Genomic DNA, 144,179 nt, shown 5'->3' with positions numbered 1-144,179 from the left:
GACATTCCTTTTAGGCAAGTTTTCTTATTTATTTTCTGAAGGGATACATTACACAGCACACCCTGGGTCCTCTGGTTAGAAGTCCCAATTAAAGAATAAAATGCCAAAATGATGAGTAAAATATAAACCACTAAAGTCCTCTTGTGCATGTTAGTGAAGGACCAAAGGGGAATATCTGCTTGATAGATACAAATGGACAGGTTGCTCGCACCTCAGACAGACAAGGCACAACTTTACTCACACTGCATCACACAAAATGAGTTAGTCCACAGAAAAATGCTTCAGGTAACTGAAGTATAGACTATCATGATAAAAAGTAAAATAAGCCTTTATTTTAGTCATTCTGATTTAAAAATCTTAAAAAAACAGATGATCTCACATTCTCAATTTTATAAAGAGAGGGTATTGACTAAAATTGAAACTTTTCTTGCCATCTTAGATTATTATTGTTATTACTGTGTCCAACATAGATATAGTCACTCAGCATTGTGTCAGATTTAGTTTATCTATCTTCTTTGCTATTGAAGTATGAATTATTCTTTCTCATACATATATTCTCTTTCTTTAGCAGGAGTCCTCCTACCTTTTTAAAAAATGACTAGGACTAGATTTTTAAATAAAATAATAAAAGAAATTATTGAGTCAAAAAATAAGGACATGATGCTTTAAGTTCTCGGTTGTGCTCTACAGTTCTAAATAGATTCTCTGGAGAGACTTCTCTAACAAACGTGAAGTAAACGAATACTAATAGATTCATCTGTCTTTAACAATCAAAACCTGAACAGAATTTATGAAATAATGGTGTTCAAGATAATGGATATTAGGTGATGAAAGTGAATGCTCTCTTGGACACAAGAAAAAAAAAGAGATCGATCTTATAATTATCCCAGCTTAGTGCTTGGAGAGCTTATAAACCAAGACCACAGGAAAGGGATACCAGCTGAATCCCAGTGCACTCACTGTAGAGAAAGCAGAACTGAGGGACTAGGAGAAAACAAAGTGGCTAGAATTCACATGGTGGAGTACTGGACAGGAAAACACTATATAAACAGAGAGCTCCAGTTATCTTCTGAAGACTGTCTTTGGATATTCAGCAGAGTATTATCAACAAATACATATTTTAAAACTACCTGAGATTGAAGAGAGAGTCACAAAAAGAATTGGAAGAAATACTGCCTGAGCTCACATGGAGCTGGGAATAGTGCCTATTCCCACCAGCCAGAATGGAAACGCATAATTTATAGGGCATTGAGTAGTAGGGTATCCAGAAACATTGTGCTTCACAATTGGAATGATTAAACCATACTAATCTTTTTGGTCTCACCTAACAAATCTTAAAAGCAAGACCTGAAAGAATCAAATTATTACCAGTTACTTAACCAAGTTCCAGAACAAAGCTCAGCAATATTTATAGAAATACAAAAATAAAGAAGGCCATGACTCAAAGAATGTGGTAGACTCTAGATACTGGAAACAGTCCTCAATTTATAGACAGCAGGAAAATGGGGACCTTGGTCTACACCACAAGTAATTGAATTATGCCAACAATATGAATGACCAGGAAATGGATTCTCTCCTAGAGAGGGATGCTACCTGCCAACTCTGAATTAGTCAATGGATCTATACTGAATTACCGACCTATAAAACTGTGAGACAATAAAATTATGCTCTCTTAATCATTAAGTTGGTGGTAATTTGTTACACCAGCAATAAAAAAGTAAAATAATAACCACATTTCTCAGAGATAAACAGAAAATCTTTACAGACCCAGGAAAAAAAGATATACCACTGGAGAATAAAAATATAAGAACATTAACCAACTTCTTCTTGAAAGCAGTAAGAATCAGAAGACAGTAGAACATCTTCAAAGTGCTAAAGGAAAAACAAACAAAACTGTTAATCTAGATCTCTATATCCACTGCAATTACTTTCAAAACAAAAATGAAATAGAGCATTTTCAAGGCATGAAAAAGCAGAAAGAATTCAAATTTAAAGACTTGCACCACAATAAATACTGAAGAATGTTCTTAGGCAGAAGGAAAATGATGTCAGGTCAAAAATATGGATTTACACAAGGAATGAAGAGGGCTAGAAAGTGTAACTACATGTGTAAATATGTGAGAAATGTTTATTGCTATTATTTAAATCTGTTTAATGGATAACTATTTAAACAATAATAATAATTGTATATTAGGGACTTATAATGTAAAATTATGACAAAAAATTGCTCAAAGGCGAAAAGGGAAGAAATGAAGGTATATTATTGTCAATTTCTTTAAGTGTATTTAAATTGGTATAATTTCATTGGAATTAGTATAGATAAAATGTAGATGAATATAGGCTATGATAATTTAAGATGTATACTAAAAACCCTAAAACAACCACTAAAAACACAAGAGTTAACAAATAATAGTAATTTGGATAATTAAAAGGATAAAATGGAATCATAAAAAATTAATGCAAATGAAGGCAGAAAATATGAACAACATAAAAATGAAAAAATGGGATCAAGAGAAAACTAATGACAAGATGATAGACTTAAGCCTATGATCAAACCCCAAACAATAGTCAGAGAGTTTAATAACCCTCCAATGAGAGTTACTCCTTAAGATAGCTGTAAAAATAAGTGGATAATATATGCAAAAGGAAAGTATACAACAAAAGTGAATTTCTTCTCCTCCATTTAAATTCAATAATTTCATTACTTTTTTTTAGCTTTCAGGTGTCATGACATGCTAGATGCTCTGTTAAAGTATCAATGTTGTTTCATTTACAACTTACGTATCTTTACGGTATAATTCATTCAAATACATTCTCAGCAAGTTTTTGTGAGACATTTTAGAGATATGGTAAACGTAAGAGACATAGTTCCTAACTACTTCATACTTTGGTCTTGTGGGGGAAACAGACATTCACAAATTAATTTAAAAAGTATGTGATATGTAAAGCAATTATTGTCCTAGAAAGTTCTCTCATTAGCATTCATGTCAGCATACAGAGTTGGCCAGATAGATTTTAGGTCTTGGTCTAGGTGTTTCTGAAAGCCCATAAACTTATTTTTTTTAAGTTTCCATAAATAAGAGACTTAGGGAAAGGTGAAAATGGAAATGAGATGCTTCTCATTTGCATCAAAAATATATGCACAAAAAAAGTTTGTACCTGAACTAGCAGTTCTAAGTGCAGAAAGGCATAGATTGCCTTCTTTCGCTACGACTGTTATCTTCATAAGAAACAAATATCCCTGGTTCTTTGAAGTAAAGGACAGAGTGAATTGGACCCATGGCTGCTTTGCAGAATGGTCTAAGCTGTGTACTGCATAATGCTAGGGAAGCCATTCGTGACAAGCTTCTACATGCATGACATATATGAACAGATATAGAGGCTGTTATTAGACTTCTATATAAACAAATTCTATAAACTTCTGAAACAACATAAGCGTCTCTCAGGTTTCACACACCCCACTGATAGACTAAGATCCACTGATCCACTGATACAGGGCTCGTCAAAGAGATAAAAGCTTTCCTATACAGTTAGAAGAGAGGTTTCTTCCCTCTTAGCTTCCAACAATGTAGACTAGTGAATTTTGTCAAACAGTTAAAGACATTAAGTTTAAACTGACAAATTCATCAGGTAACTAGAGAGCTGGAATTGACAAACCTCTCAGAGGACGAGTGCTATTTGTGTTACCATCCTAAATAAACACCTGAAAAGCAGTTAAGTGTGTGTATGCAGATTGATATAATGGGTATAAACCTTCCCAGGGATTTCATTTTATCACCATTACTCTCGCATGCTCTTTCTTGGGCTTGGCATTCTGCTTTTATCTTCACGCCTTGACCTGAACTGAGAAAATGAACACTACTCAGTAAGTTTGAGCGAGCTCTATTACCGCAGGTACGGTTACAATAAAAACCATAATATTTAAATTTGCATCAGACAAGAATTGTTCTGACATATGATGTGTGCTAAATAGGTACCTGTATAAGTCTTCAATGGGTAATAATTTTGGAGGAACCTAAAAAAAATCCATTTAATATCAAATAATGCACCATGATTACTAACCTGGTGTGAATAAAAGCAGAGCAGGGTTTCTTTCCACAGGTCTAGCTGACCTAATGCTTTTAATAGATAATAATTATTCTAATCAATGACAATCTTTGCACTTTATATAGTACAATTCAATGGTGCTAAAAGATGTCTTCCCGGGGAAAATTATTAAGGTTATCAGGTAATAACGCTGGAAAGATACAGTAGCTGACAGAAGTTCTAACATCCACAGTATTGGCAGCAATGCTTTTTACCCCTAACAACCTCTGACTCATAGATCCTATTCAAATTCTGAGCAAAAGAACCAGGAAATTTTGTTTTATTCCTATATCTTTACTTAATGTACCTCTATTCATTTCCTTACTCATTTCACAAATATTAACTGAGGATCATCTATATGCCTGGCACTGTGCTGGGTAAAAGAGATAAAATGATGAGCAAAACCAGACCTAGAATCTGAAAACTAAGATTAAACTTCTTTACCTTAAAATGTCCTATCTGTAAAATAAAATGGGTGAGCAGTTAGTAATGATTTCAGTTTTTTGACAGGTCAAAACACTATGTGTCTGTGCCTGGGGAGAACAGAAGTGAGAAGAGAAAGAAATGTACAACTATGAAGTACTTAATAGAGAAAGGTAACCCAAGATCTGTCTCCTAGTGGTATCTTTAGGGGGTGGGATAAAGAAATGACCCTTTTTTCTTATTTTACTCAGTCTAATACTAAAATATAAATAAAGTCCTTTTTTAACGAAATCAGTATTTTGTCATGGAACCTAACATCCAGATGTGCATTTCACTATGCTAACTCACTGTATTTCTTATCGGTAGCAAAATTTCACCTAATTTTATAGCTCTGTAATACAAATTAGCTTAGTTGTAGTTGACTGTTATAATCATAAGTTTTAAGCATGATTGAAGAAATATATATAGACATACAGAAGGGAAGTAAATACTGATAATACTCATCAAATACAATACTCCTAAAAGAGCATGTTTACCACTATGGTCTTAGAGTGACCTTCTATTCTTAATGGTTCCTTCAGGTTTAAGATGTGTAGAAAGCTACATAAACGTCTTTGTGGTTATGCACATGAATAGGGGAAAGGGCTAAGAAGTACTTCTTTCCTACTCCTCCAGAGGAAATAACACTTGGAAATATTATGGATGAATGTTGCTAAAAATAAGAAGAGCTGAGCAGACAAAGGCTAGGAATTCCTTAGTATCCATCTGCCTTGAACCAGCCAGCCTCCCTGGCTTACTCTTCGGGATTTGGCCACTATTAACTTTTAGTGCCACAGTCAGGCCACTGGTGTATTCCATTCTCAAGGCCCAGGCCCAATTTCTAAAATTCACTGAGGAGTGCTGCGATAGGTAAGAACCCAGGCCAACATTTATGGACCATGATGCTCTTGGAGAAACAATCACAGGAATAAGCAAATAATTTTTAATTGTTTATATATGGGACTAAAAATATTTTCCATAATGATGACCCTTGTCTGGTTTCTCTTTGGGATTCTGTTACTCTTGGAACTTTACATAGGTTACAGAATCATAAACTTAGAATTCTAGAAAATATATAAGTGAGTCAGTGACAATCTTCTTGAGTCCATGTTTCCGAGCCTCTCTTGAGGGTCCCGCAACATGCCAAAAAGACAAGTTTTTGTGTAAATACAAAGGCTGACATGGACTAGGTAGGCAAAAAGAATCCTTTTGTATTGGATATGTTCTACACAGAGGTCAGGCATGATTTTGGGGAAGAACACAATCCCCAGATAGCCTGACTTTTCTTCTGTGGCTACTTCTTTTAGGGATATAAAGGGAAAATTTTCTATAAAGATACGGTTTATGGACGCTAACCTAGCTTAACTCTCATCACAATACTGTCCTCTGGCTTTTCTCTGGAAGTTGTGCAATATGAGCACCTGCTTCTTACCAGACAGACTTTAGGCTGAGTGATGGTGACAGAGAGATGAACAGCATACTTTAAAAAATGTCTCTACTGCCAAGGAATTTAGAGTTAGTGTGGCAGCATCACAATTCTTCTGGCTTAACCGATTAGAAAATGGTATACATGAAGAGAAATAGAAAAGATTTATGCTCATCACCCTTCTATTTGTGCTTCTGAACTCTACCCTAATAGATAACTATCATGGCCCCTGATATGGGGAACAAGTAGACTACAGTTATCTTTATTAGAATTTGTTCACACCAGTGAATTATGATCATGAAATAAAACCTTTCAATAAAAATGCCCAGTTGAATAAAAACATAGCCCCTTTGATTGCTGGGTCCCATCATGTTGCATAATTGTACTGAAAGAATTGCTGAGTAGCTTGGAATACATGTTCTCTGCCACAGTGAAGTGTAGCTTTGATGATATGGAATGATGTTTGGACCATGGTCTATAATGTGTAAATACCACCTAAATTTACCTAAGACCCTTCATATGATTGACATCATCAGTTTAATGAAACTTGACCTACCAGAGCAACTGTCTTTATGTACTAGAGAGAACTTGTTTAACCCTCTGGTAGTTCCAGTGGGTTTTGCATTAATTAATCAACACCCATACAATTACATATTCTATAATTGATTCTGACAAAATATACACACAGGCACAGGCAGAATATTGTCTTTAGAATTTCAAAAATCATTAGATACATCTTCAAAAATAAGACTTCTTGCAGTCAAATCACCTGTTTCCTTGAAAGTAAAGATGATGTCATATTAACCAACCCAGACTCCTCAAAAAATTATACTAATGAAAATCAAAATAATTAAAATTTAAGCTATAATATGAAAATCTCCTAGAGATGAAACTTGATCAAATAATTTCACATGCTTCTGAATATATGTAAATCAAAGACTATGTCTATAGTCCTGCATGCATAATAAATAAATACATGTAATGACTACCAGGCCAGAGAGAAGTGTATATTACCTTGATTTATTCATTTATTTTTTTTAGCCCTGAGGAGCATGTAGTTTGGTGGTGGAAAGTGAGACTTCAGCTATATACCTGGCAGGTTCGAGCAGAGTGCCAATTAAATGACAGTATTTTGAAAAATCAAAGTGAGATCCTACTCAAAGTGGACCCACTGATTGTCCCATAAAGAAAAGCAGGCTACAGTAGTAAAGAGTTGGAATGAAAGACAAAGGAAGAATTCTAGTAGAAATTATGCCATTAATGAACTGTATAAATTTAAGTAAGTCACTTTAGGGGTGCCTGGCTGGCTCAGTCAGTTGAGCATCAGACTCTTGACTTTGGCTCAGGTCAAGATCTTAGGGTCCTGAGATCAAGCTCCACATTGGGCTCCACACTCAGTGTGGAGTCTACTTGAGATTCTCTCTCCCTCTCCTTCTGCCCCTCCTGCTCATGTTCTCTCTTTCAAATAAATAAATAAAAATCTTTAAGTAAGTCACTTTTTTACTCTGTTCCCTGTTCTTACATATGTCAATTTAAAGGACTGGATTAGATGTTTTCTATGGTATGCCAAAAATTGTACCATTTTATCATTCTGTGAATAATATCAAATTCATAAAATAAGAATTCTTCAATCACCACAGTTATTAATCATCATGCTAAGGATTTTATTATCTTGAATGATAGCATAAGAAATGGAAATGAAAAATATGCAACTCAAACAGGAAAAAATAAAAATATGTACTGTCAGACATTATGTTTACTTGAATAGAGAATCAAGAAAAAAGATACATAAAATCTACATATGATAGGTCTGCAAACTAAATAAGCAAATAAGAGTTTTCCATATATTACAAATAACAAACATAAAATATAATAAAAAGAATAAATCTTTTCCATAACAGAATATATAAAATTAAAGAATAAATTTAATAAGATCTATGCAAAACTATATGAAAAATTTATAAACCATTCCAGAAGTATATAAAAAAGACCAAAACACATATGAAGTTATGTATTATTTCTGAGTGGGAAAATCTAAGATCTCAAAGGTATTAATTCTCAGAATAATCTGTGAACTTAATATAACCTAAGGTAAATCTAATAAAAATCCAAGAACATTTGGAAGAGAATAGTAAGGTGAGATATGCCAAGCTAGTTACCAAAATACACTCTAGCACTACAATAACTAAACTGTAGGCTACTAGCTCAGGATAGAAAGTTCAAAGAAACAGAATAGAGTTCAAAAATAAGCCTTCAGCTAATAACCAGAATCCGGAAAAAAATTCGTTCCAACAATTTTTGCCAGTTTCTCTATTACTTTTATGGAAGCTACAATTTTCAGAATGTGTTACTCCACTATTTACACAGACAAAACTCCTTCAATACAATTTAAAACCAGTCTTATAAATAGAGACGTTATCTAAGGAAATCAATAGAGTAGTGATTTAAACATTTTAAATGTCTTTTGGGGTTTATTTTTGTGTATGATGTGAGAAAGTGGTCCAGTTTTATGTAGCTTTTGCATATAGCTGTCCAGTTTTCCCAACGCCATTTATTGAAGAGACTAAATTTTCCCCGTTGTATATTTTTGCCTCCTTTATCATAGATCAATAGACCATATAAGCGTGGGTTTATTTCTGTGCTTTCTATTTTTTTCCATTGATCTATGTGTCAGATTTTTGTGCCAGTATCATATTGTTTTGGTTACTGCAGCTTTGTAGTATACCTTGAAATCTGGAATTGTGATGCCTCCAGCTGTGTTTTTCTTTCTCAAGGTTGCTTTTGGCTATTCAGGGTTTTTTGTGGTTCCATAGAAATTTTAGGATTGTTTGTTCTAGTTTTGTGAGAAATGCTATCGATATTTTGATAGGGATTACATTGAAGCTATAGATTGTTTTGGGTAGTATGGACATTTTAAAAATATTAATTCTTCCAATCTATGAGCATGGAATATCTTTCCATTTCTTTGTGTCATCTTCAATTTCTTTTATCAATGTTTATAGTTTTTAAAGTACAAGTCTTTCACCTCTTTGGTTAAGTTTATTCTGAGGTAGTTTTTTTTTTCTTTCTGGTGCAATTATAATTGGAATTGTAATAATTTCTCTTTCTACTACTTCATTATTACTATATAGAAACACTACCAATTTCCAGATTAAAGACCTACATGTAAGACATGAAACCATGAAAATCCCAGAAGAGAACACAGGCAGTGATTACTCTGACATTGGCAACAGCAACATTTTTCTAAATATGTCTCCTTAGGTGAAGGAAACCAAAGCAAATATAAACTATTGAGATTACATCAAAATAAAAAAGGAACAGTGAAGAAAACTGTCAACAAAAAGAAGAAGGCAACCTACTGAATATGAGAAGATCTTTGCAAATGATAAACCTGATAAGGGGCTAATATCCAAAATACATAAAGAAATTATATAACTCAACACCAAAAAAACCAGACAATCCTATTAAAAAATGGGCAGAGGACCTCAACATTTTTTTTTCCCCAAAGAAGACATAGAGATGGCCAAAAGACATATAAAAAGAAGCTCAATATTGCTAATCATCAAGGAGATGCACATCAAAACCATAAGAAATGTCACCTTACACCTGTCAGAATGGCTAAACTAAAAAAAAAAAAAAAAAAAAAAAAAAAAAAAAAAAGTGATGGCAATGATGTGGAGGAAAAGGAATCCTGTGCACTGTTGGTAGGAATGTAAAATACTATAGCCACTGTGGAAAACAACACGGAATCTCCTCAAAAAATTGAAAATAGAAATATCATATGATCTATAATTCTACTACTGGGTATTTACCCAAAGAAAATGAAAACACTAATTCAAAAACACTAATTGAAAACACTAATTCAATATATATATACACCCTTAAGTTTATTACAGCATTATTTATAAGAACCAAGAAATGCAGCAACCTAAGTGTCCATCAATAGATGAATGGATAAGGAAGATGATGCACACACACACACACACATACACACACACACACAGAAAATTAGGCAGCCATAAAAAAGGATGAGATTCTGCCAATTGGGATAACATGGATGGCCCTGAAGGGTATTATGCTAAGTGAAATAAATCATGCTGAGAAAGACAAATACCATATGATTCACATTATATGTGGAATCTAAATCCAAAACAAATAAATGATCATACAAACAAAAAGCAGAATCAGACCTGTAAATACAGAGAACTAATGGTTGCCAGGCAGGAGGAGGTTGGGGGATGGGCAAAATGAGTAAAGAGGAGTGGGAGATATAGGTTTCCAGTTATTGAATGATAAGTCACAGGTATAAAAGGCACAGCACAGGCAATAAAGTCAATAATTTTGTAATACCGTTGTATGGTGACAGACGGTAGCTACACCTGTAGAAAACATAGCATAATGTATAGAGAAGTTGGATCACTATATTGCACACCTGAAATTAATTTAACAGTGTGTCAACTATACTCAAATTAAAAAATTTAAAAAAATAAACATTCTAAATACCATATAAACTCTAAAATGTATTCACACATTTAGTTAAAACTTTGGTATCTTTTTGCCTAAATATTTTCTGTATTTCTTGCAGTTTCCTGTATTTCAACTTCCCTTGCTCAGTGTCCTTATAAAATATTCACAAAAATATTTATTCTATCTTCCTTAACTTGCTACTTTCATGGCTTAATGCAGGATATGAAACTCACTGGAAAATGTACATGTACTATGAAATGTAAGGTGATATTATTAATAGACATCAAAGTCTTTTCTGTGGGACCTGAGTATTAAATATCAAATAGCACTTTTCTGAAGAGGAGGACTATGATGTCCAAATGTTAGGCGAAAATAGTCTTCAATTCAGCTGTATTTTGACGGTAGCAATTCAGAATATGAGATGCCTTGGACATGTGTCATGAAATGAATGTCTATGGAAGCCCGTCTTAGCATCTCAGGAGAGAAATGAAAACTAGAAAGAGGAAAAAGAATTTATAATATACCCTCAAATCATTATAATCACTCAAATATTAATTATTTAATACCATAAAAAGAATTATGTGAAAGATTTCAACATCTTTCAAAATCTGATATCTGTTTCAGGATTGAGAGAGAGACAGAGACAGAGGGAAGAAAGAGAGAAAGGAAAACAAACTTTTGGAAAACACTTAATTATAATTTAGGGGATCAAATATTGCAATTATGATGTCATGACCTAGGTAGTAATTTTTATTTTGCAAAATTTCGACATTACTTTTTAAAAAATCCACTAGAACTTCTTACAACTTTTTTATGTCATGAAATAATCTAAGAATTTGTGAAATAGCAATCCTAAAATTAAAGTCACCAAGGATATGATAAAATTGATGATAATAGCACTAAAGACAACATTAGAAGCTACTGAATAATTTTTGAAGTTTGTAATCACCCATTCATATAATATGCCCATATGCAATGCCATGAAGGCTAACAGTATACTTGTAAAAATAAAGGTAAACCAAATACAGCTAATCTATTGATTTTTGCTATGTTAATAATCAGTAGAAATTGCTAAATATGAGAGTAATAGTGATTAACAATCTGGAAAGGAATTGACCATATACACATGACCATAACATTTATTTTCATTTTAATAAGAAAAAATTTTGATTTAAATTTTCTTCCTAATTAAGACAAATTACATCTACCATTTTCCTTGATAGGCCTTATAATTATCTAGCAATATTATATGCCACACCAAAATCAGTGTAAAGTTTCTCATAGGCAGTGGCATAGTAGAGGTGACAGAACAGTCTCAAAATTCAATAACAACTTGAGACCCTAGAAAAATTAGAGAAGTTTATTTTGTAGAGCACTCAAATACACAGAATACTAAAATTTTATCTCAATATTTAAAAGAGGAAGTGAAAAGTAGGGCAGGTAACCTAAGATAGAAGTCCAAAGATCTGGGTTCTAGCCCTAATCTTTAAAAATGATTGTGTGATTTGGGGGAAGTCACTTAATATCTCTGTAAAATTGGGCTGAACAACCTATTACAATGGTCAAAAATAAGACAAAATAGTAGAAATATAATAGTTGTAGAGTTTTTGAAATTTCACTCACCATTGCCTTCTTTTCCAGGTCTAAGGTCTATGACATAAAGCTTTAAGCCAGGTGACTATAATTAACTAAGGCATTTAATGCAAAACATTCATAGAAGTTGGGAAGGGAAAAAAGAAATACTTTCTTTTAGAATGCATCTTCTTGCACGGCAGTGGAACTTTCCCCAAATCTTACCAAACATATCTTCCCTTTTGACTAAGTAATACATTCTTTCTATAGAACCACAATCAGAATTTGAAAAGACTGCTGAATAGACAAGCTTCATGAACTGATTTGACTGAAACTTATGGTTCAACTGTTTATTAGAAGGTGAATTTCTTTCAGTTGCATGGATGTCAATTTTAAATAATAATATACCTATGTTAAGAGACTCAATTAGTTTCACAGGACCGCACAATGGAAAGAATCCTTTGGTCTAACCTGTAGGAAGATCTAAGGGCTTCTCTTTCTCTTTCCCCGCAGGGGCTAACCCCCCTATAACTTATATTCCCAGGGGACAGCTTACTGTACCCACCTCTTCCCAATTTCAGTCTGTAGTATCACATTATATCTCTAAACCAGCCATAGTGGTAGTAAATACATTATGGAAATCTATAATTAGGACTTTTTCCTGGAAAGAGAAAGGGATTCTGTTGGGGGGATGCCCAGTTGTTACAAACTTACCAGCCTACCATTAGCCAAATCATGTAAACTCTGGTTACAAGGAAAAGTGACCCAATGTTAAACATGTTGATGAACAAAGACACAGTTTTTTCTGCCTTTGAAACTAAAACCTCTACCCAACACCCTCTCTGTAAAGTGACTCTTTAACTGCAAAGCTCTCAAAAGGAAGCATTCCTTGCTTTCCCTCTGAAATGAAAAGACAGGAGACCCAGTAGACTGAATTCTGAGAAAGAGACAGAGTAAACTCTGGAGTCCATTAAATGTACTTGCCCTTGATGAATCCTATCAGTGAAAGGCACTAGGTCTGGCAGTTTCCTCCTCTCCCTCTCCTCCTCCCCTGGGATGAACACAGGCTAACAGTAATTTTCTTGCCTCTTTGGGTTTGTCCTAAGGATTTTAAATAGCAGCTCAATTGTCACCATATGGATTTGGGGTAAGGTGAGAATAGAAGAAACAGCAATTAATTGACTTTAATTAATTATTAATTGGTTATTAACTTAGTAACTTAATAATTAAGTTATTTGACTTTTGAAGGACTTTCCAACTTGCTTTAGGGCTTATCATTGCAGCAACTACGATTCTAATACTTTTTTTTTTTAAGATTTTATTTATTTATTTGACAGAGAGAGACACAGCGAGAGAGGGAACACAAGCAGGGGGAGTGGGAGAGGGAGAAGCAGGCTTCCCGCTGAGCAGGGAGTCCGATGCGGGGCTCGATCCCAGGACTCCGGGATCATGACCTGAGCCGAAGGCAGACGCTTAACGACTGAGCCACCCAGGCGCCCCGATTCTAATACTTTTTTATGAGTATAGTATTATAGTACTAAATTTGCTAAAACAACCCCTACCCTCCAAATACATGAATGAGAATATTTTTTAAAAGTACAGGGCTGATTGTACATCTGAAACTAATATAAGACTGTATGTTAACTGGAACTAAACTAACCACTTAATAAAAATAATAAAGTACATACCACCGATTAAAAAAAAAAAAGTACAGGGCTGAAGGAACGTCTTCTATCAATGATGCTGATATGTGAAGGAAGGATTCAAAATAATAATACAACCAGATTATACTTTTTTTTTTTTGATTTTCAAATTTTCATCTTTCCCACAAACTGACTCCGGATAACAATATTAAAATTAAATTAATCCAGAAAGTTATAGTTCTGGTTAAAATAGCATAAAATACATTTTTACAAACTGCTTTCTCTCAGTTATATTCTTGTATTGAGTGGACAAATGAAAAGTATAGTCATTGCATGTATCCTTAAGAAAGGTGGACAAAATGAGAGACCTTACATTGTTTTCATTGAAAACAACCTATATCCAGTTTTCTGATACTTATATTGAGGGACTTAAGAAGGATGTGAAATGGAATTGGGTAAGAAATAGCAACCGAAGAGAATGCCAGAGGAGGAAGGAATGAGTCAATTAATCTCATCCATTAATAATCTGACACTGACCATTATTTGTTGATTCAAAAGGAAAGATATGTTAAAAAGTTGTCAGGTAAGATCTTACCATAGTGAGCAAAAGAAATGCATCAAACAGCTGCATCCTGGTAAACATTACTGTTGAAAGTGTCATTATATTGAGTGTCTGATACAGAATTCAAATTTGATGAATTTTGAATAAAGTGATCCATTTTTTATTCTCTAATGTCAGAGAAGTAATTTATTAAATTCTTTAAAGTCATCTGATTATAAATGTAATTCTAAAAGGGATGTAAGTCAAAAAATAAAAATAGAAAGGATGTATGTCACAGATCTCTTTGCTTATAGCAACTCTTAGATTCTCCTTTGGAATCTTGGTGATTGCTTCTTGCAAGATTTATTATACTTATATTTAATGGGCATTAGAGGTCTAAGTTCTAAAAGTGTTTGGGACTTTTAGGAAAAGTGACTGAAGAGAAAGATTGTGTATGCAGCTAATACTCAAGGGGGCTGAACAAGAGATTCGGTGCACCCTGAAAGGTAGAACAGCTAGTTTGGAGAATTCTGCTGCAAGTGTAGCAAGATGCTATGGAGTTAGAGTTCAGGTGACTTTGAGAAAACAATTTCATTATGAAATCCAGAGGCACTAACAGAGGAACAGGGGATAGGCAGAAAATGCTGTGCTTTCTTAGATAATAGATGAATCCAGCAAAACAGTTACAGTCCTGGAGGGAAAGTGTAATTGTAACCTGACTGAAAAGGACACGTGAAAGGAACTTGGGTTTATAGGAGGGGCTGGACAAATGGCCAAGGAAGTACCTAATGGAAACTGTATAATGCTTTAGCTAGGGTCTCGGGGATCTGAGAAACTTTACATCCTCCTATTTCACTTCTCATTACTAAGTTTGTAACGCAAGATTCTGTTGCACCTTAGTAGTTTATTTACTGTGGAGACTGTGTGTGAAGGGCAGCAGCAAACACCATGGGGTAGAGGGCTAATGAAGAGACAGAAATCTCAGAAAGTTACGAACTTGGGGGTGGAAGCAGATTTACCTTGAGACTACTGAGGCTTCAGCTTTAGAGCCCTCACTTCCACCAGCCCCTATGCGTGGGCTGCCTCTGAGTAACCATAGGCATCATGGAGATGTAATTAAGATAAATTTAATTTGTGTTTAGTGAAATGTCTATTTCTGTGCTTTGCAGTCATTTCCATCTATAGTTAAGCTATTGCTCATTCCAGTGTCAAAATAGCTTCCAGAATATTCCTACCACCATTGTGCCTATTCCTTCATATCCCGAAATGTAGGTTTAGGGTCCAACATAAAATTCATAACCCTTACTACAAGTAATAATTGAATACTAATTGACGAATGAGCATCATCATTACAAAGAGTATTTAATCTTAGTCATTGCCCAAGACATCTTGAAATACCTTTAATCTTGGAGTTCATGTATGAAAGAGACTTGATAATATTGTCCAAATTTTAAAATAATTTTCCAGGGACACCTGGGTGGCTCAGATGGTTAAGCACCTGCCTTTGGCTCAGGCCATGATCCCGGGGTCCTGGGACTAAGCCCCACATCGGGCTTCTGACTCAGTGGGGAGCCTTCTTCTACCTCTCCCTCTGCTTCTCCCCCTGCTCATGTGCGTGCTCTCTCTCTCTCTCTCTGTATCTCTGTGTCTCAAATGAATAAATAAAATCTTTAAAAAAATAATTTTCCAAATTAAAAAAATATATCTAAGTAGTGAAGCTATAATGTTGACCAGCTCTCCTAAAGGTAAGACTAAATTATCTTTCTCTTGTCTCTAAGGAAAAAAAAAAATATTAGAAATTGTTGGCAAATAAAGAAATAATCAAAAAGTGTGCAACCCAAAAGTAAAGGAAAATATTGTATTATAAAACTTGGACAATTAATTAATAAAAATGTATTTGCTTCCCCCCTGCATTTTGTGCTGTTTTGGGTGGTAGAATATATGGAGGTACAATCCCCAGATCCCTCTTTCAGAAGAGAAGCCTTCATATTTCCCACTGCTGGCGGTAGTGGTTGCTGTTTGTTCACAGATTCAGCATCTCCTAGGAATTGCTCTGCATGAAGGCAGCTGCCCTGCCCAAGATTACGCCCCCTTCAAGGGCCACCCAACGTCTCAAACCAGTAGGGTACAGAGACCTGTCTCCTTTACCCCTTGCCAACATGGGGACAATGCTAAAGGACCATTCTACTTCAAGAGCTTCTGGTGGCCTCTGATGCAGCTGAACCACAGCTCAGACTCTCTGTCTTCCTCTCATCACCCTCCCTCTCTCAGGAGTTGTTCCTTAGTACAAGTCTGAAAAATTTCTTACACAATCCATTTCAAGGTAGTATTTAAGAAAATGTGTATTTTTTTTTTGTTTTAGTTTGTAATTTAAAAAATTTTGTTTCTCATTCTAAGTAGATATTAAATGTTTTATCTAATTTTGTATCCATAATTTTGTATTCTTGTACTTAAAAGAACTCTCAAAAAAGCTTGAATCTGGTCCTTCTCTCTCTGCAGGAGAAACTTCCAGCCAGTTGGTCCCTCTACCTGGTGGCAGGAGAAACTATTCTAATAACAGCAGAGACTGATCAGGGCCCTCTCTGCATGAGAGAAGTCTGTGGCCATTATGAGTTTCACCACCAACTCCCGTGGTGGTCTTTCTTCTGAATGCATTGCCGCTGGATCTTTTTCATATTACTTGGTTTCACACTCCATAAATTTAACATTGTTCAAAAACAACATTTTCTAATTTCCATAGTCAAATATATCCAATCATCCCCCAAATATCTTTATAGCTTTTTTTGACCTTCCACTCAGGTAAACAAGTTTGTGCATTTTTCCTGATTGTCAGGTCTCCTTATTTTCCTTTAATCTGCAAGAATCCTTTCACTTTTATTTTCTTTCAGGACATTGATATTTTTGAAAAGTTTAAGCCACTTGCACTGTAGGATATCCTACATTTTAGAATTGTCTGATTGTTTAGAACAACTGTATTGTAAGATATTTAACAATCCGTATTTGTCTGATTATTTTCTCATGTTTAAATTGAATTATTCTCTTGGTAAGAATATTACATAGATGATGCTAGGAATTTTTCCATTGCATCACATCTCTGTAAATACAAAGTCAGTGTGCTGATTTATCTTATTATTTGTGAGACAATGTGAAATTGGATCACTATTATTTACCTGAATGTTATCTGAGTTTCCCCCTTTGTAATTGATAAATGATCTGTACGGTGATACCTTAAACCATGTGAATATCCTTGCACTGATTTTAGTGCTCAAAAGTCCTCAGCAAATGCTTAACTGCTCATTTAAAAAGCTAGACAGGAAAGAAGTGTAAGAAATCCAAATTACAAAGTGGGACCATATGTGATGCCCTGTAATTAAATGGACAGCGCTCAGGTGGCTCCTGTCTTGGCAGCACCGGGATTTACTGACTGAGCAAGCTGGCTCCTGGGCCAGGATCTGCGACAGCTGATGAGCCGCACCATGTGACCCATCGAACACTGGCCATTATGTCCAATGTTTTAACCCAAATGGTCATTAGTTCCAGGTCTGTGCTTTGCTCTTGGGCTGAATCTGCTCCTTTCCACGTAATTGTGTACATCCACGTTTCCCAGGAAATACTTCTGCACTTACTGAATTCCTGGGGACAGTGTCACAGCATGTTTCCAAAGTGCACCAGCTGCCCAGGGGCTCTCATGACAGCTGGGGTCACATTTGCCAGAATGATGCATCACATCCTACTTGCCTGGCTTGAGAATCCCCTTAGTGAAGAACAGATTGATTGACTGAATGATTGATTTATTTATATTAATTAGAAGAAGTTTGACCTTTTCAACCTGGAGTCCCAGGGGACTTTTCTTACCACTCTCTCTGCCAGGTGCAGGAGCTATCTTAGATGTCACTGCTTCACCCTGGGGGGACTCGAGTTTGTGCTGAGAACCTATGATTCTCACTGTCCTTTCATTCTGCAGCATATACTGCTGCTGCTAGCACTGTTTTCAGTCCTTGGTGTGTAACAGTTCTGAAATTATAATAAATATATGTGTCTACATTGTCCAAAGGTCGATTCTTATCTCTGCTTCATCAGTGGTTTAGGATCCAAAAGATCAGTATGCCGGACTAATTACTTCTGTATTTAAAGCCAGGAGCTCGTTTCCTACTGCTCTGTGTCATGTTGTGGCAGCAAAACATTACAGATATTCAGGATTTCTTTTTCTTTTTTTTTTTTTTTTAATTCATTTGAGACACAGAGTTAGAGAGAGAGCATGAGCAGGGGGAGAGGCAGAGGCAGAGGGAGAAGCAGGCTCCCTGCTGAGCCAGGAGCCTGATGTGGGGCTTAATCCCAGGACCCTGGAATCATGATCTGAGCCGAAGGCAGACGCTTAACCATCTGAGCCACCCAGGCACCCCTAGATATTCAGGATTTCACTCTTGACATAAAACATACAACCACTAGTTGATCTGATTTGCTGATCAAGTTATACTCTAGAGCCACACATTTAACATGAGAAACTAGGGCTTTTTCTTCTTCAAAAATTTTAGGGGTTCCATTGATGGCAATTTGAGAACACCTTTGCTATCAATGCAGGGGATTAGTGTACCACAAAATACTTCCTTTCACCTTGCAGCGCTACTAACACCTTGCATAGGAACGATGAAGAAGAGTCCAATGTTACTTATTCAACAAATGAAAATGTACTCCATAATTTTTTTGTGGTAGATGTAGCAAAATCTCTTTTTTTCTGACTACTCCTTCCTTATCCCTTAATCTCCATATCTTGATTTATTCATATCTTTCAGAAAAAGGCAGACAACAGTCAATATATTTAGAACACCTTCCAGGATTTCTAAAAGTGAAGTGATAAACATATTCCCACTCACATCCTCTGACTCACTTTCATTCACATGAGCAGTTGTGTTTCCCAGTAAGGCCACATAACAGATACTAAACTCTAAAGACAAGCTGAACAGTCAGACCAAATTGGCCACCCAGCCTGAAGGCACACAGTGAGGGACAATGGCACAATCAATCTACATTGTCCTTTTGTCATAACACAATAGTGAAGTTGAAAAGTGACCACACAATGGCTCAACGCTGCATGTAAGGGGCGTCTGGGTGGCTCAGTCCTCAAGCGTCTGCCTTCGGCTCAGGTCATGATCCCAGGGTCCTGGGATCGAGCCCCACATCAGTCTCCCTGCTCAGTGAGGAGCCTGCTTCTCCCTGTCCCACTCCCCCTGCTTGTGTTCCTGGTCTTGCTTTCTCTCTCTGTCAAATAAATAAATAAAATCTTAAAAAAAAAAAAAAAAAAAAAACGTTGCATGTAAAGGACCAATTTGCTGTCTTTCTTAGATATTCTTTCCTGGGTTATGAAGAAATAAGATAAACCTAAAATTTCTCATGAGGAATCAAGGGAAAACCACAATCAATTGTACCAGTTTGCTGTTCTTTTTGGGCTTAATACCCTAGAGGAGTTTTAAAAATATATGAATGTCTTCTTTTTTATCTATGTATATTATCCTTAAATATTATATTAGGATTCTCTAGAGAAACAGAACCAACAGGATCTACATACACACATACATACAATACACATATATAATATGCATAATATATTCTAAAATATGGAACACATTAGAATATATAGAAAGAGATTTAGTATAAGGAATTGACTCACATGATTAGGACTGTCAAGTCTCCACATCTGCAGGATGAGTCAAGTAAGCTGGAGACTCAGGAGAGCCAGAGATAGAGGTCCAGTCTTGAGTACAAAGGCCCAGGAAACAGGAGAGTCCATGGTGGAATTCCAGACTGAAGAGCAGTCTCAAGACCTTGAAAGAGGCATCGTTTCAGTTTGAGTTTGAAGGCAGGAAAAAAAAATTGATGTCCCACTTTGAAGGCAGTCAGGCAGGAATTCTCTCTTAGTTGGGAAGGGGTCACCTTTTTATTCTATTCAAATAATAAATTGGGTGTGGCCCACCCACATCATAGGGAGGGCAAACTGCTTTACTCAATCAATTTAAATGTTAACCTCACCCAACAACACCAGCATAATGTCTGTCCAAATATCTGTGGCCCAGTCACAGTGACATGTAAAACCATTAGGATATTTATTTTCTAAATGTTTATACTCTCCTTATTTTCACCTAGCACACTACATTTCACTCCCATCACTGAATTTAATATGAGAGGTGACTTGACTTTGGGTGGTGGCCACTCAATCCAACCATCTCATGTAAAAACAGTACTGATAACAGAAGCTCTGATTCCCACATTTATGTCAGACTCATCTTATTTACTTTTCCACACAGGATTCTGTTTTTTAGAGATATGGAAAATCATTTTTCAGAGTTATTTAACCGATACCTTTTAATCATACTTTCATATTCCCAAGCAAGGATCTGTCATAATTTCAATGCTGGACACCGTGAGGCGATATTTTTCATTTCTGAGAAAGGCTTTAGAAATAGCAGATCCCTTCGTTTATGTTATAGACAAGAGTCTGAAGTGTGAAGAAGCGAAATGCCTTGTTCATGGGCAAGGCAGCAGGAGAACAGGGGTCAGAATCGGCTCTGGATTCTCAGGCCTGTTGCACCTTTCCGTCTGTTAGACTTTCTCCTATGCTGTAGCAGTAGGTAAGGACCTATCAGACAGAAACGCAACACAATTCCACACTCCTCACAGTAAGCCCAAACCACCTTTCCTGCCGTATTTAATGCTTACCATTATTGTCATCTAAATCACTAAGAGAAAATATCAATAAATTCAGCCAAACTTCCAATAAACAGTTGCTGAGTAAATATGACCGCAAATATAACAGTGACCAGTGCAAATAGAACTCTTCATTTCACTGTGGATAGCAAATAGGAGCTCCTACTAAGGAATATTTCAAAATTATATTGCTATTATCTCCAGGACAGAAATGCAAAATAACCCATAAAAGGGATATATTATAACCCCAAATAATAACAATGCCTGCTTGAGCAGTATCTTCTTCCCTGCAGGCACAGTTACAAAGGAGCTAGTCCTAATGGAGAAGAAAATAAAATAATAATAAAAAATTCAAACTTCAGGGTGTTGTCAGAGGTCCACTCCACTTCACAGTAAATTTGTTTTAATCTTAATAGACGAAGAAAAAGAAAACAGAGAATACAATGAGGAAAAATATTTTAAACTTCAGGATCTAGTTCACCCTATTTTTCCTAAACCTGTTTATTTGAAAAAAGCAACAGTTGTGAAGATGAAGGATCTAAGTTAGCAGCAAAGCTGCCAGAAGGATGTCCCCTCACTTGAAATTTCCTTGCTTTCCTCTAAGGACCCAAAGTGCACTCAATATAAGTGGCAGCTTCTCACTCATCATAGCTGAGGACTCACTTTTTCCTGCCTGGTAAATGCTGGCGTGCAGGGTGAAAGCTCAAGTGTCAGAGGAGGGAAGGGGCTGATGCTCCAAGTGTGGGGACAGGGGCCTACAGGGTCTGTCTGGGTCAGGAGCTGACCTCGCTAGAGGAGCAGCATCAAGTGGTCAAGGGCATTTCCAGACCAAGAAAGAGGAGGGGGATCAAGGTGAAACATTTAAAGCATTTTCTTAGATTGTTTGCATACAGTTCATTCTGTAAGAACTTCAGGTTTTGATACAAAGAAACAAGTGATGAGAGCATTATGATCATGAGACTGGAAAACTACTTTTCTTTATTTTAACTCCCTATGGGTTTTTTTTTTAAAACAAGTCCTGTAAAAAAAAAAAAATACTGAGGGCAATGGTACCGACTCTGATGTTTTAAGGATGACTTTATTCTAGCTCACTATTTTGTTGTTGTTGAGAAGTAAGCCTCAGTTTAATTCCATTTTAGAGTGGTTTGGAATTGACCCAAGAGTTTTATTCCTCATTTAGTGGTCTTGAGGAGAGATAGAAGAAAGGGATTCATTTAAAATAGGACCCAAGGGACTACTCCAAATCCTAAGAGGTTGGATCTTGACCTCTCTGAGCCTACAGAGTTAAAAATAGCATACCACACATTATTCTAAGTCTGTAGAGCTATTTGAACTACTCCACACCTCAGTATACTGGGTTCTCAAATCTCTATGGGTTAAAGGAACCAAATATTTCAGGGTAAAAGTCACCAAGATGTAAATAAAACCATTTAATTTGGTATTATCTATATTTCATTAAGTTTGAGGGTTTAAAATATAAAAATGGCTCTGACTTTTAAGCAGTCAGGCAGTAAAACAAAGGGACATTGATGGACCTGGAGAGAGGATGCAAAAAGTTGAATTGGGACGAATGAGAGGATATATAATGATTCCTTCTTTAAAAATACATTCATAAATATTGTTTCTAAAACAAAAGAAGATTCTAAAGGCAAGGAAGTATGCCTACACTGGAAACTTAAGATCATGTACTGTTAGTTCAATAGTACATGTGGAAATAATTACCTGTATTCAGAATATTTATATACAGGCTGAGCATCCAGTCAAATCAAATAAAAAGAAACTAGACATATCAAAAGATGACCTTTAAAACTTACTGAGTTTGTCTCTAACAAATTAAAGGAGACTCATCTGCCCGGGGCATTTAAGGCTGTTGCATAAATTTGCACAGGTCTTCCCATATACCTACCTTAGGCTCCAATTAAATACATCTACTACTATTGTTTCTCACATTAATGTTATGATATCAAGTTTTGCTTGTGCTTTTCCTTCCAATTTAAGTACTTTCAGGATCCTATTCATCTTTCAAGCTCCATTTCAAAATATCACTTCTACCTCAGAGATACTCTTACTTTTATTCCTTTAATTCCAAAGCCAAAATGTATATTCTCTCCCCTTCCATTCTAGTGGGACTTCCATTCCATTAAGATAAAGACAGGGGTGGCAGAGTAGGGGTACCTGGGTGGCTTAGTCAGTTAAGTGTCCGATTCTTGGATTTGGATCAGGTCATGATTTTGGGGTGGTGAGGTTGAGCCCCAAGTTAGGCTTTGCGCTCAGCAGGGAGTCTGCTTAAGATTCTCTCTCACCCTCTCTCTCTGCCCCTCCCACCGCTCACTCTCTAAAATAAATAAATAAAATTAAAAAAAAAAAGACGGGTGGCAGGGCAGATGGGGAAGTTTCCTAGGACAAGATATGAAGTTAAGGTAATTTTTCTGAAAGATTTATTAACATTCAAGTCTTCAGGTGTTTTTTCTTTTTTTCTCAAGTCACTTAAGCATTCAACAATTTGCTGACTGTTGTGAGCCAACCCAGTGTTAGAAGTACCTGAAAATGTAAAGATAGACTAAGGCATAGCACCTACTCTCAAAAATTTCACATCTAATGGGCAGGAGGGATTTGAACATTGCCAGACAAGAAAAACATAGAAAAGGGCCAAAGAGAAGCAGGGCAGTAGCACATCACGTGAAATTTTCATAAGTATCCACATGTCTAATTTATTCTAGATTCAGACTATTGAGATAAGTGAGAGTTATTTTGTCATATCATCCATCACTGAAGATACACACTCTAGACAGAAATAAAAAACAAACATAACAAACAGAAAACATAAAAATCTTATTTGTTGCCCTGAGCATGTTTGAATTTGGTCCTTAGCTTCATTTGTTTTAGATTTTCACATTTCATGGTTCACTTAGCTCCTATGAGTCAGATGAAACATTTTTAAAACCTATTCTTATCTACCTATTTGCATATACGTTTATTTTATAAGCTTGGAATTTTTGCATTAACTTTCTGACCACAATGTTGAAGTCCCATGACAGAGTATGAACATTTTTAACAATTTTATCTCTACTGTAACCTCTAAAAATATTTTTTATGCATAGCCTCTAAAATGTTCAAGTGTATAAGAAAGTAGGCAGATGTATACTTAGGAAATACTTTAATAGAGGCTCAAAAATTATTTAGAAAGCTAGATGTAAGACAATTTTTGGTACTTTTCTAAAAACAAAGGATAAAATGTATAATCATTATGGGCCTACAGAAGGCTCAACATTGGGGAATTGGAATAATGGCTTCATTTTCTGAATAAAGAATGACTAACTGTGAACTTGAATCAATTAACCTCCCTGTGCCATCTACTACGACTCATCTGTAATATTTAGCTGAATATTTCTTCTTACCTTCGATTTCTTCCTCTCCTATATGTAGACAATAAAGAAATATCCAGAGCATTTCCAATATTGGAGTGATTTGATTGTACATGATTTAGTTGGAGGTTGGAGCTACTTCCTACATCCACCAGTGTGACTGGCAACAACAAAAAGGAAAGATGTAAGAGTAATTAAATTACAATTTTCTCTCCTGCCAAGAATCAACAATTTTTTTTTTCTAAATCTCACAGTTATGCTCTAATGGGGTTTGCCATATGGTCTTGGTCAAAAGAAGACTTTTCAAGATGACATTCTGCTATTTCTAGTCTTCTTTCCGTCTGTGTCTTACACAGTGTGCTCACCGTACACGTCAAAACAAGATTTGCTTTGTTCTGACAGCACTGAAGTTCAATCCTCACACTAAAAATCAAGTTCTTCTTTCTGTTTCCCATCTAGTGTAACTGGTCATGGAAAATTATAGAAAATTCAGATGTGCACTGGGAGCTTGGTTTACATATGTAGCTAAAAAGATTTTGCTCTGCTCTTGCACAGATAGTCTAATTTCACTGTGTCAACAGGAGCAATCGGATGATTTGAGGTTCATAAACAGCCAGAAAATGTTCTAGGAAATATTTAAGGAACAGATAGAAAAATAAATAAATACAGAAATTACAAAGAAATATCATTAATTCATGCCACCTAGGAGGTTATCTAAAGTTGTTACGAAGAGATAAAATATATACTGTTTTAAAGTAAATACAAATTTGCTCATACAGAGCATGTGCTATAATTCAAACCAAGCTAATAAAATACCATAGGAATCTTTAAGCCATGTACTTTAATAAATGTGTATGATAGGAAAGATTATAGAATGGCCTTTGATAAATTAGCTACTACTATTTCATGTAATTAGATGTTTGTACAAAATTTCTAATAGTTCCTTTATAATGTCCTTTAAGAATTCATTCTCTAGTCTTATTCATTAACTTTTGCTGCCTACCAAAATGAGGTTAACAACCCAGATAAACTTCAGGCCAGTCCATTGAAAATTCCATTAATGATGTCCCAAGCAAGATGGTTTCACTACACTGTTGCAAAATAATAATAATACTTCTGTAAATATCCTTTCTTGTGACTTCAAAGATTTTTACAAATGTTACCTAGGATTCTGTAATGTGAAAAAAAAAACATTTAAAAAGCAAACATTATTGGACATGAAAGGAAAGGTGAATAAAATCTCAAGAAAGATTATGAGTGTGATCACACTTTTAGAAACTTGACAATCCGTTTTATAAATTCATGAGCTAATATCCTTCTGCTTCAATTTTTATCTCTAAAATGTCTCTGACAGTCAGCACAGTCTCCAATAAACAAACAAACAAATAAAAAAGGCGCTCGTGCTCATCATCAGCCTGGTGAAACAGAAGGAAGCCTGGCTGTCACCCTGAGCTACACCCAGCTGCTTCTCTGTGTGCTAACTAAGGAGCAAGGCTCGTCCATTCAAGAGTACAGCACTACAGAAAAGATTTTGATGGGGAGTAGAAAAAATGTCACGGAAGCTGAGACACTATTGAGAAACTATTCAATGTAGTGCTGGTGGCCCTTTTTTGTTTTTTGGGGTCTCCTTTAGACCTGCTGCCTGCATACCCAATCCAGGACTGCCCTCACCTGGGTCTGTTTTATGTAGCTTTGACAGATACTGAACAAGCTGGTTTTACCATAACAGATACAAGCTATAAAAATACAGATGCAGACTCTTAAATTTTTATCCTTTTATTTCTGCTCCATAATCTCACTACTTCTGCCTTCAGACTCTTTGTGTGGAGGCTATTATCACCTCTTCCAGCGTCCTTCACTGCCTCTAGTTTAGACAGAAGAAAATATTTCTCTTCCTTTTACACTTTCCCTGAACTTCATGCCCTCACTAAAAGCTATACAATACCTCAGTTACAACTCTTTTTACATTTTATTATGAATATTATAGTATAAGTCTCTTCCAGTCTCTAAACTTTGTGAGAAAAAGTATTATACTTGCTTCATCATTTTTAAACCCAGGGCAAAAGCTGAGTAAGTGTTCATGAAAACTTGTTTGAAGTAGACAGAATGGAACATTATCCATTAATGTCTATTTCTTTATGGTTTTACCAAAACGAAATTAGGATGTTGTGATACTGACAGCATTTCAAAATTATACTTATTCTTCCTGGAATGGAAGGGTAATTATTATTTGATTCTGAGATCAGGACCAAAAATTTCAGTGACAAATCTGGGACTTAGGTTGCCATCATTAAGTTGAACACTGTCCATCCACGTTTAGAATTTTATGAGAAATGACTATTCAGTCAAGGTTTTTATTGTAACAGTGGAAACAAGATGAACTCTAGCAATAAAATATTTCATTACAGGGCGCCTGGGTGGCTCAGTTGGTTAAGCGACTGCCTTCGGCTCAGTTCATGATCCTGGAGTCCCGGGATCGAGTCCCGCATCGGGCTCCCTGCTCGGCAGGGAGTCTGCTTCTCCCTCTGACCCTCCTCCCTCTCATGCTCTCTGTCTCTCATTCTCTCTGTCTCAAATAAATAAATAAAATCTTAAAAAAAAAATATTTCATTACAAGGTTATTTACTGGAAGGAATTTGAGGAGCTTTGGGGGATACAGAGGAATATTGGCAAACTCACAGAGACTCAGGCAGAAACTGATAGAGAACAAATAGGTTTTGCCCAGATGCTGCCATCAGCACTGGACAACTGTGGCCACACCCGTGTGCTCTCTTCTCTCCCACAGCCTCTGCAAAGTCATCAGAAACTTGCTTGTTCCTTTGAATCATTCCCCCAAAATTCAAGGTTCAAAAGTAACTGTCTAATGTGCTAGACCTGGGTACCATGACAATTTTCCTGCCAGGTAGTTGAGAGAGAAAATAGGTGTCTCCTTTAACTTAAAGGAGACCAAAGTGAGAAAGGAGTTAGGATATTGCATTAGCCACACTTCTCCAGAGAAACAGAGCTAATAGGATGCATTTATATGAAGATATCTATTATGAGGGATCAGCTTAGGTGATTATGGAGGCTGAGAAGTCCCACAATCTGCCTTCTGCAAGCTGGAAACACAGGAAAGAGTAGAATAATCCCAAGCTAAGTCTGAACTCTTGAGAACCAGGGGAGCTGATGGTGTAAATCCCAGTTCAAAGGCAGGAGAAGTCTGTTGTCCCAGCTCAAGCAGGCTGGCAGGAAGCAAAAGGACTGAATTCCTCCTTTTTCCATCTTTTTGTTCTATTCAGGCCCTCAACAGATTGGATGATACCATCTATATGGGGGAGGACAGCCTAGTTTACTGAGTCCACTGATTCTAATGCTAACTTCATTTGGAAACACCCTCAGAGAAACACCTAGAAATTATGTTTAATTTGGGCAACACTTAGCCTAGTCAAGGTGACACATAAAAAATTATCACAAATGTGAAACCATGAAAATGCCAGAATTTTAATGTAATGAGACTCACTGAGGTGAGTCAGATTAAGATCTGAATTCTGTTACCAAAATATTTCTCTACTCTTGGGACTTTATTATCTTAGGCTTTTCACATCCAAATTATAAAATGCATAAAGTAGAAACAGGAATGTGGATAATTGATGGGTTTAGTTCCAGAGCTTTTGTTTGTTTGTTTTTTCTTTCACTACCTCTCCACATAAAGTAGAAGATATCTTTTCATATTTAGGAGTCTCACTTAGATTTTTTTTTTTTATCATAGGGTTTGCCCAAACTTTTTGAAACCTACATCTCTACAGGCAGTTTCCAACCCACATAATACACTAATCAAAAAGAAAATGAGAATAAGTTACAAGGCTAATTCACAAAAACCTGCTTATAGAAAATAACACTGTTTTAAGATTAGGGATTAAGCTATGTAACAACAGACATTTTAATGGTATTTCAAGGATATTTGTTAGGAAAAGCTTGTTTAACTAGAGAAAGTTGAGGACGTATCAATAACTTTTGTAGGCTAGAGAAAGGATTTTCCACGTTCAGCAAAAAGAAGCCAAATACCAGGAGAAAGTATCAGTTGGTAAAAGACCAAGATGTACACATGTGTGAGATTATTTGAAATGTAATTCACTCAACCCAAGAAATAAAATGTCGTAAGGGAAAGTGGAGGAAGATGTGACACATCAGTATATAGTAAGCAGGAAAAGCTGCTACTTTAGTTACTAAGAGTCACAACAGACCCTGCTATATAAGCAAGGGTGAAAAATAAGTCCTTCATATGCAAGTACAGGATGATCATAATGTGGAAGGCTCTTCCCAGCTAGAGTTTTCGATCCCGTTATTTGTGTGGTGTCATAATTGTAATGATATTGGCATTGTTTTCTGAACACAATTATTGCTCATTAAGAGTTTCTTGGGATGCCTGGGTGTCTCAGTCAGTTAAGTGTCTGCCTTTGGCTCAGGTCATGATCCCAGGACTCTGGGATCGAGCCCCAAGTCAGGCTCTTTGCTCAGCGGGGAGCCTGCTTCTCCCTCTGCCTGATGCTCCCCTTACTTGTGCTCTCTTTCTCTGACAAATAAAATTTAAAAAAAAAATCTTAAAAAAAAAGAGTTTCTTGAGGGGCATTGGCTGGCTCAGTCAGTGGAACATGCAACTATTGATCTTGGGGTCCTAATGAGTTTGAGCCCCACATTGGAGGTAGAAATTACATTAAAAATTTTCTTAAAAAGTAAAGTAGGTGAGAAAAGTATTAGCTGACCAACCCATTAAGACCTTCATATCCTGACATACTCCAAAAATGTTACCCAGTGCCCTCACAGAACAAATTAAAACAAGCTGCCTATATGGTTTTGTTTCTGTCACTTCATATATGGCAAATAAAGCATACTTCATTCCGAATGTTAGCATTCTGGAAAAAAAGAATTGTGTAAAATAAACACCTAAAGTTTTATATTTATATATTTTTTTCCATCTAAACTCAAATCTAAGATTCTCTTGATTCTGATTCATGTCAGGAGAAGATTTTGCCTTAACTTGAAAAGTCCAGATAATTTTTTTTTTTAATATCGTCATAAAGATTAGCACTGTTAGCCTTCAAAGCAACTTGATGAATACTTTAAAAATGCACTCCTCTTGGGAAAGCTCAGCTCATACACAGCACAGATGCTAGATTTCAGCCCTTTCTCACTCTCTTCAAATGGGTAGCTCTACACAGTGCACAACCTGCACTACTGTATTTGACTGCCATCTAAAACTCGATAGAATATTCCCAGGGAAATACTATTTCCCCAACTCAATCATATTAATCCTAATTATTTTGAAATATCTGTTAGTCACCACACATCATTCATAGGATAACAGCACGGTAATGCATATTAAAAAGCTCAACACTCTTCACATCTTGTTTTTATAAAGAAATAATAAAAATAACTCCCTTTTTAAAGCACTTTCTTTGTATGATGTATTCCAGTAGGCACTATACATACATATCATTTATTTCTAAAAAAAATCCTCTGAGGATGGTATGCTTTCCTAGCTTAATAAAACAAACTATATATTCTTTTCTTCAAGATCATAATTCTTCTTCACAAAGATATTTAGAGGTATTCAGAGATCTCTAAGGATCCACATAATTATGACCTATATTTTCATTCAATTTCTTTTTTTTTTTTAAAGATTTTATTTATTTATTTGAGAGAGAGAGAATGAGAGACAGAGAGCATGAGAAGGAGGAAGGTCAGAGGGAGAAGCAGACTCCCTGCTGAGCAGGGAGCCCGATGCGGGACTCGATCCCGGGACTCCAGGATCATGACCTGAGCCGAAGGCAGTCGCTTAACCAACTGAGCCACCCAGGCGCCCTATTTTCAGTCAATTTCTAATCTGATTTTTGAGGCATGAATATATACTGCCATTTCATTCTATTCCTGCATATCTGTTTATTTGTGTCAGGGAAACTGTCCCAGATTGTGAATGTCTAAAGCAGAAGAACCAGACATCATATAAGCATAATATAATATGTATTTAATTTTGTTTTTATCACTCTGGGCATCTGACTTTCTTGCATATGCAACCCTTCCATTATACAGACATCGTCCATTACCTAAATCAAACTAAGTGTTTAGCAAACTGTTTTATTATTTGTTGGTTATCGACATATATTAATTCCACAGATTTAGGCAAAACATTATTTCCTTTTGGATTACCTTTTAATCTGTACAGCTTCAAAGCAAGTCTCCAAGTATCTCTTAGCTTCTGCCTAGTTTCCTCCTCTTTGTTCTCCTATTGTTTTCTATCCTTCTGTCTTCCTCATTTTTATCCTATAACCCATGCCCTGACGCTATCCTTGGGATGATGTGGGAAGTGGAAACCATGAAGACACTCTTGAAGCTACCTCTCAAAATATTTTTTGCTAATGTGAACAGATTTTAATATGATTATTCTAAACAACAACAACAAAACAGGTTTTTCAACCAGCAGTGAGAAGAAAAAGAAATGCAGTGGGCAAGGGGGACAGAAAACTTTGTCCTACTTATCAAATAAAATGAAAGAAGTGAAATTAAGCCTGCACAGACTAGTCAATTTTTATAAATAAAATTTCTCCATTATCACCAATAGCATTACAAGTTCTGTGATCTTGAAGAAATTCTTTAACTTGAGAAGTAGGACTGTGATCAGAGAAGTTTCCTGTCAGACTTCAAATAACACTCTTTCACTGCTCATGCATGCAGCCTGGGAAGCCACAAAAATCAGGTCTGCCTATTTCACAGAAGAAAAAACAATTGCACTATTAACATCAATGCTGAGCTGTGAACTTCTGAAAAGCAAGTTAGATTTTTTTCCACCTATGCAGTGTCAAAATGCTGCCAGAAACATCCTGATCTCAGGATTTTTATTGCTGTTGATGATGTATGAAGTGCAAAGAACACAGCTTGATTTTCTAATAAGTGGTTAAGCTTGCACTACTGACTACATTATTAAAAAAAAAAGAACTTGGTAACTGAGTGAGTATGATAGTAAAGTCACTGATGGGGAAGAAAACTGGAACACTGAGATGTGTCAGCTTTATAGAGTCACATTTTGGAAATATTGTACTTTAAATCAAAGAAAGCAGGTTATATATGAATGTTTTTAGGAAGTTACTATTCTAGCACTTTTGAATAAAATGTAGTATTTAAAAAAATGCTTCCAATGGAAAATATATGATTGCTTTAAAGAAGAAACAAGTTATCAAGAAGTATAAATCTCCAGTCAATTTTCTTACTGTAAAACACAATTAGGCTTCAGTAATCATAATGCTTTAGTGATAAGCAGCAATATGTCACATATGAATGGGAAATACAGAAATGAGAAAATCTATGCTTGTCTTAAAAATAAGTTGCTACTTAGACTAATTCACACATACTTAAATTTACATACAATGAAATTATATAACAAGCAGAGTTTGGGGGCGCCTGGTTAAGTGCTTGCCTTCAGCTCAGGTCATGATCCCAGGATCCTGGGATCAAGCCCCACGTTGGGCTCCCTGCTCAGCGGGGAGCCTGCTTCTCCCTCTCCCTCTGCCTGCCGCTCCCCCTGCTTGTGCTCTCTCTCTCTCTTTTTCAAATAAATAATCTTTAAAAACAAACAAACAAAAACAAAACAACAACAACAAAAAACAGCCCCAGTGCATACATGCCAAGTTAGTGGCAGGGCAAAGGAGCCATGGTGGAGCCAACTAATGACTATGAGTGGTTTTGTTTGGAAATAGTATAGCTCACTTCCACTTACATTTCATTAGACAAAGCATATCACATGGCCATGCCTGATGTCTATGGGATAAGCTCGGTGAGGAGGGGTTTGGTAGAGGAAAGCTGGAATATTTAGTCAATAATGCGTATTACCCCAACACATTCAAATCCAAGTCCTCAAACAGTACTGGCTTTCCCTACTAATCTATTATTCACTTCAGAACTCTTTCCTTACCTCTACACTCTTCCCACTTGGGTCAACTCAAGGTTGACATATCTAATGGACACTTTTCTGTCCTTATATTTTGATTTATTGGCAGCATTCAAGTTTCCCAGTCTCTCCTAACTCCTCTCTTTTTCATTTTAACATTCAGACTCTAAATTCTACTTCTATTATTTCTAATTCTCTTACTTTACTTTTTTTCCAGTCTCCTTCACTAGCTCCTTCTCTTCCATCTGTCCTCTGAATGTTAGAATAACTCAGGATTCAGTCCTAGGGTCTCTTTTTGGTTGTTTTTATTATTTTCTAATCTCTCCCTAGATGTTCTCCTCATGGATTTGGATTCCAACTCTGGTAACTCTCAAATATCTTCGAACTTGACCTCTTCCCTGAGCCCTATCCACTTGCATATCTCACAGGGATCTGAAACACAGTATCTGTAAATGCAAATTCATGATCTCTCTCCATCCAAAATGTGCTTCTGTATATCTAAGTTTGATAGCATTTGGATTCCTTCAGGTTCTAGCCAGTGATCAGGGCTTTATTCTTTAAACTTCCTTTCCCTCACCTTTTATACTAATCTATCATAAAATATTATTTATTTTTAGAACTTTATTGAGGTAAAAGTGATATATCTTAAAGTATTGCCCATATAACTCAATCTTTCTAGAATTCTCTTTAATCCACCTTCTTATGCCTAATATCTATATCCATTCAGTTTTAGAGTAATAGGAACTTCCTTGGAAAGCCCTCTCTAACATACTGGTCAAAATTTACATTTAAAATATGATTTATATTTTCCTGCATTATCTCCCAAAATACCCTGATTTTTTTTTTTTTTTTTTTATAATTTATAGAGACTACCTCTGGCCCACAGCTGCACACCCACTTTTGGGATAAAAAAATCTATGGAGTCAGTGTGTCCTCACTCCTGTGTCTCTTCTGGACCACATTCTGTATACGTGAGTCCAGATATTCCCTGCCTCAACAGCCCTGAGCCTACTTATGGGACCTTTAGTAGGACTGGTGAGTGATGTTGGAGGTAGGAGGTGGGAAAATAATGGTGGGAGTCCAGGACGTTCCATCTGTGCTCTTGCCCTTGGCCTTGGAAACATGAAGGGAAGGTCTGCCCACTGGGTTCCTTTTTAAATCAGAAACTTAATGACTGCGGTCCGCTATTTCTGTTGTGTCTCTCAGAGAAGAGAAAAAGAAATCACCTAAGGATGAGTACAGATTCAGCCCTTTTGCTTTCCAGAGTCTGCAGTCATCTCTCTACATTCAATAATCATAAAACAACACAAATATTAGCAAGTGTGGCCACACTTCAAATTTTATTTACTTGTTTAGTTCTACTTTCCCCTTAGGAAAAATTTTTATTTTAGTTTTTTAGGAAAATTTTTTATATAGATATGTCTTTATGGAAGCAAGGCCTTGTAATTTCTCTTTACATCTACTAACATACTTCCTGGGAAGCCCTGTAGTATCTAGCACTTTAAATTTTTTCCTTCTGATCTCATAGGAGGTGTACTCTCAATTTTTCACTTTTAGAAATGTTGGGCTATATATTTAATTGTTCTAGTTGTAAGACCACATATACCTTATACTGAAAATATGAGATTGTCCAATGTATAACAAACCTTTTTGAATCTACATAGAGAGATCTAATTGTTGGGTACTGATAGGGACAGTTTGAGTATATCCTCCATGCTATGGCTTGTGTTAATTTGATTATTTAGAACCATTTTGTTTTTTTTCCCATGCTATATCTAACATAGAAAGAAAAGTAAAACCAGAGATTCAACATAAACATTATCTGATTCTAGTACCTTCCCAGTATCTTGGATCTTATAGCCCTCCTTCAAAGCCTATTAGTTTTTTATAATAAAAAGTGTCCAATGAAATGATATATTTAATCTAAATTTTCAAAACTTTATTAATATAGAAATGAACACAAATTTCATGAAATTGAAAACACCATTCTCTTAATTCTAATCTCTACCTGTGATTATATTCCATTTTATGCTTACGTATTTTGTTTCCTTTAGAATAAATTAAAAATGTCAAAATTTTTTCTAGCCTTATTTTTAAGTATCCATGTTAGAGTACTAATAAGTCACATTTTTCCAACCCATTAAGCTATTACTTTATTTTTTCTAAGTCTAACTTCCTCTGTAAAATTTATTATAGTTTTTTTGTTTATTTTTTGTTTGTTTTGTAGTTGTTTTTTTTTTTTTTTAAAGATTTTATTTATTTGACAGAGAGAGATACAGCAAGAGAGGGAACACAAGCAGCAGGAGTGGGAGAGGGAGAAGCAGGCTTCCCGTGGAGCAGGGAGCCCGATGCAGGGCTTGATCCCAGGACCCTGTGACCATGACCTGAGCCAAAGGCAGACACTTAACAACTGAGCCACCCAGGCGCCCCGAGTAGTTTTTTTTTTTTTTTTTATAGGCTCCTGGAATCAAATGCTATTTTTGAATTATGCTCCTTCTTTCTCCTGTAGTTTATTAAAAAAAAAAAAAAAGGCTACAAATTTGTTCTGAGTACAGCTTTGGCCAGAGTCCATAATTTTTGAAATTTAAAATTAATTAATTTTCAAAGAACCTGTAATTTCTTTTTTTTTTTTTAAAGATTTTATTTATTTATTTGAGAGAGAGAGAATGAGAGAAAGCACATAAGAGGGCGGAGGGTCAGAGGGAGAAGCAGACTCCCCGCTAAGCAGGGAGCCCGATGCGGGACTTGATCCCGGGACTCCAGGATCATGACCTGAGCTGAAGGCAGTCGCTTAACCAACTGAGCCACCCAGGCGCCCAGAACCTGTAATTTCAATTGTCATTTCCTCTTTAACTCAAGAGATTCTCATAGTTTTTAAAATTTTAGATTGTTAGATTATTTCTGGCTAATTTTTATTTATAGTTTTATGGTATTTTGGTCATGAAATATAGCAGATATGATGTTTTCCTACTCTAATTTATTGAGGTTTCCTTTTTGGCATGATATATAACTGATTTATATAAATGTTCCCTGGGCACTAAAGTTGGTATTTTATACACATTAGTTAGAATGATGCTTACTTGTCAGATATAGATTACATTCATCAGTTATCTATTTGATAATTATAATAGATTATTTATTATGCCATTCAATATGTTGGAAATGTAACATAGTGGAACACTAAAGATGATTCAGGCACTGCTTGCACACTTCCCCTATACTTGAAAAAGTCACACTTTAGGGAAGCAAGTGATAAGAAATAATACAAATAACCTAAATGGAGTAACTTTTGATAGGTGATCTAGAAGCACATAATAAAAACATATAACTCAAGGCTGGGGGTCACTGTCTTCATATCTGGAATAAGTGATATGAGAATTAAGTTAGGTAGGCAAAGGTAGGGAAAATATTCCTGGAGTAGAATATAACTTATGTGAAGCACAGCATATGGTAGTTTGAGTGACTTAAGAAAATAAAAAGGATAGGAAGTCGGGGTAGGAGTATGTGGTAAAAAAAATAATAATCCAGAGAAATAAATTTACATTAAGTTTACTAAGTACTCATTAGTGAGTTTAAAGTAGGTTGATGAGATGATCAAATTTTATAGGAAAAAAAACTAGGTTGCAAGTCAGAAGGCTAGAAAAACACCTTTTTTTTTTTCCAACTTTTTATTTAAATTCTGGTTAGTTAACATACAGTGCATATCAGTTTCAGGAGAATTCAGTGGTTCATCATTTACATACAACACCCAGTGCTCTTCATAAGGAGTGCCCTCCTAAATACCCATCACCCATCTGATCCTCCCACCCACTTCCCTCTATCAACCCTCAGTTTGTTCTGTATCCTTAAAAGTCTCTTATGGGTTTTTTTCCCGCTCTCTTTTTTTTCCCCCTTCCTCCCATATGTTCATCTCCTTTGTTTCTTAAATTCCACATGTTACAGGAATCATATGGTATTTGTCTTTCTCTGACTTATTTCTTAGCACAAGACACTAGCTCCATCCACGTCACTGCAAATAGCAAGATCTCATTCTTTTTGATGGCTGAGTAATATCCCTTTGTATATTTATAACACAACTACTGTATCCATTCATCAGCCAATGGACATTTGGGCTCTTTCAATAATTTGGCTATTGTTGATAATGCTGCTATAAACATCAGGATGCATGTGTTCCTTCAAATCTGTATTTTTGTATCCTTTGGGTAAATAGTACTGCAATTACTGGATCATAGGGTAGTTCGATTTTTAACTTTTTGAGGAACCTCTATACTATTCTCCAGAATGGCTACACCACTTTGTATTCCCACTAATAGTGCAAGAGGTTTCCCCTTTCTCCACATCCTTGCCAACACCTGTTGTTTCTTGTCTTGTTAATGTTAGCCATTCTGAAAGGTGAGGGGGTATCTCATCATGGTTTTGAGTTGCATTTCCCTGATGATGAGTGATGTTGAGCATCTTTTCATGTGTCTGTTGGCCATCTGGATGTTTTCTTTGGAGAAATGACCATTCCTGTCTACTGCCCAATTCTTAACTGGATTATTCATTTTTGGGGTGTTGAGTTTGATAAGTTCTTCACAGATTTTGTATACTAACCCTTTATCAGATATGTCATTTGCAAATATCTTCTCCCATTCTGTAGGCTGCCTCTAATTTTGTTGTTTCCTTTGCTACCCAGAAGCTTTTATTATCTTAATGAGATCCCAAGAGTTCATTTTTGCTTTTCCCTTGCTTCAGGAGATGTGTCTAGTAAGCAGTTTGCTACTGCTCATGTCAAAGAGGTTGCTGCCTGTGTTCTCCTCTAGGATTTTGATGGTTCCCTGTTTCACATTTAGGTCTTTCATCCATTTTGAATTTATTTTTGTGTATGGTGTAAGTGGCCCAGTTTCATTCTTCTGCATGTGGCTGTCCAATTTTCCCAATACCATTTGTTGAAGACGCTGTCTTTTTTCCATTGAATATTCTTGCTTTTTTTTTTCAGATTTTATTTATTTGTCAGAGAGAGAGAGCACAAGCATGGGGAAGTGGCAGGCAGAGGGAGAAGTAGGCTCCCCACTGAGCAAGGAGCCTGATGTGGGACTCAACCCCAGGACCCTGGGATCATGACCTAAATTGAAGGCAGGTGCTTAACTGATGGAGCCATGCAGGTATCCCTATTCTTTCCTGCTTTGTAAAGATTAGTTGACCCTATAGGTGTGGGTTCATTTCTAGGTTTTCTATTCTGTTCCAATGATCTATGTGTCCATTTTTGTGCCAGTACCATACTGTCTTGATGACTACCACTTTGTAATATAGTTTGAAATCCAGAATTGTGATGCCTCCAGCTTTGCTTTTCTTTCTCAGGGTTGCTTTGGCTATTCGCAGTCTTTTGTGGTTCCATACAAATTTTAGGATAGTTTGTTCTAGCTCTGTGAAAAATGCTGATGGCATTTTGATAGGGTTTGCATTAAATGTGTAGATTGCTTTGGGGAGTATAAACATTTTAACAATGTTTGTTCTTCCAATCCATGATCATGGAATGTTTTTCCATTTCATTTCATCTTCTTCAATTTCTTTCATAAGTGTTCCATTGTTCCCAGAGTAAAGAAACACCATTAGGTTAGTACAGCAACAAGAAAGAGATAAAGGGAAAATGAACGCAGTTACTGGAAGTGAGAGTAAAACTAAAAGGATATATTTGATAGATATTTAGGAAGGATAATTAATAGTAATTGGTGAGCAATTAGAAGTTTTTACTGGGGCACCTGGGTGGCTCAGTTGGTTAAGCGACTGCTTTCGGCTCAGGTCATGATCCCGGAGTCCTAGGATTGAGTCCAGCATCGGGCTTCCTGCTCAGCAGGGAGTCTGCTTCTCCCTCTGACCCTCCCCCCTCTCATGCTCTCTCTATCTCATTCTCTCTCTCAAATAAATACATAAAATCTTAAAAAAAAAAAAGAAGAAGTTTTTACTTAATTTCCCTTTAAAGATACTATTTATTGATAACATACATTTTCTGTTCTGTGAATTATCTTTTTGCTTAACTCATTTTCCTCATTTGTTTATTTTTATGTTTTCAATTTGTATGGGCATTTTGAATACTAAGGAAAGTAATCTTTATAATGTCAGATGTATTGCAATATTTTTCCCCATCTAAAAGTTGTCTTTTGATATTATCTCTGGGAGTTCTCCCTCTAAATGCTTTAAAGTTCTTTTGTTCATTCATTATTTCATTCATTCAGAAATTGCTCACTCAGGAAAGGGAAGGAAAAGAATAGTCTCAAGAGCACATGTTGAAAGAAGGTAAAGGTAAGTAAAGAGGTAGTTAAGTATAAAAGTATATATAATCTCATTTCATCCTACAACAACCTAGTGGTGTAGACAAAAGCTTTTCAATTTTGCAGGTTACTAAATGGAGGCACAGAGTTTAAGTAATGTCACTGGGATTTAAAACAATATCTGAGTGGCTTAAGTAGCTCTTTCATTAACCATGCTGCCAAATGTGGTGAGATTGCAGCAAATCTGTTCAATGTTATCCTTTGAGCCTTTTATCCCACATAATCCAATTTCGCTGACCTATCATGTTGTATGAATAGTGAGAGAATTAACTCTAAAAAAGACATATTATGAAGTAAGAGACCTTAAATTTTAGATAAATTGCAGATACCCACATACACATACACTTTACGAATTTTGTCTTAACACAGATATTAGGTGACTACAAACCCGCACAATGTTAAATAAGCAAACATAAGGTATCTATGAATTGCTGAACACCAATGATTAGATTAAATTTATGTAAGAGATATTATAAAAAGTATTGATTTTAAGTATTTTGTCAACATAATTTAGAACATTCTAATATATTTAGCAAAAATTTTGTCACAAAACAAACAGTCCTAAGGGGAGAAGTTTTGTATTATGTATCTATTCAGAAATATGCAGTGATAAATGTGCTTATTAATATGGTGAAGAAATTACAGTGGGATCTACTTTTATTCTTAGATAATAATGAATAGAAACATGTGAATATACTAGTTAATACTCTAACAGGGATCCTGTCTCACATCCAGACTATATCTGAGTATCATAGGGAAGTTGATGAGGATACTATAATTCTACTTATAGGAAGGCCTGGGACCCACTCATCTTGATTTTGTTTTTTTCTCCCACAATTTCCCTGTGAGATTAAGCTTAAGTATTCTCACTTTGAAATGAACCTTAGCAACTGCTTTTCCTCCTGTGAATCACTTTCTCAATCCCTACCAGTAGTTTCTGAACTTACCAAATAAACTATTATACTCAAACCCTTGCATTAGAATGAGCTTCTGGGGAAACCCTAAGATAGCTGGTATCAGAAACTGTCCTAAACATCAGAACTTCAGAATAGAATTATAAAACTGGAAAATACACTAATCAGATTGGCAAAAAAAACCCGCCACAGCTGTTTGTAAACTGGGTGATGATACCATCGGCACACAGTAGTATCATTATTACTGTGGTGAAGTGGATATGATATAGTTAAAAAGGGAAGCACTGATTCATGCAATCTCTCTACTATTTGGGATAAATGGTGGTAATTTAAAAGGCTACAGACTTAAATGAGTACTGAAAGAATAAAGGGGCAGGCTCAACCCAGTCAAGAGTCAACTTAGGCCATGATTTGAAAGCCAGAATGTTTATAAAGAAAATATTATAATCTGCACCAAGGGGGTAGACTGGGCAGAAAATCAAGCCTAAGACCAATTGTTTCAGGAAAAGAATTACAAAGAAGTCTTAATTCACAGCCTTAACAAGTCTCCTAGGCTAAAATCCAGGTCCTAATATGGAATTACTGAGATACGGAGACTTGGGAAGAAAGTATCTGGAAGTATATTCTAACCTTGAACCTTCTGTTACATTAAATCATCTGAGCACGCAAATGTGGCTCATACCCTAACTAGAGGATAGTCGCCTCCTTCTGCCTAGATATCATGCAGGATAGAACTCTGCAACATCATGACAAGTGCATGTGATGATGTTTTCAAGACTTCTCCAAAGCAAACTAAGTTAATTTACATAAGAGTACCCAAGTACTAGTATAATGAGGCAAGAGGAACAGCAAGAGTTTTTGAAGGTAGTTGGATTCAGAATTTGAGCTGAAACGAATACTAGTGTCCAAACCAGCATCAGAGATCTCCTATTAGCTTGGCAGCATACGGAGGCTATATGGTAAGTAGAATCATGACCCAAGTTCAACTCATATTATATTCAATGTCTATGAATCTACCCTGGGATCATTTTCCCAGACTCTGAAAGCATAACTGAAGTGTATATGTTTAGCAGCTGGCTGAATCCTTATGTTATTCCTTGGCTTTTGGGTAAGGGATGTAATTGTAAGAAAAGCCAAGAGGAACACCATGAAATTGTCCTCTCCTCTACCAAGATGAAAAACCAGAAGCAACTCTGCATCCCAAGTAGAATGGCAGAGATTAGTGCCAAGATTATATTGGTGGTTCCCATCATATCCCTTTTTCATTCATCAATCTGGTCTCTAAAAAAAATCGGATGAATTTGGAAGATCATGATGGACTACCATAAACTTAACCAGGTGACAGCCCAATTGCAGCTACTGGGAGAAATGTAGTATCTTTACTTGAACAGATCAACACAACCTCTAGTACTTAGTATGCAGCTAGTAATTTGCCAAATGCTTTATTTTGGCAAGTCCCTCTTACAAGGAGGGACACTCAGAAATTTAATTCACTTAGAACATACAATAGTATACATTCCTCGTCTTGCCCTGAAGTTCTACTAACTCTCCTGCTAATATAACACAGTCCAAAAGGAATTCAATTATCTGGATATTCCACAGAACATAACTGTAGCTCTGTAGTAATTACCTCATGTTAATCAGAAATGAGTAGCACAAAATAGTAAGTATTTTTTTTTTTTTTTTTTTTAAAGATTTTATTTATTTATTTGACAGAGAGAGAGAGAGTGAAAGCAGGAACACAAGCAGGGGGAGTGGGAGAGGGAGAAGCAGGCTTCCCGCCGAGCAGGGAGCCCGATGTGGGACTCGATCCCAGGACCCCGGGATCATGACCTGAGCCGAAGGCAGCCGCTTAACGACTGAGCCACCCAGGCGCCCCAATAGTAAGTATTCTTGATGCCTTGGAAAGATACATGCCAGAATGTGAGAAATAAAACCTAAAAATTCAAGAAGTTGCCATTGGTGTCGAGTTTAGTTATTCAATGGCCTGGTAATGCCAGTACATCCCCCCCCTAAAGCATAAAGCAAGTCATTGTACCATGTGCATCCTGTCACTAAGGAAGAATTACAATGCTTCATTGGTCACTCAGGGTTTTGGAGGCAGTGGACACCAGACTTGCCCATGTTGACTCAGCCCAGGTTTTCCAAGTAGCCCATTTTGACTTTAAGCTGGAAGATCCCATTAAATCTCTAAGCATATATAGGAAAGAAGATTAATTCAGAGAGCATTTCAAATTCCCAAATGTAAAGATTCTAAGTATTGATCACACTATTGGCTTCTTGATAAACCAAAACAGGGTCATTGTTATACATAAAAATTTCACTAGAACCATAAAGAGTAAAAAGTCTAGAAGGTAATATTAGAAATCATGATAGGAAGTCATCCACAGATGAATAAAAATAATTATAAAACATGAGTGGGAAAAAAAAAAAAAAACATGAGTGGGGGGTCAGTTCAGGTCCAAAACATCAACATATATTGAACCTAAAAAGGATGGTTACATTATCCCCTTAATCAGCAGTGTCACACAAGGAGAGAAAACAAATAATCAAGATTACCCAAGCTAGGTATAGATCTTGACAAAATGAGACTGGGGCGAAACACTAATGTGGGAAGTAGGAATAGTGGAACTGGAATTATTTGAGTGAAACTTAACTATATACCAAGTTAGTAACACAACCACAGGGGGTAAAAAAAAAAAACACGTGTAGCTTTGAGCACAACTCAGACTGTATATCATTAGTGAAGTATCTTTAAGAATAAAAAGAATTGCAAAGAAATCTTTAACTTCTCTCAGTAGCTTTATTGTTAGTAAAAACAACGGTTAGTAAAAAAAAAATGTATATTGGTATTGTAATTTTGTAACAATTGTATTCAAATTGCAGGCTAAATCAAATAGGTGTGTTAGTGATATCAGTGACTGAGATTTTTCATCAAATAGAAGAGACAAAACTATAAAATTGAAGAAGTTAAGAAATATTATGCCATGTTAAATTTAAGTTAGACATGTCAATATGAACATATGGTTTTTAAGTCACTAAACGGTCAAGAAATTCCAGTAGCACTAAGTAGCCCTAAAACCCAGAAACCCAGATCTTGGTTTCCATATACCTACTTAAATAAACCAGGTCTCTTGGACACATTCCAGGGTTAGAACAAAGAAAACACAACATGAGCCTGGGACTTCTGTTGTAGAAGAAAACAAAGAAGCCTAAAGGGAAAAATTGTCTAAAGAACATAAAAGTCCAATTGAAAGGGCCCCCCTCACTGGCCAATTAAAGCATCACAAGTGACTATACTTGGAGGTGAAACACTGAATAAATAAGAATCTATGAATCCATCATGACACTAACAAAAGAGAAAAGATAACAAAAACATACACTTACATAACAGAATGTATCAGAAAATAGTGACATTACTATATAAATGTTGAATACTTATGAAATCACTGTACTATTTTCAGAATTGATAAACTACATATGTAAATTAGTTTTCTGATAAATATGAGGGGTTTTACTTACTTGTCATAATTTTTACTTTGCCAAAAATGAAAGGTTGGAAACTTTGCTACCTAAATTATACAATGTACAACATGTACTTTTGGAGAAATTCAAAGTTATGTATGTATTTCCTATGGTATAAATACTGGCTCATAAAAACCCATTACTATAAAGGAAGATGAAATAAGTGTATAGGACTTGGTGAAATAATTCCATTTTCAATAGAAATCATAAACTCCTTAATAAAATTTTATCTTAATAATGTCACTTTCATAATAGTTATAGTCACTTTAAGAAATTAATGTAAAAAAAAAAAAGAAAACCAGTATCTGTATCATCAAAGAGAAATTATTTTTTAAAAGTGCATGTGTCATACATCTGTTCAAAGGAAATTCCAGAAGGAAACTCTAAAGAATTCTTCATTCTTGCTGAATTTGTTTATTTCTAATAAACAATACAACCAGAGATCCTTAAATTCATGGGCAAGTTAAAAAGCTCTTTTATTCTGAGATGAAGAGATCATAAATCCATGGCATTGACATGAAAGAGAGCACAGTGTTCACAGTTTATTTAGCTGTGAAAGTCAAGATGGTGGTCTGTAAATAACTTATGTAACTGGGCGGTCACTTAGGAAGCTGCAAATATGTCATTTACAATGTTTGTTAAGAAACTGCAAAAAAAAAAAAAAGAAGAAACTGCAGTTTCTCTGTGAGAATGTTCTGCTTTCCTATGAGAACTGTCTTTAAAAAAAAAATAATTTAGTGCTTCCTAATTGTGATAACTTGATAAAATTCCTGTTTCTATGAGTTCTTATAAAAATAAAATACACATACTTATATCTGTAATTTAATTAAATCCCATTATTCAAAAGTTATTCCTATTCCTTTCCCATGTATTTAGAGAGATTGATTAAGAGAAACAGAAGAGATGACAGAAAGAGATTCCTTATTATAGTTATATGTCAAAGGAAAGAAACTCTAGGTGATTCTGAATGTATGTGGCAAACGGGGTCAGGGGATAGGGATAATTCAAAGAACTTCTCTTAGGAATTTAGACATGATGGTGCATGTAAAAACATTTCACTTCTAAAGGCATGTGGAAATACCTCATGAGTAGAAAAATAATCCAAACCGATCCATCTATGACATGTTTCAGAATGCAAAAATGCCCATGTTTTGGGGGACAGAGAATTCCTCCACAATCTCTCTGGAACTATTTTTCCTCTGATGTAGATGGTATGCAAGTTTTTGCCCAATATTTAAAAATGCCTGGAACAAATTGGTACAAGTAGATGTGGCTAGAAAGGATAAGAGATACAGAAATAATTCACAAAAATGTACTTATAAAAATATAAAACTGTTTTCTTTCAGAAAATTGAGAATTTTTAAGCAACATACTAAATATTTAAATCTCCTCGAGGATCTAAATTAATTTGCTTAGTGAGTGGAGCATCCTTCAGGATCTAAGCAAATTTTCAGTTCAGTGTTTTTCATTCTTGGGAAATTCATTTATATCATGGTCATTTATTGATCTTGTTCTGTGTGCCAGACACCAAGCTAGGAATTGAAGACAGAGTCATGAACAAGGCAAAAACTTACCTACATGCAGTGTACATATCTGTGTGGTGGTGAGAGAGGAGACATACAATTCATGTAAGTAAATACATAAGCTAATTTTAGACTGGGATTAAGCAAATGAAATAAGACATGGTAATAAGGAGTAACTAGCTGAATGATGGGTAAAATGCACATGGGAGACCTCTGTGGGAAAGTGACATTTATTTGTTTTTTTAAAGATTTTATTTATTTATTTGACAGAGAGACATAGCAGGAGTAGGAACACAAGCAGGGGGAGTGGGAGAGGGAGAAGCAGGCCCCCCGCCGGGCAGGGAGCCCAATGTGGGGCTCGATCCCAGGACCCTGGAATCATGACCTGAGCCGAAGGCAGACGCTTAACGACTGAGTCACCCAGGCCCCCCGGAAAGTGGCATTTAAATTGAACCTAAATCATAGCTGGACCTGAGTAGGTATGTGGAAAATCAGTGAGTGAGGAGTTCCTTAAAGTGACTAAGGAACTTGCCTAAGGTCAGTCACCCTGTCAGAGTGAAGCCTAAACTCAAACTCAGACATTCTTACTAGACTACTCTTCTCAGCACAAAATGTTTCTGTCCATCTAACTGCATCCTATCTAAAAGTTTGAGATTCCTTTTCCTCCCTCTGTTCCCTAGACCTCTCAGTGTGGGAGTCCTCCAAGACTTGATCTTTGAAACTTCTCACTTCTCCACCTAAGCTACATCTTTGCCTTTTGCAATCATATTTCATCTTTTGCTTTAAACACCACCTATATAAGCCGAGGACTCTTAAATGTATCTCTGTATTCTGGACCTCTTTTTGATCTTCAGACATATTTCTGATTACCTTCTCAATAACAGTGGTATCTAAAAGACCTATCAAACTTAACACACCCTGAAACGAAGTACTGGTAGCCCTCCTTCAAACCAATTCTATCTCAGTTAAATGCAATTCTATCCATTTGCTAAAGCAAAATGATTTGGAGTTATTGATTCCTCACTTTCTTTGAAAAAACTGTCTCCAATTCATGAGCAAATCCTGTTAGCTATACTTTTAAAAAGTGCCCAGAACTTCATAATCAGGTAACTTCTTAAAATATACTTCCTCGTGGGCGCCTGGGTGGCTCAGTCGGTTAAGCCACTGCCTTCGGCTCAGGTCATGATCCTGGAGTCCTGGGATCGGGTCCGCATCGGGCTCCCTGCTGAGCAGGGAGTCTGCTTCTCCCTCTGACCCTCCTCCCTCTCATGCTCTCTGTCTCTCATTCTCTCTCTCGCAAATAAATAAAATCTAAAAAAAAAAATATACTTCCTCGTTTTAGCTGTGTATATTCTGCTGCTTAATATGCTGATGATTTTCTAATTCTAATATTTTTTTTTTCATTTTTAGCAGTTCCACTTTTCTTTCAAATTTGCCTCTACATTTATACTAATCATTTATTTCTTGCTCAACTTTGTGATTATCTTGCTATTTAGTGCATGGCTTCCTAAATCCTCTAAATTACTTTTTGTTCAGCCTGTAGTAAATATGATACTTTCTGACTATTACATAGGTTGCCTTGACAACTCCTATATTTTATTATCTTTACTGTGAGCTCATTGCTTTACTTTAATCTAGGGGAGTCCTGTGGGCCTAAACTGGGAAAGCTTTCCTCAAGAGATCTGCTTCTGCTTCTTTGGGTGGCTGGGAGGCACCACCCACGTGGGTGGCACCGAACCACTTTTAGGTGAGTGGTTTCACCAAGAAGTCCCAGCCTCAGTTCCTTCACCTTGATTCTGGCTCAAAGCACCGTATCTGGACAGCTTTTATGCTACACATATACACCGTGGCTCTACTCACTGCCTGCATCTCTAGCACCAGTTCATGTCTTATTTGCTCATTTGTTTGGGAGGGTTAGCCCTCGAGGCCACTATTACCTCATGTGAGACAGTAATGCCTGCATGTGTCACAGCTACGATATAGTTACTTGCAAGTTAGAGGGTCTTTCACATCATACCACTCTACTATAACACTGGTCAAAGATAGAAAAAAAATGGTTTATTTACCTTTGATTTTGTTTTTAGCAATGGATATAGAAAACCTGATACGATTATTTTGTTTTTTTCCTCCTGTAATCCTCAGGTTTTACTTTGTATTTTTCTAGGCTGTGCTTTAGATATATACAGACTTACGATTGATATTATTTTCCTTTTAACATCAAGTAAAGCCCTTTACTTATATTTTGCCTTAAATTCTCTTTTTCATATGCTTTTCTTTTGCTAGTCTTTATCTAGTGAATCCTTTTCCACCCTTTTTTTTTTTTTTTTAAAATTTTTTTTTTTTTTATTATTCATGAGAGACAGAGCGAGAGAGAAAGGCAGAGGGAGAAGCAGGCTCCCAAGGAGCAGGGAGCCCGATGCGGGACTCGATCCCAGGACCCTGAGATCATGACCTGAGCCGAAGGCAGACGCTTAACCATCTGAGCCACCCAGGCGCCCACTTTTCCACCCTTTTAATATTATTTTATGACAAGTGTGCAGCTTTTAATGAGAAGTAGCTATATAATTCTCACCTTTGTGTTTCTTAGAAACAGTAAGTTTATTCCATTTATCTTTAGTGTGGATGTTAATACTAATGTGCATTTGGTTTAACTTTTGCAATCTGGTATATATGCCATGTTGCCTTTGCTTTCTTTTCCTTTTACGTTTTCTTTTTAAATGAGTAAGTTCCTCCTTTCCCCCCATTACTCATTATTAAGTTATACATTCTATTTCTAACCTCAGTGATTAGTCTTAAACACTGAACAAACTTATTAACCTTACAGGTTTTCCACAAAGTTCAAAACCAGCATATAAATATATTTCATCTCCTCTCATACTCGTATTTATCCATCTTCTCCTTCTAAACTTACACTTGTTTGTGTTTAACAACTCGGTTTACAAATTTTTTCACCATCCCTTCTTTCTTTCCACTCCTTTCTTCTAGACTCATTTTCTTATTGAAGTGTATCTTTTAATATTTCTTTCCTAGAGTTCCCACAGCTATCAAACTCTTAGTCATGTTTTGCTTAAACACATATTTATGTTATTTTCACTTTTGGGTAAAAGATTAGCTGGATAGAGGCTTCGAGGTTTATAACAATTTCTCCTTAGTAGTTTTAAAATATATTTCTATTGTCTCCTGACATTTTTTATTAAGGATGATGTCTGCTATAATTCAGTATTCTTTTTTCATTAGTAATCATTCTTTTCTCTTTGGAAGTTCTGAATTTTTTCAACCTGTCCTTGATATTTAGTAACTTTATTAGACTGTATGAAGTGTGTATTTGTTTTATCCCACTTGCTTTATTATTTGTTGAGTACTCTTAGCTTTCTTAGAGTCTCAAAAATTTTAGCCATTAAAACTCTGAATTGTATCTCTCTCCAATTAGCTCTCTGTGCTGCCCCTAGAAATTCAATTACACACTTGTTGAATTTTCTTCTCTTACGGTTCTAAAATTCTGAGTGATTTTCTCACTTTTATATTTCTAATTATATGTATGTGCCCAGTTTACTATAGAGCTTTTCTATTAAAATATAGAGTATCAACTATTAACTTTTAATTCCAATATTTTAATTGGTTAATTTTTATATTAGTCTGTTATTGATTAAGAACTGCATGCGTTTGTTCCACTCTTCATCTGACTATTCTGAGACACCTAGATGTCTGTGAGCAGGTTCTGAGTAAAAGCAGCATGTACCGCTTCCACAAGTGCATAGTAAACCTCCCATCCATTTTTTCTCATGCTCTGTCCACTTCCTTGTTGCCTTCAAGATGGTGAGAGGAGCAATTCTAAAGCCAAGTACTCAAGATGGAACAACCACGTACAAGTCCAGGTCACTGAACAACTGCATCTGTCAAAGCCAGTGCCAAATTAAAATTCCCCACTCTGTACTGTTACGTGAGAAACTTCTAAACCTTTAAGTCAGGAAATCTTAGCTTGAAAACTCATCTTGCAGTGGAATATTTCTCTTTTCCACCAGGCCACCCCAATCTGTGCAGTATTTTCTGAGGTTGTGTCAGTCTGTCTGTCCTACAAGTGGGCAAAACTTTACCAACTACATTCATGTAGCTAGCCTGGCTTTAGGACTCAGGCAAGAGCTATGCTGTCTCTTTTCATATGCAGGGGTTGAAATTCTATTCTCAACTCCTGCTTCTGAACTCAGCATCTCTTGGGCCATAGGGCTTCATTTCCTATTGTTAACTTCAAAATATTTCTTGTTTGTGTCTTTTTTTTTTAGCACTGTGATACTCTTTTATCATCTCATAAACTATTTCCATATATTTGTAGAAGTGAGAACAATTATCCTTGTATACTTAATCTAGTATCATGACTTCTATAATTTATTCTGAACAGTGAGATCTATGCAGAGATATATATATACAAAGATATTTTCGCATTAATAAAAATAAAAAAATGAAATAAATGATTGACAAACGGGTCTGATTGTACACTATTTCACAGAATAGAGTATGTGCAGTCAGTAAAAATAATTACGTTGAAGACTACTGACAAAGCTGAACATATATTAATTTCCCAAATTAAAAAGTAGTATTTATATAACAGTTAATATATGTATGATAAAGCATTTACATGTTTGAGTGTGTGTGTGCATATATAACATGTTACAGCGATAGGATATTGGTTTATTTTAAATTTGTGGGCTCTGAATGTGCATTTTCTAAAATTTTTATGAGGAACATTTCCTTATTTCAGAAGACAGAATTAAAAATGTTCAATTTCTAAAGATAATACTAGACTTCCACAGTGAAAACAGTTGGTATTGGTAATATACTAAAAACAAATAATTTAATAAAAAGATATTATTTAGCTTGTGATCTGTTCATTCTATCATTTCTCCCCAAAATAATGCTTTTTACAACACTCTGGGACTCAAATTTGGGATCTTGAGCCTGTTGCTTCATCTGACATATGTTTGGTAAACAGATGGATCTTCCATTATGCCCCACGGGTCATAAAACTTGGGCTCTTACAAGCAAAGCAGTAAATTATTTAGTAACTTCCTCATGGTTTCCTTAATGACCTGATAGATCAGCACATCAATGAAATGTGTAAAGTATACTAAGTTGATGGTGGTATGAAAAATTCATTGAATACAAAGGAAAGAAACAAATTGATCAAAATATCAGTGGAGAGAAAATGTGCCAATATACAAAACCTTAAGGGAAATAATGAGGTAAATGAGAACAATGAAGAGAAGTATTAAGAAACAATGAGTTTGGAAGCTTTGGAAGATGTTTTTTTGACTCCGTATGTTTAGGGAAAAAATACAGAAATTTCTGTTGTGAATTATGTCTTAAAAACATGTATTCGAAACAAAATCTAGAGGGCTTGTGCAACTAAAAAATTTACTGAACTTGATTGCTTTTAAAGCACTAGATACAATCTAAGTTCTTTGAGGGTTGGGCAAATAACTATCATTTTTACTTTCTAATGCATCAGCCTAGTACTCCCCAAGTAGTAAGTGATCATTAAATCACTACTGAATTGAACAGAATTGACTGAAGTTTCCAAAAGTAGAAAGTGGTAAATACAATTATATAAATCTGGAAAATGACAAGGTCAAATTCAGAAAACCTATCCTTCTCGTGATATAAATATTTTGTTCTCTAGTTCATATTTTTGTATGAAAACTACCTTTTAAAAATTCTTCAGCTTTAGAAGCCTTATCCTTATTTTAATTTTTCCTGTGCCACACACTTATTACTCTTTCCTTTTTAAGTCTAAGAACAGTGGGAGTAGAAATGGATTTTTTTTCAAGGTGAAACATTTTAAAAACCCAAACTTCATAAATAATTAACGCATCTTGGCCTACAATTTAACTGATGCACACAAAAGCTGGCCTACCCAACGAGGCTGACTTTTCCCTAAGCTTTGAAGGCAATAATAGCTCTAAGCTTTTTAGAGGAAGAGAAAAAAAAAAAAGGAAAAGCATGCCTCCAAGTAGGAGGCAGCTATGTTTATGAACCCTGATGCCTGGCCAACAGATATTTTTGCATAAAACAAGGCTTGCTAACCATGGAAACATAAACCTAAATCATGTCAGTCAGCCAACTTTGACTGTGAGACACAATCTGTAATGTAGAGTCTGACTCTAACAGCAACCTTGGTAGGTTTTCATGGCTTCAGCTAACATACATAGGTATTCACTCTTCAAGGGAGCATGCTAAAGACCAAAAGCATGCTGCTAGGGTACAGACAAAAGAGATAAATGAATAGAAAATAAAATCTAGATCTTCACTAAGGAACCCAACTTATTAAAGGTCCCTTCCTGATATCTGGGCAATCAAATATCATCCTTAACTATTTTTAATTCTCTTTAATTAACCAAAAATTTTGGATAATGGTATTCATTTTTTAAAGTCAAGGTACTGGTGCCGAACTACAGAATAGGTCCATTAAGGCCAAGGTGATTTCTTCATATACCATATTTTTCATGTCTGCAAAAGATAAACATTTTGCAAACATCCTGTATATTACATACTTCATATCCTTTTATTTTCAGTATTCTTCCATGAAATATGTATTTATTCCCCACCTATTATTAACTGAGATACCTCTGAAATCTTAACAAACTACATGTTAGTAGTGATACCAACTCTTTAATAGTTGAAACTTGTCTTTAAGCCCAATTTTTGTAACCTATGGAAAAAAATAAGTCTTGGCCCAATGACTCATTTTTTGAACCCGCATCCTATTATAATAAGATAAATGTTAAATGATTAACCAGAATCAATGCCAGAAAGTCTATCATCCTCATAATCATAATTTCAAATATTTTACAATCCCAGACTATTTTCCATGTGGAAAGCTTACTTGTAATAATATTCTCATCATTTCTGCAATTCTCTGATTTCTTCAAAATCGCCAACACACTGATCTCTTCACTTTCTCACAATCCATCAAGACTCATGTTTTCACATTTCTGCAAATCCTCCCAATTGCCTTGTCTTCCATTCTTTCTTTTGCAATCACTTGGCAAAACCTAAACCTAGATCTACCCAGCTATCACATAAATAGCTCAATACCTACACAATAGTTACTCCCCATTCCCTTTCAAACATTTTCCTAGCTCTATTCTTATTATCTTATCAAAATCAAATGTAAAATCCCTCATTTTTTCAATTACTGATTTTTCAGTCTTATTAGTATCTGCATCCAACTTCTCCTTCCCTTTTGTTACATTTGAAGAAAACTTTGTGCTTCTAGTCTCCAGCATCCTTGCTCTCTAAAGAACTTCGATTCTTTAAGTCCTGTTTCTTCACTCATGTTCTCTATAAGAAAAAATTAAACTGTTTTCTGTGCTCCAACTTGATCTCAAATTCAGTCTTAAATTTACTTTTTCTGAGTTAAATTTCTACCATTTAATTAATAAGGCCATCAAGAAATTCATGTTTCTCAGCTCATATATACTTTTATTTCGTGTTATTAAAACTTCCAGAAGTATATGATAGAGCTGACCACTCCATCTTTCCCAAAACATTTTCCATTTCCCTCTCTCAGTCATGGTGTTAGTACAGATGACTTTTCTCCTATTTCTGTGGTAGTTCTTTTTTTTTTTAAATTCTTTTGCATATCAGTCTCCACTAAACCTTTAAGAGTTGAAGTTTCTCAGAGCTCAGGGTGGGGCCCTCTACTCTTCTAACTCTACTCTTCTAAATCCACATGTTCTCCCTATGTGACCAGGGAACCCTGTCCATTCCCATGACTTTTTTTCAAAATCAAATATTACTCACAAAGACACATATGCTTAACTATTTTTAATTCTCTTTAATTAACCAAAAATTTTGGATAATGGTATTCATTTTTTAAAGTCAAGGTATTGGTGCCGAACTACAGAATAGGTCCATTAAGTCCAAGGTGATTTTCCATAACCTATATAATGATTGAAGAACAAACATAAATAAGAATTCTTTACAAACTCTGTACACTGAGGTTTCTCAGACAGTGATCTTATGACTTCTCCTCCCTAAATCTATACACTTTACACAGGTGATTTCATTTCTACCCCTTGATAAATATTGTCTTACATTGACAATGCACAATATTTTTATCTCGATCCAAGAGCCACAGATTTATTTTTTTTAAAGATTTTATTTTTAAGTAGTCTCTACACCCAACGTGGGCCTTGAACTCACAACCTGGAGATCAAGAGTTGCATGCTTTACTGACTAAGCTAGCCAGGCGCCCCAAGAGCCACAGATTTAGATACCAGTGCAACTGTCTACTTGATACCCTTTCTTGCCCATCTCACTGAAATCTTAAAATGAAAATCTTGATTTATTGCTCATCCACAGAAAGTACTTACCTCAAACATAATCTTTTGTTAACCTGCCCCACCTCAGTTAGAATACTGCAACTGACCATATTACTGAAGAAAATGGGAAGTCATTTTGACTTCCCCCTTTTTTAATCTCCCTCACCCAAACCATCAATAGCTCCAACTGGTTTGTTGTGTGGCTAAACTGTATTACATATCACCTACTTAGAACCATTTCATCTCTTACCACCTTAGTCCTACACACCACCTATTTCAAGAGCCTCTTAACTAGCTTCTCTAATTTTCTCTGAACTCACTCCAGTGTAGTCTCTGTGTAACAGCCAAAGGGATCTTTTTAAACACAAATTAGATTAAATCACTTCCTATTTTAATCCTTTCCATAGCTTCCCATTTGCATTTCAGTTATAATAAAACTCAAACTTCTTGCCAGGCCTTTGTAACTGCATCATCTGGCCCATGTTGGCTTTCTAACTTTGTGCTAGTCTCCCCCACTAGCTCACTAAACCCTGGGCATCCTGGTGTTCTCTCAGTTTCTCGAATGGTTCAAGTAAGTTTCCATTTAGAGAACTCAGAGATTATAATTCCCTGGAGTGCTTTCCCGCTGGTTTTTCACACATATGTCTCCTTTCATTCAAGGTCTCAGTTTAAATGTACCCTCTTTGGGAAGCATTTCTTGAACTCTATGTTAAGTGGCTTATCCTGCCCCTACCAATAGTTTTCTAACATAGCAACTCCATATTTCCTTCAGAGTACTTATCAAAATCTGTAATTATTTTACCTATGCTTGTGTACTGGTTTATTTTTTATTTTTTTTAAAGATTTTATTTATTTATTTGACAGAGAGATAGACAGAAGAGCACAAGCAGAGGCAGTGGCAGAGGGAGAGGGAGAAGCAGGCTCTGCACTGAGCAGGGAGCCCGATGCGGGACTTGATCCCGGGACTCCAGGATCATGACCTGAGCCGAAGGCAGACGCTTAACCATCTGAGCCACCCAGGCGCCCTGTGTACTGGTTTATTGTCTCCCTTATTGCAATATAAACTATGCAGTGGAGATCTTGTCAGGCTTTTCACCTTTAGGCAGAGTGACTAGCAGATAGTATGTGCTTAAAATATTTTCTGGAATTAGTGACTAAATATTAAGACTCAATAACATCATCTATAATTCAAAGAGAAATGTGAAGTATGACAAACTAAAAAGTTTACAGAAGGGCTTTGTAACTCTTCCTGAAAAATCCTGAGATACTTTCGAAGTCTTAAATTTTCATGCAAACTTTTCAGTATTTTTTTTTAAGATTTTATTTATTTATTTGAGAGAGAGAGAATGAGAGAGAAAGAGCACGAGAGGGAAGAGGGCAGAGGGAGAAGCAGACCCCTTGCTGAGCAGGGAGCCCGATGCGGGACTCGATCCCGGGACTCCAGGATCATGACCTGAGCCGAAGGCAGTCGCTCAACCAACTGAGCCACCCAGGCGCCCGCAAACTTTTCAGTATTTTAATACTCAGAATTATTTATGTTTATTAAGGCTATGCCTCATTCTAAAAATAGACTTCAAAACCTTAAAGTACCTTTTGAAACTACATATAGTAAAAATTCCAAATTGAGAAAAAAAACTAAGGTAGGAGATTGCTTCAAAGTGGGACTAATATGTAATAGCAATCACTACTACTTAGTGAGAAATGATTTCATGTAGACACTATGCTAACATATCCTAGATAGTCGTCACACTGAGTTTACATTGCCTGTTTCTCAGAATAGGCATACTGAGGTTTATAAAAATTAAGTAACGCCTATGACCACAGCTAGTGGAGTGTGGGTGCTACTTAAGTCTGAGTGCTGAAACTATTACGTTGCATGTGTCACTATGATACATTGCTCTCAACAGGGAAGAAAAATACAGATTCTACTACGTATCTGGTTATTCAATACCCATTCTTATATAGTTTTTAGCTTGCCTTTCTGTATAACAGATTATAAAGCTAATAAGGGCAATCCATAGACTGCTTTACAATATCAAACAGAAGTGTCGCAATAAATGGGAACCCACTCGGTCAGCCTTTGCGCAGGGGGATCTGATCTCATGGCATGTAAAATCACAGAGGTATTTTTCTGGGGCAGCTATCACAGTTTGATATCTAGTTCCTAATGTCTTAAGTTGAACAGTTTTTCTCTGGTCCTTCTGGGGATTTTATGAACTACTACTAATTATTTAAAATGCGTTGTGCTTGCACAGAAGTACTGAGATTGGTTCAGTAACTGTTACTAGAAATAAGTTGCTGTAAGTAACAGGAATTAAAATGTGAAGCTGACTTCATGATGGAGACGAAAATTCAGGTCTTAGATACTTGACACTAGAAAATTGGTCATGCTTTACGCACAATGGGAAATATTTGGTTAAATAGTCATCTGAACTTTGAAAGCAAACTATACTGAGTCTGTGCTGTTGGGAAGAGTGGCACTGATCAGAATGTTGGCTAGAATGGGCTCTACTACCACCTTTAGGAAAATTCTACAAGAGCTAGATGAACCCAGGTGAGAAGTAGATACATGTAACTTAGAAGCACAGATAGAAGGAAATGCCACTTTGTAAGAGAAGGACTCTCTCCTTACAGTTGGACATCTGCACTGTCAGAGAATCCTATAATTTGAAGCCTCAGAAGGCTAAAAAATAAAAACATGTTTCACATCCTAAATTGAAGCCATTGTAAGAGTAGCGAAGCAGCAAACTTAGTAAGAGATAAAACTGGTTAGACAGCCAGCGAAATGCAGCCAGTATGAAGGCAAAAATGAAATAAAGGGTTTAGCTTTGCCCAAAAGATACATGATTTTAAATTACACCAAGGCCACAACCATTAAGTTAAAGCAGGGAGGGTGGGCAGAATGTAATGGCCAGTCAATAAAGACAACATCCAAGGTTAAAAACCTTGACTAGATAATATCTTTAGCTATAGTTGTACCTACAGGATGGTGATTAGACTGCGTAACATACTAGTGTGACAGAACTGTATGGTGCCCAAACATCCAGTCTGGACTGTAAACTCTTGCAACTTCACTGCTCCACTCAAAAGGTAGGAAATTATTCGAGGATCCCCCAACACACAATCACATGCAATTACTTTTTAAAATATACAAGAGCCTCAAGTATCAGATCTGTAGCATCTCAGAGGGCAGAGCCAGAGACCACAAAAAATGGAATGAGAGAGTAAAAGACTGACTGACCCAGAGCTTACTCTACCACTAATTCAGGAAGACTTTTAGGATTTTAAAATGGGATTTTAAGATGGCTATGAATGTTACTTCTCTGCATTTTTTAAATCCTCTATTCCCAAATAGGAATTTTAATAACAGAAAAGAAAAAGCCCACATTTCCTAGTTTCTTTACTATTCCTTTACCAAACTATGAAATAATTCTGGCCAATGAGAGAACTATGCTAAGGATTTCTGGAAAATTTTACTGTCCTGATGTGGGAGATAATCTCCAAAAATGACCACCACAAATCCCTTCTGCATGCTTCTTCACAGATCAAGAGGCAGAAGTTTAGTTCCCTTTCCATCAGTCTGAGATGGCCTTAGTGACTGATTTAACTGACAGGATATAGAAGTGATATTCAGGACTTGTGAAACTAGGTCATAGGAAAACTTTTAGTGGCACAAAGTTTAGTGATAGCATGCTATAGTTATGTAGAAAATAGAAACTTGTCCTAATGAATAGATACATCAGGCTAAGAAAATTTCCAGGCAGAATACTGAATGTGCCAATTGGTTTCTGTTAGATGCAGAGGATAAGATCTAGATAAAGAAAGAATGAGCTAAAAAAAGGCAATATTCAATGTTTTATAGAAGAATTTAGAGGACAAACAAAAGAGTTAGGACTTGATTCGGCTCAAAAATAGAAGTGTTTATCATCTCCAATCTTTGCAGCCTGCAAAAAGTTTCTCAAAATAAGAAATGGCATCAGGACAAAACTCAAACTCAGAATATGCTGGTAACACATAACCGGAGGGTAAAGTTCACTTCAATGGTGCATTTGGAGCACCCTTTCCTGACACCTCGGAAGCATTTATGGCAGGTCTTCAACCAGACAAAAAAAGGGTTCTATGCAATGAATCATGGAACACTACATCAAAAACTAATGATGTACTGTATGGTGACTAACGTAACATTAAAAAAAAAAAAAGGGTTCTATGAATATCATTGAGTGTCTTTCACACATTCTTTTTTTTTTTTTTTAAAGATTTTATTTATTTATTTATTTGAGAGAGAGAGAGAGAGAAACAGCATGAGAGGGGATAGGGTCAGAGGGAGAAGCAGGCTCTCCGCTGAGCCGGGAGCCCGATGTGGGACTCGATCCCAGGACCCCGGGATCATGACCTGAGCCGAAGGCAGTCACTTAACCAACTGAGCCACCCAGGCGCCCTCTTTCACACATTCTTAACTAGAAAATAGGGCTCCTAAGAATCTTAAAGATATGATCCCACACCACCAAGACTCAGTCCACAGTAGAGAGGAGGCTTTGCGGCAAAAAAAAAAATTGGAATTTTTCTTTTCTAGTGGACTGAACCCCAATAAAACTGGATTAAATGTGATAGAGGTAGTTCAAAACAAAAAAGAGCCCTTGAGGGGTGGGGCGGGGGGGCTCCAACCTTCTAAAGGCAGGAAGCAGGCTGAGAAAGCTACTCAGTAGCAAACATAGGCCAATTCTAAAGGAAAAGAGGGGAAGTCTCAGAATGCAGCACTAGAAACCTAGATACCTGACCAACTGGGAAGAGCCTCACTCTCAGGGAGGACTTGGCCCCACATAAGGAAGTGGTGTCGTGTGCTCAGGCAGATTTCAGACTTCCTGTGGGTGAGCAACTGTTATGTGTCTCCTGTCAGATCCCATTTCTTTTTAAAACTGGGAAATTGGGGCGCCTGGGTGGCTCAGTTGGTTAAGCGACTGCCTTCAGCTCAGGTCATAATCCTGGAGTCCCGGGATCGAGTCCCGCATCGGGCTCCCTGCTCAGCGGGGAGCCTGCTTCTCCCTCTGACCCTCCCCCCTCTCATGTGCTCTCTCATTCTCTCTCTCTCAAATAAATAAATAAAATCTTTAAAAAAAAAAAACAAAAAACTGGGAAATTGTTTTTGCAAATTTCATACATGTGTATCACCACTATAATACTGTGTTGAACAGGTAACTTACTGAGCTTACTGGGAAGATAACTTGTCTCTTTAGTTTAAAATGTTTCATTAGAGAGAAATCATGCTTGAGAAACTGCATCTGAGAAAGTGGGACCCTCATATCCCCTTGAACCTGATTTAAATGATGAATCCTGGACTTTAAACCAATGTCATAATGCCATAATTTGGGGGATATTAGTCTACTTTGCATGTGGAAGGGACATGAATATTGGTAGCCAGAGAGCAGATTGTGATAGATACTCTGCAAAATTGTCCACCACTGATTCCTTGTCTCCATGCCTATGCTGCTTCTCACATGACAAGGTAGGCTCGAATTTCCTTTCCTTGTTCTGAGTACACCTTATTTTCTTGACTAACAGAATGTGAGACTAGAAGCAATATTCTCAAACATCAGAGACCAGGTCATAAAAAGCCTTGCTGTCTTCATTTTTAATACTTACTCTTGAGACACTATCTCAGAACGCAGCTGCCACGCTATGAGAAGCCAAAGCCATGTGTAAGCATTTCAGCTGAGCTCCCAGATAACAGCCACCATCAGCTCAGCCATAGGAATGTGTCACCTTGGATAGTGAGCCCAGTTAAGCCTAACATGCCTCCAGCCCCAGCCATAATTCGGCTGCAAACACGAGAGATCCCAAGTAAGAACAGCCAGTTGAGCCTAGTCATTACACAGAACCATCTATGATGATACTAAATTATTTTAAGCTACAAAGTTTTGAGAAGGTTTGATATGAAATAATAGATGGCAAAAATCACCTGTTATCAGGACCAACAATTTTTCTTCTGGTTCTTTCTTCCTTCCTTTTTCAATCAAAGGCATGATTCCTACAGCTGTAATAATCATCTTGAGACCATGAAGGAAATACCAAGACATTTTTAGAGACCTTGACCCTGAATTCCTTGGGCTATAAAAGAAGCACTAGCAACCACAAACTTCCTGACTTCAAGAAAATAGAAAAAAAGAATCTCCTATTTGGGTTTTTGGTCACATGTAGCCATGTAAATAAACTGATACTTCAGGAGTGAGGTGAATACACAAAACGATTCCATAAAGGTGTGTATTTTGCTAAACAGAGCTGTTGGTTCAGCTTCAAGTTTTATGGGCAAAGAAAAAGAGTCAGTAATACAATTACAAAATTGCCAGAGTACGTAAAGTAAACATCAAACTAGCTGTTCAGTGGGAACCCAAACATTTCTGACACTGAATTGAAGGAAATATTTCTCATATCCTCTCATATCCAAAAAAAAAAGAAAAAAAAAAGATATGATGTGATGTCGTATACAACTTACTCATTGTTAACAAGTTAAATATAACCTTATCCTTCACAGCTAAATATTTTATAACATTGCTCTTCAGCAAAGGCATAATGCCAGGTAGTCCAAAGCAATTCTACAAAATGAAAAACAATGAAGTCCAGTTTTACAGCTCTTGCAAGCCTGAATTAATCCAAGAATAAAATTCAAATGTAGATGAATTGGTGGCCAGTGATTTCTACCACCAATCTTCATAAAAACTTCTTGTTAGTAAGCTTTTGATCAATCAATCTGATAAAATCCAGCACTGCAACACTCCAGGCTCAAATGCTGATATGGAGATAGAGTTAACATTCTCTTATGGAAACTGAAGAGCCTAATCAGAATATGTGCCTGGGTGGAAGGCACATCATCTGCACACATCAGTGTGCAGACTAGTTGAGATGGTAGCCAGTAACAGAGTTAGGATTTTCTCACAGAACATTTCTGTTTATTTTACAACAAAAACGGCAAACTGAGATGTTAATAACCTAGCTCATATAGTATATGCCTCATAATTTTTTTATGTCCCGTAATTTTAACTTGGAAAAAATTAAATTGTGTACCGCCAAATGCTCTCTTTGATTGCACATATATGTGAACATGGCATTGATTTGAATATGGGAGGTGAGAGAGATGCTAAGGAAGAGTCTGTGACTTCTGGCTTGCATACTTGAATGACTGTTGATGTCCTTTACTGAGAACAGGAATACAGAATAAGGCCTATTTTGTGTGAGGATGATGATGAATTTGAGGGTTCTATGGGCCATCCACATAGTGGGGGGAAGTATATATTGTTTACATATATGGGACTTAAATGTCAGAGTAATTTAAGAAAATACACACCTGTGAGTAACCTGTTGGCCAAAATGGCCTTAACATTCCATTCCCCTTAGCTTGACTAAAATGTCAGACCCCTTCCTAACTCATGATTCCTTACCTACCTTTTTTTTTTTTGAGTATTTATTTTAGAAAACATAATTATAAATTTTCTGCCCCTTTGAGATGTAAATCTTAAAAACAAAACAAAACAAAACAACAACAAAACTCCTCACAGCTTTACAACCCAGAAAGTCTTTCTTAGGGACCTGGGAGCCATCTGTTGGAGGCATAAGTAAACATCAAAGGAGACAGTACCCCTATCTCCCAGTTTTTGTGGGAGAGTAGGAGCCTAACTTTGGTGTGGCCAAGATGCAAAACTATCTCTCCTCATAAAGATAGGAGAAGTTTATTTTCCCTTTGGATAAAACTAGCAAACGTATATGGCCTATATCTTCCCCAACATCCTCCAGTACTTTAGGGCTGAAGAGTCCTTCTGATCTTTGTTTCAGTGGTATTTAGATTTTTTTCTGGCCTCTATTTTGTCCACTATTGTAAGATCTTTGAATAAAGTCTTCCTTGACTGGTGCAATTTCTGATTTGACACTGGCTGTGTAATAACTGAAGTATGAGTAGTTATGCCTAAGGACAGATCAAAGTGTAAAGAGGAGAGGATCTGTGAGAAACCTAAAAGTAAAGAGAGCTACAATCAAAAGGAGAAAGAGAGGAGGAAAAGCAAACAAATGGACAAATAAATAAAGGGGATATCAGATAAGTGAAGAAGTGATTTCTTTTATAAATTTTTTATAGAATATTTTGGGAAAGACTGCCTTAGATACCATTAAGACTTACCCTTCAGTTAATATAAATCAGTAGGTGGTTGCACACAAACAGGATTATTTTACTTTCCTGTGAAATTAATTTAACTGAAATATATTGGAGTGTGATGCCCATAGTCTATATTAAAAGACATTATTTAAAAAGATGTGCATGATATATTTTGTGAGTTTATTGTAAAGATGTGGAGGAAAGAGTTCATTACTGTATCCCAGAGGACCTTCATTAAATGACTACTTGAGAACCCAGGAAAAATTTCCCTCTAGTCCCTGTATTAGCAATAACTGGATAGCTTTGCTGCTCTCTTCAGTGACATTTATGGCACGCTTATAGCAAGTACAGGGAATTTCACAGTATAGATAAGAGAAAATAAAATCACATTATGACCTTATTTTCCTACCCGTTCTTTCTTTCCCTGTGCCTCAATTTCCTCACCTCCGCAAACTGATTTTATCTTTTTTGTTGTATGTACATTTGTAAATAACCTTATCCTTTCTTTGGAAACAAAGTGAGATTTACATTAATAAAAACAAGTATCTCCAACTCATATTCAATAGGCCATTCTGCTACTTTCTAGCTGTTGGATTTGAAACAAATTCTCCAATCTTTCTGAGCCTTGTATCCTTATCAGCAAAGTGAGGATAATAATCTCTCAAAGAATTAGTGTGAGGACTGAATGAATAAACAAATCTAAAGCATTTAGCACACAAGTGTTCAGTTAGTCTGAACTATTCGTTATATGTGGAGAATAGGAAACTGGGAAAAAAAAAAAATACTGAAGATACCAAGGGGAAAATGATGGAGCCATAATTCAGTACAGGTCTGTTAGACTCTGAAGCTCTGCTCTCAATCATAATGTGGTTAATCTTTAGATTGGAAAAGGATCTTAATCTGAGTTTACAAAAGAATTGCTCATGTAGCTTTCTAACTGTACAGATGCTTAATTAAGCCATCCCCTATGCCGATATAACAAGAATTTTTTGAGTGTGGAACCAGCACATGTGTTCTTAAGCACCCCCCATCCCCTTGGCCACCCCGCCCAGGCTAGAAACCATCACACTTCCTGCAGAAAAGAAATCTTGTTCTTCAACACTTCAATGAAGAGTCCCAGTACAGTTTAGGCTTTCAGATCCCCAGATATAATTGTTTTTTAAACCATGTACATCATAAAGAAGTTAAAAGTAAATAAAACTGTGAGCAGATATCCAGAATAGGTGCTTTTGCTGGGAATAACGTTGAGTACCTTGATAGGCAACTAATTCAGGAGGAATAAGCAATGGATCCCTATGGATGCAAGAAATAAGCTTGATTATGGGCACCTGGGTGGCTCAGATGGTTAAGCATCTGCCTTCGGCTCAGGTCATGATCCCAGGGTCCTGGGATCGAGTCCCGCATCGGGCTCTCTGTTCCTTGGGAGTCTGCTTCTCCCTCTGCCTCTCTCTCTCTCTGTGTCTCTCATGAATAAATAAATAAAATCTTTAAAAAAAAAAAAAAGAGAGAGAGAAAGAAGCTTGATTAATCTACCCCTATCTGTCAAAGTCTATTTTACCACAGAAAGTTGGGGGGAACCCCAAAACTATGGGATATTGTTAAGTAAAATTAATTTATCCATATCTTGGACACAGAATACTGAAATCTATTAAAAGGGTAAGCCAACGAATTGGGATGATTACTTTTGGAGCCTAGCTTGCCATATTTCAAGAAAGAAATAATCATCAGCAGAAATGATAGAGAATTTATCTCTTCTGAAAGACTGTACCTATTGATTTTACCTAAGATCTTAGGATTTGTTAAATCCATAGCTTTAGGTATGGTGTATTGCAAATCTGACAAACAGCACTAATCAAAGGTCACATATCTGTTGCTTGGAAACAAGTTATTGTGCAGGCTTCCTGGATCTCCCTGACCACACTGGTACTAGTCTACGTAAAATTTAGCTGATTTACCCACGAGAAACTACTAGCCCATGAAAAGCTTCCTGAGTAAAATAAAAATTTTAGAAAAGGAGATAAGACCCTGAACAGATGAAGAGTAGCAACAGATTCAGTGGGAAAAATACATAATATAAGGGGAGAAGAGCTAAAGTCTGAAGTTTACTACCCTTCCTGTTTTGGAGATAAAGGACAAACAAACAAACAAACAAACAAACAAACAAACACAGCCCAAGCTGCACTCGATGTCAAGAACTTTCTTCAGGCAAGGGGATGAGCAGAGTCAAAGGATGAAATGAACTCCTGATCCTTCCTAGGTAATAACAATAGGTGGGGACCCGGTTTGCTCCAAAAAGGACCATGGCAGATAAATAAAAATAACTATCAGAGATGTTTGGCCTACTTTGCTTCAAATGCCTATTTGACCAAAGCAATCTGAGTAAGTTTGCCTTATTAGCCTAGATGATACAGTATGGGCACTAAAGGAACCTGTATAATAAGAATAAAGACTGAACATAATAAAAATAAATAATTTTTTTAAATGGAAAAAAAGGAATAAAGAGAAATCCAAATAAAAACACACAAATTTAGAGTCATATGTAAAAAACAAAAACAAAAACAAATAGAGCCAGACACCTGCCTATACATCCTATACTGTGGCTCTATGAGAGAATCTTTTAATGGAACACATAGCATTCAGGAGTTCTCAAACAGCTAGTCATGAAAGTTTTTTGTTTTTTGTTTTTTTTTAAGATTTTATTTATTTATTTGACAGAGAGAGCGACAGAGGGAACACAAGCAGGGGGAGTGGGAGAGGGAGAAGCAGGCTTCCCACGGAGCAGGGTGCCCGATGCAGGGCTTGATCCCAGGACTCTGGGATCATGACCTGAGCTGAAGGCAGACGCTTAATGATTGAGCCAGCCAGGTGCCCCAGTCATGAAAGTTTTGAGGAGGATTCTCCCCCGCCCGGCAACCCCTAATTTCTTCCCTTCTATCTTTACTTCTTGCTTTGTAACGTGTTATTGCCATGGGTAGGTAAAAAACACTGGAGTCTGTGGATTTAAAATGCTCAATTTCTGATACAGGGACTGATAGTGTAAAATGAGAGAAGATATAAAACATCTATCTTACTAAATCAAGCATAGCATCTACAATAAGAATATTTCTTGTTTGATTCTTACAAGTCACTGAAAGTCATCTTTGACTTTGGCTGACTTTGGGCAGCCAAAGGAGTATTCAGGGAAGTATTCTAAATGTTTATGGAATAGATTATTTTGCTATATTCATCCCTCCAATCCTTTTTTTTTTAATATAAGTTCTTTTTACATCCCAAAATGAGAAAAACAAACCATCTTTCCTTTATTGTTTCACTTAGAGAGATAAATTATATAAAACTATACTACATAAGTATCTCCCCAGGGAGGGAAATCTGAATGGGAAGAAATCAAGAGAGGGAGACAAACCATGAGAGACCCTGGACTCCAGGAAACAAACTGAGGGTTACAGAAGGGAGGGGGGTGGGAGGGATGGGGTAACCGGGCGATGGGTATTAAGGAGGGCACCTGTTGTGATGAGCATTGGGTGTTATACACAACTAATGAATCGTTGAACACTACATCAAAAACTAATGATGTACTATATGCTGGCTAACTGAACATAATAAAAAAAAAACTATACCACATAAGTAAAAATGAATAAAATTAAACTAAAGTAGCAAAAAAAGAAAAAAAAATAAAAGGATAGGTGATACAAGGTAATAGATTATACCTTCAGTGAGGCAACTAAAGCCAGTAAACACCTAGATGCTGACTGGGTGCAGTTTGAGTACCAAGCCCAAGGGCTCGTTTTCACTGTACTGTAGTGGTTATCTACCTACTAATTACAAGAAATTAGGCAGAAAGAAGCTACTTAATCTTCTAGCCCCATGCAGTGGTTGGTCAGGTCAAGTGTACAAGATCTATAAATTATTCTAAACCTATCCTTTCTCTAATATACTCTAATCCTAAACTATGAACACAATTATATTACTCTCTATTGATCTCTAATCCCTAGTTTAGGCTCTTAACAACAAAATAGCCACAAAGAAGTACAAAATGGGAAAGGAGAATAGTAACAGGTTTTCACAACATCTATGATCCCCAGCTATTTTATAATGTACATACAGCTTTGTAGATGAAAATTCTAACCATTTTATCAGCATGCTTGTTACATACTTAATGAAGCTAAAATCTGGCAAACTATGTGGCATTTTAATCAGAGTGTGGGTTATTATGATGATTTTTAACAGTAGATCTGCAGTTCAGGAATGACTATATGAATGTAATGAAATAAGAGCATTTTCAACAAACGTGCCAGAATTTCCATATTCAGTTGAAAGATATTCTCTTTAAAGTAGTCAGTCACCTAGAGAAATTGTGTATTTCTAATAAAGCTGCTGCCGCTACTTAGAACATTTCAGTAACATCTTTAAGCCTAGAGATCATTTATTAAAATTATCATTACTTTATCTTAAACAGAATTCTTATTCTAGGGTAGATTTGATTCTTACCTCCATTAAGTTTTGATGCAAAAGTCAGTTTATAAATAACAGTGGTCAGTAAATTAATTACCACTATTTCTAAGATACTATTGTATATGATTTTCAAATATCACAAAATGGTAGGTATGGAGCTAAACTTAAATCCAAAAATGTGTTGTTTTAGTAACATTTCAAAATGAGGAAACTTCATACAAGAAACCTGGAGTCTTGGGTTCTCTTGGGATATAAAACTATGACTTAGTAGCACTAGGCAAGTGTTTCCTCATAGTAACTCTTATGGAAGCCAAACAGAGGCTGATCCCTTTAGAAGAGGAAATGTATTTTCACTTTAAGTCCCTGCTTACACAACATATAAAAATACAGTGACATCAGGGGGACTTGACTCACTGTGTTGAAGCCAGTTAGCATACTTGGTAAAACTAAGTTGGCATTTTGGGTGGTCAAATACTTCAACTTACCTCATTGTTAGAAGATTACCTATCCTTGCCTTGTTGAACTCTGGAGTAGCCTTAGGGTTTGTTTGGACCAATAAAATGTAGATGGAAATGAAATATATCACTTTAGGGCAGAAGCTTATGAACTAGCATGCAGTTCACACAGCTGGACATTTAGCTACGAGCAATATTCCAAGCAGAGGTTTCTCCATTAGCCTTGACCCTGAAGAAAAGACAACGAAGAGCAAAATCACAGTCCATAACAAATGGGCAGCATGAGTGAAAAATAAATCTTTGTGATTTGGGGACCATCTGTTACTACTATATGACTTAGTCTATCCTGACAGACACCACATATTTACATTACCTCCTTGGCCTCTATAAGCAACTAAATTTGAGACCCATGCTTTTCCTGTAAGTTGCCCTCTAATTTTAGAATGTGAAAAATTGAAGCTCAACAGGGTTAAATAATTTGTTCAGAGCTATTAAGTCAATCTCTGTATCCAGGTCTGTCTGACTCCAAAGTCTACACACTTACTTTAATTCCTTACTCTCCTGCACCTTAATATATGATTGGAAGGTTATGCCATTACTTCTATCTTTCACAATACTGTAAATAAATAAAATGGCTTTGAAATTCACCATTTCCTAAAATATCTAGTCAAAGTAGGTATCTTAACAAGTTGCTAAATACAATAACCTTATTTTGAGAAATTTTTCTAGAAACCATATAAAATACTTTTGTTAATATAAATTCTATACTCTTTGGATTTATTTTGTAAACATATTCTGCCTGTACCACTTTAAAAGTCATTTTTAAATCATATTTATTTTTTTTGCATACAACTCATTTATTAATATCTAAAAAAACCAAATGCAAAGTAATAAACTTGGCTTCTTTTTCCCACAAAAATGGGGAATACATGTCTGTAAAGAAATCTTAAATTATTTTTACACACCAGTTTGTTGCTGGGATTATAGTTTCAGCAAAAAACAATTAATGGGGAAAAAGAAAAACAACTAATGGGCAACCCCTCCAAAAAAAAAAAAAAAAGAACGCAAAGCAAAACAACAGTAACTGATTAATATATAAAATTGTTTACAATACGGTAAGCAAGAAACAGTAACTGATCAGAGAACACCCTGCTCTAAAGTAATTAATTTTCACACAGATTTCTATTATAGTGCAGTTCACTCCCAACAACTCTGAGCCCATTAAGAGCACTTCTATACATACAAAGACATAACAAAATGATACAGTATTTACTGCAACAACAAATTAAAGTTTGTCATAATATATGTAACTTAAATACCCCCCGCCCCCAGTGATAAAGTGGCTTCTTATTCCTTAAACATAGAAATTCTGCTCTTCACTGTAGAAAGATGAAGTCCTCTCATCAAAGGCACATTCTTATCTGAAAAAAAAAAAAAAAAAAAAAAAAAAAAACACAAATAAATAAAACAAAACTTGCAATACTCATACTGGAACAAATTTAAACATTTAAAAATATTCCCAAAGGTTTGGAGTGGCAGGAAGGTAATGAAAGTATTTGAGGGAATTATAATGAATGGCACTGATAAAACACATGATTATTCTGCCTATATTAATTACATCAGATTCTATCTTTCAAAATATGATTCTAACATTTTCAAAGAGATTTGTGTGGGTAATTAAAAATTATTTCAGTCATACTAAAGTGATACCCTCATATAATATTAATTGACTTAAGTAAACAATATAGTTATTTGTTTCTATAGTTTCTGTAAATACAATTCTTAACTGATCCTATTTCTAAACCCTCAGAAATGAGGATTTAATGGAAGCTGTGGGCCTGGAAGTATACTCTGAAACAAACAAACAAACAAAATGTGTTTGTTTTTTTAATTTATTTATTTGAGAGAGAGAGCAAGCACATGTGCACCTGCACACACACCAGTGGGAGGGGCAGAGGGAGAGGAAGAAAGAATCCCAAGCAAACTCTGAACTGAGAGCAGGGGCTCCATCTCACAACCAGGAGATCACGACTTCAGCCGAAACCAAGAGTCTGACGCTTAACTCACTAAGCCACCCTGGTGCCCCCCCCACAAAAATATTTTTAATATTTATAATACAGTTTCAAAATGTATCCATAAAGAGGTTTTCCATAGGTTTGCCTATTTTCTTACTTTACTTACTAGTTTATGGTAATATGACGTTATATTTTTATCACATACATCTTTATTGACCTTAATTCTAATTATACATCAGGCTGTACTGTTAATCTAAACCATAGCTTCCAAGAAACTTCTGCTAGTAAGAACCATTACAACAAAAAGTAGAGTAAAAGAACAGCCAAAGTTGTGCAGATCTTACTAACTAAATAAATCTTTCTTTATAATCACCATTAACATTTAGAACTTCATTGGAGATATGAATAATACTCTCTTCTAATTTACTGTTTTATCTGAATCTTTAGTAAACAGTCTAAAGCTAATGAAAGTCTAATATATTTTAATTTGAGGATAAATTTAAGTTTTTTAACAAAAATATTGGAAGGTTATTAAAAAACAATGTAACCTAGTCCTCATTTTTACACAACTCTTGTCCTTTGCATGACTGAAACTCTTGATCGTTTCGATAATGAATTTGTGGAGTATGAAAAAAATTAGATTAATAAAACTTGCAGTTCCATTTAGCAGAGTAAGAACATAAAATGATAGGTACCTAATTCCCAACTGTAGCCTTAAATAGACCTTTGAACTCAGACCACTTTTGAGAACCTAGGCAACATTTTAACAATGTTTATAAGATGTTTTGGAATCAAGAAGTACCTAGTACATGAAGAATCTCTTAATGTACAGTTTCAGGAATGCATTTTAAGATTCATAATCAACCCCAAAACAGGTGAACATGTATACCTGTCTATTATTTTTCATATACCAAACATTTTATTGAACCTCTTTTTATTTTCCAGACTGTACAACCTGCTTTCCTACTTAGAATATTGCATTCCTTGAGTTGGGATTTCCTCAGAATGCCATCCCAGATATTTCATCCTGCCTAACACTTATAATGTGCTATGCAGTATCACCATTCCCTAATTTCTTTGGCATGACTAAAGTACAGATCACCAACACTGAAGATGTTCTTTCTCTACATGCCCCATACGAAACAATTTTAACCTATCAAGAATCAAACCCATCATCTTCTAGCCTTAAACCTGGTCTTCCTCTGAACCCTCTTAACTCAAACAATGGTAATGCAACCTATCTAGTCACCATTCCACTGGGGGAGGGGTGGGTACCGAGGTCCTCTCTGCATTTTATTGAGTACTACTGTCTTGTCAGAGTTTTTCATTTTCTTCCCCTCCTAAACTAGCTTTTCCTTCTGCTTTGATGCCTCTCAAGTGAACAACTGAAACAGCTTCAAAATATTAGACCTTAATTTCTTCCCAACTCTAATTTTTTCATAGGGTCACCAGGTTCCTTTTACTAGAACATATATCTCATGGAATCACTCCACTCCAAAGCAGTTGATGATTTACGACCATTTTCACAAATGGTAAAATTCATATCCTTAATATATGTATTTTTAACATGGCCTTCTAGATCTGGCCCCAAATCTGACTGGTTTTCCATGACCCTAGGACATAGCCTGTGTTCTAAAGAGGCTCACAACATACCACATGCACACACTCTCATACGGGGCATCTCTTGATGCACGCTTTCACTTCAAATACAACTTTCCTTTATCATAAAGCTCTTATTTGAATGACTTACTAGTTTTAAAAGTAACTACAACTCAAATATCACCTCTTCAGTGAACTCTCCTATTTTCTACCCCAAACTCAGTTTCTCAGAGTTCTCACAGCAATTTGAAAAATGTGGAGCCTTAGCATAGCATGAGGAAAATAACCAAGGGTTACCAGTACCAGGAGAGGCAAAATTGTATAAGGCAGACTGGAGACTCAAAGAAGCTGGGATACAGAGCCAGGGGTACATAGCATAATCCATGTGGACTTGTTAACAAGAGCCTCTTTTGGCAGGACCAGAGGCTCAAGCCCCAAAACCAATCAACAGAGTAAGGCTACCTTCTTGTATGGACAGACTATATTTCATAGTTTCTAAAACACACTTTTCATATATTAACATCTCTGACCTTGAGATGCATCTTCCAATTGATGGCAGGCATCTTAGAATTGCCATCAGACAGGTGGTAGTTACTACATAGTAACCACTGCCTATATGTGCACAAAGTTGATCAAGCTCTTGGTACTGTTATCACTTCAACAGAATTATATGCGTTGTTGGTATTACAAGGAATGAGTTTAATGTTTGGAATGCCTTTAAAAAGATAATATCATGAATCATCACTGAAGCAAAAGTTACTGTATATGTACAAAGAAAAGAAAGTAGTAGGCTATAGTTTATTATCGGTGAAGCAAATGTTTATTACTGGAACAATGGTGTGAATTCCATATTTTTCCAAGAAACAACCATGTCTTTAAAAATGAGAAGAGGTCCCAATGTCCCAGGTAGACAAAACTCTGCTAATTTCTGTTCTGAGAAACTATTACAAACCAAGAAATGCATGTGAAGGCAGAAGCAACTGCCAAGTTCTTTAGAAGCAATGAAGAATGTAAAGGTATTGAGAAGCTGATATGCACAGTTTCTGTATTACATGAAAATATCATATTATTTCATAATAAAATTGACTATTTTTTCTTTCTTAGTGTAACAGCTTAAAATTAATAATGTCTTAGATTAAATGGTACAAATCGCCACAGAACTTATATCACCTTAGAGTGAAGGGAGTAGGGGAAAGGTGTATTATGTTTAAATTTTGAATTGACAATTTTTAAGCTGGAAATATCTACTGAAATTAAGAAGTTCAAGTTTTTCACCAATTAGAATTTAAGATCTAAAAAACTCTAAGAACATCACATCCTTGCTCAACCACATTCTATGGTAGTGACATGCAGAACAAGTACAGACAAATCTATTTCAAATATAGTCTCGGGGCACCTGGGTGGCTCAGTTGCTAAGCGTTTGCCTTCGGCTCATGTCATGATCCCAGTGTCCTGGGATCGAGCCCCACATCGGGCTCCCTGCTCCGCGGGAAGCCTGCTTCTCCCTCTCCCACTCCCCCTGCTTGTGTTCCCTCCCTCACTGTGTCTCTCTCTGTCAAATAAATAAATAAAATCTTAAAAAAAAAAAAAAGTACAAATATAGTCTCATGTAAAGACAGGCATAGGTAACCACAATACTTAATGTCTTGATTTATTTAAAATAGGGTATGCAACATATTGGGCTGTGTGTGCTACTAAGTTTAACACTTAAGTACATTTTTTTTTTTTAAATGACATTCATTCAATCACCAAACATATACTGAGCTATGATTTGCCAGGAAAACTGCTTGATACTGGGGAAGATGGTGATGACAAAAAAGAAAAACGAAGAAAAACAATAAACATAATTCCCTGCTCTTATTATAGAGCCACAAATACAGCATGGAAATCACTTAGAGGACAAAAAACCTTGGCCTAGAAAGGAAGTCTGAATTCTAGTACCATCCTGATCAATTATTTACTGGATAAGTCCTTCTTCGTAAGAATGGGATAAAACAGTTTCTAAGAGATTAAGCATGTCTTTTTACGGAAGTCTTCAGGAATGAAAACAGAAACCATTAGAGCCCAAGCTGAAAAAGCATTAAGAGACGCAGTCCAGTCACACTATTTGTCAGGTGACTTGGTAAGGAAGAAGAGCCAAGATTCGGGAGACTGAAGTAAGGAGATTCAGTTATCAATGCCAGAATTCTGCTCAAGAAGCACTTGAGTCTACATAATCATATTCTGCTGCTCCTTATTTTACAATACTTCTCAGTCATGACGATTTAGTCGCTGAAGTCTAAAGATTAGATCAGATGTCAAATGTTCTATTGTTCCACCATTTACAGAACTCCCACTGTACAAAAAATAAATAAATAAAAGCTAATCTGTTTACAATGTTAAATTCCTATTCTCACTGCTCTGTAAAACTGCTACTCATGAACAATAATTCCTTAGAACTCACACCTTTATTCACTGACCTCCAAACCCAAATATTCCTCTCTTACCAGCTGCCAAATTTAACCTTCAGAAAACATTCTGAATAGTCAGGGTGACATATTATAAGCTGTCTATTCAACACTTATTACCTACTTTTTGTTTGCTAATAAAAATCTTTTTGTTTGGTTTTGTTTCTGCTAGCGAGGCGGGTAAAGACTGTTGGGAAGAAGAGGATAGTTCTGAGAAATTTTGATTTCCTGATAGAGACTGATGTGAGGTGGTTCTTGCCTCCCAGACTCTTGTTGCCTGAAACATAGATGCAATGGCTGAAATTACAGCAGCCATATAAGCAAGATAAGACAAGCATGAGGAAAGGTTGGAGAAAACTGCATAAATGTAGACCCTATGATCAAACAGCCATTGAATCAATACCAGGAGCCAACTACTACAGACTTCTTATGACATGAGAAAAACTCCTGAATTCAGAAAAAGACTTTTGTAATTCTATATTCTTTATTAAAATAGACAAAAGTAAAAACGTAGTAAAAAAATAGTCAATCTTAGAGAAGCAGAGAGTAGATTAGTGGTTGCTGAGGCTTGAGAGGAGAGTGAAATGGGGAGTTGCTATTCAATGGGCATAAAGTTTGAGTTATGCAAGATGAGTAAGTTCTAGAGATTTGTCCGACAGCATTGCACTATGGTTAATAATATTGTATTGTGCATCTAAAAATTTAAGAAGATAGATCTGATGTTAAGTATTCTTAATACAATAAAAAAAAAATCACCATGCTTTTCTGTGAGGTAAATTGAATGTGAAGTTTTTAATAAATTTTATGGAAACTTCAGTTTGAGTACTTTTCAAACCTCAAGAAAGTTCTGCCTCTTCATATTATACGATACACTGATTAAAAGAAAATACACTATTTTAAAGGATAACTTAAAAGCTCACTCAGAAGATCTTTATCAAAACAGCTACAAATCACATCAGGTTCGGAAACAAAACAAAACTGTACTAGTGGACTCAAGAGTATTGTTACTCTTTATTCATTTAAATAAATTTGCAAATATTAGATTCCTGGAGTTATGGCTCTTTATTTTTTTCTCTCCCAAGTTCTTTTAAAGATACAGTATCTAAGGATTTTAAAGAATGGATACAGTACCTGTGGATTTTAAAGAATACTATATGAGAACACTAGGAAAGTTTGATGACATAATTGTGTTTATAACTTTTCTGTCCATAAAGTTGAGATGTTTGTCCCTGTATTGTCTTTAACCCTATTCACACATATCAACCTCATGGGTAGTTATGCTTTGCCTCCCATATCCATCTATCTCACCTTAGAGAAACTACAATCCAAACATTCACAGAATATAAATCCTGAACAAAAGCAGTAAACATTTCATTAAATGGATCAACTGCTATATAAACAGAAATTTGTGATTTAACTGTTTTATAAGTTTTCATTTAATAGAATTAATTTAAACCAGATCAGTCAAACACTTTTGCTCCAGGTCTTTTCTGTCCAATATAACAGCCACTAGCCACATCTGGAAATTTATAGTAAAATTCAATAAAATTAAAACTTCAGTTCCTCAGTCACACTAGTCACATTTCAAACGCCCAAGAACCACATATGGCTAGTAGCTATCAAATTAGACAGGACAAGTCTAGATCGTGCAGTGAGATGAGAAAATAGCATTAGCAAATAAAATTTGAGGTTACACAACATTTGTTAAAATAATACACAAATGATTCATGTTCTTAACTAATAAGCACATTGTGATGTCTAATTATTAATGGAGCAAGGCAAATTTTCTTCTAAGGCTCGATGTCCACAGAAAAGTAAAACATACCAAAAAAAGAACAACATGAGGGTTCTTTTTTTTTTTTTTAAAGATTTTATTTATTTATTTGACAGAGACAGAGATAGCGAGAGCAGGAACACAAGCAGTGGGAGTGGGAGAGGGAGAAGCAGGCTTCCCCCCGAGGAGGGAGCCCGATGTGGGACTCGATCCCAGGACCCTGGGATCATGACCTGAGCCGAAGGCAGACGCTTAACGACTGAGCCACCCAGGCGCCCAGGGTTCTTTTTTATTACCTTTTATTACTTATTACTTCTATCATTCCAGTAATGACAAATACAGGATAATATACTTTAAGCACAAAAAGTACAGATGATTCTACTAGTAACACACCACTAGACATCCTAAAATACCAATTTTTATCTAACATAAACATGAGTAATTGACACATTCCTACATTCTATTTACTTTGAATAACCTTAGTATTTATTCTGATATGTTAAGTTTCACATTGAAAGTGTTTTAGAAATTAGAACTATTTTTAAATTGGAAACTGTTTGAATAAGATCTTTTTAATGAGTGTTTCTGGTTAAATATTTATATCAAATCTGCTTTCTAATTCTGACATGCTGATGTTAATAACCAGAAAATATTTTGTGGTCAAGTAACATTGAGCACAAATGTAATGAAGACATACAATATTAAATTTAATGAAGCAGAACAAAAGTAGCTAAAAAGCAAGTTTAGGGTTTTAAAAATTACATTCTTGACAAAAATTACTACAATAGCCTTGAAGTGATGCTGTAAGTGTCAGCTTTTAGAAGCTGCTACCAAGACTGTTAAAATGTCTTATAGTGTACATCATCATAAAATACTAATAATTTTACGGTTCAGTAGAAATCAAACAGAATAGCAAAACAGTATTGTTCCCATTTGTGGTTTTGTGTCATAAAGCACTGTTTTAAACTGTTTTAGGGACTGGCTATGAGTATTTGTTTCCAATATTTTTCTTTGAGAAAATTAAGGTAATTTTTAGTCAGTATATGCTATCTAATTCCTCATCAGTTTTTCTATCCAAGAGGGCTGAAACACCCAACAAAACAGTTAAAGAGTTGACGTTTGTCTTTTAGTTTTATAAAATCTTTGTGCAAAATGTTTCAGTAACCAAACATAAGAAATTACCCCTAAAATACAAAATTAGGATGTCAATAGCAAATTTAAGAGAAATTTTATTAACCAAGTTGCTCAAGTTATTTTTTTTTCCACATCCGTACATTTTCCCAGTTTGATTGCACTAATCTCAGTGCTTAAAGTACTAGATATCGTGGTAATGGTGGTTAACTTCTCAGTATTTATTCAAACACAAATGATAATTCTGAGCTAATCATGGTACTTCCATGATTTTTCCCCAGGGTTTAATTTAGAAATGGCCATATGACCAATGATACGGCAAGCAAAAACAAACAAACAAAAAAACCCAGCTCTGTTTAAAGTTTCTGGGGAAATTCTTCTCATTCCTAAGGAAGGTACACAAGAGAGCGAGTCCCTATCTTCTACTGAACGTTACCATTCTAGGTATGATTATAGGAACTGCTGGCACCATCCTATTATCAGCCTAAAAATGAAGCCAACACATGGTGTGCAGAACCAAGGGGATCACAAAGAAAAGGAGACAGAGCTTTGACGTACTGTTTGGAGTCGGCCCTATCTGTGACATACTATTATATGAAATAATAAATTTCCTTGAAATTTAGATTAAACCATATATTGGCAGTTTCATATGGTTCCATCTAATACAAAGAAACAGTGAAAATAATTACCCCAAATCCTAACTACCAACAACAATCATTAAAATTCTGATGTATTAAAAACCACAGTAAAAACATTCTTCTCAGAAAGAGCTGACTACAAAAGGATGGTTTTATGCTGTGATAAAATTATAAGCAAGGAAATTCATTTGCCTCTCTGGAAATAACTTGCTTCCTGTTATTCTGTGGATAGAATCTGGAAAATAAAGAGGAACTAATTTTAGAAAGCACTTAAACAATGAAGGCAGCATCAGTAAGAGCTAATCCCACAAGAATTACCAGCAATTATACTATAAACTAATATGATTCTGCATTGCAGTTGGCAAGGTAGGTATATCATAATATTTACATTCCTCATTTTTAGGGTCCTCATTTGCAAAATAAAGAGTAATAGCAGGAGCTGATATAGAAGACAGAATGAAGAGAATTTACAATTATTCTCTTTATAAAGGTATAAATCAAATATATATTTTAAAAAAATGGAATTAAATTACAGCAGGAAGAGAAGCCCAAATTACTTCAACTCTCTGAGCCTCAGATTTCTTATCTTTAAAATAAGACCAAAAGGAACTACTTTACATGACTGTCTTGATGATTCCATAATATATGTAAGGAGCCTAGCACAGCGTCTGTATATTCTGCACTCAAGTAGATACTTACTAACAAGTGTCTATTATAATTGCTCCAGTGTAGTTCTGTTACCCCACTATGTCCAGGCTCTCCCCTGGGCTCAGTGATAAGACCCCTGATCTTATCCCTCTAAAGACGTCTACCAATATCATCATCCATTCCCTTGTTTTTTTTCTACCATTTATATGGTAGGACTGCTGGGAAATCTGAGGTGGAAGTCCTCTTTCAGGGCCTAAAAATACCTTATAATACACTCTCCATATAAAAGTATTGATTTTCCCCCTTTACTAATGGGAGAAACAAATGGCATTAACCCTGATAATGTTACATAAAACAGTCACAATAAGATCTATATGTATCTTTCCCACAGGATAAATTTGAAATGTTGACTAAATTGATGGCATAATGCATGTTTAATCTCTAATACTAACATTTGAAGATCAGAGAGAGTCTTGCCCAATGAATCAGCTTCAAATGAAGTAGCAGAGTTCAGACTGTATATCTTATCACAGACAATAATCTCTAAGCTACAGATGGTAAAAGAAATATAAACACACCTCTATGAAACTGTTGTCAGTTGCAGAAAATGACTGTTTTCTACAATGAGACTGTCACAGAAAAGAAATGTATATACCTTCCCCTAAGTAAGAGTCAGAAAAAAGGGTCTGCAAATGCAGACTATGAAAAAAATCAAAGCAGAGGTCTAGAATCAGTGGAGGTGTTATTTAAATGATGTTTAATACTGGGTGAAGAAGAATAAAAAGGAGAACACAGAAAATCTGTTTGCTTCTCAGTGTACTGAAATATCCATATTATTGTTCATTTTAAAAGAGACAAAAGTAGGTCTGCCCTAGAGAAGAACATTACCCCTGATTTTGGCAAGGTCAAAAACCAGTAAAGGGGAATCTCAACTCTTGCCAAAATATCTTTGTTTTGTATTTCTGGCCTGTGTATATATACTAGATTGTTAACTGAAATGGGGATGGGCATTTTGCCCAATTTTGTTCACCACCATATCCCCATAGCTTAGTAGAGTATTTGGGGACAAATGACAGGCAGTTTATCACTGTTTTTAATGAAAAAAATGAATCCATGCAATTTGCTATGTCCACTTGGATATCTCATAGTCACCTCTCAATTTCATGGTTGAAACTGATTTCACACCTTTTGACCTATAATCCCAGTTCTAGAAATTTACCCTGAAAATGCACCTGCAACAATACAAAAATACATATGCACAAGGTTATTCATTGAAATATAGTTTGAAAACTACCTACATGTCAAAGCGTAGGCAATGGACTGAATAAACGAAGGTACCTACACACCATGGGATACTATGCAGCTGTTAAAAATGAAAAATATCGGGCGCCTGGGTGGCTCAGTTGGTTAAGCGACTGCCTTCGGCTCAGGTCATGATCCTGGAGTCCCGGGATCGAGTCCCGCGTCGGGCTCCCTGCTCGGCAGGGAGTCTGCTTCTCCCTCTCCCACTCCCCCCTTTTGTGCTCTTTCTCTCTCTCACTCTCTCTCTCAAATAAATAAATAAAATCTTTAAAAAAAAAAAAATGAAAAATATCCCTGAACTTATATAGCATGACTTACAGGAGATATTACAAAGTGCAACAAAAAAATATAAAAGAACATATATTGTAGCTACCTCTTGTGTAAGAAAGAAAAGTGTTAAGAAATACATATTTCTGCCAACTTTTATCCAAAGAACCACAGGGAAGATAAACCAGATAAATAATGAAAGTGATTACCTACAAAGGGTGAGGTGGTGAGAATGGAGAGGAAAGAATACAAGAGGGAATGATACTTCTTTGAGTGTATGTGTGTGTATAATATTAAAAAAAAATGTGTATACTTTTTAATTTTGGAAGCATGTTAGTATTTTTCATATGAAAAATGATAATGACAATGGGAAGGGGAGGAAAAAATCTAAAACAGAAAGCAAGTTCAAATGACTTCAATTACATTTCAATTATGATAAACACACTGAAGAGGGAGGAGGAATCAAGGCCAAATCACTTACATATCTAATAATATAATCTCAGTCTTGGGCAAGATGGTGTTGTGAAGAGAAAACTAACAAATCCTAAACCTTCTTAGAAGGCTTGTTTATTTTAGTGCCATAGGCAAAGCGATTCTGAAACTGTATTAGTTTTATTACAGAATTGGGTAAATAAGTAAATGCTGATGTTGGGATCCAGAAGATTGTTGGAAGTCATTCTCATGACAGAACAAAGAGAATGCAACTATGGAAAAGGAAGAAGGCAAGAAAGAACACAGTGGCAATAGACCAGCAAGGTAGAATGGGAGGTATGAAGAAATACTATGTAAAGTATGCATACATATGTGAATATGCATGTACGTGGGCATGCGTGTGTGTGTGCACGTACACATACATTTCATAGACCTGTCTGCTGAAGGGGCCAAGAAGTAAGGACACACCTTAGTAATAAAGAGCTCACTTAGTGCCCACTCAAAGAAACCAAGGCTCTTTGGAGAAATGGCTAATTCCATCACTAGGGCAGGGTAGGTAAAAATGAGCCTGGAACATCTTGCTAGGCCAGAATGTGAGGAATTGCTTTAAAAAAAAAAAAAAAAAAATGGAAGCAAGTAACAAGGGCACAGAAGCCTGCTTGAAGAGGCTCTCTCTGGCAAGGACAGCAATGAAAAAGGAGAAAAATCATGACTCCATACTGTCAATAGTTAGATAAATGAATACAGAAGGAATGAGGGGGAGCTCTTGCTTATACTACAATATCAATGCTGATTGGTAAATATGAAGGAAATGTTGAAGCTGGAAGATCATTATTTTGAAACTATCACAGTGAAGATTAGATCAGGCAAGAATCAAGACTAATGACTGCTAAACTTAGGGGAAAATTTTGATAAAAGCAGAATATTTTCATGATTTTAAAATGCCTTATTAGTTGCAATGGGGAAAAAAATAGTAACATACTAAAGAAACTGGGCAAAACTTTAAGCAGGTGCATCAAAATTACTACTGCTAAGAAAGAAGGGCACTGAGTGTCTCCAGATAGGATACCCTGAGAAAGACATATCATGATTTGTACAGTATTTCAGGGAAGAATGCATAACCTGAATCTAATTATAAGGAAACATGAGAACATTAGGTAAATATAAAATGAGGAATATGCATTCTTCTGTATCTATATTATAAGATAGGAAAAAAGCACACAAGAGAACAAATGAAGTAAAATGTCAGTAAATCTAGATTTAAGAATAAAAGGATATTCTCTGTACTATTTTTATTCTTATAACTTTTCTGAAGCTCTGAAATTATTCCCAAACAAAAGGCAAATTTCTTCTAAAGTAATTGAGAAAAAAAAAAATCAACATAGGAGGATATAGAAGGACAAGTGAAAATGAAAATTAACTGTCAACCTCCCAATCTCACCTTTCACAACTAGAAGTTAAGCTTCACAAAGCCAGGATGTTTTTCTTTTTCATTTCTGTTTTGTGGCTGTAGTGTATCCCAAGTGGCCAGATCAATGCCAGACATTCAACAGTTGCTATATAAATAGCTGCTCCATCATTCATTTCTTGGATGAGTGAATGAATGAATGAATGAATAGGTAAGCACTGTTTATTTGCTGTTCTTACTTTAACTAAACATGTCTATATTAAAGTTCTAAGTCTTTTTTTTTTTTTAAGTATATGGGGTCATACTACTAAAAATCTGAAGATGATGCCATTATCATTGATATTATTGATAATTATCATTACCCCGAAACATGCTTCTCCACTATTATAACCATTTCTCCCTCCTTTACCCTCCAAACAAAATTCCTAAATTTTGTTCATAATACCGTTCAAAGTCTCTTTAACAACTTACTCCTTTCTATTTCTCTTGCTATCACTCTGGTGTTGGCCACCCCATGTACTTGTACCATCTAACTGGTCTTCCTGGTTGCCTTACTCCTTATCTTGCTTTTCTCCAATCTAAGTAATTTTCAAAACACAACTTTGATTATGTTTCCTCATCTTAAAATTTTCCAAGTGGCTTTTCATAATCTGTTGAGTGACTTCTCACTGACTGCCATGGATCATGATCTGCCTTTTGATTCTTTGTCCTGCCTTACCCATCACTCTTATTTTTGCATTCAAAGCTCAAAAATTATTATTCCCTCATTCATTTATTCTCACAGATATTAATATAGCATCTATTTAACTTCTTTTAGTTCCTTGAATACTCTACCCTCTCTTTTGCTTCTGGTACTTTGTGCCTGCTGTTCTCTCTCCAACCCCCACCCCTATATCCACTTTTAATTTTGCTAATTTCTACTCATTTTTTCAGGTCTCAATTAACATAGCATGTCCAAGAGGTGTTTCTGGACCATTAGTTTTTGGTTATTTGTTCTATGTCCCCACTACAAGTTCTCATATCACCCTATGCTTATTCTGTTTATTAAGTCACTCTGATTAATGTCTAGCTCCCTAATACAACACATAATTCATGAAAAGTGGGGCATAAGAGAGGGATAAGTATTGGAGAAAGGTCTGTGATGAGGCAGGCTGCAAAATAAAAGATAACTACAGGTAATTTTATCTCATGGAAATCATTCCCTTCTTTATGTGCCTCCTACATTCCCTGGTCTGTCCCTCTCATCCTTCATCTCTTCTAGGCCAACTTTCCCACTAATACAAGAAGTATTATTCCACAACACAAATCTGATTATCTCATTAGATACACTCCACACAAACAACACCAATGGTTCTCCAATAACAGCAGGGTAATACCAAACTCTTTAGCAGATTGTAAAACTCTATGTATTTCCCTCAAAAACAAACCAACCAACCAACCAACAAAAAACCTTGCAGATCCCTGTGTTCTGCCAGAGCTGATCCTCCCAACCTTGCATGTATAAAAAGCCAAGATTTCTGTACTCCTGGTATTTGTTGTAACTGATTGTGGACTCTAGTTTTCCTTTAGCCAAATAGTCTCCCCTCTATTTCAACATGTCTTTCCCTACTAAGTGGAATCTTTATTACCTCCTTTCCTTATCCCATTTGCTTTGAAACTAAGTCTATAACCATGTAATTTTGCTTATACAAATCTCTTAGGAAGGGTCTTAACACTCAGCAGGAACAGATCTGAGAATAGATATCATAGCTATACTAGCAGACCATCAGTCCCACAATTTTGAGTGAAAGCATGATTTACAAATAGAGGAGCTCAAACTAAAATCAAAATATCTTCAGAATGCAAAAAGAAAATCAATTTTACTAATATTTCTCTCTCTCACACACACATAAAAACTTACTACGTATTACTTGTCAGTATGTAGCAGTTAAAAGGACAAAGCTCTGCAAGGATCTATAATACAGATCTCTTTTTGGAATGGTATTCTATTATTTATACCTATTTTAGCAAAGCAATATGCATGTGAGCTATTGGTTGGGTAGCACAAAGAACTTCATTAAATAGAACTGAATAAAATCTGTTACGACAAAAACTGCTAAATGAAATACTGTATTTTTTCTACTTTATTTACTTATCAAGGACTTGCCTCCCTAATTCATGGAATGAAACTGCCCAACACTTAACTTACCTTCGAGGATGATTGGCATCAAACAAAGTGTTATCATCATCCTCATCATCTTGTTCTAAAGGTGTCAACTCCATGTTTTCTATGTTAGTGTCCAAAACGCCATATCTCCTAGTCTTTCGGTTTCTTCTTCTCATCCTATTAAATAGAACGTATTAATAAATAAAAATTATTTGAATATGGCATAGATGATCCTTATTTTATATTTACTTAAACTAAAAATAAATTATCCCTCTGTTGCTGACATCAGAGGCACTCAATATCAGAATGACTACATTTCAGAAATGTAAACGATTTACTATGTAGGATTATTTATGAAACAAAATCTATCCTACTTGTTGTGTACCATTTCTTCCATTTGACCTACTCCCTTCTCTATCAGCTTATGGTATGGACAAATAAATCTTTAAGGAACCATACGTTCACTGAAGCCTTCTATTCCAGCCTTTTCCCTACCTTACCCATGCCTTCTTACCAATGTGCAGGATTAGGTACTTTCTGTCCCACTAAGAAACTATTATGTTTATACATGTTCAAATTCTGCATTAAGTAGCTCACAAACTTGGCTACATGTCAGAATCACCCTCGGTATATTAGTCCTTATCTCCACATAATTAAATCAGAGTTTCCAAGGAGAAGGAACTAAGCAGAATCACAATCATCTAGGAATTTATTAGAAATGCAAATCCTCATGCCCACTCAGACCTAGTAAATGACAAACGCTGAACTTGGGGCCCAGAAACCCGTGTTTTAACAAACACTTCTTGTCAGTATGATGCATTGCTGAAGTTTCAGAACCACTGCTCTAGAGAAATGAAAATACTTTAGGGTGCTAAACATTAATCATTATTTGAATACATAACAAAGTCTCTCTGACTTAGAATCATACTCTATGCTTTTCTCTCAAATAACTTTTTTCTTCAAATTATTTACCTCAATTTGCATTTATATTTCCTTATGTATATGGTTATTTGAGTGTTTATTTGCCTCTCTCCCCCTAAGTTCCATGAGGGCAACTATGCATGTCTTGTTCACCACTGTATTACTACTTCGTAGCAGTGTCTGATTAAGATGCTCTTTAAATATTTATTCAGGCTCTGAGTGAAATCATATTCTAGCTCAGTGCTCCAAATCTGACCCTACAATTAATGCCTAAGTTACCTCCAATGAAATAACCTCAAATCCACATACAAGAAAATGTATTTTACACAAATGGCTATGGGAGATTAAGAACAAAATAGAAGATATTTCAGTAAGTAACAACATAAAAGTTTACTTAAATGTTTCTGTGTCACTTTATTCGATGTAACAAGTGTGATAATAAATACCACGACTACAGGGCCAACTGTAAAGAGCTAAAGTTTCTACATATGTGACTGTGGGGATCCCCCTGGGAGATAAACTGTCCTACACATATATACATATAATACACAGATACATATAAACACATGCTCAAGAGATATTTGAGTTTTAGTAAGCATCAGGCATTGTGCTAGCTTCTGAGTGTAAAGTACCTGGTCTCAGTGGTGAAAATTTAGAAAATTATACTAAGCATAGATAAAAAACAAGTAAGCTTCCACTAGTCACTGCCTATAGATCTATCTATATACCTACCCAAAGGCGCTGAACAGGAAACAAGAGGTTAAAGTATAGTATTTAAAACTACAAATGTAACCAATGTAAGAGTTAATACTAATGTTAAGACTTAAAAAAAAATGGCACTAAGAAGTATAAGCTAGTCTTTATATAGTGAGAACTTAAATGTTTAGGTTGTTACATTAACAAGTACATATATGTGTGCATGTTTGTGCACATTCACACATACTCACACCCTATGCAGATCAGAAATCTAAACTTTTTCTGCAAAGGATCAAATAGTAAATATTGCAGACTCTAAAGATCACATATGGTCTCTTGACACATATTCACCTTAATTTTTTGTTTTTAGTTTGATTTTTTACAACCCTTCAAAAATGTAAAAAAAAAAAAAAACAAAAAAAAAAAAAAAACTTGGTTCATAGGTCTTAAAAAAATAGGTCAGTGAACCAGATCTGGCTGATGGGCCATAGTGTACCAACCTGTGATTTAGACTTCTGAAAGTAATTCACAGAAAAACTAAGAACATAAAAATACTGACCCTGGAAGTAGGAATAAAAAAGTCCAGGGGGATTATAGTTCACCATTAGTCCTTTTGAACCACATAGCTGAATAACATCTTCAAGCATTCCTTTGGTTTAAAAAAGTGAATACACAAGAGTGAGTGAAGCCACTTGGCAGTCTAAGTTAAGGATATTCAGAGTTAGAATTTCTCCTCTTCCCTTTTGCCAGGCTTTCACTCAAGGTTTTACACCATATATGGCTTTCCAAACATTCTCGCATTTTCAGTGAACAAAGAAGAAATTAATGTCATGTGAATCATTTTTGGAAAAAACAAGATCCTTCCGGGTCATATACTATATATCAAGTAGTCAATATGCCAATAACCTAGTCATTGCCAGTCACAAGATACCCTGGCAAGTCTTAAAAAAGAGAAGCATACAAACATAGACCTTAAGGACTTTTGCAATTTTATCTCAGCTGACATTCTTCTCAACTCCCAAGGTCTTCATCCTCTCTTGAATGAATTCCCAAACTTTCAGTGAGTGGCTAATCTGGCTAGCAAAGCTATTTTCTCTATCTTTGTATAGTGTAAGTGTTTGCATCAGTGTGAGCACTTTGTTATTTATTCTAGCTTGTACTCTCCTTTAATCATTTATATAAATGCTATCTTCCAAACGTGAATCCAAGCTCTTTAAAAACAAGAACCTACTTCGTATATATAGAAGGTACATTGTTGGGCACCAAATAAGTGGGGGAATGCAGTTCAATTTAAATGAAGTTAGCATTTTAGTAAATGTTACTAATTCATAACTGTGTGTTGTTAAATAGAATTTAAAGTTGAAATGCAATTTCTAAAAAAAAAAAGTATTCTCTAAGTCCAAAGATCTAGGCACTGATGGTTACATGATCGTGACAGCAACATGGGTATAAAAACATCAAATATATCCATATGCAGTGATTTTTCTCAGGAAAGGTCAAAAACATCAGTGAATCTTCAAAATTACTGAGCTGATTCAATGAACCATCTACATAAAGTAATAAATATTAAACATAAAATACAATATGCGGGCGCCTGGGTGGCTCAGTTGGTTAAGCGACTGCCTTCGGCTCAGGTCATGATCCTGGAGTCCCGGGATCGAGTCCCGCATCGGGCTCCCTGCTCAGCAGGGAGCCTGCTTCTCCCTCTGACCCTCCCCCCTCTCATGTGCTCTCTGTCTCTCTCATTCTCTGTCTCAAATAAATAAATAAAATCTTTAAAAAAAATAAATAAATAAAATAAAATACAATATGCATAATAAAAGTCTACTGAAATTTTAAGTAAAAAGGCTACTTTTATTTTTTAATATGCAATGTGCCTTATTTTTTAATAAGCAAAAGTGTAAGGGGGCTTTAAAACTCACACAATTTTAACAGTTGTAGTTCTTTTCTCACAAATGAATGTTTTAATTAAGTTCATGACACACAATCTTGTCTATGTGTGGTGACAATTACACATATAATTATAGATATGACACTTTTCTATTAGGCATAGTAAATGCATATTGCAGTACGAAAACAAATTTTGTTGCTTCTTAACAAAAAAATAGCGACTTTATAAATGTGTAGAGGAAAATATGGAAGATTAAAAGGACAAAAGAAAATAGGTATATGATTGATGATATTGAATGATATTGACTCATCACATGGCATGCACAGGTAAATGATCTTGATCAGATCCATTCTAGATAATCAAGTTATCATTCAAATAGCTGTCTAGGGGCGCCTGGGTGGCTCAGTCATTAAGCGTCTGCCTTCGGCTCAGGTCATGATCCCAGGGTCCTGGGATTGAGCTCCGCATTGGGCTCCCTGCTCTGCGGGAAGCCTGCTTCTTCCTCTACCAGTCCCCTTGCTTGTGTTTCCTCTCTGGCTATGTCTCTCTCTGTCAAATAAATAAATAAAATCTTAAAAAAAAAATTCAAATAGCTGTCTAATATAGTTGCAGATTCCTCAATGTTCCATTATACTCAGGTTGGTAAGAATTATTTCTGTTTAAATAGCATGTAAAAGCTACAGTTCAAAAATAAAACTGACTGCTAAAGTAAGCTTGATAAAATTTTATGTAAAAATGTATGAGGCCACATAAAATAAACACAACAGAATAAGACTCCATTTTGGGGCACCTGAGTGGCTCTGTCGTTAGGCGTCTGCCTTCGGCTCGGGTCGTGATCCCAGGGTCATGGGATCGAGTCCCGCATGGGGCTCCCTGTTCCGCGGGAAGCCTGCTTCTCCCTCTCCCACTCCCCCTGCTTGTGTTCCCTCTCTCGCCGTGTCTCTCTCTGTCAAATAAATAAATCTTAAAAAAAAAAAAAAAAGAATAAAACTCCATTTCATTCTACTACTCTATGAAAGAGAAAACCGATCAATGTAACTTGCTGTACCCATCTGGTTTTACTCTTTGTGTTTTCTTTTAAATGAAAGCCTGTAGGGTATTATTAGGTATGGAAAGATGTAAGTAATATTCCTTAATTTCCTTAATTCCTGAATTTCTTCTATAGCACATTCAAAACTAAACTGAGGGATATATTATTTACTGGGTATTTTATATACATACACTCTCCTATCTGAAGACATAATGATAAAGCAGAGTAATTCTTAATAACAAAATGTACAACTATTGATAAAACATTTTTTAGTCTTGGCTATTTTTGGCAAAAAAGTAAAATAGTGACCAAGAATGACTTTGAAACTAATTACTTTACCATTACAACATAATACAAATAAAAATTAGTGAGCCACAATTTTAGTTGTCTGTGATTTATCAAGAAATCCAACTCAATGAATACATATATATAAAAATACTTTTATCTGACATCTCTCTCATCTTCATCCCCCATTGCCAAAACCCAATCCATCAGTTGTCATTTCAAGTTCTTCAAGAAGCAGACACTGGTAGAGATAAGATTATGTCATGGGTTGAACTATGTCTCCCCCAAATTCATATGTTGAAATCCTAACTCCTAGCTCCATTTGAAAGAGTCTTAACACAGTCAATCAAGTTAATATGAAGTCATCAGAATGGGTTCTAATCCAGTATGATGTCGGAAAAAAAAAAAAAGAAAAAGAAAATAAAATTTTCAGACAGACACACATATAGAAAGAATACCAAGTGGAGAAGAAGATCACCATCTTCAAGCTAAGGAGAGAAATCTGGAACAGAACTTTCCGTGTAGTAGTCTGCTCGGGCTGCCATAACAAAATGTCATAAAATTGATTGCTTAAACAACAGAAATTTATTTGTCACTATTTTGGAAGCTATAAAGTCCAAGATCAAAGTACCAGGTTTCATTCTGAGGCTTCTCTTGGCTTGTAGGCAGCTGCCATTTCACTGTGTGCTCATATGACCTCTTCTTTGTGTGTGCAGGGAGAGAGTTCTGGTATCTCTTCCTTTTCTTATAAGAGGAATCAGCACTATTGGATGAAGGCACTGCCCTTATGACCTCATTTGACTTTTACCATTTCTTACAAGTCCTATCTTCAAATACATTCACATATGAAGGGGGGGGGGACATAAACATTCAATCCAGAACATTCCCTCATAGCCTTCAGAAGGAACCAAGTCTGCTAGTATCTTGATTTCAGTTGTCTAGCCTCTAAAACTGTGAAGTGAAAAATTTTTGTTGTTTAAGTCACCCAGGTTGTAGTACTTTGTTACGGCAGGAAACCCTGGCAAACTAATAGATCATAGGGGATTTATTAGGGGGAAGGTCTCCAAAGGACTGAGGGAGGGAAAGGAGAAGAGGAGATCCTACAAAGGTTAATGCAGGCTTAAGACCTGTGAAAGAGAGTGGAAAGAAAGGATGGTTGGGTAAGAAGAGCAGTAGACTACAAGGCAGTCCTAAGAAAGTTTTGACCAGGCCAATGGGATGTCTTCACGCAAAGAAAGGTTGCTCATTAGAGGAGAGGGTCCTCTGTTAATCAGGATGGCCAGGTTTGGCCACACTCAGTCACTGGCTGGGAAAGGCTTAAGAATTATGGCCCTGGCATGGATGCAATGATGGATCCAAATCTGTGACAGCTGGAGGCTGTCAACTATGTTTCCTACAGCAGGGTCTCTTAAAGGGAAGTCTAATCAATGTACCTCCATGGTCATCACAATCACAAAGTCCTATGGATTTTACTTCCTGAGAATCACTGAAATTCATTTAAAGTGTTCACCGCTGCTATCATCAATCGCCTTGACTACTGATACAGCTTAATACCCGTGTTCCTCTATCTGCTCTGGTCACCCACTAACCTCCCCACCATCCTCTAAAATCTCCAGTGGTTTCCTATTGCTCATCAGTAACAATTGTATACTATGGCTTATAAAATTCAACATAGGATGGCATACTTACCTTGTTAGCCTCACCTTGCTGTTTACTCTACATTCTGCTTTACCTTCTGCACTCCAGCCACAAAACCTTCTAAACTCATATTCCCTTAGAATGGCCATGTGTTCTCTGTCACTGGCCTCATACTTTCCCCCCACACACCACACTATTGCTGTGTTAATGCCTATTCTTCTTTCAGCTCCAGTTTCCTTAGAGAAGCTTTCCCTATTCTACCACGCTAGGTTACAAATAAACACCTAGTATTGGCTTCCATAGCACCCCTGTACATCTCCTTTAAAGTACTTATTAATGATATACTTGTATACTTCTTGTGTAAACTGTCTTCCCTACTAGACTTAGTTTCATGGGAGCAGGTGTTTTTGCTCACCACTATACCCCCAGTACACAGGGAATGGCATAAAGCAGATGCCTACTATCTGTAAATGAACTAACTAAAATATATGGATTGACAATATATATTGCATTTTCTATGTATAACAAAACCTACAATTTTTATGTTAATCATCACTCCTGGGATAAGAGAAGCCTGAAAAGAACATCATCTCCAAAAATATACCACAGCAAAACCTACAGGAGCTAGCCAATCTTTACTTTTTTAAATTTTTAAAAATTTAAATTCAATTAGCCAACACATAGTACATCACTAGTCTCAGATGCAGTGTTCAACAATTCATCACAATTTTTAAATCATAATACGGATAACATCCTTCTGGCTCAGGACAGAAAAAAAAAAAAGGACTAGAATAATTAAACATATTAAACATGCACTCACTCGAGGACTTCTTAGATACTCATTTAGTATGTTTTAGGTCAAGCCCAGGTGATTCTCATACACTACCCAAATCCCCAAATTAGAACCACCAATACTCAGCTTGCATCCTGTACTGAGCAGTTTCATTTTTATCTTTTGGGTATACAATTATCACGTTTTAACATGTAGTTATACTTCATTTACACTCTAAATAATTGAAGTTTATCCATTCAAAAGCCAAAGTGACTTTATTTATTTATTTATTTATTTATTGGTCTTCTTTTAAATTCTCAGCATTCGTGGAACTATATCCAATGCTAAAGATATCCCTGTCTTACTATACAGAACAAATGAGTTAATTCTACTCTTTTTGATGTCTCAAGATTATTATGGTTATTCCACTTTGATGTAAAACAGTGCAGGAGCTGTTGACCCCATGTTGAAGTTCTCTGACTACTGTGCTTTTTTAAAATTCCTTTGGCTTGTTTTCATAATTATTCTTGGGTCTTCTCTATTGGCCTATCAGCTACCAAGCTCTGTCATTATATGACATTGACCAAGTGCAGCACTAAACAGAAGACTCCCACAACAAGGTACCCTGCCACTGTTCATCTCCAGTAAAATGTTCACTGCTAACACTCAAAAGTTAAAAAAAAAAAAAATCAAATGCATGTTCATCTATGTTTAGGATACTGCAATGTTGTTTACTCTGATAGATCCTTTTTTCTCATCCAGTTCCCTACAATTCAGTACATACCATCAGTTCCTGTGATAGTTATGTACCAAATTGTACTTGTCTCCTATTTGATGGTATACTGGTAGACAGCCATAGGTGAAGTAATTCCTAAATAAGTATTATATAGCTTAGCTAGGAAGTGTCCTGTAGGAAAGTGCAAAGCACACAGCTCCCTTGTTCACCTCTCACCTTGGTCTTTTCATGGATTTCCTAGTGTTCTTTTTCAGGCACTAAAGCTTGGGATATGAGGCTTGATAATTCTTCCGACCTACACTTCTAAAAATTCAGCATGGAATTATATCCCAACAAACTTTTTTAATTTATTTATTTATTTTATTTTTTAGATTTTATTTATTTATTAGAGAGAGAGAGGGAGAGAGCACAAGCAGGGGGAGAGGTAAGCAGAGGGAGAGGGAAGAGCAGGCTCCCAGCTGAGCAGGGAACCCAATGTGGAGCTCGATCCCAGGACGTTGGGATCATGACCTGACCCGAAGTCAGAAGCTTAACCGACTGAGCTACCCAGAGGAGCCCCTCCCAACCAACTTTAAAGTCCTATTTAAAAATCAGCATTTCCAAAGTTCATTCTACCTCACCTCTTACTCTATGATCAACCATCTCCCTCCCCAGCAGATTTCTCTTACAATCTCCCCAGCTCCTACCCTATCTCTAAACTTGTCAGACCTACCCTCTCACCAATAACAGCTATTTTCAGAAGTCAAATGCTATATACACAGAGTATGGTGTGAAGAGGTGTCAAAAAAATACAGTAAAAACTCCAAAATATATTACAAATGCAACTCTAGACATACAAAATTACTAATAATGTTAATAGTTACCTAGTGTGCACATATGTCAGGCACTGAGCCAAGCAGCTTACAAGCATTACCTGATATAATCCTCACAACAATCCTGTAAGTACCTTCATTTTATATATAGAAAGACAGGGCTTAGAAAAAATTAAACTTAAGATAGTACATGGTAGAGCTAGGATTCAACACAGGCACTAGACTCCTAAGTCTGGGATCTTAAACATTAAGCAAGACTGTCTTCCTAATGAATCAAAGTAATTTTAACTGAGGTCACAAAATCAGCTACCAAAACAGTCTTCTGATCCCCAATACAATGATCTTACATTACACCAAAATGAATATATTATTTTAGTGAACTGCATTTTCTGGTTCATCCTTTCATAATAAAAAGTAATAACCTGGTAGCTACTTGCATTAACAAGTACATTTATGTTCTGGTTAAGCCATCTCTTAGTTTTGATCACAGCAGAATTTGCTTTTTGTTTATCCAAAAGGAAATCTTATTCTGCTTTAACAGTATCATGATTTTGTTTAGAGAGCAATTGGGGACAGCCCTAAGAGATACATAATGATCATAATAATTGGTGTAAACCAATCATGAAAATATAATTTTCCTTTTGCCAGTCATTGTCTAGGGCTGAGCAGATAAAGCAGTTCAGACAAATAAGAGAATGGGATGACTCTAGCAGTGTGGTTTCTGGGAAAGAGTTTTCTCGCTGATTAAAAAAAAAAAAAAAAAAACATAGGAAGAGAAGGCCTCTTTTCAGGCCCCCTCTCTTTCCTTTTTGAGACACTACTGTGTGGGAACAGAACTGTTAAAGCTGAGGTAGCCATCTTATGGAGGGACAAGGATGGAAAAAAAAACAGAATTCTTGATAATCTTACAAAATCACTGAATCAACTCTGAGTCTGCCCATATTCATAAGTAAATAACAACAACAAAATATGCCCTTACGTTAAAGTCACTTTTAATAGGATATTGTATTACATATAGGTAAAAACTTCTTAACTGATCAGGGCACTTAGCATCTTAGCTTCTCTGAGTTAGGTTGCCAATCTTCCATCACTCAAATGTGTATTTGCTTCTAACTTTCTTCTTTTTAAGAATTTTTTAGGCAGGTTCTATTAACAATCCCTCCATCCTGAACAATCACCTTTTTTTTTTTCTTTGCAGTTTTCAATAAAAAATACAGTGCCACAAAAAAGTCAACTAAAACTTTTCAGTTTCAATGAACACTTGTTTTTTTTCAGTAACCCAGTAGTCTCATCTCCATCTAGATCATAACCTTTTCATTTTTTTCTCTCCTCAGATATTCAGCTGTCCAAATTCATGAACACAACTGTTTTTAAACTGGACTCCTCGGAGTCCTAGGTTTTTCAGTGGAAGTGTAGCTGGTTTCTACCATTAAAAAAGATGGGACTCTAACATTAAAATAATGCACAAGGCCTGCTATCACGGGACCTGTCAGGCGGCCCTACCCTCTCTAAGAAAAATTACTTTGCCTACAAGCTCTTTTGAGTGGGTAGCAGCAGTTAATGGTGTATTCTACTGTGCAAAATCCCCTACTCTCAACCACAACTAATATGACCCTCTGATGGGCACTTTTTCTAAGGGTTGTCAATCTCTAGACTGGATTGTGACTGATGATGTGGCCTAGTCGATAAAGATAACCCAATCAGAATATCTACCATAGGAAATCAATGTAGAAGAAAACACATGCACATAGGTGCAAACAAGAACATGAGACAATTTGAAGCTGTGATGGAGATTAATAAACTCATGGAGAGACTGCAAGGCATACATAGTAAGGGGAATAATGGGTCACAGTAGCCCTAAATTACTAAATTACTTAATTTTTATTAAGTAAAAACTAGAAGCCAGAAGCTTTTAAGTAGAAAAAGATAGACACAGTGAATGAGTAAGCCAGTCAAAAGCAAGATGAAAAAAGAGAAGGCAATTAAAGTTAAATTTTGTTAATTTTATATAGCTGCATTACTTTTTCAAGAGTTAGGATAGTTTCCCAATGGGTATCAATGTACATTCATTATAATGTGTACAATTTGTAAGAAATAGTACAGACTAAAGTAACTGCAAAAGCATTATTTAATTGCTTATTATTTTCAGTATCATTAAGAATTTGGTTTCTTATTCTGTAAAATGCAAATTCATCCAAATGAAAAAGTGAAAATATGATCAATTAATCACTTTAAGAACTCACTGAACAATATAGAAGGAATGCCAAATTTGAATCAAATTCAAACTGGATTCTTCAGCAGTTTGGACACTTTCCAGCTATACGGCTTTGATGTGCTGTATCACTTCATAAGGCAGACATTACTAGTGCTCACCTAATCTGGAACATACACATACTCTCTCTCTCTTACTTCCCAGCTCTTCATACAATTAGGCTCCTTTCTAGGCTGAAGCAGTCAAAAGCCCCTGTACATTCTTCAGTCTCTCTTACCAAGCTCTGACAACTGTAGATGGCTTAGGCTGAAATGGCAAAATCCTAAAATCAAAGTCAGCCAAACTGCTGAGTTGCCACACCGGGGGCAACCATCCTGGAGGACAACCCACGCCTGCAGCTGAATTTTCATAAAGAAGAAATAAACTTTTACTGCATTAAGCCTCTGAGACTGAGATTGTTTATTACCTCAGCATAACCTATATTGCCCTGATTAAAATATTCAGAACCTCATATCCATTCCAGTAACTATAAAATCATCTAGCTCAGAGGTGAGAATAAGGTAACATAATGTTTTTAAAAAAAACTTTATAAAAGTTCTGTATAAATCTATATAAATTGAAGGTGTGTGTCTAATATGCCTAATGAAAAGAAAAAGTGTATAAATGATAACATAAAGTTATAAATATTCAAAATGTAGTATGTTGCTAACATGAATTGACATTTACACACTTGGGTTATAAAAGAAAGTTAAAACTAAAACTATCACATTAACTGGAGGAACAGAAGCCTATGTGGATAGTACACATGTACACATCTGTCTGTAAATTAACTAGTACAGAAAGTTTATTTTTTATCTTTTCAATCTTTTGTCACATTACTGAGAAAATCAGTGAATAAATAAAATTACAATATAAACTGGAGACAAGCCACAGATTTTACTATTTTTACTTTAGAAAAATGTAACACAGTTTGGCTACACAGAAGGAATAACATTATGTGCCAACCAAAATTGCCTAAGAAGACTGTATCTTCACGTTATTCTGACAATTGCCAAGTCTCTGCCTATTTCTTATTATAGGGAAAAAAATAGTATTAAAGAAAATAACAGTAAAGATCTCTGAAAAATAACTAGGGAAAATCTAAATGATTTCTTAAGAAAATAACTTTAAGATTCCAAATTTATGATTGAAGTATTTTTCATGCTGTTTTATATCATACTGAGCAATGCAACTTATTAATATGTACCTTCCAACCCAATTTTAACTTTTTATTTTATTTCTCATATTTGAGAAAAGACAGAGCAAAATTTGAAAAATATAGATTTCAGAGTTTCTTTACCAAAAATAAAATTAAAGGCAAATGTTGTAACATAAAAGGTATATACCAACATGGGCAATGGCGATCATGACAAAACAACTCAAACTTTCAAGAGTAGGAGACGCAGAGGTCACTTTCAAGGTATTCAGCTGTTTAACAACTGCAAGACATAAGAATCAACTAATCAGGATAGACACTGGCTCTAACAAATGGCCCAAGTATACTGGTGAAGTGTATTGGTATATACCATCTGAATATTAGTACTGAAGTTTCATAATTCACATTTGTTGATTATTTTATTGTCAGGAAAACTCTGTAATAACTAACCAGATGCATCTCAATCCAGTTTCTCCTATTTGTCCCAAATCCAATCTTTTTAGTTACCAGCAAATGCATCTCCCAGTGACACTTTTTACAATTCATCCTGATGACTGCAGTTATCCTAGATAACTGTAATGCATATTATCTTGGGTAAAAATATGCAAATAATTTATGTATTTTAAACAGTCCCAGCTGACTTTTCTGCACAGCCACAGATCATGAGTCCACAGCTCTTCAAATATAGAAAGTATGTGAAGTTAAAATGAGCGGATTATTACAGAGTTGATGTTAATACCCGTTGCACATCTACCTCACATTTCTAATCTTCATTTCCATGCTTTGCTTTAGTTTTTCCACACATTCTTCCTATTTCCTTCTGCTATTTATTTAGGAAAATTTGAATATCTATTTTAGAAAAAAGTCTAAGGAATAAATAGTGTACAGAGGGCAGACAAGTGAACCAACTATTACCACAGAGGATTTTTGATACAGCTGATGTTTTATTTTCATCTTCAAAGACAACTAGGAGTTTGGTAAAAGCATGCAAGCCCTCTGCTTGAAAAACGCACTGCCATAAAAATATGGCACACTTGAGACTGGAACAAAATAAACATGGAAAATGAAAAAAAAGTTAGATCGAGGAGGACCTTAAATGTTAAAGCTAAAGAATATGAACCTTAGCCCATCAAATGCCAAAGAATAACACTGCCCAATAGAACTTCTGCAATGATGGAAATATTCTATACTGTGCAGTCCAATATGGCAGCCAGCCAGTAGACTCATGTGATTACCAAGCTCTTAAAATGTGCTAGTGTACCTAACAAGCTGAATTTAATTTTAATTTACTGGAGTTTTTAAAAAGTCACATGTAGCTAGTTGGCTACCATATTGTACAGCCATAAACCACATGTGTAAGCATAGAGAATGATCAGATTTACATTTCAGAAGGAAGACTAGCTGTTTAGTCAGGAAGGTAAGTTGAAAGAGAGAAACACTTAGAAGTGAAGAAACAACTTAGAATGCTAACACAGTAGCCAAATGATGTGAGCCTAAAGGAACGTTATATCAGTGGAGCCAGCCAAGTGGTAATGTAGTCAAGAGCTATTTAGAAAATGAAACTGTATGAGTGGATGCAGAGGGTAAACAAAAGGGAGACTTGGGGTGGCTCAGGTTTCCAGTTCAAGACACTGTGTATATGGTGATACCATTTACCTTTACAGAAGAGTGCAGGGAAAGTTTGGGGACAAAAATGATGGTTTCAAGTTTGAATTTTATGAGTTTGAATCATATACCCAGTAAAAGTTGGCTGGCCATACATGATGAAAACTCAAAAGGCAATCAATAGTTTAGAGGTGGTAATTAAAGAAGTGAATTTTGGATGAATCACTCAGAACACATGGGCAGTCAAACTGCAGAGTTAAGGAAAGGACCCAGAGAATACCCAAATATAGAAGAGGTGAAAGTCATTCTCCTCCACAAACATTTAATAAATGTTTTGTCTTCTAAAAGCGGGGCAGGGGTTTTAGGAACCAAAGATGAATAAGATGCAGACTCTTTTCTCCAGTAAGTCAGAGGTATAAAAGAACTCTAATAGTAGGAAGAAGAGTCCATGGAGAAAGAAGTTCATGGATAACATGGAGAATAAATACTGAAAGTTAAGAAAATCAGAAGCTGAAGGAAGAGACAAAATATTGATTGATATAGGAAAGATAAGAAAGTGTCCATGAAACTGATGTGATAAGGTTATTAATTATCTCCTGCAAGGGCACTTTTAGAATGGTAGAAGTAGAGGGGAGCCTGGGTGGCTCAGTCAGTTAAGCATCTACCTTCGGCTCAGGTCATGATCCCGGGGTCCTGGGATTAAGCCCAGCATTGTTTCTCTTTCTCCCTCTGCCCATACCCCCACCACTCATGCTCTCTCTCTCTCTCTCTCTCTCACTCTCTTTCTCTCTCAAATAAAAATAAATAAATAAATAAAAAATTTTAAAAAAATACTTAGAATGGTAGAGGTAGAAACCAGACTGCAACAACCCAGAGGAGCAAATGAAAGGTGTGGAAATAAGAGCATTTCAGTGGAGAATACCTCTTCCCTCTCACCCATGCTATTCCCACTACATGGGCTTTATTTAGATTCTTTCTTTCCATGTCTTCTCAAGGACCTTCCTTACCTTTCATTTCAATATTTCTTTTTCTATTGGCTACTATTAATACCTGAATATACTTCAATATTATATTCTTAAATGAACATCACCCACCCCCATTCAATATTTCTCCCTGACGGCATAGCCAAAATTGTTAAGAGTGACCAAAACATATCCAAAGAGAAAAGGCTGACTGAAAATTAGATTCAGCTACAGGGAAAGTTCTTAGAGATCATTCATGTTGATTAGGAATAAAGATTCCAGCCTTCTATACAAATTAAAGTTTTTGCTGTATTAACTGACTGTCCAAATAGTCTTGTCTGAGGGAACGAGACTCCCAAGCAGCCTACCTCAACTAGCTTAATCTCTTGCCACCATATTCCTCAAAGTTCAATTTCTTATCACAAAAAGCAGTGATACTCTTCCACTAAATGTTAAGCTCCTTGAGGAAAAATAAGACATCTTATTTATCCTTTAAGTTCCCATACCCAGACTCTTAAGTCACTCAAACTTATCCAATACCCAGAACAATTTATTAAGAGACATAATAGTCACTCAAACTTATGAAATGGTTTGACTGAATTTAACCAACTGAGCCACCCAGGCGCCCCCCCCCCCCTTTTTTTTTAAGGATTTTATTTATTTATTTGAGATAGAGAATGAGAGCACAAGGGGGGAAGCGGGAGAGGGAGAAGCAGACTCCCCGCTGAGCAGGGGTTTGACTGAATTTAAAGGTAGCCAACACAATAACTTCTCCAACCACTTCTTTGCATAGTCCACATTTGGCACCATTTTACAAACATTCCCCAACCACTGTGCCATAAACGCAAATGATTTACTGATGTGACAAAACAAAAATCCCCTCTGCCTTTGGGTTGCTAACAGGGCCCAAGGTGGACAGAGATCAGGGTAAAAAGTCTCAAGCATTCACTCCACATGGATATCAATTTCTAAGTGTGGCATGACATGAAAAAGGTTAGGAAGGGTTACCCTGGGCCCAATAATCCCAACAAATTAACCATTTATCTCCCGAAACTCCACACCTGATGAACACTGCTTAAGTAGAGAAAATCCTATTATCACATGTAGAAAAACAGAGTGGAGAGATAGCTTTTAAAAACACTCCCTGAAGCCAAGATTATTACAGAAGAGACAAGACCAGTGGAAGAGATCAGAAAATAGTAATGAAAGTAGAAAAATAATAGTCATTATCACCACTAAAATTCATTGAGTAGTTACTATGTGCCAGGAACTGTGTTAAGTACTTTGTATAGATTCTTGAAACAATCCTTTCTGGTAAATCCTATCATTTTCTCTATTTTACAAAACCTGGGCTGAATCTTAGATCTGCCATTTAACTCACCCAAGGATATACAGCAAGTATACTCTCATGTAAAGCTACGATTAGAACTCAGGGAATCTGACTTCTCATCAGGCTACACTGAAATGGGATCAGGACAGCATAATGAAACAGAGGTCAAGGAAGCAAAAATAACTCAAGAATTAAGTGATAAGTAACAAATGCAGCCAAACTGTTCAGAATAATGACTCCTCTGGTGGAACAAAGAACACTTGATAGTTTGAGGGTGATTAGTGACTACGGACAGATGGTCAAATTGCAGTACGCTTTTTTAGCCAGTCATAGGAACTTGTACTTTAAACTGCTGGATTAAAAAAATATCTAGCAAGATGGGTATGAATAATTTATATTCCTCCTTGAAACCCAGAGCAAAGATGGATCAGGGAGGTAAACATCTCTTGTTTTTGGTAACTGTATTCTTTTCCTGTTTGCACTCATATTCCTTTATTGGTAGTATCTCTATCCCAATTAACACAGTCTGGTGAGGTAATAATTAAGATTGCAACCATCTCTGCCAAGAAGTAGGCCAAATTTATTTCTCCTTCCATGGAATTCAATTCCTGAACTGAGGGGCAAAGAGACTGAAAACCACTGCATATCTATATAGCTGAAATAAACTTCTGTTTTGGTTTCTTACCTCCTAAACTGCTTTAGTTCCTACCTATTACGAAAACCTAATTCTTCAGTTACTCTTTGACTTTTTGAGATTAAAAAAATACCCTTTAGTTTAAGTTAGCAGGACTGTTTTCAAGTATTTAACCGAAATAGCAAGTGATACAAGCAGTAACCTAATCCTTTAATATTAGAAGGGAGCAGGAAAGGAAAAGTATACATGAGATGGACAGGGATGTTATTTCTTTTTGAAAAACCTAATAACTATTTTCCCTACCTAAACATTTATTTTCCCTGTATGGTAAACCTACTTCATTTACCAGATATCTGGGTACAAACACTGCACTTAGTCCTGGGTATAAAATAAGTAAATAGCCTCTGTTCTCATAGAGTTTCTATGAGTCTCCCAGCAACTTTGTTTCACAATGATCCTTCACAATGTATCAATGATGTACCACTGATACATAATCACCTTGACATTTTGGCATTTGACCACAAAGCCAAATTAGAATTTATAATATTTTAAGAGTATGACTAAACGTTTGGGGAAGGTAAGTTTCATTTGTGCAAAGAATATCAATTCTTTAAGAACATATACTTGTTAAATATATTTCTGAGCTCTGAGTCTCTATATAAAACATTCAATATATCCTACCTAGCTGAACAAATGGCAAACCAGGACAATTTATACTTGATGAGAAAAATCCACTTTCCAATGATGTATCAACACACAGACTCTAAGTTCCAAGAAGGCAGGGACTTTTCTCATCTTGAGCACTGCTGATTCTCACCACAGGGCCTACCACTAGCAAATTGTAATTGCTCAAGCATATTTACTGAATAAATGTCAGTGAGTAAATACATAAATGTTACATAGTCAAAGTATTCCCTATTTTTGCCTTAAGTGAGTGATTTTCTATTGATGTCTTATGATTTTATAAGTAGTGCTGAAACCATATGTCCTCTGGGAGTATAAAAAAATAAATTCTGTAACTGAGATTCTTGTTAAGTAACCAGATGGGAAAGATATCATTACCAACCCCACATTCATAATTCAATAATGAATTGGTCCAGGAGGAACTGAGGTAGAAATATGTATGATCCAAAAAAAAAGAAGAACTATGTATGATCAGATTAATAGAAGTTGCTGTAAAATATCACTACTCCCTGACTGTGTCGAGGAAATAAAAAAAAACCTTTGGAGGAGGAAAGGGAAGTAGGGGGTTGAGGTAGAATGCTAAATTATTTCAGGTTGGCACAGATACACTATCAATAAATGTTAAGGTTAACTCACTTTTTAAAAATAAAATTTGAGATTTTTAATATTCACAAAAACCATTATGTTTTAAACAGAAAGGTACTGTACATATAATATTCACCTGATTTTTGTCCTAAAATAAGCTAGTCATCCTTATATGCAGTATCACTTTAAATTCGTGACTTTAATAACATGAAGCAGTATGGTAACTAGGCATGTTGAAAAAGTTCAGACAGGGCTGGGTTTCAATGCAGTTCTGCATGGCCTATTTATGTGCCCTTGGACAAATTATTTAACCTCAATTTCTTTACCTGTACAAGAATAGTGTCATTTATTTTCAAGGTTTTTGGAAGGTATTAAAATGGAAAATGCCCATGAAGTATGTGGCATTGCATCTGGTACATAAATAACTAACAAATGTTAAATATCTGATGATAAGTAAAATTTCAAAAATAATGTTTCAGTTACAAAGTAAGGTTCTTTTAAAGAAAACCAATTTAGTGTCTTAACTTATAGGTATAGGAACCATTAAATTAATATTGTGTATTTGCTAGAAACTAAGTTTTAATAGGACCTGGCTTTTATTATTTTTCCAGAGCATCCTGTACATTCTTTATTATCTATATGATTGTTTGATTAGTGTTTCTCTGCTCCTCTAGTTTGTAAGTGCCATGGAGGCAGAAACATCTATTTTGCTCACATTAGATCCCCAGTACCCAGTTCTGAGCAACTAAATAAATACTGACTGCCTGAATGAAGGCTATTATACTAAATTTCATGCTCATCTCCACTACACAAAATAGCTTTCTTTCCCCATTTTACATCAGGAGATATTAAACTAGAAAGGTTAAGTGACTTGCTAAAGATCAGAGAGGAAAAGTGTCAGGACTGGAATCTAAGCCTTGGTCTCCTAATACACCATATTGAATACAAAATGAAAAAGCATCAGTGCCATGGCATGAAAAAAGAAATAATTCCTTGTTTTAAAGGCAAGGGCTATTCTTCACAAAGTTATACCAAAATTGCTTGCTAAAAAAATAATGACCCTGCAATTTTTTTTCTTGCTTTATTCATTTTATTGTGAGAAGAATGCCCCACAGAGAGAAAGGAAATCTAAGTATTATTAATTGAGATCCTCATTCCTCCTTGTTCTATCAATAAGAAGCAATTACCATTAAATTCCCAAATCTTTACCACCTACTTATAACAATATATATATAAAAAAAGAATGCTCATTTATTAGACAACTACTTATTCAGTGCCTATCATATGTTGTACATAATGTTCAGCACTTAGGATATAGTACAGAATAAGACAGACAAGGAGCCTCTTCTCATAGAGACTATATATATTTTAATCTTAGGAAGCCTACTCTTTTCCTTGTATATATTTTTCAATTTCTATGGAGACAATCTAAGTGTTTTTTGGAATATTTTCAGCCTCAAAGTGAATTATTATTATTTCCAGTCACATATTCATTATAACTAAATTAGATTAAAACAAAACAACTTAAAAGTTTCATGGAGTTCAAGTATTTTACAAATAAAATATTCTCAGTGTTACCACCTAAGAGTTAAGGAAATCATTTTTGCCCATTCTTTCCCCCCCGGCACAAATAAACTATAATGTTGGTGTGCTGTTACACGTACTTTCAAAGTGGGGAGCCAAAATGGGCATTCACCAAAATAAATAGTTTTTATCCCATAATCTTTAAGCAGATATATGAGTTCTGAACACTGCCCAAACACTGTTAGCATCAATCAAGCCTGGGGCATCAGGTAGCCAACTAAATTTAGAACTTGAACTGAATGTTCATATATCAGATGATGGTTAAAAAATGAATAAATGAATACATTAGATGCTGGTTAACTGATTAGGTGCAGTTTTTCTTAGCAATAGTTCAGAATTTGGCTAACATAAAATATGTTAGTGAACCATCCAATGGAATCATACTGAAGACTGTACCCTTCCAAGATTTACAGAACTGAAGATAGAAAATCAATGGCAATAAACATTTATATATAAGATTATAAATTACGTAGAAGAAAAATGAAAAGATAAGGATCATCCCAAAAAAGTTATCATCAGACCCATAATTTACAAGCATAAGAAACATAATACTCAGGGTACTGTGGATCTTTATAGGAACTATACAGATAGTATTAAATAACAGTGAGAAAAATAATTTCTGCTTCAATTTTCTTCTAATCTTTATATCAAGAAGAAAGTCTCATATGGTGGCTATATCTTTAACACCTCATGAACATGTTCTCACTTCTCCTTTAACAGAATGTAGATCTGGATTTGCAGGCTTTGTGAACCAATAGTATCTAGATCAGATAATGCTGTTTACACTAGTGGTTCTCAAATGTTTTGGTCTTGGGATTCCTTTACATTCTTAAAAATTATTCAGTACTCCAAAGAACTTATGTTTTCTGTGGATTATACATATCAATATTTAATATATGAAACCTAAGACACATTATAATATTTATCATTTAAAATAATAAGTCCATTACATGTTAACATAACTTTTTTTATGAAAAACTATACTGTATGGCGACTAACATAACATAATAAAATAAAATTTAAAAAAAGAAAAATACATTTGTCAAAAAGAAAACAAAAAAAAGTGAAAAATGGCACTGATACTTTTTCAAATCCCTTTAATGCCTAGCTTAAACAAATAGAACTAGATAGAAAAAGGAAAACAGCCAGGTGTTCATATTTTCTCCTGCATTCAATCATTTGCAATATATATAAAGATAATCCAGGTTCCCATACATATGAACCTGGAAGAGGGAGGAGCATTTTAATAGTCTTCTCAAATACTAGTGTAAATTTTTTTTTAATACTACACCAAAACTCCACAAGAGGTAAAAACTACTTAGACAGTGCTCCCTCAGCTCTTTTCGTGGCTGAATCCTTCAAATAGTGACGTCTTGGCTCTATATGTCAGCTCTTCAGAAAGATAGTCACCATCTAACCCACTTAATAATCTTATTATAGATTTTCAACCTTATAATCTTATTATAGATTTCTTCCAAGTCAATCTTATTACATGGAATATTTAAATATCATAACTGATGCCATAAAACGATTTCACTTCAGTAATAAAAAAAATGTATCAAATGAAGGTGACAGATAACAATAATAAATGTCATTAATTTGATTATATAATTCCTTTTCTACTTTATATGGCATTAAGTAGAATAATAAGTGATTGATTAATCATCTACTTGGATTCATAACCTGGTACTTAAACAACATAATGACCTGGTCTACTTAATCCAAAGGTTGAGCATATGTCAGACCTAGACCTCTTGTTAAGGGGGAAAAAGAGGGAAAAATATTCAAACAAACAGTGGAATTTATAATCATAGATATTAGACCCCATGGGACACAAGATAAATCACTTTATTCCTCTGAGTCATTTTCCTCACAGTTAAGGTGAAAGGTGTCATTTAAGTCACCATATATGTTCCAAATTTGAAATTTAAAGAATTCCATAATCTAGCATTCTATAGTAAGAATAGGCTCAAATGACTTATTTGGTAAATTTAAACTTTTGAATGACATAGAACTATTATTTATAGATGAATTCATTTTAGAAAGGCTTTTTTGGTAAGTGAAATATCAAATTTACCCATTTACGAATTCAAAATTTTGTAAATTTGAAGTCAGATATGTTTAGTTTCATTAGGTATTAAATATTTGCTCCAATATTAAAATTGAATATACTTGACATTTTTTCTTTTGCTGCATAGGTTTTCCATTTTATCATGCAATTGTTAACATTTTGCATTGAAATACTTTGTGCCATGCAAAATGAGTGCTAAATCTTTCCGATTAATGGGGTACATGGCATAGATTGAACCATACAAAACTGTTACTTTTCCAGGTCAAAAACAGTGGAATGTGGGAAACTTCATATATTATAATCTAATTATTTATGTGGCAGATTAAAGACCAATATGAGAAACTGCTCATAAGGAATAACTTTTCTTCTAAATTGCATAAATTTAAAAAAAATTTTAGTTTTATAAATTTTAAATTTTATAAAATATCCATAAGGTCTTTCTGCACTACTATTAATCCAAATAATACTAATTTCCTAATAAGTGAGAGTATTTTACAAAGAACTCTAGGTCTCACAGATGCTACTAATAGGAATCCTGTCCTTAGGAGGCTTGCATTCTGATAGGCAAAATGACAAAGTACACAACACTATATAGAGTAGAAAGAGAGAAGTATTAGAAGATAGTGTGGTCAATACAAGATAGCTTTGTCTTCAAGGAAAGTGTGCCCTTTGCGCAAGGTAAAGAGATTTGGAGGTGAGGTATTAATTTATAATTTATAAATGAAAGAGAGTAACTACTTGGTGGTTTAACTTCTTCCAATGGTACCACAGGCTTTTAAAGACAAACATCACAATCGCACTCAGGTAGGCATCTCTGATAATGGGGACAAGCAGGTGCAATGCCAGGTCACAGAAATCTGCCTTGCTAGATCACCAGGCAGCCCATCCCAGGCCTGCAGGGGAAGCTCATGGAGGCTTCGCCTCACCTGACTGTCCTGACGACGAAGTACACCAGCACCGCGCCGCTCACCACCATCAACACGGTCAGAGCCCGCTGGGTCATAGGCTTGTCGCCGGGGTTGGGGCTCACAGCAAGGCTCCCACCCACTGAGTCTTCTTCCCCCGCCTTCCCTCCGGAGTCTTCCGCTGAAAGCCCCGCCCGGGGGCTACTGCCATTGCCGCCCTCAGCGCCCCGCGGCCCTGCGGCTTCTGCCGGAGCGCCGCCCAAGAACTGGGCGACAGTGGGGCCGGGAGGCAGGGGCGGCCGGGTCCGCGGCCCGCGGTCCGGAGGCCCAGGGTCCGGTGCGGCCTCGGCCGCCTGCAGCAGCAAAGTCAAAGGCCCTCCCAAACCTGGCAGCAATAGCAGCAGCAGGAGGGCGGAGGCCAAGAGGTGGCTGAGACAGCAACTGCAGTGCGGGACCTTCATCGTCCCCGGACCGCCCTCTCACCACGCGGGAGCCGCCGGGCCAGCCGCCCTGGCTCCAGGAGGAACCATGGGCGCAGTGGAGAACGAAGAAGTGACCAAATCCTGAACTGAGGCCCGGCCCTAGCAGGTGGCAGGAGCAGCAGCAGCGGCAGAGACAGCTGCCAGGACAACCGGAAGTTCGTACATCTCAGCAGCCGATGATACTACGGACGCTTTAGGTTGCTAACAAGTAGGGGCAGGCGCGTTCAGTGACGTCAGGCGCGCACGGTCTTCTGCGCACGCGCCCTTCCAGAAAGCACGGACAAGCTCTGCGCTTTGGTCAGAAGTAGAAGTAAGAAAGTAAGCGAAAGAAGGCTGTGTAAAGTAACAGCAACTATGCTTAGGGAACCATGAGAGATTGGAAGCTCATAACTGAGTTCCTTGGTGCAAAACTGCAGAAACACAGCTAATGATTGGTCAAGACGGGCTTGACTTTCCCTCAGCTCAGGTATAAATTATGGACCTCTTTCTGACTGCCTCTTAAGACTACCTCCCTTTCCTTAGAGCATTTACTTTAGACACTTGTGATTGTAAATTCATTCTCTGTCCTTCTGAGATAGAAATACTTTTTAAAAATTTCGTGCCAGTTTTACAACCAAGGGCTGTCTTTTTAAAAGAACATCTTTTTGAAATGTAATCAAAGAAGACAGCCACCCTTCTCTCTCCCAGTCTCTGTGGAAGGGTAGGAGAGCCTGACTCAGGCTCGCACCTTGTGCCAAATTGTAAAACTACCTTCTGTCACGAAATTAGGGTAGAAAGGAAGCATTTCCTTTGGGGAAGGCCAATTAGTAAACACAGGTGGTTTATGATGCACCCTACCGCAGCTTTTAAAATCTCCAGCAGTTTCCAAGGACGTAAGCTGGAATAGGGTTGTGGCCTCTCTATTGCCATAATTTTGAATAAAACCTTCCTTATCTATTTAATTTTGACATCAGTAACGTGGAATTTTGGGTTGAGCGGGTAATTAACAAACAAACAACGCCTGACCAGAACCTGAAGTTAACATTTGTTCTTTTTTTCCCCCCCCAAAGATTTTATTTATTTATTAAAGAGAGAGAGAGTGCGAGAGCATGAGCAGGGGGAGGGGCAGAGGGAGAAGCAGTTTCCCCCCTTAGGAGAGAACCCCATGGGGGGCTTGATCCCAGGACCCTGGAATCATGACCTGAGCCTAAGACAGACACTTAACCAACTGAGCCACCCAGGCGCCCATCATTTGTTCTTTTTTTTTAAAAAAAACCTATTAATTCAACAAGTTGATTAGAATTTCTACTCCTTGCTTAGCACTGTGCTAAAATATGAGTATCTGACAGTAGACAAATAAGATGTGATCCTTGCTCTTATAGCACTTAAGTTCAAATAGAGACAGCACAAAAAGTAATTGTACTCATTCTGAACTCTGAAGTGTGTGTTATAAATGACAAGTACAAGGTCTATAGTAAAACTTTGGTAAAGGGCTATTTTAGTTAGCATGGATGGGATAATATCTTTTAGCTACTTTATGCTTTAGCTTGAAGTAACAGAGTAATGCAATTGCTCCTGCCTGGTAAGATTGCAGGGACTAGGCATCTTAATGCTGGGTTGCAGTGCGAAGAGCATTAGTGACACACCGTAATTTTAGCTTCCAACCTGGCCTTCATCAGTAATAAAATGGCTGTTTGGATTTTCTATCTCCCTTATTCACAACTTTCTTCAGAGCCATATATGGAAGAGGGTTGGTATTTAATGCTCCCTTCCACCTTTCAAAAAGTCCAATATACAACAAATTAAAAAACAAAACAAAACAAATGCATCATCTTTCTTTCCTTACAATATGTCATTTTACCAGTGTGTACTTCATCTTCATTGATGGCATTATTCTTCTCTCATATGCTTAAGCGTGAAATCTTGGAGTCATCCTTCACCATCGGTTTACCATCTGCATCAATCCTTGCTAGTAACTGGGACATACAAAGTGCTAAATAATTGAAGTAGCAAAGTCAAACTAATGCTTCCAAATGATTAGAGTATATTATGTTCTAATTTTTCTCCAAATGTGACTCTCAGCCACCTGAATCAGAATCAGAAATGGAATATGTTTAAACTGTAGGTTCTAGGTCACTATTCCAGAAATTCTGAGCTAGAATTCTTGGGAATGGGGACAAGGACTATCTACACATTTTTACTAAGGTCTCAGAGTGATTTTCATTTGCACTAAAGTTTAAAGATTTATTTCCTTTCCCTTGCCACCTGCCTCCAGATGTTGTCAGATTATCCACTTTCCTAACATCTTTTTCATTAATTAACGATTTTCTCCTGTGCTTCTGACAAGGAATCATTTTTTATCTTACTAGGGTTGTCCTGTAGCCTGCTTGGGTCCCAGCCCTTTCTACTTTCAATTAAACTTTATATATTACTGTGAGGGTAAACTTTTTTTTTTTCCTTTTTTAAATTTTATTTTATTATGTTATGTTAATAACCATGCATTACATCATTAGTTTTTGATGTAGTGTTCCATGATTCATTGTTTGCGTATAACACCCAGTGCTCCATTCAATACATGCCCTCTTTAATACCCATCACCAGGTTAACCCATTCCCACACCCCCCTCCCCTCTAGAACCCTCAGTTTGTTTCTCAGAGTCCATAGTCTCTCATGGTTCATCTCCCCCTCCGATTTCCCCACCTTCATTTTTCCCTTCCTACTATCTCTTTTTTTTTTTTTTAAAGATTTTATTTATTTATTTGAGACAGAGAGAATGAGATACAGAGAGCATGAGAGGGAGGAGGGTCAGAGGGAGAAGCAGACTCCCTGCCAAGCAAGGAGCCCGATGCGGGACTCGATCCAGGGACTCCAGGATCATGACCTGAGCCGAAGGCAGTCGCTTAACCAACTGAGCCACCCAGGCGCCCCCTACTATCTCTTTTTTTTTTAACATATAATGTATTATTTGTTTTGGAGGTACAGGTCTGTGATTCAACAGTCTACACAATTCACAGTGCTCACCATAGCACATACCCTCCCCAATGTCTATCACCCAGCCACCCCATCCCTCCCATCCCCCACCACTCCAGCAACACTCAGTTTCTTTCCTGAGATTAAGACTTCCTTATATCAGTGAGATCATATGATACATGTCTTTCTCTGATTGACTTATTTCGCTCAGCATAATACCCTCCAGTTCCATCCACGTCGTTGCAAATGGCAAGATTTCATTCCTTTTGATAGCTGCATATTATTCCATTGTATATATATACCACATCTTCTTTATTCATTCATCTGTCAAAGGACATCTTGGCTCTTTCCATAGTTTGGCTATTGTGGACATTGCTGCTATAAACATTGGGGTGCACATACCCCTTTGGATCCCTACATTTGTATCTTTGAGGTAAATACCCAGTAGTGCAATTGCTGGATTGTAGGGTAGCTCTATTTTCAACTTTTTGAAGAACCTCCATACTGTTTTCCAGAGTGGCTGCACCAGCTTGCATTCCCACTAACACTGTAGGAGGGTTCCCCTTTCTCTGCATCCCCGCCAACATCTGTCGTTTCCTGACTTGTTAATTTTAGCCATTCTGACTGGTGTGAGGTGGTATCTCATTGAAGTTTTGATTTGGATTTCCCTGATGCCGAGCAATGTTGAGCATCTTTTCATGTGCTTGTTGGCCGTCTGTATGTCTTCTTTGGACAAATGTCTGTTCATGTCTTCTGCCCTCTTCTTGATTGGATCATTTGTTCTTTGGGTGTTGAGTTTGGTAAGTTCTTTATAGATTTTGGATACTAGCCCTTTATCTGATATATCATTTGCAAATATCTTCTCCCATTCTGTCGGTTGTCTTTTGGTTTTGTTGACTGTTTCTTTTCTGTGCAAAAGCTTTTTATCCTGATGAAATCCCAATAGTTCATTTTTGCCCTTGCTTCCCTTGCCTTTGGCGATGTTTCTAGGAAGAAGTTGCTGCAGCTGAGGTCGAAGAGGTTGCTTTCAAGCTCAGATTTCTCCTAAAAAAAAAAAAAACAAAAAACAAACAAACAAAAAAAACTAACACCAAGTAGATTTTCCAGAGATTCTGAGTCCTCAGCAACAGTGATCTTAAGCATGCAAAGCATCTACAAATTATTGTGTTCTTGGAAGAACACTATTATTTGCAAGTGTAATGGAAAAAAAAATATTTTCAATTTCATCACAGGAACTAGGAGTAGGAATCCTGAGAGAAAATACTGTATTTTGCTTGTGTAATATAAGATGACAATTTGGGCCACACATGTTTATTTAAAAATACATTATCATACTAGGTATAATTAGTGTTTCTGAATTGGTTCTGTTAATAATAATACCTCATATTCATTTACTTGTTTTCATTTGGCTTGCAAACAAAATTGTGCCAATCAATAGAGATTTAAAAACACATAGGGAAGAAAAAATCTTATAACAAGGAATTTATATAAATTTACTTAAATTAATCTGCATACTGGGAAAAGGCCACCATTATTCTGCTTTATTAAGGAACACCTCAGCTGACATACAACAGTCTTCTGAGAAAATATAGTTAAAAACCAATGGCCTGCTGGGAAAAATCTAAATCCTTCAGTTTGGTGTAAATACTAATCAAGCATCTATTATGTACTAGATTTCATATTATCATATGTTAAACTATTATCTGTTTAATCCTCACAAAGAAAACACATTATTATGCCTGTTTTATAATTAAGGAAACTGAGACACAGGATAATCAGTCGTGAAAATCTGCTGAATGAAAATAGAGCTGGGCAGTGAATGCAGGCAGTCTAGCAGTAGAGGTGGGCTTTTCCGCCTACATTTCTATCTTCTCCTAACTAGGAGTTTCCAATATTTGAGTCTAGCTTATTGTCTCAACCAGCTTTGCTGGAATCAGTGCTGCATAACCAATACCAAAAGATCTCAATGGCATATAGCAAATAAGCACTTATCTCTCACATCTTTGGTAAAGCTGAGATAGACTGATAGAAGCTGACTCTCTATAGGCTTGGTTCTAGGCCACAGATTTAGTTCATTTTTACTCTAGGCACCTCTCATTCTTCTGGGATCTCATAGCTTTCTGGGTCATGTTCTTCTCAAGTCTAAGATCAGAACTTCATGAAATAGAGTGGGTGAGTGGAAAGGCTATGGAAGCCATGTGTGTCTTTTTTTTTTTTTTTTTTTAGCAGCTCGTTACACAAAATTCTACCTGATGCCCTTGACATGCATATCATTGGAGGGAAATGTTACATGGCCACTTCTGGCTTGCAGGAATCTGGGAATTTTAATATTTAGTTGGATGTATTCTAGTCTCTAGCTAAATTCTATTTGTTAGTAAAGAAAAAGAGGAAATTTATATTGATAGGCATTTCATTTTTAGTTCACTCTAATAGCAAACAAGGTTTAGTAAGTGTTTCCTGGTGTCAAAATCCCCTTGCTTGTCCATTAAGGGTGAGGGAAGGTAGGAGGATGGTTCAACTATCATAGTCATTCATAGTCATATCTGGCAGAAAGAATGCCTTACATTTTAAGGGGCAGAAACTTCCATATCAGGGGACTGTCTATATCCTGAAATCCTAAAAGAAATAGAGTTAAATAGTCCAGAAAAAGAGAATATGAAGTGATTATGTAACCAGGAGGCCAAGAGAATTTACTGAAAGCTAGAATATGGAAGCAGAATTGGAATGTCAGATAGACAGCTAAAGGGCAACAGTTCAAGAATAAGAGGATGGTGCTATTGGGGTAGGCACTGCATAACCAAGGAGGAACATGAACAAATGTCAGAATTAAATATCTAAAAGAAAATGGCCACACAAATGGGCTATGGTTCCTGAGAGGAAAGAAATAGGTGATTCCACAGTTGCTCAGAACCTCTGCTTAGGGAAAATTTCCCACCTCCAGCGCAGTGACCTGAAATTCAGTCAGCATATGGAAGTCTCTCTCTCTCATCTAAGGAGGTAGAGATGAGAGTTCTGGATGGTTGAAGTGGTTGGAATCTGTGGGGCAGGAGATTAAGGAAAGGAGTCTCACTCATATAACACTGCCCCATTTTGGTAGGAGTAGTTTTGTGTAAAATTATATAAAAAGACCCTGATTTGTCAATACATAATACAGAAGAGTTCTGCACAATTAGACACTCTTGTTTTACCTGTTTGAGGGAATTGTTCCCTCAATAGGGGGGTCATGCAATTCATATGGGGGTTTCCTATAAGTCCTTGACTGAGAGCTGGGCTAGACAACCATAGACATGGCTACTCAAGTCTTATAAGAGAGTAACTGCTACAGAGGTGAGAGCAGAATAGAGATATTAAGATATTAAGGAGTGCTGGGGACTTTGGAATTTTGACCCAGACATACTGAATAGACCTTAACACCTAACAACATGGAAATCAGGCCAAACAACAGCTGTGTGAAGAAGGCCACACCCAGAGAAAGGCCCACTCTAGACCCACTTTAAAAAGCTTAAAGCCAATCGCTAATAAGATTCTTAGAGGAGACAGAGTTTGGAGATTGAACGTCTCCAGTTTGGAGGGACTTGGAACACAGAAATTATAGTCTCTGGAACAGAGATATAAAGATTGAAGAAAAATGAACAGAACCTCATGACCTCATGGGACAATATTACGCAGTTTAATATATATACATTGGAGCTCCAAAAGTAAAATCAGAATATAGCGAGGCAATAAAATATTTTTAAAAAATGACAGCTGAAAAACTTTCACTCATAGTGCCAGGAAGATCAGAGAGCAGTAAGCAAGGTAAATAAAAAGAAAACCACATTTAGGCATATCAGAGTCATATAGACAGTCACAAATATCAGCGTCCAAAATAGAAAATCTTGAAAAGAGATATAGAAAAAAAAAATGCATTACATACCAAAAGAAAAAAAAAAATGATAGAAATGGAGGCATGCATTTCAGTAGAAACAATGGAGACCAGAAGACAATGCAATGGCATCTTCAGGGTGCTAAAAGAAATTTTTTAAAAAGCTATTAATTTGGGGGCGCCTGGGTGGCTCAGTCGTTAAGCATCTGCCTTCGGCTCAGGTCATGATCTCAGGGTCCTGGGATCAAGCTGCATCAGGCTCCCTGCTCAGCGGGGAGACTGCTTCTCCCTCTCTGGCTTATCCTTCTCCTGCTTCCCCTGCTTGTGTTCCCTCTCTTGCTCTCTCTCTCTCTCTCTCTCTCTCTGTCAAATAAATAAATAAATAAAATCTTTTAAAAAAATAAAAAGCTATTAATTTTGAATTATATAGTGGTAAAATTACCTTCCAAAAACTATGATGAAATAAAGATATTTTCAAGCAAATGAAATACAAATGCTGATGTATAACATTGGGTTAAAATTTTATAAATATTAAGTTAAATAATTACCCTTCAATAAGCAAAATGCATTTTTTTTTAAGAATCATATTGTCTTTTTTTTTTTTAAGATTTTATTTATTTATTTGAGAGAGAGAGAATGAGAGACAGAGAGCATGAGAGGGAGGAGGGTCAGAGGGAGAAGCAGACTCCCTGCCGAGCAGGGAGCCTGATGCGGGACTCGATCCTGGGACTCCAGGATCATGACCTGAGCCGAAGGCAGTCGCTTAACCAACTGAGCCACCCAGGCACCCCAGCAAAATGCATTTTTAAAATTTATTCATCCATAAGACTAAATAACACAAAACTTATTCCATGTTATAGAATCTACACTAGTTAACCTCAACTGCGTTACTGGTTTTTATTGGACACCAATCGGCATATCTAACTTCTCTGCCAGGCATTGTAAAGAAAAAACAGTAAAAACAATAAATGAGCTTATATATGGTAAGGGTAGAAAATCACCAATGTTATAAAAATAATAAGTTACTGCAAGAATTCATGATCTTAATTTTACTTGATTGTATCTGAATTCCATTATGTCTAATGTAAATTTATCCTTAAACAATTCCCTCAAACAGGTAAAACAAGAGTGTCTAATTGTGCAGAACTCTTCTGTATTATGTATTGACAAATCAGGGTCTTTTTATATCATTTTACACAAAACTACTCCTACCAAAATGGGGCAGTGTTATATGAGTTTTTAGTATTTCTTAAAATTCTCTGCTCTTAAAGAGTTTTAAATTGAGAGATAAAATTGAAATAAGATTCATACAAGAATGCTTATGAGATTCAGTGCAGCTTCAAGTTAAGCTAGAGTTTCAAAATATTTGAATCTGAGAAAACTACTACGATTTTTGTTCTTTTTGTTGATTTTTGTTTTGTTTTGTTTTGTTTTTGTAGCACAGATTGGGTTGAAAGTTCTTTGTACAACCTAGTGATGAAAAGTCATTCTGAGGAATACTGTATTATTAAAGAGTGGTAATGAGGTCTGGGAAATTTAATCTCATTCTGGAAAATTTTAATTTCGCAGATTTATACTTTGAAGTGACAAAGAGGTAAGTGTCTGCAAACTGCAGATCTTAGCCTGTTCAAATTAAAGCAGGTATTAGACATTCTTCTCTGGTCACTAGAGAGTAGTGTTTTGTTAAAAGTAAAGGTGGTATGTGTAGAAGATACATTAGGAGAATTAGATTTTAGACCACTCTGTTGAAATCAGAATGCCTATGAAGAAAATTGCTTATCACAAAAGGATATAAGAAATGGTGAAAAAGTATATTATTAACTGATTTGCATCTTTAAATATTCATTTAAAAGCTGAGTTATTAAGGGACAAGCAGATATATTAGTTTAAGAAATATACATAGTGTGTGCATGTTTCCTGTTCCCTGATAAGCTAAAAAATCCTTTTCATGCTAACGAGGAGAGAAATTCTAGAGCAGACATTGGGACATTAGTCTTCTTGGGTCTCAAAAGCTTGGGAAAAACCATTGAGCCCCAAGCAACCCCACTTTGTCTTTGCATTCATGAATCTGTCATACTCAAAGTACTCATTCTCCCAAACCTCCATCCTCCAACATGTTCAGAAAAAGGAAGAATTTGATTTTAGAAATAACACCACTGAAACCTGGGAGGAGACACCAGGGAGGGAAATGAATTGTTAATGACCAACCTGAGAGAGTAAGAGATTTTAGTCTAGACCTTCCTCTCACTTCAATATTTATTGTGTCAATCCTGATGTACTCTTCCCCTTTGCATACGCCATCTTTAATTTTTTTCCCTGGGCTTCTTCCTCCCTCGGAATCTAATTTAAAACATTTTTCCTCTAGTGTGTTTTCCCTAATTAGCCTTTAGTCAACTTACATCTCTTGCTCAACTTTTATCATTTTAACTCTTCATATTGTAAATAGGAGCATACACTATCTGTGTCCTGTGTTAATGTTCTTAGGTCATCCACACCTCTTCTGAAAGTTCATTTTATGGTGTTTAAAGTCAAACATACTATTAAGTTTCTACCAATGAGATGGCTCTACAGAAGAGCATAGATTTGGTGAAAGCATCTAATTAAGATAAAGTTCTTTTTTTTTCCCTATTTTTTTCTTTTTTACTTATAGGGTAGAGAATCTTGATAACTCTGTGATGGTGGTATGGGAGATTCAAACACCCTAATTATACAGTTCTGTAATGCTTCCAATCTAATAGATCTAAATAATATTTTATTTTGTATTTTTCTAAATAATATTTTAAACTGTGCAAGATGATCAACTCATATATTTAGGAGCAGCTGACTTTGAACTCCAAATAGGTGTATTTCAGAAAAATATTTAATTGAATCTAAAAGATAGATTTGCAGTAAGAAAGAAAGAAAGAATGAATGAAAGAAAGAATTGCATTGGAATTTCATGCTCTGAGATTGACATTCTTGGTTTTCCAAAACTGATAAAACAGGGTGGTGAATAGGTCTTTCTTGTACCTGGAAATTGGTAAATAGGAACAAAAACTGGGGACAAGGAGGCTTAAATACTCTGTGTTCTAACGAAATCTGGGGACACATGGAGACCAAAATACTTGCAGTTTATTTAAAGGACAATATCCCTTTTGTCCTACTAGGGACTCAAAGATGTTCTTAAGGAGAAAAGTGGAGAAAAAGAGACTTGATAGAGGCTAGTTGAAGGCAAAGAACAGAAAAAAATAAAAACATTTCAAGTTTCTAGCCCACTATGTTTACATTCAGTAAAATGGTTGTGTTAGCTCTGTAGTCTTCATTATCATTTTTGGACAGCCTCCTTGAAAGACAGGATTGTCAGCAGCATAATGCCATGCATGTACTTACAAGCTAGGCTTCCATGTAAGGCTGACTTAAGTCAGAATTCCCTTTGGAAAGTAAAGTTTTATAGGTTGTAGCTTTGAAGCTTCTGTTTTACAAAGCTTAAAAAAAACATAAGTAAATCATTAGGTGAGGTCACAGTAGTCACATCTAGAATATTTAATATTCATTAGCATTTTTTTAGCTTTTAGCTCTGAAAAACAATATGCAGTGCTAAAGGACATCACACAAGTCTATATTATATGATCTGAACTTAACCAACTGCCTAAGTCAATTTATGGCTTAACATTATTAGAGAGTTATGATGTAACAGGACAAATAACAATTATCCTACATCTTCAAGATCATTTAATAAACTCTCAGTATATGTTGTTTCAGGCATACTCCTCACAAAACATTCTCCAAAGTGATTATTTTGTTTGATTTATTTAATACAGACAATAAATCAAAATCCAATAGCTTAATCTCTGCTGTGATTATTATATCATGTTTAAAATTACCTTTCATTGAAGTTTATGAGGAAATGATGTGTCCATGTGTATATTTTCAAGTACTAAGAAAATTAAGAAAATATAGAAAAACTTTAAGATCACTACAAAGGTTAATAAATTAATTTTATTTATAGTTTCCAAATTTTCAGGTCAGAACAGTAAATTCCAATGTGAGTTTCTCAGCATTCTAGGATTTTTCTACTTAATTCCATAAGTGCCCTAAAGTTTCAAGCCATTTTCTTAAACAAAAAATTTAATTCAATAAACTTAAAATTATTTTTACTTAATGTTCATGCTGTATTTACTGTCTTACATACTTTTATTTAGAAAGTGATAAAGTAATTATCAGCAACATATTAATTTATAAAATTTTTATAAGTTAGGGGTAAGTATAAATATTCAACGGTAGGACAGTTGTTCTCTTAGAGAGTGGAGTCCATAGCATCAGCATCACCTGGAGACTTGTTAGAAATGAAGGTTCTCAGGTGACAGTTTAAGCTATTGAATCAGGAACTTTGGGTTGATTCCAGCAATCTGTAATTTCACAACCCCACTACATGATCTGGAAGCATGCTATAGTTTAAGAACCACTACAGTAGGCTACTAGGAAAAGGTTAAAACAGATTGATAAGATGAGTTATTTTCTGTAAATTGAATCTTCTGATTGTAAAATTAGTTTCAATCTTGTCTATACATTAGAATCATGTAGGGAACTTAAAAAAATTCTGGTGTCAGGGCCAAAAAAACCAAGTAAATGAGATTCTCTGGGACTGGGACTAAAGCATATTTTGTAAAGCATCCAAGGTTATTATAAAGTACAGTCCATTTTAAGAACCACTGCACTTATATAGTGATCTCCTGGAAGAATAGTGCCCTGTAAGAGCTATAACGATATTTGCTAACCATTAGGGCACATTTTGATGGGATAGCAAATGGAGGTGCTTGAATGCAGAGATACCGCAGGCACCCTCTGCCTTGGGCGTTCCATATCATTCAAAGGATCTAGACTGGCCAAAGTTAATTCATCCCTAGAATTTTCTCCAACTCTCACAGTTTACAGGAAAAAATTAACCAGAAATCTGAAGAACACATCTATAAAAGTTAACACTGCAGCCTAAACAAACCAGAATTAATAAAGAAACTATTTCAATAATTTAAGTGTAATAAATATCCTTAGGAAACAGATAATATTGGTAGCATAAAGGAGAAACAAAAAATTATTAGGAAGAATGAAGCAGAAATACTAAGTATAAAAAAAGTGGACTCTTGCCTCATTCTGTTCTCTCTTCTTATCAATGTCTATATTCCCTTTTAATATTATGAAACGAGAGTTTTAGTTCTGCCTTGTTTTAGAGTTTTCCTTTCTTCCTTCCTTCTTTGCATTCCCAATTTTGATGCTTGCTTTGTAGACATTAATGGATTAAATTAGTTATTCACCCTTGCTTCTTAGGCATCTGTCCAAGGCAGAAAAAATAAGAAAATGAAAGACAGTATCTAAATAGGCAGCATCCCTGCCCTTTAATCCTAGGTGGCAGTAGCACCCCTTCCCCCTGCAGTGACAACCACTAGACATTGTCACATGTCCCCCTTGGGGACACAAACACTCCTAGTTGAGAACCACTGGTAAACACTGCTCTGGCTTCTCTTACGAGTGATTAATTTTGCCTGTTGTTGAATTTCACATAAATGAGATTAGATGGTATGCATTTTTTCTGTCTTTGTTTAATCTATCACTGTCCTGGAGTATAGATCTATATCTGTGCTGCTAGAGTAGATGTTGTTTTAACCATGGTTGTGAGATTGAGCTGTGTTGTTGCAGGTAGCTGTAATTTTTTTTATTGATGCACCATTTTATTGTTTATAATTTAATTCATTCTCTCGCTGATGAACATTTGAATGGTTTCTAAATTTGACTATTATGAATAAAACCAGTAGGACCATTTTTGTACATGTCGCTCTGTGGATATGTGCTCATTTCTGTTGATGTTGGTGCTCATTACATCTAAGAACTTCTGTTATGAAAAGACACCACTGAGAGAGTGAAAAAGCAAGTTTTACTCTGAAAGAAAATGTTTTAATACATTCATTAAGGAATTCCTATCTAAATATATATAGAGAGAGATCCTATAAATCTATAAGAAAAAGATAACCCAGAAAAATGAGCAAAACTTGAATAGGCTCTTGACAAAAGATAGTATCCAATATGACCATAAGCATATGAAAAAGACCTCACCCCCATAGTTATAAAAGATATGCATGTTTTATAGGTAACCCTATATAGCCACCAAAATAGCTAAGCTTAAAGAGATTGACATTTACAAAGTTTTGGAAAGGATATGAAACAAGCTGATTTTTCACAAAACTTATGCTTTAAAACACTCTCACTATGATAAATATAAGTAAATTCTCTGATGAACATGTGGAGGGTTTCTAATATGTTCTCATTAGAAGCACTGCAGTGATAAGCATTCTTGTACTTTCATCTTTGCACTTTGTGTGAAAATTGGTTCTAGATTTCTAAATAGCCTGTTCCACTATGACTTGTGGGATCTCTTTATGTATCATGGATATAAACTCTTTCATATATGTTGAAAATATTTGTTCCTTGTGTCACTTCTTTTAGTTTTGTTTATAGTTCTGGTAATATACAGAAGTTTACAATTTTAATGTCAAATCTATCTTCTACAGCATCTTGTTCATATCATGGTTAGAAAAGTCTTAGGCACATTACAAAATATTTTTTTCTAATACTATCTGTTTTACATAATATTTTAAAATGCCTAGTCATTTATAGTTTAATTTTCATTATGGCATAAGACTAGAATTATCCCCCTATTATTTATTCCCTGTTGAAGTGAAATTTTTCTCCTTTTCATATACAAATTTCCCTTATATGTTTGTGTTTTTTTCTTAACTCCTCACTTGCTTCTTTTGACCTCTTTGTCCATTATTGTATCAATACCACATTTAAAAATTATTTCAGCTTTATTTTAATTTTCTTCTTTTTCAGAAATCTACTGGGTATTCTTGAACATTTACTCATTCAGATAAGCTGTCGAATAAATTTGTTGTTCCCTCCCCCAAAAATCCCTCTGAGAATTTTATTGAGTTTGGCATTCACTGTTGAATCATTTTGTTTTTATGATATGGAATCTTTTCATCTAAAAGTATAGTATACATTTCCCTTAACTTTTATATATTTAAGCAAAGATTTGCAGTTTATTTTATAGGTTTACACATTTCTTGTTTGGTTTATGCCTATGTGTTTTATAGTTTTCACTATTATTGTAAATTTGAATTATTTTTTCACTTTCAAAAAGATATAGTATATGAAAGATATATCAGTATTTGCCTGGAACTTCACTAAACTCTCCTAGAACATCTAATAGGGTTTTTTTCTTAGTATAATTTTATTTTTCTCATTAAGCATTATATTCTTGGAAATAATGAAAAATTGCCTCATTATTTTTAAAGTTTAAACATTTATTTCAGTTGATATATTGCTCCAATTATGACCTCTAATACAATATTAAATTCTGGAATTTTAGTGCTGTTAGTAGACATCCTTATCCTCCACCCATCTCACTTAAATGGTATTGGTTCTTGTGTTTTCCTTGTAAATGCACAGAATGTGCATTTGTTTTCTGGATATAGTTTTTTTTTTTTTTTTAAGATTTTATTTATTTATTTGACAGAGAGAGAGAATGAGAGCACAAGCAGGGGAAGTGGTAGAGAGAGAAGCAGGCTCCCTGCTGAGCTGAGCAGGGAGCCTAACTTGGGACTAGATATCAGGACCCTGGGATCACAACCTGAGCCAAAGGAGAAGGCAGACACCTAACCAACTGAGCCACCCAGGACCCCTCTGGATATAGTTTTATCATGATAAGTAAGTTTCCTTCAAATGCAAAATTGCTAGATAGTAAATCTTAACTAGTAGGGGCACTTCTTTCTGCCCTTTGACCCAATGCATACATCTTCTGAAATAGGATGATATAGGGAGACAGGAATCTCTCTATTCATATAAACTCCATTCCTGTTTGCCTCTCATTGTTGGAAGACTTCTAAGATGACTTTTTATTCTAGTGTTTAAATGTATGTATTTTTAAACTAATGGGGTTCCTAAATGCAAAGTGAATATTTAACCTGTTGTAATCTGGTGTATATACAGGGTAGTATTTGATGTTGGAAACAAAGGCAGAAGAAAAATTATTAAATTTCCTTACTACCTATAGCCCACTGACAAGTCCTTGAAACAGGCAGAGTGACATTCCTCTAGGGACTCAACTGCCTCAGTGTTAATACTTTGCTAACGGCAAAAGGCAATCCTAGCCTGAACTCCCCTTCCACCAGGATCCTGTAAGTCTACTTTAACATATAAGAATTCCTTTGGAAACTTCCTTTGTCTCTAAATCCTCTAAGATACATAAGATATGTGTTGGCAATCATCTCCCAAGCATATGGCCCACCGGTATACATCTGAAGGGTCTCATGACTAAGGTTTTATTAGATGGTAATAAATGACCTTTTTCCAACAATAGCTAGCCCGCTCAAGGTCCTGGAAACCTTGCTTCCAAAATTCCTTAGAGACTTATACGCTATCCCTAACCACCTCCCAACTTGAACGTATATAATGGGCCACTCCTCATGACCCTGGTGCAGCTCTTTCTGCCCACAGGTCTGTCCTGGTGCTTTAATAAAATTACCTTTTTGCACCATTCTTTCTTGGCCTTCGGCTTCGAACCCTAATAACATCTTTCCTACATCAGAATTGACTTGTTTTACAAACACAGAACAACATATTATGTTATTGTGAGTATTTTAAGGGACTTTTAGGGAGTACTTTAAAATATTAAACAGATTTTCACCTTAGGTTTCGGGACCTAATTCTCTTGTAAAGTACAAATCCATTGCACCTTTATAAATGAAATGAGTTTGATTTTCTGTTCATCAGTGTTAGGTGTCAGGGTATAATTAGATTTCTAAAATAAATTGGAAAGCAAATTTTAAAAAAATCTGTGCTCTTAAATATTTTAAATAACATAGAATAAGAAACAAGGTAGATCATTAACTTGCTTTTCCATTTATTTTATAGTATTTGGTTTATTAGATTTCTTACATTTTTCCATCAGCTCTGATAGCTTCTGCTACCATATATTTCTTATAAAAATATTACTAAATTTAACGATATCCTTTTGTTCCATTATAATTTTTAATTTTATTTTTATCTGTCATATTTGTATTCTGACTGATAATGTTTATTTTTTATTTCTCTCTTTGACTTTTTTTATCAGGCTCTCTAGAAGTTTGTTCTGTTGGTCATTTCAAAATTCCAACTCTTAGTCTTACAAATCATGCTAACTTTTTTTTTTTTTAAGATTTTATTTATTTGACAGAGAGAGACACAGCGAGAGAGGGAACACAAGCAGGGGGAGTGGGAGAGGGAGAAGCAGGCTTCCCGCAGAGCAGGGAGCCCGATGCGGGGCTCGATCCCAGGACCCTGGAATCACGACCTGAGCCGAAGGCAGACGCTTAACGGCTGAGCCACCCAGGTGCCCCATGCTATCTTTTTTTTAATGTGATAAGAATACTTAGCATGATACAAGATGATAAATCCTAACAAATTTTAAGCGTACATAAATTATCATTGAATATACAGCAGACCTCTAGAGCTTATTCATCTTACTTAACTGAAACTTTATACCTTTTGACTAACTGTTCCATTTTCCTAATCCCCCCGAGCTCCTGGTAACCACCACTCTAGTATTTGATTTTATGCATCTGACTGTTTTAGGTATCTCATCTAAGTAGAATCATGCAGTATTTATCTTTCTGTGTCTGGCTTATTTCACTTAGCTTTATGTCCTCCAGTTTCATCTGTGTTGTCACAGATTATAGTAGTGTCTTTTTTTAAGGCCAAATAGTATTCCATTGCATGCAAATACCACATTTTTTTAAAGTTATTCATCTATCCATGAACATTTACGGTTTCCCCATCTTTGCTATTGTGAGTAGTGCTGCAACATAGGAGTGCTAATATCTCTTTAAGATCCTGACTTCAATTTTTTGGGTATGTATTCAGAAGTGATATTGCTAGATCATATGGTAGATCTATTTTTTTTTTTAATTTTCAAAGAACCTCCTACTGTTTTCCATAGTAGCTGCACCATTTTGCATTCCTACCAACAGTGTATAAGGCTTCCAAGTTCTCCACATCCTCACCAACATTTGTCTTTTTTTTTTTTTTTTTTTTTAATAGCTATTTTAAAAAGTGTAAGGTGATATCTCAGTGTGGTTTTGATTTGCATTTCTTTGATTATTAATGAAAATGAACCTTTTGGTCATTTGTATATCTTCTTTGAAAAAATGTCTCTTCAAATCTTTAGCCCATTTTTTATTCAGGTTATTACTTTTTGGTTACTGAATTGTAGGAGTTTATATATTTTAGAGATTAACCCCTTATCAAATATATAATTTTAAAATATTTTTCCCAAAAAAATATTTTTCAATCTTGATTATTTACTTTGCAGAAGTTTTTAAGTTCAATGTAATTAAAATCTCAAAGCAATTTTTTGCAGAATTAGAAAAAAAACAGTTCTACATTTCATATGGAACCACAAAAGATCTCAAATAGCTAAATTGATCTTGAAAAAGAACAAAGATAGAAGCATCATATGGCCTGATTTCAAAATATATTGTTACACTAATCAAAACAGTATAGTACTGACATAAAGACAGACATACAGACTAATACAACAGAATAAAGAACCTAGAAATAAATCCACACATATATTGTCACTTGACCTTTGACAGGAGTGTCAAAAATACACAAGGAAAGAAGGGTAGTCTCTTCAGCAAATGGTGCTGGAAAAACTGAATATCCACATGTAAAAGGATGAAATTGGACCCTTATTTTACACAATACCACAAATATCAACTCAAAATAGATTAAATACTTAAATATAAAACACGAAATTGTAAAAAATCCTAGAAGAAAACAGAAGGGAAAAGCTTCATGACATTGGTCTTGGCAGTGGTTTCATGGATATGACATCAAAAGGACAGGCAACAAAAATGAATATAGACAACTGGGACTACATACGAACTTTTTTGAGGGTTTTACTTTGAAGAAGGGAAGGAAAAATAAAATAGGATAAAAATAGAGATGGAGACAAACCATTAAGAGACTCTTAACTATAGAGAACAAACTAAGGGTTGCTGGAGGGGAGGTGGGTGGGGCAGATGAGATGATGGGGTGATAGGCAGTAAGGTGGGTACTTGATGTAATGAGCACTTGGTATTATATGCAACTAATGAAGCTAAATTCTACCCCAAAATTAATAATATACTATATGTTAACTAACTTGAATTTACATAAAACCAAAACCAAAAGATGTTAATTGAAAAAAAATCCACTTTAATTTCTATCTAAATTTATTTGATATATTTTACTACTTTTTATCTACCTTAAGTGCATAATTCGCTTTCCATATCTTCTTTCTAATAATAAAAGTTAAGATCCATATTTTTTACTATGTACAGCTTTGGCTGAATCCTATAGGTATTCCATGTATGTAATGTTTTCATCAGTATTAATATCAAACAGACTTTTTAAAATTTAGTTTCCCCTTTTAGGAAAAATTACTTAGAAGATTGATTTTTTTTTTAATTTCCTATTTTATATTAATTTTAAAAATAGATGTGATTGCACTAAAGTTAGGAAATGCTGCCTTTATAGTAACTATTTGGAAATTTTACTGAGATTTTCTTTGTGGAAAAAACATAACTGATTTTATAAGTAATATTTGTAAATTTAAAAAGATTATACAGGTTATGGTATAAAAGTCTAGGAATATTGAGGATGATATTCGAATCTCTTGTATCATTTCTCTGACTCCTCAAGCTATTCAACTCTGGGGTAAATAACTTATTGTCTCCTAACATTAACCTGTTTTGGAAAGGAGGAAGGTGACAATCTTTGTTTCTAATACTCTTGCTTTATATATTTTGCTTCTACATTAAAGGAATGAGTGTTTATAAATGCTTATAATTTTATGGCTTTTCTCATTACAAAAGATTTACGTTTGTCCCATTAATACAATGTAAGACATTTTTCCTGGGTACTGTCATTTAATATAAAATTGCCATCTTAAAATATTTTTATTTGCCTTTATCATATATTTTTGTCTATGTCTTATTTATTTGCTTAGTTTTAGTTTTTCTAGTGTAAACTACCTATAGTTGCATTTTACTTTCCTTTTTTCTTTAATAATATGGGAAGGGGTTTTAATCTTAATTTACACTTACTATAATAAGTTCTTATTTATCTTATTTTTCTTGGTTGGTTTTACATTCTATGTTATTAGGTTCCTTATGGGTTCTTTTTTTTTATGAATTTTGCTAAAATAAGACTTTTATTCATTCCATTTTTCCCTTGCATGGTTGGAATGTGTTTGTGTCAAGTTTGTATTTTTGTAGGGGTGTCCTTAATTTTAACATTTATAGTGGGGTGCGTGGGTGGCTTAGTTGGTTAAGTGTCAAACTCTTGATTTTGGCTCAGGTCATGATCTCAGTGTCCTGAACACGAGCCCCACACTGGGCTCTGCACTGAGCATGGAGCCTGCTTAGGATTCTGTCTCTCCCTCTCCCTTTGACCCTCCCCCTGATCATGTTCTCTCTCTCTCTCAAAAAAAAAAAAAAAATACAGCTGTAGATTTTAAGAAATGTGATGCTTTTCTGATCTCCTTTAGGTATAATCTGTTTTTCTATTTTTCTATTTCAAAAATGGTTAAAGATCAATTCCGTGTTATAACTGTTCTGAAATGTTTCTATGTAATCGTGAGATTTCTGCATATATCATTGTCACATTGTAATTTATTAAAAAGTTGTTATGATTCTTCTCACTTTTATACTCTTGCTAGGATCTCAAGACTTCCTATATAAATGTTGAAACTTTCTCTTATTATCCCACTGTCACTGTGAAACAACGATTTCAGTCTGAGCTTTTATGTCCAAGAAATTCCAGACGATGGAGTCTCTAGAGGAAAAAGATGGGATCTGTGAAAATGAATAGCTGACTCTTGCCCTGAAAACTTGTCCATTTATTTTAGAAGATACATATATAGCCAACTGATTCAAATCCAAATATATCAGTAATGAATAGAGATGAACTGGTGTCAGGGAAGAAAATAAGGACAGAAGGAAGAACTTAGCAAAAGAATAAGAGGAGATGTGACATGGCTGGCATGTTCACACACCAAACAATGATGGAGTGAATCTAAATCCAAAAGGGCACGGAGTGAGTGGCGAGGGATCTAACTAGCAGTGATAATGGGTATATGAATGAGAGGATTGGGGGTATGAATTTTATCCTATATGCAATTAGAATAACTGAAAGCTTTTGTTCAAGGGAATGATATGAAAATCTTAAGTTTAAGAATAACTCAGGTAATGAGTGGAAAATGACTTAGAACTGAGAGAAAAGGCTGAACAAGGGTAGGGAAGAAAAAGAGAATTTATAAAGACATTTTTGATGCCAGCTTATCAAAATTCATATATAAATTGTATGTGGATATTATTGTGGTCAGAATTATGTCTTAGATTTCAGGTATGAATTATTGTTGGATGCTGCAGCCATTAACTGAGCTTTAAACAAGACAGAAAAGCAGGTTTCATTCTATATAAAATTTATTTTGAGAAGCAGTAGAATTTAGCAGTCAAATTAAAATGGAATAGTGAATTTCAAATCACTGCACTTGCTCTTACTGGTTTTTGACACTGTACACATTACTTAATCTTTCTTAGTTTCGTTCATGATAAAACATGTAGAGTAATTCCTTTGAAGGGCTTATTATAGAAATTAAAACAGATATTGTATATGAAATATATTACTATCTCTATCATAACATTATTATGATAATGATTAATATTACTATTTTTGTATATAATATACTTGAGATTTCTATTGGAAAACTAAACAGATGTTCAGAGTTTAATCGGTCAACTAAAATGAGCCTTGCATTCAGGAGAAAGTTTAGTACTGGAGAAATAATTTTATATAGTGGATATAATGGAAGGGACTGTATAAAACTGTAACAGGAACAAAGAAAGCAGATGAAAAACTAATGCTAAGCCACCAGATAAATAATTTTAAGTATTAAGAGAATATCTAGGAAGACAGATATCACAAAGAAATCAAGGCAGGTGAAAAGTGAAGTCTATTTCACAATCCAGGAGTCAATTTCAGGTAGTTTCAGTGGAGTGGTAGAGGAAGAAAATACAGTGCAGTGAATTCAGGACTCGCTGAGAGGCAGAAGAGTGAAAAAAGTGGGTGTAGCTTACTCTTGAGAGTCTATGTCAAAAAAAGAGAAAGAAGTGGAAGCTGAAAAACATTGATATTTTGTCCATTTTCTGGAAGGAGTAGAAAGGACTGAACATGTTTGCAGGCTAGGGTTTCAAGGTGAGTAGTAAAGTACAGCAAAACCAGTGAGGAGAATGGGAAAAGAAGTCATTAAGAAGGTGTTGACTTACATCATTCATATAAATGATCATATACTTATATGCTCAAGCAGAAAAAAAAGAAAAAAAAGGTCTGTATTCAAATAAGAATTCAAATCTCAGTACACAGCTCTGTATCTTATATTTTCTACAGTTTCTATTAGTGTGTCCTGTTATAAGATGTATATATCATTTCTAGGGCCCTCATAAGTATGGCAAAAATCACACGATACTCTGATTTTTTAGATTTTGTTTTAGCTTCTTCCCTCTTACCATCTCTTATGCCTCATCCCTCTTATATCTGACTATCCATGTTTCCAAAATATGCACATTTCACAAGGGAATGTATTTCCATTTTCTGCTACAGGCACATATTCTGTAGAATGTTACATTGCCAATGCAAACTTTGGGGAAAATTGAAGAGTCAGTAACTCTGATAAGCCATAGAAACAGGTTAGGAAACAGTAGATGTAATCTGTTTTCTGCCACTCCATACTGACAAGATGGACTAAGTTAGCAATTACTGACAATTACTAAGTTTGTCAAATGCAACATCTAAAAAAGAAAAAAAAAATCAATGTTTTCTTTGGTTTATTTATTCAATGGCCAAATAGTTACCATATAGTATGAATTTAATTTTTGCAGTTCTATTACCAAGTTGAAAACAAATCCCAGTGATTGAACATAGTTATTCACTAAGTACAGGGATGTTTGTGGAATCTTCTTCCTTACTTAATTCTAGATAAGCAAAATGATTTTACCTTATAGTGTATCAGGAGAGATCTAAACTCTGATTTTATTGTTGGACATTTTTATTATGATTTTGTCCTTGGTAACCTCTACACTTTTAATACTATTAGAAAAGCTAATTTGGAGCATATAAAACTGCATTTACCAGTATTGAGCTATAATGATGTAAAAAGTTTCAATTCAGTAGTCATGTCATATTTGGTCAATTGCCAGCAATTGCCATTAGTGAGAAGTGAAGCACCTACAAGAAGTACCAAATCGGTAAGAGAAACAAATCAAAGAGAGATGAAATGATCCGTAATGAGCAGAGAAAAATCAATAAGGGAAAAAAGAGCCTCTCTCTTAAAATAATGAAGAAAAGACAGGCTGATGTTTGAACTACATTTGTTCCATGTAAGTAGTCACTCTGAGCAGTAAAGCTTAGCACAAAAATACTTGTTGCTTGTTCAATTCCCCTTGATTGTGAGTCTATTCTAAAACTGTATACATTGGTGTACCTAATAATACATTGAAAAATGTGTGTCTTATTAAAAAATCCTGTTTAAAGAGGCAAGCTTAAAGCAAGGTTACACTTCGTAAAACCTTCTCTATACAATAGTAAGCCACACACCTTATTGTCATTCTAGACTATATCGCTTCTACTAGCCTAATTAAGATTGAATAAAGAACAGACTCTTAGTCTTGAGTGTAGGTTCACCTTGGGGCTAACTTAATTCGGTGTTCTGTCTTGAAGCATATAGAAAACTTTTCAGGAAAACATCAAAGAGGAATTCGTAAGTTCTCAAAGAGCTAAACTGTATTGTGGATCCCAGAAGGATAAATGGGAACTTTGATGAGAATGAAGAATGTAGCATCTCAAAGGTGCAATTGCTCTGCTATTCTGTTCAGTTCCTCCCATTAAGAAAACTGCTTCACCTTCTGATTAACAATAGGCTTTTCTAGTAAATTCATTGCTTTAACTAGAGAATGCACAGAAGCAGGGGTATTCAGGATTTTAGGGTAGCATTGAGTGCATCATTTCTCAAATACACTATGTCTCCCAAGGATTAGACAAAATTGGGAGTATATCCAGTACCTCTAAGGGAAGGGCAAGGGTCGTCTTTTCTAATAGAAATTTGGGGGAAGGTAAGAGAAGAGGTTTCATCCTCCCCTACTACCCAAATGATTTTATTAACCCAAATCTTTAGATTCCAAGTCAAGGGCTTTGTGTAGCCAGCCTTAAAGATGGCCCCTAATGCCTCCTGGTAATCACAGCGTCGTGAATTATAGCAGAGTTGGTCTGTTTGGTGAATCAGATATTGCAGAAGGAATGGTAGTCACTTCTGAGTTTAAGTAATAAAAGATGATAGTTTCCAACTTTCTCCCTAACTCACTCTCTTTTGCTCTCTCTCTCATATCACTCCATCTGGGGGAAGCCCTGTAGAGGCCCACATGGTAAGGAACTGAAACCTCTTACTAACAGCCATGTGAGTGGGGCTTGGAAACAGATTCTCCAGTTTCATTCGTAGAGATGTAGACCAGCCAACGACTTGGCTGCAACCTCATGAGATACACTGAGCCAGAGACACATGGCTAAGCTACTTCTGGATTTCTGACCCTCAGAAACTGTGTGACCTTATGAAGTTTCTTGTCTTAAGCCACTAAATTTTGCAGTAATTTGTTATGCAGCAATAGTTAGGTACCATGGCTATTTTCATCTACACTGGAACAAAGCTTTTCCTTTATGTAATGATTTTTTTAAATAAATGATGACAAAGATTCTCTCATTTTATGATTGTCACTCATAGAGTGGGAATGTACCCTTTCAGTAACTGTGATCTAGGAAATTTAAAAGAAAAAAGGTTATATTCTGTTTTTCATAATTTTGGTGATCTTAATTTAGTTCATAGTGTCCAGGATACATGGCAGGCTCTAAAATTAGGGACAATCTCTACAAAAACTGTAAAGGTTTACATTCTGCTATTAAGTATTTTTATTGTCCTTCTTTCTCCAAGTAATTCTAGCTTCTTGTACTAGTCTCTCTTTTGCTGGGTTGTTAGATAAAATGAGTAACTATATGTAAAGTACTTCAAATAGTGCCTGGAATTTTGTAATTACTCTATACGTGCACATTCCTGTATTAGCTCATCATCCTGACAAACAGATATTATTAGGAAAATCTCAGCCTGTGATCCTCACTTCTCATCCAGAGTTTGTTGTCCTAGAATGTATTCTTCTGCATTATGAACATCTCTGTGTTTTTGAGAATTACCTCAACATTACCTTAACACTCTAGATTTTAGGTCCATCCCTTTGCCAGGATCAATTTATTAGATAATACTCAAATTTAAATATAGCCTACCTTTTATTTTTTTTATTTTTAATTTTATTTATTTATTTATTTTAAAAGATTTTATTTATTTGACAGAGAGATAGCGAGAGCAGGAACACAAGCAGGGGGAGTGGGAGAGCGAGAAGCAGGCTTCCTGCCGAGCAGGGAGCCCGATGTGGGACTCGATCCCAGGACCCTGGGATCATGACCTGAGCCGAAGGCAGACGCTTAACGACTGAGCCACCCAGGTGCCCTAGCCTACCTTTTAAATAAGAGATCATCCCAAACATCTTATTATTAAAAGGAAATGTCAATAATCATTGGTCCTTTAATGAAAAAGGAATCACCAGATGATTTAAGCCCTATAGTGTCAGTTAACCCAAGATAGTAACAGAGAAATATTAGGAAACTAGGTTTGAATGCAGACTCTGGCACATAAGCAAGGAGTCCAGAATACAGCTTTAATACAGACTTTGACATATATCCTTACTGTAAAAAATAGGTTTTTGTTATTGTAAAAAATACTTTTACAATACTTTAACATAATAACTTAGTCAGAAAGTATTAAGGAAGTAAAGTTATAAGGAAACTAAATATAAATCCCTATGCTGAACTTGGAAATAATCCCTCTAGTTCTTGGCCTGTACATATTTCATCCAATGTAAGATACCATCAATTATAAGATGTTCCATTATGTTATGAACCACTAAAAGAGAAAATATATATGCTGCCAATTCAAACTATAGTAAAATGCTTGTCTATGACATATTACTTTTACCTTTATGTATTGAAAGGTCTTTTTTGGCAATTTAGCAAATATCTCTAGTCACAGATCACAGTTGTACATACAGAAGGAAGAAAATATGAGCAAAACAAATTGGTTAAGATACTCCTAAATTGTCTTTACATGAAATACAAATTCTGTTGAATCATTGTTTGTCTCAGAGTGGTCCAAGTACCTGCTTTTACCCATAATATCTGCTGGACTCTAAGGGCATAGATGATGCACTGTTTCTTAAAAGAGTGTTCTGGGGCACCTGAGTGGCTTAGTCGGTTAAGCTTCTGACTCTTGCTTTTGGCTCAGGTCATAATCTCAGGTTGGTGGGATTGAGCCCCGTGTTGGGCTCCATGCTCAGCAGGGAGTCTGCTTGAGAGTTTCTCTCCCTCTTCCTCTGCCCCTTCCTCCACTCACATGCTCTCCCTATCTCTAAATAAAATCTTTTTAAAAATTAAAAAAAAAAAAGAATGTTCTATTGTCTTCTCTGAGCTCTTCTTTTAAGCTACTGACACTCATTCTGTAAGTTTTGATGCACATACAGGCAATTGCAGATAAGTCAGTTTTGCTATCTCATCAACAAAAATGATAAGATCCACTCCAATTTCAGAGATGTTAGGATAACAAAACAATGTGAGCATCAGTTAGAATCTAGTCAGAAAAAGATGCCAAGAAATTCTATAGAAATAATTTGATAGAGAACTACTTAGAGAATTTTTAGAGAGCTAAAAAGGCAAACAGATGTAGGTAAGACAACCAGAGATTAGCCACTGTGGGAAGCTGCTCTCACTTTTAAGGTGGACACTTAAAGGGATGAGGTGTTGTTATTTGAGCACTTTAGCCAACTTGCCTGGAAAAAACTGGAATCCTGGAAGAGAAACTGGCTGGAGCTAGAGCCATAGAGGAGATGTCTAGCTGAGGATGCCTTCTACAACAGGGAGAGAAGAGAGATGCATTGCCTCTTCCCTTTGCCTCCCCCAGATGCTCACACGTACCTTCCATTAGTTGAAACTAAGGAAGTCAGCCGGCTAGAAGCCTAGGGAATAGTGTTTGCAGGGCCAACAGAGCAAGAGATGGATGAGAAATGGATCTGAGAACAAACATGGAAACACCAGCAAAATAAACATTTTAGAATTGATTGAATATGGTATTTCTCTATCAGTATCCTTATCTGTATAATGAATGTGATCATATAATGCATGCTCTTTTATAACCCAGCTTTCTATATTCACACTGTATCTTGTATGTGTATGTCTATTGTTGAAACTCTGTCTTTTTTTGGTTATGTTGGGCACTGCATTACTTGGATAAATTTATTAAAGAGATTCATAAAAGAGTTTGTCTTTCTCTGTAGCTCTATAAACTTTTCACTTATTTTTACATATTCTTTGCATAATATACATTTTTGTTGCCCTCCCCGTAAAAGTGAAAACCCCTCAGATGCTTTTATATTTCTTGCCTATTTCTTTTTTTTTTTTTAAAGATTTTATTTATTTATTTGAGACAGAGAGAATGAGAGACAGAGAGCATGAGAGGGAGGAGGGTCAGAGGGAGAAGCAGACTCCCTGCTGAGCAGGGAGTCCGATGCGGGACTTGATCCCGGGACTCCAGGATCATGACCTGAGCCGAAGGCAGTCGCCTAACCAACTGAGCCACCCAGGCGCCCATTCTTGCCTATTTCTAATAAAGATAATTTTTAGATCATTTTAAATTTTGCTATCAATCAAACATTAGCACACATATATATTTATTAAACTAGACTGGTTGGAAATAATAAAATAGACATCCAAATTATAATTTTTTTTTAAGATTTATTTACTTATTTACTAGAGAGAGAGAGCATGAGAGGGGGGAAGGGCAGAGGGAGAAGCAGACTCCCCGCCGAGCAAGGAGCCCGATGTGGGACTCAATCCCGGGACTCCAGGATCATGACCTGAGCCGAAGGCAGTCGCTTAACCACCTGAGCCACCCAGGCGCCCCAAATTATAATTTTTCTAAGGAGGCTGTTTGTTACAGTGGAAAGCTCATGTTTGCATTTTAAAGTCATATGAATGTTGCACACCATTCTATAATACACATGCTAACTAGTGATTAGTTATTTGAGTGAGTTATTTAAACTTTAGGTTTCTTTTTCTACCAAATGGGGATAATAATTCCCACCTTTTAATTTATTGTGAAACTACATAAAATATACCTGGCACACAGCATACACTCAATGTTATTCCCATTCCTCTACCATCAATCTTAAACAATTCCATGCAATTTTCCCTTTCTATTTTGTATTCAATAAATGATAATATTGGCAACTAATTTATTCCCAGTTCAGCCCTTGTTCCTTGCTACTAAAATTTAAGGATTTTCTTAGGAGCAAACAGGAAAAATGTAGTCTTAAAAAAAAATGTGATCCATAGCAGTTGACTTGTTGAAAACACCTGAACTATAAAGTCCTGTGTCATGTTATATGTATAATAAGATTCGATGATGCAGTCAAATCATTGCTTTATTTTGATTTTGATAAGGCAATGTTCTGGAACTGGGACTGGGAAGTGATTATTAACATGTATTTTTTTTAGTGCATGGATGTTATTTTTATTATTTTTTAATTTAAATTTTAGGTAGTTAACATACAGTACCATATTGGTTTCTGAAGTAGAATTCACTGACTGATCACTTACATACCACACCCAGTGCTTATCTTAAATGCCCTCCTTAGTAGCCATCATCCATCTACCCCATCTCCCATCGACCTCCCTCCATCAACCCTCAGTTTGTTCTCTATTGTTAAGAGTCTCTTAAGGCTTGTTTCCTTCTCTCCTTTTCTTTCTTTTCCCCCTTCCCGTATGTTCATCTGTTTTCTTTCTTAAATTCCACATATGAGTGAGATCTTATGGTATTTATCTTTCTCTGACTGACTTACTTCACCTAGCATAATATACTCTAGCTCCATTCATCTCATTGCAAATGGCAAGATTTCATTCTTTTTGATGGCTGAGTAATATTCCATTGTATATATAATTTTATGTAATATGTATAATTTTATGTAATACCACTCTTCTTTATCCATTCGTCAGTCAATGGACATTTGGTATCTCTCCATAGGTTGGCTATTGTTGACAATGCTGCTGTAAACATCGAGGTTCATGTATCCCTTCGAATCTGTATTTTTGTATCCTTTGGGTAAATACCTACTAGTGCGATTGCTAGATCATAGGGTAGCTCTATTTTTAACATTTTGAGGAAACTCCATACTGTTCTCCAGAGTGGTTGCACCAGTTTGCATTCCCATCAACAATGCAAGAGGGTTCCCCTTTCTCTGCATCCTCCCCAACACCTGTCGTTTCTTGTGTGGTTAATTTTAGCCATCCTGACAGGTGTGAGATGGTTTATCATTGTGGTTTTGATTTGTATTTCCCTGATGATAAGTGATGTTGAACATCTTTTCATATGTTTGTTAGCCATCTGGATGTCTTTTTTGGAAAAGTGTGTATTCATGTCTTCTGCCCATTTCTTAACTGGGTTATTTGTTTTTTGGGTGTTGAGTTTGCTAAGTTCTTTGTAGATTTTGGATACTAATCCTTTATTAGACAAGACAAGGATGTCCACTCTCACCATTACTATTTAACATAGTACTGAAAGGCTTAGCCTCAGCAATCAGACAATAAAAAGAAATAAAAGGCATCTAAATTGGCAAGGAAGTCAATCTTCCACTATTTACAGATGACATGATACTTTATGTAGAAAATCCAAAAGACTCCACCCAAAATTTGCTATAACTCATATATGAATTCATCAAAGTCACAGAATATAAAATCAATGTGCAGAAATCTGTTGCATTTCTATACACCAACAATGAAGCAGCAGAGAGAAATCAAGAAATCAATCCCATTTGCAATTGCACCGAAAACAATCAGATACCTAGGAATAAATCTAAAGAAGGAAAAGATCTGTACTCTGAAAACTATTGAACACTTATGAAAGAAATTGAAGAGGATGCAAAGAAATGGAAAAACATCCCATGCTCATGGATTGGAAGAACAAACGTTAAAATGTCTATACTACCCAAAGCAATTACACATTTAATGCAATCCCTATCAAAATACTACCAGTATTTTTCATAGAGCTAGAACAAACTATCCTAAAATTTGTATGGAACCACAAAACACTGCAAATAGCTAAAGCAACCCAGAGAAAGAAAAGCAAAGCTGGAGGCATCACAATTGCGGATTTCAAGCTATATTACAAAGTGGTAGTCATCAAGACAGTATGGTACTGGCAAAAAATAGACACATAGATCAGTGGAACAGAATAGAGAACCCAGAAGTGGACCATCAGCTCTATGGTCAACTAATCCTTGACAAAGGAGGAAAGAATATCCAATGGGAAAAAGACAGTCTCTTCAACAAATGGTGTTGGGAAAATTGGACAACCACGTGCAAAAGAATAAAACTGGACCACTTTCTTATACCATACACAAAAATAAATTCAAAATGGATGAAAGATCTAAATGTGAGACAGGGAACCATCACAGTCCTAGAGGGAGAACACAGGCAGCAACCTCTTTCACATGGGCTGTAGCAACTTCTTACTAGACACATCTCCTGAGGCTAGGGAAACAAAAGCAAAAATGAACTTTGGGGACTACATCAAGATAAAATCTTTGCAGTCAAGGAAAAAATGAACAAAACTAAAAGGCAGCCTACAGAATGGGAGAAGATAATGCATGGATGTTAAACCAGCTACCCATTCTTATGTCCAGTTATTCTTCCATTCATTTATCAATTTAACAAATACTGATTTACTGCCTTCAAGTTTCAGACACTATGTTGGGTGCTGAGGGTATGATGGAAACCAAAACCAAACCAAATGAGAGAGAGAGAGAGAGGGAGGGAGCAAACACAAGCTAGCATGACTGAATGAGAGCAAGAGAGGGAGTGAGAGTGCGAGCAACCACAAGGGTGAGCTAGCAAAGAAGAAAAGAGAAAGAAGAAAGCAACACTCTCAAGACTCACAGTTTCCAGGGGTGAGGAGTACTGCTATTAAAGGATTCTAGAGAGGTACAGAAATTTAATTCATAATAAAAAGCTATACAAAAGTAAAAGGTAAAACTAGAAATCATAACAGCACCCTGGTTTAGTTTGTCAGTTGAAGGAAGGTTTTCTGAAAAAGAGACATGAAGTATAGATCTGAAAGATGAGTAGTAGTAACAAGGGAAAGTAGAATAAGTTTGGTCGAGATTTATCCATTTTTTAAAGCAAGCTTATACTTTCAGTATATTATGGTCCTATTCATAGATATTCCATATAAAATGTTTAGTAAACTCTGTTCTTGACAATTTTTAGTCTGGACTTTTTATGTCTACTTCTTTATTTGAAGAGTAGGCTAGCTTAAAGTATAATGATTTCATTACTGAACTCTATATTATTCCTCACTGTGGAAATTTCTGTTGACAAGAATATTAAATAAGGTGGAACTTTTGTCGACCTTACTTTGTCCTTTATCTCAGTGACTTAGGACTTACGGATATATATCCATACTATTTGGTTAAAAGTGACCAAAACTCAAAACAGTTTAATAAAAAAAAGGAATTCAGGGACACCTGGGTGGCTCCATCAGTTAAGCATCTGCCTTCGGCTCAGGTCATTATCTCAGGGTCCTGGGATCGAGTCCCACATTGGGCTCCTTGCTCAGCGGGGATCCTGCTTCTTCCTGTGCCTGCAGCTCCCCCTGCTTGTGCACTTCCTCTCTCTCTCTTTCTCTCTAACAAATAAATAAAATCTTTAAAAAAAATTTTAAAAAGGAATTCATTGGTCCATGTAAATCACAAGTCTGTTTTTATCAGAATAATCTCTAAATTTATCTCATACATAAATAATACCTAAGATGATAGCTATTTGAGATTGATGTAGATACCTCATTACTAAATTTTATACAGAACTCATATTTTAATACTTTAAAAAAAATAAGTTTGGTAAGAAAAATCTTGACTTGCCACTTTTACCATTTTTTTGAGCATGTTCTTTACAAATAGAATAGAACACATTCTCTTTGGTGCAAATGACAGGAATCCATTTTCTTAAATTTGGAGCCAACTGAATTGATTAAGTAATTAACGTCAGAAAGAATAAATTCACATCAGTTCTTCTAAAACCAAAGGCATATATTGCCTTTTGGTACATGTCTTCCAACAATTTACTGCTTTGTATCCAGCAATGACATGTATATTGGAGTATGTACTATGATCTTTTATTATTAAATATTTGTGTGTGCTTTACTGAAGAATACACACACAGATACACACTTTTAAAAAAATCAGGAAGTATGACTAAAATGAGCTGCACATCTTTTCTAGAATAATATAATATTATTGCCATCATTTTTCCTACAGACCTTAAAGCTTTCACTATTTATGCTTTCATTCAATGGTGTGATTTCCTAATAGCCCTGTGGAGACCCCAGGAACTGTTATATGTCCTCAGTGCAGAAAAAGAAAGACCTTCAATTATATTAGGTACATTGTGTGTATGTGTGTGTGTGTGTGTCATTTTTATTCTCTCTCTTTATCTCTCTCTCTTTCATAAAGGTCTGTTGTTTCTCCTCCCTGCTTTTAACTATTAATTCCTCTTTGGCTTTGGTTTAAGAGATAGCACAGAATCCATGCACTAGAGCTTATCGGGGAGAATAACCTCAAACTCACTACTGCTCAATGTCTGAAAATCTTTGTGGAAATAAATACAAGGGATTTCATGAAAATTAAATAATCCATCAATTTTTTTTTGATCAGGGTTTCCTAACCTTGGGTAAAGGAGTATTTAAGAGCTTCTTAAAATTATATATGAATTTTATATATATGAATTTTAGTGGACAGTCTATTATTTTCACCAGGTATTCACAATGGTTTGTAATTAAGAAATCATTAAGAATCATCTCACCTGATATTTTTAAATCTATAATTGGATTAAGCAAAAGACCAGAATGCTGTGTGCTATGTACCTGGACTTTGGTACTCCAGAAATGCATACATATTTAATTGTGCCTAAGTTGAATATGTTAAAATTACAGAAGCACACACACACGTTAAAAACAATAGCAGAAACAAAACCTATCACTTTGCCTAGTGCAGATATTTACCTCTGGTCTCCATATGAACAATAAATGTGCTTCTTTGAGAAACTAGCCTATCTTCATATTTTGGAAGCAATGGGTCAAGTAACTGGTTGTGTTTTGTCTGGCTTTACTGTTACAGACAGTGAACTGCCAAATTAGAGGCTTGATGTCAGTTAGCTGTTCTCTAGGGCATGCATTTTGTGTAACTTTTGAATTTATTCTTTTGTTTCTACCTTTATTTACCCTTGCCACAATTCTTCACTTCTTTTTCTCATGCATTTTGTTGTACTGTGTATTTTTTATAAGTTGCCCTAAATCATTTCCAAAAGCACCAAGAGTGCAAATATAAATGAATAAATAAATAATAATAGTGACTGAGACAACATATATTTTGTTTGTTTTATATATTTTTTCACATGGTCCATAGTTTTAAAATGCTTTCAGAAATGGTTTCTTTAACAGCATAATTTTGTAGTTTTTTTGTTGTAAATATTTATTATTTAGGTTTAAAAGCACTAATGTATCCTTAATATAGTAGTAAGAAAAAAGCGACCAACACTGAAAAATGAATCCAAAGTATTTACTTGAATGGTCAAGTGGGGAAGCTCTTTTTTTCCCTGTTAGGCTTGAAAACATATTTTAGGTATCACTGCTTTTGGTAAATGCACTATTTTGCAGTTGCTTATTCAGATACTCTAACAAAATTCAATATACTACTTAGAAATTGTCTACTATGTCTTCTACTTATAAATGTAATGATGAGTTTCTACCTTGGGAAGTATTTTAGTGCACACCAGTTTATTTTGCATGAGTGTGTACAACTAAGCTTTGTCTTTTAGTAAAATTGCAGTCATTTATATAATCCTTATTTTGATTTCTTTTAGTTTTAAACTTGCATTTGTAATAAGTTAATAATACATGTTGCTCCTTTGTTGCTATTTGGTATGAATGGGTTGCTGACTGTCTTAACTGTGTTGTGGTAGGATGTACTGATGAATGGGAAAAGAGTACAAAAAGGAATTGATTTTTCTTCTTATGTAATAAGTAGGATTCCCCAATCTACACTGCAATCTATAGAAAAATCATTTGAATCTATGTTTAGAGGATAAGTCTTGGGCATAGTTTATCTAATGAGCATACTATAGAGGTCAACTATAAATCACTTCTTCCCACCTACATATTGTGCTGTAATGGAAGCATTAAGGGTTAACCTAGAGAAAAGAATGATAATCCTGTTCACATTACACAAAACTCTAGCAGTGATAGGTTAGGTCAAATTTAAAAAGTATATATACTTTGGGTAGCCTGCATCCCCAAGAGTATGCTGTGTCCTCAGACAAACTAAAAAGTCTTCCCTCATCACATATCTTATTCTAGGCAAGGCCTAGGCTTAGTTCTGTGCATGGTGCATAAGTGTTCAGTTAATACTTATAGAGTAATTGATAACACTGTAAAGAGAAAGAAGGGCCCCATATAATGGACATGTGACTCAGATATTGCTGTCAGGAAAGAAAAATGAAGTGCCCAGGTTACCAAAAACTAGGTTTGCTGAAATAGAAGGAAATGGCTGTCTGGTAGCTCCTAGGCAGGGGGCTAATATCCACTGCTCCCTTCCACATTATGGGTGATTTAGTGCTGTGCTAGAAGATGTGGTCATTGCTCTACTGTGCTTCTGCTAGAAATATCACACCTAGGCTGACTCTTAAAGAAGAAAAAGAAAATGTGAGCATCTCTTCCTTCACAAGTTTGCAGTGGATTGCTAAACTGTAAAGATTTCACTCTTAATACACAAAGAGAAAGCCTGTGATAGTTTTTTTTTTTTTTTTTTTTTTTTTTTAAGGGCTGCTAAAATAGCCTGAGGGACAATCTCTCCAAGTAGTTGCAAGTAGGCAGAGAAAAGGAGAACCAAGGCACTTCAGACTGAAGACTCTAGTGGGCTTGAGAGTACATATCTGAAGGAGTAGCTATGAGAAGCTATATTCTTTCTACTTTTGGAGCAACTCAGTATTATTGTATAAAATAGTCTCTAAAATAAAATAAGGACTATAGACGTATGAATTCAGGGCTGTGAAATCCACTCAAAGAAGATAAAGGCTCCTAGGTTCTTCTGCTAACTGCCTTTGAGAGTGTTTGGACATTAATCCCTTTGATTAATTTCTTCATGTCACTGCATTACTGCTTTATCTGTCAGGATTTGGCCTAAGAAATAGAATCACTCAGTGATGTAGAGTAGAGATTTATCATAGAGACTTTTACCTCGTACAATTGTGGGAGCTGGTGTAGAAATCTATGCAAGGCTGCTGCCTTTGCATCTCATGCTAGGTCTCAAGTCTCAAAAGATCAGCTAGGCCATCGGTCTAGAAGGAAAGCTGGATGTGTAGCAGGGGAGAACAGAGAAAAATTGGAACCTGTGAGGACAAACTGCAACCCATGAAGCCAAATGGGGACCCACATCTGTGATGTACATAACCTGTAGAAGAAGCTGCTGCCATTTGCCATAGAACCGAATGAAAAACTTAAAGTTCACGGTTAGCATAACATTCTTCAATCACACCATATTATCAGCTTACTCCCACTTTTCCACTCCCACTCTCCCATCTACACACTCCTGAACTCTCCACAGAAAATTTAAAAATTTCCAAAAGATTTGAAAAAGGCTACCAAACATCATCTGAAATTGAACCACAGTTATCTTCAAGAAACAGAACCCTTTTTGAGGGTATTTTTAGACTAAAAGTGGTTTTCCAAGAGGATGATTTTCAATACAGACATACCCAGAAATATCGTGGGTTGGGTTCCAGAGTACAATAAAGAGATAGTGCAACAAAGTGAGTTAAATGAATGTTTCGGTATCCTAGTGTATATAAAAGTTATGTTGGGGCGCCTGGGTAGTTCAGTCAGTTAAGCATGTGCCTTCAGCTCAGGTCATGATCTTGGGGTCCTGGGATCCAGCCCCACAATGAGCTTCCTGCTCAGGGGGAAGTCTGCTTCCCCTTCTCCCTCTGCCCCTCCTGTCTGCTCCTGCTGTCTCTCTCTCAAACAAATAAATAAAATCTTTAAAAAATAATAATAAAAGTTATGTTTACTATACTATTGTGTATTAAGTCTGCAACTGTATTATGTCTCAAAAAAACAGTGTACATACCTTTATTAAAAAATACTTTTGCCAGGGCCCTGGGTGGCTCAGGGCACCTAGGTGGCTCAGTCAAGTTTCTCACTCTTGATTTCGCGTCAGGTCATGATCTCAGGGTCCTTAGATTGAGCCTCACATTGGGCTCTGCACTGTGTGCGGAGCCTGCTTGATAGTCTCTCCCTCTCTCTCTCCTTGTGCCTCTCCCTCTGTGCGCATCCTCTCTAAACAAACAAACAAACAAACAAATAAATAATACTTTTTGCAAAAAAGGCTAGCCATTATCTGAGCTTTCAGGGATTTGTAATCTTTTTGCTGATAGAGGGTCTTGCCTCGATACTGAGGGCTGCTGACTGATCAGGGTGATGGATGCTGAATGTTGGTGGCTGTGGCAATTTCTTAAAATAAGACAGCAGTGAAGTTTGTTACATCAATTGACTCTTCCTTTCATGAACAATTTCTCTGTAACATATGATGCTGTATGATGGCATTTTACACACAGTAGAACTTTCAAAATTGGAATCAATCCTTTCAAACTCTGCCACTGCTTTATCAACTAACTTTATGTAATATTCTAAACCCTTTGTTGTCATTTCAACAATCTTCACAACATCTTCACCAGGAGCAGATTCCATCTCAAGAAATCACTATCTTTGCTCATCCATAGTAGCAAATCTTCATCTCTTAGAAGTTTAATCATGAGATTGAAGGAATTCAGTCACATCTTCAGGCTACAATCTCCAATTGTAGTTCCCTTGTTTTTTCCATCACGTCTGTAGTTACTTTCTCCACTGACATCTTGAATCTTCAATTTGTAAAAAATTCAATATCTATGAAGAATACAATAAAATGAGATATAACTGTATGGTGAAATGGAATCTTTCTCTTAGTATAAGAATCTTTGAGTAGCAGTGGTAACATTCAAAGAAGATTCACTGTTCATATGAAAAAGATGACTCTTTCCATCCCTGCCTCTTCAGACTTAGTGTTGTGTTTTGTAGCAATCTTCACAAAGGCTGTGTCCCCAAGATTAATCCCTGATCACATGAAGATTGTCCATTCACAGTCATCCAGATGACCTGTGTTGTAGTACTATGCTATTCAAGAATTTAGTACCAGTTAACACAATGACTGGCTAAATAGTGTAGATTTGATGTGCATAGTTGTAATGCTATTTTTATTCTTTCTCTGGGGAAGAATATTGGAGGCTGGCTCTTTAAAAATAACCAGTTTAGAATGAAGCAGCCATATGGCTCATTACGATGGTGTTTTTCATTTTAGTTTGGTTTTGGTTAAGTTAAAATCTGATATTATAAGTACTCTTTCATATAACAACAGAACAAAGCCTAGGCATTTCCATCTTAGCATTTATGTTTGTGTATAAATCTTGAAATTCTTAAGGTAATATAAAGGACCAAGCACTGTGTACATTTTAAAATTATGATATTTCTTAAAATTCTCATATTTACACAATGTTTTACTATAGTACTTTAAAATTATCACAGGATACATGGGTGGCTCAGTCAGTTGAAGATCTGACTCTTGGTTTCGGCTCAGGTCATGATCTCATGGGTTGTGGGATTGAGCCCCGCACTGGGCTCTGTGCTCAGCAGGGAGGAGTCTGCTTGAGATTCTCTCCCTATGCCCCTCCCCCCACCCCGGGTGCATCCTCCCTCTCTCTCTCTCAAATAAATAAATAAATCTTTTAAAATAAAATAATCACATTTATATAATGTCTTACTGTAGTGTTTACTCTAAAATAATTGGAAGTTTGGTGGGAAATGGAAGAAAGAAAATGAACATACAAAAATTATTCCTTAAAGAATTTGAGACACAGTTTACCTAATGCAGGTGAACTGTAGTCAAGCATGTTCACATTTTTAGGTTCCGTTAACATTAATAAGAACATTAAAAAGAGATTCTTTAGTCACATAAAAGAAATGATTCTCACTATGATTTCTCCCTAAGAACCAATCAATGTTGTCTTTTGTAGTAATTTATGTATTTTTATCCTCTGTTGATGTCTTCTCATAAAATGAAAGATGGAGAAATCAGAAAAGGAGAAAATAAGAGAAACATGATCTATGCGTACTGTTGCAATGATTTTTAATTTGTCCAAATATTTTTCTGTAAAGTTTGCAAAAAACATGTTTCCCAAACACAAATGCAAGACCAAAATGCATCAAATTACTACAGTAAATTTTAAATAGAAAAAGTTGATAAATGTTAATTTTAAAGCTTGTATTGAAAATTTGCCTTTTGAAAGACATCACATTTATATCCAAATCTTGAAATATATGTGCTATATTATTCTTGTATCATAATATCACATATTATGTCTGTCTTTCACATAATATCAGGTGTTGTTGAATTACTCTCGATATAATTTCATCCTTAGACATTGAACATTCTTTAGTTTTAAAAATTAGTACATTTGTGTAAAATGGCATAAAGATGGTGGTTGGATTAAGAAAGATTTAGAGATTTCTGTTATTTTTAGAAATTTGTCTCACTAAAAACTATTGAGTACCAAGTTACTCCAGATAGCAGATTTGTCAATAACATTTGACACTGGAAGTTTACTAGAGCCTGTAGAGAATTGTAAACTTGACCCTCCCTGAAAAGCCCTAGTCTGTCAGACAATCAGTCAACCAGTTATTCTAAAGTCAACCAATCAGGCACTGAGCCAGTCAAACAATTAATTTCCATTTACTTGTTACTAGGTGGAACGTTTTGGAACATAAAAGAGAGCGCAAACTTTCTCAGCACCACAACCACATGATTTTATTCTCCATCTAGGATGATATATGGAGGGTTAGGAGGGCACAAAGAATTACTTAATAGGTGAGAAGTTTGAATAGGATAAAATGCTGATCCATAATTTGTTCAGTTCATATAAGTATATTCAAATACTGCTCTTTTCATTGTATCCATGCCATTTTGGGGAATGTATGATCTTTGGCAAGGCAGTAACTAGGTCCAAACATTGGCTCAGGTGCCAAGTCATTTTAGGAACTTTATCAAAGCTAGTTTTTGGTCTATGGCCTATTTAATTAGAGTGTTGGCCTAAATAACTCCTATGCTTTATAATTCCAGAATTCTATGATCTTTTTCTTCATATCAATATATAGAATAGTTATTTTCAACAATTTCCACAGCTTTCTGGTACCCCGAGCTCTTTTCAGTGTACCACCTCAAGTTGATGATTGTGTGACATTTCATTTTGTTAGAATCAAATTTGCAAACTATTTTAGTGATGTCCATCAAATAGGTCATTAATTTGAGTGGATCATGATATAGAATTGGGGATACCTTGTTGCCAATAAAAAGTAAGAAGCATAGGATAATATTAATCCAATGCTAGAGAAAAATAATTTCCTTAAGAGGGTATTCAGCCAGTCATATTAAGTTAGTAAACAGGGACTGAAACTATATCACAATGCTAAGTGTGAAAATGTGCATGGTAAAATAACTGTGAATGGTTCCTAGATGCTTTGAAAACTTGTTATACCTTAATAGTGATTGTGTTATCACTATAATCGCCTTTTAAAAAGTGTTATATTGGGTCTTTTAAATTTTTCCAATGTACTACCAAATAATTTTGGCATTCATAGGAATTTGACATATTACAGGAAGTTTAAGATTTAGTATAAATGGGTAGATAATTAAGCTGATCCATAATAAATTTAACTCAAACTAGACAGAACCCTCTGAATCAAGTCTTAAAATCCAAAAAAAAAAAACACATCTAGAGACAGACCAGTTTAAGTCCACCATGACTTAATGCAGCATGTTTTTCTGAATTTACTGTGAATAAGGAAATTTATAAAAAGCAAATTTTGCATCCAAGGGTCATTACGGAATATTATTTTGAGTACTGTGCATTTAAGCCAATATGCTGAATAAGTATTCCACTTGCACTCATATTCAGATGTTAAGATTGTTTTCTTGATAATTAAATATTTCTCCAAGTTATGAAATTATTACACTAAAAATTAATCAGATTAAAAAAACTTTTAATAATAATTATGAAGAAATACCTTGGCTCAGAAATGGAAAATGGAAAGCATGGATCAAATTGTACAGCACCTCTTTGATGGCTTGACATGAGGCCAGAAGCAAGAGTTTACACTAAACATTGTTTTTAAAATGCAACCTTTAGTGTTATTTGATTTTTTCCCCAAGCAAACTAAGATGTGAAATTTAATAATCCCCTCTGACAATTTTATAAAAATGGGCTGCCATGCTTAATTGATGATAGGCCTCTTCATCTGCCACCTCCAGGCA

General features: G+C 35.7%; 1 protein-coding gene across 2 annotated transcripts; it reads right to left on the bottom strand.

Annotated features, from left to right (window-relative positions):
* Positions 1 to 65,754: 65,754 nt before the first annotated feature.
* FAM174A (family with sequence similarity 174 member A) lies at positions 65,755 to 104,814 on the bottom strand. Of its 2 annotated transcripts, XM_021699163.2 has the most exons (3): positions 104,200 to 104,814; positions 81,673 to 81,807; positions 65,755 to 67,244 (listed from the first exon to the last, which is right to left on the bottom strand). In XM_021699163.2, the coding sequence occupies exons 1-3, from the start codon at positions 104,637 to 104,639 to the stop codon at positions 67,241 to 67,243; spliced, it is 579 nt and encodes a 192-aa protein (XP_021554838.1). In that variant the 5' UTR covers positions 104,640 to 104,814; the 3' UTR covers positions 65,755 to 67,240. The 2 variants fall into 2 exon arrangements, with proteins under 2 accessions (XP_021554838.1, XP_021554846.1); XM_021699171.2 differs by lacking the exon at positions 65,755 to 67,244 and having other exon boundaries at positions 81,669 to 81,807.
* Positions 104,815 to 144,179: the final 39,365 nt, after the last annotated feature.

The sequence above is a fragment of the Neomonachus schauinslandi genome, chromosome 7 (assembly GCF_002201575.2).
Source record: "Neomonachus schauinslandi chromosome 7, ASM220157v2, whole genome shotgun sequence".
NCBI classification, from domain to species: Eukaryota; Metazoa; Chordata; class Mammalia; order Carnivora; family Phocidae; genus Neomonachus; species Neomonachus schauinslandi.
Note: the sequence above shows the minus strand (reverse complement) of the source record. Positions and strands in the feature narration are given on the sequence as shown.

What these genes read in the sequence shown, in the direction of transcription:
- FAM174A (XM_021699163.2), bottom strand. Translation starts at nt 104,639, where the DNA reads ATGAAGGTCCCGCACTGCAGTTGCTGTCTCAGCCACCTCTTGGCCTCC. An exon ending in TTCGTCGTCAGGACAGTCAG is followed by an intron (nt 81,808 to 104,199) that starts GTGAGGCGAAGC and finishes TCTATTTAATAG; the next exon opens with GATGAGAAGAAGAAACCGAA.